This window comes from Mesoplodon bidens (genome assembly GCF_964165515.1).
Source record: "Mesoplodon bidens genome assembly, chromosome: 18".
NCBI lineage: Eukaryota > Metazoa > Chordata > Mammalia > Artiodactyla > Ziphiidae > Mesoplodon > Mesoplodon bidens.
The window spans coordinates 678,550-814,036 of NC_138175.1; the positions used below are offsets into that span (position 1 = coordinate 678,550).

A 135,487-nucleotide genomic window follows, 5' to 3' on the forward strand; every position below is an offset into this window, starting at 1 on the left:
AAAACTTCCCCAGTTTGGGTGTTTGGGGAGACACTGTTTTGACAAGATCCCTGGTGTTCTCCTTACTTGCTGCAAGTAATAAATCCCTCCTTCTCCCAATCTCTGGCTGGGTTGTGTCTTTTGGCTCGACACCCACCAAGAGGCAAACCCAGTTTTCTGGTAACATCTCTCCATCCAGACCCCCAACCAGCACTCGTGGTCCCACCTTGACAATAATTCTACAGTCAGTTGTCTTGCTTCCAATACATGGAAATCATGTTATGTTTCTGTGACTAAAGCTAGGTAAGGGGCAGAAACACTCTCCCCATTTTATCTTGTGAAGCCCCCTCTGCAGATCCAGTGTCCTCGAATTTGATGCCTCATTTTAATGGAAAACACTTGCAGGTCTTTTTGGTTTTATTTATATCTCATTTCTGAAGCCTTTTTAGACCTACATTGCTTAAACATACAGATTACTCCTAAATGCCCCTTCTACTTTGAGGTTTAAAATTCTCCCAGTGTTTTTTCTAATATACTTATTATTCCATTTGTTGCATTTAAATCTTTGACCGTATGTTGTTTATTTTGTGTCTCATCAGATTTTAGTTAGTTACCTAGTTTTCCCCTGAATAAAGCAATACTCACCCCAAACAGTTCTTGCCAAAACTGGATTTTACAAGGAAGGGAACAGGTGGGCCTAGGAGAAAGTTCGGGAGCACGACTACAATCCGGTGGAGCAAAGACTCTTGTTCAGGGCACTGGACGGCCACGTCCACCCTAAAGACCCACCGCCCGCTTGAGGCTCCAGGATTAAGACGGGCTGCCTGACGGCGGGCGGAGAAGACAATCAATGAAAACCGCCAGGCTGCGCCTGCGCGCCGGAGGCTTCCTTTCAGACACGCGCGGGACCCAGAGCAGCCAATCCCCTAGCGGTGGGGCGGGACCTTCTGCGCGCTCCGCACCCTCCCGGCCGCCTATTGGCGGGACCTCTTCAGTCGCAGCACCGATTGGTGGCTTGTGCCTGACGGGGCTTTACCAGCCGCCTCCGCGCCGTTCTCTTCGCCTCAGCTCAGGAGGACGCGAAGCTGCCGGAGCTGGAGCACGCGCCAGGCCGGGGTGGGTCACGCGAGGGGACAGCGGGGAGACTGACAGGAACACGCCCTGCGAAAGCCTTATTAACCCTCAGCCCGAGGCCTTCAGATTCCAGGCTGGGAGGCCCCAGATTCCCTCACCCTGAAGGGCTCCAAATCCCGTCAGCTCGGAGGGACCCCGGGTCCTAACCTGAGGGACCTCACATCTCCTCAGTTTCAGGGACCCAAAGTCCCTTCACCCACAGAAACGCCAAATCCCCTAATGCTTAGACCCCCCAAATACCTGGAGTAACCCCTAGAGGTTAGGCGCCCTAAAAATAGCACCTGCAGAGAGACCACATTTCCCTAACCTCAGAGGCACCGACTACCCTCAGCGCGGGAACTCTTAACCGCTTCAGCCTCAAAGACCCCAGCTACCCTCAGTGTGGGAGAACCTAAAGCCCCTTAACGAGAGACCCCCGATTTCCTCAGGCTCCAAGGTGCCAAGTTCTCTCAGCCTGCGCCTTCTACATCCCTTCAGCCAAAAGACACCAAATACCATCAGCCTAAGGGACCCCGAATCCCCTCGGGTCTGAGGAGCCCCAGTTCCCTCAGCCGGAGTGACCCAAACCTCCTCAGGCTGAGCGATCTGTCCCTTAGACAGAGAACGCACGTTATGCCCAGATTTTTCCGGAGTCCCCAGGTGGAGATCCCCAAGACCCTTCTTGGAGAAATAGTCCCTGTCCCTCGCTGGAACAGAGCCCTGCTTGTCAAGCTGACCCCCGTCCAGCAGTCCGGGGCTCCCAGGTCTCCTCGGGACTCCCTCAGACACCCCCAGACTCAGCCCTCCCAGCGCCTTTCCTCCGAGGGGCCGAGTTGCAGGGGGACCAAAGACACCGGATCTAGTTCCCATTAGGCTGGGCTGTCGTGGCTGCTGAGGATCCGCCCAGCCCTTCGATACCCTCCACATCCTCTACCGCTTGCTGGGGTCCTCACACCTTCCTGCTCGGGACGCCCCGGCCGAGGAACACAGACCTGGCTCTGGGCAGGGGCCTGGGCTGCCTCAGCGCCTTCTCCTTCCACAGGCACCTTGGCCTTGAGGCGGTCCCAGGACCATGAGCACCGACAGGTGGCCGGAGGAGAGCGCCGAGGGAGGTGCTGGGAGAACGGAGCGGAAGCCCACGGTGAGCGGTGGGGGAGGCAGGGCCGGGCGCTCAGCCGGCTCCACGGGAGGGACCCACGGACGCCTGGCCTGCACCGCTGGGGGACCTTCTCTGTGAAGGTACACGGGATGGGGGTGCCTGGTCCTGTCTAAGATGGTGGGGCGGGGCGGGGGTGGGGACAGGACACTGCAGCATCGTCCACTGCTCTGTGTCCAGGGCGAGTTAGGAGAGTGCTCGGTGTTGGCTCAGTGAAGCAGGACACACTCGGGAAGGAAAGTCTTCGTCCTTGTCTCTCACAGAGACCACCCAGCGGCATCAGGCTACACCCTGCACAAGGTGAAGGAGAGGGCCCAGCTCTCAGTTCTGACTTAGATGAGTAAGTCACTGATGAAATCTATTATGTTCTCTAGGCCAAAGATGCTTTCAAAGACATTTCCACATACTTCTCCAAGGAAGAATGGACAGAGATGGGAGAATGGGAAAAAATCCGGTATAGGAATGTGAAAAAGAACTATGAAGCACTGATTACTATAGGTAACAGGAAATGCTGGGTGCCTATGAGCCTGGGAAACATGTACCCGGTCTTCGGTCTCAGTGTTAGCTTGGCTCTCTCTTAGGTGGCTTCATCTGCTCACACTTCCCTTCTGTGTGGAGACTAACCTGCAGGAAATTTGTGTTCTTTTGTATTCAGTGTGGGCCTGGCCCTGGCAACGCAGAGCTCAGCTCACCTCTCGCCTTGCTCTAGACTCTCCCAGCCCATCCTGCCGAGTCACACTGACTTGTGGCACTTCCCATTGCCTCTGGGCTTTGTTCCTCCTTCCAGCTCTTCCCTTTTGGAACAAAGATTTTGCTTCTTTCCAGGTCTCAGAGCCCCTCGGCCAGCTTTCATGTGTCACCGCAGGCAGGCCATCAAACCCCAGGTGGATGACCCTGAGGATTCTGATGAAGAATGGACTCCAAGGCAGCAAGGTGAGGGGCCAGGAAGATTTAGAGGCATCTTCCGGAAACCAACCTGGGTTTAGGTCTCAGCTGCATCTCAGGCATTAGCAAAAAAAAAAACCCATAATTTTTCACCAAACAAGCAAGATGCAAAACAGAATATTATACAGTAAGAGACTATCCACATAAAGTTTTTAAATATGTAAAATAATTAGCCTCCCCTTCTCTGCCATCCGATGTGCGGTTGACTGTGCCCCTCACCATGTCTTCTCACAAGACTTTCATGATCAAGCGTTCCTGGGCAAGAAACAAAAGGAGAATTGTCCCATTCCCCAGTGGACTCAAATGAAAACTGGTAATAAACCAGGTACAACTCCAAGAGAAGACACTGGAGAAGAAGCAAGCTGGGTCTGTAAGGAGCCACACATGAGGTGGCACACATACTTATGCTGTGGAACGTCACTTGCATCTTACCATATCACTCTGAAAACATCACTGCTATCTGGACAAATGCATCCATTTGTTTCATTGGGAAAAAAATGATTTTTCTCCTCGTGTCAGTGTTTATGCATTAGTGCTTTGGTTCAGTAATAAATATGAGACCTTTTGTTGGAAAAAATATATATATATTGTTTATAGGTACATTGAAAGGCCATAAATGTATAAAAATTTGAATGTGAATAAGAAGTACCAAATTCATCACCAAAGGAGTAAGGGCTGGCAGGTGGCTTCACTGTGTCTTGGTTAGTTTTTTGTTTGTTTTTATTTTGTTTTTGAATTTTGAAATAGAAATTAAAAGACCCGCAGTGGTTGCGGCAGAATGGTGACATAAGACTGAATGGAGGTGGATGTATAGGTTTTCAGTATAATTCTCAATAGTTTTCTCTCTTTTTTTTTTTTTTGGCTGCGTTGGGTCTTCGTTGCTGCATGCGGGGTTTCTCTAATTGCGGCGAGCGGGGGCTACTCTTCTTTGCAGTGCGTGGGCTCCTCGTTGCAGTGGCTTCTCTCTTGTTGTGGAACACGGGCTCTAGGCATGCAGGCTTCGGTAGTTTCAGCACGCAGGCTCAGTAGTTGTGGCGCACGGGCTTAGTTGCTCCACGGCATGTGGGATCTTCCCAGACCAGGGCTCGAACCCGTGTCCCCTGCATTGGCAGGTAGATTCCTAACCACTGCACCACCAGGGAAGTCCCGAGTGCATAGGAAGATTCTTGAGTGTTGATTTTGGATCCTGCAACTTTGCTAAATTCTTTTATTAGTTCTAACAGTGTTTTCTGTGGAATTTTAAAGATTTTCTGTGCATAAAATCATGTCATCTGTGAACAAACCTTATTTTACTTCTTTCTTTCCAAATTGGAAGCCTTTTGATTCCTTTTCTTATCTAATACCCTGGCTAGGACTTCTAGTACCACGTTGAATAGAAGTGGTGAGAGTGGGCATCCTTGCCTTTTTTCTTGATCTTAGAAGAGATCACTTTTTCCACCAATGAGTATGATGTCAGAGGTGGACTCTTCATATATGACCTTTATTATATCGAGGTAATTTCCTTCTGTTCCTACTTTGTTGAGTATTTTTGTCATGAAGTAAATTTATTAGATACTTTATGAACATAGGATGAAGCACAGATGAGGTTTTGTCCATTTTTTTTTTAAATTTAAGAAAACTATGTTATGCTCCCAGTGGAAGCATAGGCGTTGATGATACAGAAATCATTTTCCATCCCCCCTTTGGTAATCCTTGTACTTGTCACTCTCTGGTTCAGCATTCTGTGTCCTTAATTCAGATGCCCAGAGTTTGGAAACATTTACCAACCAAAACACTGATTTCTCATCATCTTCTAGTTAAACCTTCTTGGGTGGCCTTCAGAGTGGAGCACAGTAAACACCAGAAGGTAAGTATTTCCCAAATCCTATTGACAAGAAAACCTTCCTCATGGATCCAATCAAAGGTAAGAATAGGAGACACACCGAGTGTCCTAGAGACCGCTGCTTCCCGTCATGGTTCTTCAGCACAATGTCTGATATCATCATCATTTTACATGAATAAACTCACTTTAAACCTTAAAACAATCCTGTAGTACCTATAGGTAGTGTAACTATCACCATTTATATTGAATAGATCGAGAGACTGAGGTAAAGAAATGTTTGATTATATGCCTGAGATCACAGTATCACTGGTAGTGCAAATCTCATCCAAAGCTCCTTCCCTACAACACTGACAAGCTGAGTAGAACTTCCATAGTTTTATAAAGTTTACACTGTCTTATTCATACATCTTTATATCATTCATCTGACGGATGATTTCAACCTCAGTTCTTTTCTGCTACGCCAAAGTGGGTGACATGCTAAGGCCATCTGACTAAGGGAAGCTTACAGATCTGTAGGCAATTTGTACAGTGGATTGTCCGAGACGAAGAAGGAGATGGATCCCCAACCTCAGAGCCTCCTACTCTACTAAGAGGAAGCGTCTCCCAGCCCCGACTAGCTTCAAGTTTGCTAACTGAAAAATGACAAATAAGAAAATAACTTAAGGACTTCATATCGGTTACCCGCGTTTCAAGAGAAACTCATCCCTCTGGAACTGATTTCAAATGCTCATTCTTGCAGGAGGAAGTAGCAGCTCCTTCCTCCGAGCTCCAATTAGGCAACTCTCATGTTTGGAATCATTTGTTTAGCCTGCCCCTGCGTTGCCAGCTTTGAGAGCCTGGTCCATACCCGTTTCTTCACAGAAGTCCCAGGCCCAGCTCAAGGCCCCTGAGGGCCCCCTGGATGTTTTCTGCATGAGTGGCTCCACATTTCAACAGTCACCTAGAAGTAAGAGGGTCAGGGAGCGCTGAAGGTAGTGCCTGTGAGCGAGCCTTCCAATAGGCAGACAGTTGAGGGGGTGAGCTCATAGCAGGGCTGGACTCTCACATTCACGCCCCGTTAAACATCGACAGCCCACAAAACAACTGGCTGAACGTTACTGGGTTCCACGTCGTGAATTAGCACGTACACCAATGTATGGATCAGGAGACGGAGGAGAACTAGCTGCTCGTACAGCCCCGTTCAAGCAGAACCGACGGGGACCAGCTACTCTCATTCCAAACATTCTCTCTAGGATATGGCCACCCGCAGCCTTCAGCATCATTTTCCTTGGTGTCTAGATATGTCTCTGCCAGAGACCATTTCTTTCTTCTCTTCCCGGTCTCACTGCTCTGTCACCTCAGTTTCCAGAAGTGTCCTGTCCCCTCTGTACTTGTCCACATTTCCTCGTCCATCAGAGGTCCACTAATTAATAGAAGACCCCCTCTTTTGTTTTTCTATAAGCCCTTACCCACCGGCTTCTTTCCCAGACTTTGTTGATTCTTCCCAATTGTTCTCCCTGCCTCGCTCTCACTTTTACGGAGAAATGTGAGAGAAAGTTGAAGGGAAGGAACCTTAAGATATGGGTTCTAGTCTTGATTCACTACCCGCTTAGGCCCTTTATTTATGCTCTAGTGTTCAGACTCTACCCGCCCCGGGTATTTCCAAGGGTTGTTGAAGTACTAACTAAGGTCATGCATGTGAAAACACTTCATAAGCTCTAAAGAACTAAAGAAATGCATGTTGTCTTTTAATATGTGACTCTCCCGTTGAAGGCAGTGCCCCCGGTGCCATTAAGTAATGAATCTAGTTTGAAGAAATTGCCAGGAGCAGCGCAACTGCAGAAGGCAAGTGGCCCTGCGCAGGCCCAGAGCCCAGCGCCCCCTCCTGGAGCAGCAAGCACCTCTGCACGGCACACTAGACAAAAGCTGGGTAAGAGACAATAACTTGGGGGCTTTAGTCCCTCTCATTTTTCTAGAAAGGCTGATTAGTATGGCCTAGGTGTGTGGGGTGGACTTGGGGTAGGCGTGGGTTTAGGCTGGACTGATCTGAGACCTGAAGTTAGCACTGGGGCCTTGGGAAAATCTTACATGTTTTCTGAGGTCCTGATTGCTAATCTCTAAAGTGAACATAAGGATACATAACTCGTATAGTGTTTGAAAGCATTAAATTGAATCTAAAAGTACTGACACATACACGTTGTTCAAAAATCCATCTGTGGGGCCTCCCTGGTGGCGCAGTGGTTGGGAGTCCGCCTGCCGATGCAGGGGACATGGGTTCGTGCCCCGGTCTGGGAGGATCCCACGTACCGTGGAGCGGCTGGGCCCATGAGCCATGGGCGCTGAGCCTGCGTGTCTGGAGCCTAGGCTCCGCAATGGGAGAGGCCACAACAGTGAGAGGCCCGCGTACTGCAAAAAAAAAAAAAAAAAAAAAAAAATCCATCTGTGATAATAGGGGTCATGCTTTCTTAGTTAAGGCCTCTGCTCAATGCCTAACATGTAATGTGCCTTAACAAATATTTTCTAATGAGTAAATGTGTCAATGAACCATTTTCTAAGTAGAAAGGTTGGGAAGTTAAACCTAATAATGGGAAGAACAGGAAGCTAACATTGAACTGGGCGTCTGTAGTCAGTGTGGAGCCTCGGTCCCTCTGAACCAGTAGTTAAAGGGGGAAAATACCAAAGTATACAGAAGGACAGGCGATAATCTGATGGGAGGGGATTTCATATTTTCTGATAAAACAGGGACCAACACTCCAGACCCCACCAACTTTGCTTACCTACTCTTCTCCAACTTAGAACGCAGAACAAAGCAGATTGAAGTGAAGATGTACAGCCTACGAGAAAGAAAGGTCCACGTGTACCAAGAGGTCAGCGAGCCCCAGGACGACGACTACCTCTGTGAGTGACCCCACTGGCCCATTACAGAGAAGGCTGTTATGTCTTGCTACAATAATCTCACCTTAGCATTTGGTCCCCAAATCATCCCCTTTGTCTAGTGACTTGGGGTACAGGATTGAGGCCAAATGACATGAGCGCCCCGGTTCTCTCTGAAGGGCTTTACGACCAGGAACACGCACTGTATCTTCCCTAATCCCTGCTGCTCTCGCCTCCAGATTGTGAGACGTGTCAGAACTTCTTCATTGACAGCTGTGCTGCTCACGGGGCCCCTACATTTGTAAAGGACAGTGCAGTGGAGAAGGGACATCCCAACCGCTCGGCCCTCACTCTGCCCCCTGGATTAAGTATCAGACCATCAGGCATCCCTGAGGCTGGGCTTGGAGTATGGAATGAGGCATCCGATCTGCCGTTGGGTCTGCACTTTGGCCCCTATGAGGGCCGGATCACAGAAGATGAAGAGGCCGCCAACAGTGGATACTCCTGGCTGGTGAGAAACACCCACCTCTTCCCCTGTCCTCTGGCCTCCACATCCCTTCTGTGGATGGGGGGGGGCCTCACTTTCAACATACTAGGACGTGGATGGGGACCACACGGTTAGCTCTGTGTACTGCGTGCGCTTTGCATGAACATGGAACTTCAACTTAAAGATCAGAGGCCAGGTGGGAGCACGGTGGTACAGGCACAAAGAAGCGGCTCCTCCCGTGCGGGGCCCTTGACCTGAGCGGACAAATAGACTCAGACGTGAGGATGGTGATTAAGGAGCTTACTGTGTGCTCACGATTGGCAGTTGCATCCATGCGGCTGAAGAGTACTGATGATAGCAGAGTGAAATAATTCTCCTGTTACCTCCCACCAAAAAAAAAAAAAAAAGCCTTTAACTTCTTTTTCTGACACTCAGATCACCAAAGGGAGAAATTGCTACGAGTATGTGGATGGAAAGGACAAGTCCTGGGCCAACTGGATGAGGTAAGTCCAGTAGGTTTCCAGGTTCCAGAGAGGACACTCATCTCTCTCAAGCCCATGTCCCTTTCCTTCTCAGACTGCCCCCCTCAATGGTTTTTACATCTTCCGTCCCTCTTTTTTCTCCATACAATGCTCTTTCATTTCAAGAGACGTCAGAAAAAAGGAAATAAAAATATAGTATGTGTCCTCAAAATACGTCTCTGTGCTCAAGAAAATTGGGGTACTTGAAGACAACTTGAGGAGTCTAGATTCACCAGGGACACTTCTTTACCTAATTAACACTTATCAAGCACTTACTATTATGCTCCAGTTTAGAAAACGGAGTCCATTACTTAAACAGATCACATAACCCATGTCCTTACGGAGGACACACTGCAGACAGACATTAAGCAATTGACTTTAGGAATATTTAATCATAATTTTCCTATTTTTCAAGAAGTGCACAGCACCAGCATAACCTGACGTGAGGGACCTTTAGTCTGTGAGGGCGGCCACCTTCCCAGCCTTGGCTCCAGTGAGAACTGGGTTCTGAAGCCAGGGAACAAATGGACTGCAGGATGGTTGTGAGCAGCCCCTTTCTCTAAGGTCCCCTCCTTTCATCAGGGGAGGCAGAAAGTGAATAAACTACTATTGTTCTGTTTCGAGCTAAGTCAGAGAGCTCTCCAAGTTTCTACAGGAACCTGGGGGAGGCAAGTGAATGGGGGGCCCTGGATACACGTGGGGAGACTGGAGACAGGCCTCTCGAGAGAACGTAGGCTGGGGCTGAGGGACGTGTGCTAAACTAGAAGCACCAAGTTCTGCAGGATAAAAACAGAACTTCATTGAGAGTTTAGAGAAGCCAGAGGTCACCAGTTTTATGGCCAATCCAGGTGGAGACAGGTCTGGAATTGGGCTTTGGAAAACAGATAATTAGGTAAGGAGAGAAAAGCAATCCGGCCTGGATGAACACCAGCAACAGCACCTGGAGATAGGGATTCACAGGACAAGGTCGAAGGTGTGAACGGCAGGTTCCCGAGCAGGAGCAGCGGCCGCTGGGGGCAGCACCAGGCCGCGAAGGCAAGGAGCCGGCTCGGGTCTGACAGGTGGAGGGAACTCATCGCCTGCGCTTTCTTTCCCTTTCTCGGCCCCAACCCCAGGTATGTGAACTGTGCCCGGGATGAGGAGGAGCAGAACCTGGTGGCCTTCCAGTATCACAGGCAGATCTTCTACCGAACCTGCCGGGTGGTCAGGCCGGGCTGTGAACTGCTGGTCTGGTACGGGGACGAGTACAGCCAGGAGCTCGGCATCCAGTGGGGCAGCGGGTGGAAGAGCCAGCTGGCGGCGGCGGGCAGAGGTGGGCGCCACCACTCTTCCAATGCAAAGCAAGAAGCACTCCTGGGGAGCTTTCATGGCCCGGCTCTTGCTCAGAGTAAACTCCAGTCTGGAGTCAGTAAAATTTCAATTAAGATGCTTCAGAAATTGATCCATAAGCCTTTGACTCTTAGGGAAATTTTTTATATTAAAATTTTTTTTCTTCTAATTTTTTTAATCCCTCATGCAAAAAATATATAACATCATATAGGGCTGAAAGGCTGAGAGGAAAAAAACAAGTTTTCGAGCACCTACCAGCTCTCTCACCTTTAGCCGTTTCTTCTTAATCTCCTCCATATTTTTAGACGATATGTGTACACATTGATTTGCATTCAGTCACCATTTCGGTTCGTCGTCACACGAGTTCATACACTGTGCCAGATAGGGCTCCACGAACTGGAAATAGAGATTGAACAGGATGGTCAGAATCACTGCCCTAGAGCAGCACGTGCCTCATACCTGACAGCAATTAGTGCTTTGAGGAAAAGTAGCCCAGAAAAAGTGCCTTGGATCGATGTGAGCGGAGGGTGGGGTGTGGTGCTCTCCAGAGGCAGCATTTGTGGGCCAAGTGTTCCAGGCAGGGGAACGGCCAGTGCCGCAGCACCGGGGCAGGAAAGAGAGGCCATGCAGGTGGTCAGAGAAGGAAGCACAGAGGGAGAGGAAGCAGGCTGGACAGAACACGGAGGCCTCAGGGCCTGTGCTCCACGCACAGACAGGGGGGTCCCCCGGGGTGACGTGAAACCACCGTGCGGTTTTCAGCTGCAGGCGGCACGTTCTCTGCTCTAAGGTGATGCTTTGGCTCACTTTTTGGGAAGAGACGGCAGTGGGGAATCCGCTCAGAGGTCAGTTCTCCAGGGGAGAGGGGGGAGAGTGGACTGGCTGCGGACGGGCAGGAGCTGGGCTGTAGTTTCAAACAGGACTTCCCACTGCATTTGAAACGGACGAAGCCTGACTGAAATCGATGAGGTGTGCATACTCGTGAGGCTTTCTGAGGAAGGGCGTACTTGCATTTTCCGCTTTATGGAAAACTGAGAGAGAAGCAATTCATGACCTAATTGGGGCATCGGGAGCCAGAGTCCTTTAGTCAGTGGGACCTGGACCACTCGGTCTTGTCCAATCTGAATCCCACTTCCTCACAAAGATTCAGACACAATGGCTGCTCAACTAATATGTCTCTGTGAATGAGGAGCTCTAACCACTACCCCACCCTGCCTTCCACATCTGGAGATCTCCAGGATGAGTGCCCCTAACTTAATAAATTCCTTCCCCTTGTAGGAAGTCACTCGGGGTGATTCCACCTGTCATCAAGAGTGTTCTCTCCCAACAGGATAAAATACCTGTGGCCCCTCTGTCACAAAGTGATATAGGACTTTTCAGATACTCGTATGTGGGCAAAGGTCACTGCAGTTCCACCTCCTATAAGGAGTGACGCTGCCTCTGATGCTACTTGAAGGTCCCTAGTCAGGGCCACGGGTAGAAAAGGCCCTTGATACGGGCTTTCTGGATTTCTGAAGAAGACAGAGTGAGTAAAAATGGAGTGGAAAAGTAGACTGTGAAGGCACACTTGCTGGGAGACAGGGCTTGCACTGTCAACACTGAGATGATTAGTGGTTCAGGCCTTACCGGAGACAAACCATCTACCTGACCACAAGCTTCCTCTTTCAGCAGACCCAAAGCCCAAGATCCATCCATGTGGCTCCTTCTCTCTGGCCTTCTTCAGTCAGAAAATCCTCAGCCAAAACGTGGAACGCAGTCACCCGTCTCAGGTCCTCCCAAGAACATCTGCAAGAGACCGCGTCCAACCACAGGATCCCTGCCCAGGCTATCAAAATCGGCAGCAGCAATATTCTGATCCACACAGCTGGAGTGACAAACCTGAAGGTCAAGAGGTCAAGGAAAGGTCCAAACCTTTGCTGAAAACGATAAGGCTGAGGAGGATTTCAAGGGCCTTTTCCTACTCTCCCAAAGGACAAATGGGGAGCTCTAGGGCACATGAGAGAATGATGGAGGCAGGGCCCAGCACAGGCCAGAAAGTGAATCCAGAGGACACAGGCAAATTACTCGTGGGGGCAGGAGTACCAAGAGCTGTAAAAGTCAAGTACAGAGGCTGTGGGCAAGGCTCCAAGGATAGGTCTAGTCTCACCAAGCACCAGAGGACACACACAGGGGAGAAGCCCTATGTTTGCGGGGAGTGTGGGCGAGACTTCAGTCAAAAGTCAGTTCTCATCAGACACCAGAGGACACACACAGGGGAGAAGCCCTATGTCTGCGGGGAGTGTGGGCGACACTTCAGTCAAAAGTCAGTTCTCATCACACACCAGAGGACACACACAGGGGAGAAGCCCTATGCTTGCGGGGAGTGTGGGCGAGACTTCAGTCGTAAGTCAATTCTCATCAGCCACCAGAGGACACACACAGGGGAGAAGCCCTATGCTTGCGGGGAGTGTGGGCGACACTTCAGTCTTAAGTCAACTCTCATCAGACACCAGAGGACACACACAGGGGAGAAGCCCTGTGTTTGCAGGGAGGGTGAGGGAGTCATTACCAATAAACCACATCTTAGCCACAGGAGGATAAATGTAGCCACCACATACCTCAGCTCTGAGGGAGCTTCAAAGGAAGTCTATGACCCCTTACATTCCCTAAGAGTGTGATGAGCACAGAAATAACTGGTTAAATAGATCCTCTGCTTTCATGATAAGAGAGAAGGTAGATAAACAGCAGAGGGTTTCTTAATTGCCCTGGAGATGTTCATACCAATCCCCTTCATGGTTTTTTGGACTACTGTTTTAATAAATTTTGTCTCCATACAAATCTGAAGCCCAGACTGTGTACCTCATTCCCCCCTTATCACTGAAAGCAGTGGGGTCCAAGAGGGCCACGGAGAGCTCATACTCACAGCCCCAGTCTCCATAGGAACTGAACCCCTGGAAGGGCATTCTCCCTTGGCCTCTCCTCGTTCCTCTCTGGTTTCCTCTGACTTCTGTAGCCTCAAAGGTGAAGGCCTCGTGCATGTACGTGTGCATGCCTGTGTGCCTGGCTCAATCTGGGGTATCTGGTCTCCCTCGCTCTCTCTTTGCTATCCCCTCAGGGTCAGCACAGCATGTGGACTCCAGATCCAACCATAGTGGGTCAATTCTCAGCTCTGCCCTCACGCGCGGTGTGACCTAGGGCAAGGTGCTCAACCTCTCTGTGCCTCTTTTCTAATCTATAAAATGGGATGGGAGCGCCAGCCTTTTGGTCTGATGGATAAGCACAGGCAGAATCTGGCACAGAGGCTGGCTGAGAGTGCAAGCCCGGCCCTTTGTTATTCTCTCCCTGCCCACGTCTTCCAGGTCTTTAGAGCTGGACAAAGAAGGGGCCACTCAGGCACTGGTCAGACACAGCTGCTTCACTGCAGACTCGGCTGCCCTGACGAGGAGGTGAGAGGTCAGGATGCTCAGTGCGGGCGACCTCCCTTCCCGCTGAGCCCGGGCAGCCCCGGAGCCCCTGCACACACAGTCACCTGGGAAAGGCGGCCTTCGCCCACACCTGCTGAGAACGGAGTCTGGAGCCGCGCCTGCAGGAACCGGGCCACCCGTGAGTCTCAGAACCTCTCCTGCCCCCCTGCACAGTGTACTCGAAGCCCACACCGCAGCTTCTCTAACGCACGTGCCGTGTACCTGGGCCTGTGTGCTTCAGTGCAACGGAGTCGCCACCTTGAAATGCTTAACTGTTGAGTATTTTATCCTTCAACTCACTTTTTCTAAGAGAAGTCTGGTGGAGAATGGGGCACGCTGTGAGCAGAGCCAAAGGGGGGAGCCCAGACCCCATGACTGCGAACAACGGCCCTTAGTCCCCCTCCCCGTGCAGGCTTGTGAAGCATCTCTACGTGAACCATGTGCATGTCAATAACAAACATCCACTATTATTGTCTCCTTTCTTTCATGCTTTTTTAAGGGAATGTGTGTGTCTGTGGCTTTGTTTCCCTATTGGAAGAGAAGCACCATAAACTTGCCATCTTCTGCGGCTCTCAGCAGGGGCCACAGGAGGGACGGAGTTGGGGGTGATGCCGGCAGAGGGGCTTCGACTGAAATACTATGGGGGCGGGGCCCCAGAAACTTCCAGGGGCTTCTCACCTGCACCTCCCACCAGAGGTGGCCCTAGAATCCCCTGCAAGGCTGAGCAGTTCAAGGCCTGCCCCCTCCCCTCCCCTCCCCTCCCCTCCCCTCTGGCAACAAACCTCACTCCTGGTGAGGCCGCCAGCCCCCAAGACGCCCCGAGTCCCTGGCCCCCATCATCCGCGGCCTGCACAGAAGATGGATGACCTGTGTGGTGGCGGCGATGGTGTGCGACCCCACAGTTCAGGCACAAAAAGGCACTCCGGCCTTTCACCCAGTCTCGGCTCACCTCGAGCAAGGGGGCTGGCGGTTTTTACACCCTCCCGCCACCGGCAGCTGCTGGCAGCCACGATCCGCGTGCTGAAGGGGGGCTCGGAGGAATGTGCGTCACCTGACATGCGCTGGGCTCGGCGGAGGCGCCTGTCCTGTCCCCGGGACGCCTGCAGGGCCTCCACCTGACACTGCGGGTGCCCTGGACAGGCACACAGGACACCAGCAGCCTCCATCACACGTGCCGCTCTGACTGCAGTGGCCCCATGGCTGTGCCAGCCCCACCTGCCTGCTGCTCTACCGGGACCCTAGCTGAGCAGGTGAGCGCGGAGCACAGAGGGTAAACTGGTCTTCGGCTGCCAGACTCCGCCTGGTCGGCCACTAGCCCGGCCAGTACCTGAGGCGGAGCTGCCTGTGGGGAGGGCGTCACCCGCAGACACTGTCCTCAAAGCTCAGGCCCCTGAAAACTTACCAACGAGGTTTTCTTAAGCTCGTTTTTAAAAGCAGGAGGCCGTTCATCCATCACCCAGAGAAAACTCCTGTAACACATTCTGAAATATGTACTTTAAGATCTTATTTTGCAAGCTCTCGTGCTCGATGCCAACAGCTTTGTTTTTTTTTTTTCTCATAATATGCAGGTGTTTAGAAAAAAAAGAAATTTAGAAAATACAGAAAATAAAAGCCACTCATAATTGTATAGGGAACACCAATTAATACAGCATCTGGTCACCACACACAGACACATGTGCACACACACAGGAACACACGTGCATGTTTTTCTTCTATGAAAGCTTTTGAGCCCCCATCTTACCTTGTCACCGGCCTCTGTTTTTGCTCACCAAGACGAGCCCACTTTGGCCTCGTGACCGGTAGGTTTCCATGCAACTCAGAAGCAGGCGGGCAGCAGGGGCTGTGAGGGGTGGGCACCGGCTGGCCCGAAGTGAGGAGACAAGAGCGAGCCCTTCTCCTCCGGGTGCAGTACCTTCAGGGGCCACTGGGGGAGACACCGAGGAAGAAGCTTCTCAAACGCCTTCCCTTCAGTTTCCATGGTTACAACGTGCCCCACGTCCTGGGGTCGGAGCGGGGGTTTAACAGACCTTCTCTTGTTGGACATGAAAAGTGTTTCCAGAGAGAATCTGTCCAGATCTTGGCCTGGCTTGCTGCAGGTTTACCCATGTGGTGCATTCGGGGCTCAAGGAAGTTCTGCAGCTTCCCGGGTTTAGGGCTAAAGCATACCCCGCCCTCACCCCTCCCGCGGTCACTGCATCTTCCCCTCCAGAGGAAGGCGTCTGGGACTACTGACTGCAAAGACACTACCGAAGAGGACAAAGGCCATGGCTGGCCCGGGGCTGGGGTGCTCCCTGGGGAGCAGAGGGGACATGGGACACTCAGTGCTGGTCTCACCTGTCCTGCGTGCTTATCCTTCACGGTGGTTGTGGGGCTTTCTGCCCCCGGGGGGCCTGCCAGCGAGGGGCTCCCAAGACGCTGCAGGCTGGGGTTGGCGGTGGGAGTGCTGGATGACAGGAAACCCAAGACCCTCCAGCAGGTCAGTGCGGTGAGGACAAGACCTGGCCTCACCGGACGGCTAGGCCCTGTCCTTTCGGGACACCCTCTCTGGACCCCCGTCGGAGGTGTGGCTGTTTCCCCGATGCCCATCTTGGTCTCAGGAGGCAGAAGAGAGACTGGGTTGTCCCTCCCACCTGCTGCCCGGGGAGTCACAAGGGCCCCTTCCCAAACAGACGGAGCAGGCTTAGCAGAGGGAGTGCTTGGGTCTCACAGGGTCACTGAGGAGAGGGACTGACTCCTGGCCAGGACCCTTCCTTGCTGGTTCTGTTTCTGTGTTGTCTTCACACCAAATCCCACGAGTGCAAGGCCGGGTTTTCACAGCATCACTGGCCCAGGGGCCAGCGAGCCTCCTTACGGTGAGTTTGTTACAGGCAGGGAGACAGGGTGGCTGGTGTGACGCTCCCCCGGGCGAGAGAAGGGACCACACTAGGTTGTGTCTCCTGCGGGGTTTCAGGGATGCTGGCAATAGGGGCGGCCACTCCTTTTCTAAATATGTCAGACAACCACTGAGTCCTGAAGTTATTCATGAAGCATTTTTTGAGCACCTGTTATATTGCAGGTACCACACGTGAGGGTTGCAGAGGTGGAGGTGGGCAGAGCTGGGTGTCAGGAACCAGCCCTACGGTCGGGGAAGAGGTTGAGGATTCCATGAGATGCCGGCTTCTGATGGCGGAGTAGACATTTTCTACCGCAAATGTTAGCTGCAAAGATACAAAATAAAGAGAGAGGCATGACTCTTGCAGCAAAAATAAGGGTGTGGGGTGGAGGAGAAGGTGGCAAGCAGGGCTGAGCAGAGCGAACAAGCAGGTCCTGTCACTCCAGTGTTAAGCGTGCAGGATCCAAGCCACCAGCTCAGCTCGGTCAAGTGCCTGCTCTGCACTTAGTTACTTACCATGAAGCCCTGGAGCCTCCACTTCCCCTGCTGTTGGGTTGGTACAGGAAGTCCTCAGCACAGTCACTGCTGTCATCAATATGAGGCTGAGGGCCCTCTACATGTGGTGTCCTGTCCAGCAGACCCTCGGCCATACCCTCCGAGGCCCAGACGAAGCCTCATTTCGCTGGGTGGCCTCACTGGGTACCCAGGTCCCCCTCCCTGCTCGCACTCCAGGACGCCCTCACCCACAGTCAAAGCAAGTTCGTGGCCAGGCCCACACTCCACCCCCAAGTGGGGAGAAGGAAGGGACTAGGGGGCAAAGTGCCTTCAGGCAAGTAGTGCAGGAGCTCACCCATCAGCCCTCGTGGTCCGTCCCTGGGAGCGTGGTCACAGGTCACGTGCAGCGGCAGGGACGCGTGTGCCCAGCTGAAGTGGCTCCTGTGAGGACGCGAGCTCTCTGCCGTGAGCACTGGAGCAGGAAACCCTGAGGGCTCTTTCCGAGGCCGCGGTCGTTGGGACGAGAGATGAAGCCAGAAAGTGGGTTCTCGCTGGGACGGGCCTTCTCTAGACCCAGCTTGGGGACAGCAAGAGTGGGACAAGGGGCCCCGAGGAGACTGTGCAGCCGAGTGACAAGCCCACGTTCACCCGGCGGGAGGCCTTTGAGGGGTCTGTGACGGAGAAAGCCCACCCCGTGAGACAACAGAGGGTTTCAGGGACACACGGCAGCAAAATCAGAGAAAATATGAAGACTCTGGGAAACTAAAGTACGGATATCAAAGAAACTCTTACTGCCCTGAAGGTTCCCCCTGACATGAGCAGGGGCAGCTCCAGAACTGCAAAGGTTTTTGTGGTTTCAAGCAGCAGAGACCCTGCTCCACAGCAGTGGGGCTGGGGGGCTCGGGGGGCCACAGGCAGAATCTCACAGAGATGGGTCGACAGGGGCCGCAAAGCACGGGGGCCCTTCGGGGATCGTGGGGCTGCTGTTGTCCAGGGTCGCCCGCTGTCCGGGGTCGTCTGCTGGCGGCCGCACCCCTGCCGTGTCCCTCCTGCTCACAGACCCTCCCCCACGGCTGCTCTGGCCCCATTCCCTTCATGCCCCCAATTCGTGCCCCTGAAAGCAGCAACCTGACTGACTGCTCCTGATTCCGGGGCCAGGCCAGCAGGACTGCCTCCGGCTCTCCCTCCCCAGGCGCCAGCCTGCTCGCAGCCTCGGCGGCGCCCCAGCAGCTGCTTGTCCGGAAGCTTCTGTTGGTCTCACAAGGCACCACAGGCAGCGCTGCCGTGTCCATATACCCATCGTTTCCGACCGACACCTGGGGATGGACACTGAGGTTCACGGGAGGCGCCGGGCATCTCGTAGCAAAGGGAGCTGTGAGAGGATGTGCTCTGTCCCCGCCTCGCCTGCGACCAGCAGCCACGAACGCTTCCTCCTGGGCCTCCACGCCACTCACCCGGCAGCACAGGCTGTGTTTGGATCGCCCTCCTGAGGCGCAAAGACATTTCGGGTCCTCTCCGTGGACCAGACACCAGAGGCTTGGTTCTAGCAACCAGGACCCACTGCCCCCAACCCCTCGGCCCAGACTCACCACTTCTCTCCCTCTGGTTTGTGTGCTCGGCCCCAGCTCCCGCCGCGTGGCCAGGGTCCAGACAGGACTCCCCTGACAATGGCAGGGGGAAAGGGAGGACAGAAGGGACCCGAGAGCAGTGGGACGGATGGAGAGATGGGGTATGGAAGGCCGCCCTCCCCTCAGCCACCTAACCGTTCCTCAGCCCCTGAAGTTAATGGTGCACAGCGTTCCTACAGTGACAGTCACATCAAAGATGACGTGAAGATTTCCGAGAAAGTAAACAAATCATTTGGAAATAATTGTAAGACTTTGGTGAAGTATTTGAGCTGGCACTTACATCACCTGATGCAGTTTTGTTATCTGCGTAGTGAGTAGACTAAAAAGCGAAGACATTTAATTTTAGAGTTTTTTAAAATACATTTATTTACTATTTATTTATTTATTTATTTTTGGCTGCCTTGGGTCTTTGTTGCTGTGCGCGGCCTTTCCCTAGCTGCAGCGAGCAGGGGCCGCTCTTTGTTGCGGTGCGTGGGCTCTAGGTGTGCAAACTTCAGTAGTTGTGGCCCGCGGGCTCAGTAGTTGTGGCGCACGGGCTTAGTTGCTCCGCGGCATGTGGGATCTTCCCGGACCAGGGCTCGAACTCGTGTCCCCTGCGCTGGCAGGCGGATTCTTAACCACTGAGCCACCAGGGAAGTCCTTAATTTTAGATTTTGTATTAATTTGTTTGGTCGTGCTGGTCGTTAGCTGTTGACACCATCAACTCTTCTCCCCTTTGTCCCCACAGGAACCTCTGCAGATGGCGATAAGGATACAACGTGGCCACTGCCTACACCCTTCAGGGCCGCGTCACAACACGTTCACCATCAACCAGCACAGGGGAACCATCGGTGTGCCCACTGCTGGGCTGGAGTGACAGGTCAGGGGTCAGGAGGGGGGGCCACCCAGTGATGCAATCAAATCTACATTTGTCCCAGCTGGTGAGGCACAGACACCACCCACTCAGAACAGGCACCAGCGGTAAAGACGTAAACACAAGACATGACACCATAAAACTCCTAGAAGAGAACGTAGGCAAAACATTCTCTGACATAAATCATACCAATGTTTTCTTAGGTCAGTCTCCCAAGGCAATAGAAACACACATACAAAAAACCCAAATAGGACCTAATCAAACTTACAAGCTTTTGCACAGCAAAGGAAACCGTAAACAAAACGAAAAGACAACCTACACAATGGGAGAAAATATCTGCAAATGATGTGACCTACAAGGGCTCAACTTCCAAAATATACAAACAGCTGATACAACTCAGCAACAAAAAAAACAAAACAAATAACCCAATCAAAAAATGGGCAGAAGACCTAAACAGACATTCCTCCAAAGAAGACATACAGGGGACTTCCCTGGTGGTCCACTGGTTAAGACTCTGAGCTCCCAATGCATGGGGTCCGGGTTTGATCCCTGGTCAGGGAACTAGATCTTGCACACCACAACGTAAGGTCCTGCACGCTGCAACAAAGATCCCGCACGTGGCAATGAGGGTCCCGCGTGCCGCCAAATAAATAAGTAAATACTTTTTTAAAAGAAAAGGAAGAAGAAGAATACATGAAAAGATGCTCAACATTGCTAATTATTAGAGAAATGCATATCAAAATTGCAATGAGGTACCACCTCACACCGGTCAGAATGGCCGTCCTTAAAAACTCTACAAATAATAAATGCTGGAGAGGGTGTGGAGAGAAGGGAACCCTCCTACACTGTTGGTGGGAATGTAAATTGGTGCAGCCCCTATGGAGAACAGTACGGAGGTTCTTCAGAAAACTAAAATAGAACTACCACATGATCCAGCAATCCCACTCCTGGGCATATGTCCAGACAAAACTGTAATTCAAAAAGATACATGCACCCCTATGTTCATAGCAGCACTATTCACAATAGCCAACACACGGAAGCAACCTAAATGTCCACCAACAGATGAAGGGATAAAGAAGATGTGGTACATATATACAATGGAGTACTGCTCAGCCATAAAAAAGAATGAAATAAGGCCATCTGCGGCAACATGGATGGACCTGGAGATGATCATACTAAGTGAAGTAAGTCAGACAGAGAAACACAAATACTGCATGGAATCATTTATATGTGGAATCTATACATGACACAAATGAACCTATCTATGAAACAGAAACAGACTCACAGACAGAGAACAGACTGGTGTTTGCCAAGAGGATGGGGGCTGGGGGAGGGATGGAGTGGGAGGTTGGGGTGAGCAGATGTAAGCTTTTATATACAGAACGGATAAACAACGTGGTCCTACTGTATAGCACGGAGAACTACATTCAATATCCTATGGTAAAGCATAATGGAAAAGATTATTTTTAAAAAAGAATGTATACATATGTATAACTGAATCGCTTTGCTACGCAGCAGAAATTAACACAACACTGTAAATCAACTATATGTCAATAAGAAAATATATCGATTAAATAAAGAAGAAGACACCAGCCACTCAGAACAGACACTCAACCCATGAGAACAGACCCCAGACCAACTGGCACATGGACCAACCAGTCAGAAGAGGTGGCTGCTGCAGGCGGCGTCCTGCTGGCGCACACAGACTGACGGTGAGCCCCGGGCACAGTGAGCCCTGAGGGATCCCTGGAGGAAATCAGAACTGTACCTACAAGACCCCTCCTCTAACTGGCAAAACGAAGTGGCTCTGCCTGCCACAAAATTAGACCACATCCCCTGGTAAAACCGGAAAACATTCCTGGCATCCTGACCCCGTAAGTGTTGACCACATGACTGAAGGGGTCCCAAGACCCCCCAGTTTAGTGCTGGGACTAGGAATATGTTGATCAGGTCTCAAACCAGGAGAAGTCTCCTCCTGGGTCAGTTTTGGAAGGGGGTGGTCTGGATTTATCCAAGTCTGCTTCTCTGCTGAGTGGTGGGCCAAGCTGAGCCCTGAGGTGTGCCTGCCAAGACAGCGCCCTGGAAGCCAGTCACTTAGTGGAGGGAAGGCCCCCCACGTTTGGTGCATCTGCTCTCTGGCAGCACCTCTGGTCCCTGCGCTGACTACCACGTGCCTGTGTGCCAGCAACCCCCAAGGTGAAGGCTTGCGACCGCAGCCGCATCACAGGCACCAGCAGCACCACCCCTCCCATCCTCAGCCTGACCTCGAAGTCCAGCTGAGGCCAGCAGATGTCTCGTGAACTATGTTCTACGGTGGCCTATGTGTCACTGCTGCTCATGATGCAGGCCGGGGGTCCTCAGTCTGGCGGAACATTAGAACCCCCTGGGATGCACTGACCCACAAATGCTCCCTGTCCCAGGGCGAGGGCAGCCAATCCTGGACCAGGCAGTGACCCGAACGGGCACACAGGTGCAGAAAGCAGAGTCCACAACACAGACAAGGTGCTGTTGTCCCGGGGCAGGGAAGGGGCCTCACCTCTGGCCAGAGCTCTCTGATGCCCCGGCTTAAGACTAAGGAGGCTTCGGGCACAGGTGGTGTGGTGGGGACAGACGCAGACTGCTCCGGAGACGTGCACCGCAGGACACATGGGTGAGTGAGGGCCAGAGGGAGCTTCCCGTAAAGAAACAGAGTGCAGACAGGCTTGGGCGGAGGAGAGCCCGATGCGGGCTGGGAAGCCAGGGCCTGGAAACCGTCTCTCTCTCTCTCTCCCGCGCTCTCTTCTTTCATCTCTGCCTTCTTCATCTACTTAACTCCCGCTCTGCAGCCTGACGTCTCTGCCCTTGCGTATCTGCACACTCACTGTCCCTCTGTGCATATCTGCACACTCCTTCCGTCCATTCATTCAAGGGATATTGATGTAGCACCTACCTCTGGCCAGGTCCTATCCAGGCATGGGAACAGCCTTGACAAAACAGACAATAACCCAGGTCCTTGGGGAGCTGAAATGCTACCGGGGGCCAAATGCACCCCTCCTGTGACCCCCACCCCTGGCTTCGCCTTCCTCAGCCTGCCGGCAGGCCCCCTCACCTCCAGCGCTTGTCACCCTCTGGCACCGCCCATCATGTGGCCTTCTCAGCTCATAGCACCATGTGAAATGGCCTTCCCCTTGTCACCTGTGTCACCTCAGTGTACCTGGCGATGTTCAATATTTCCTCAGTGCAGGAAGGTCCCAGCTGCCCTCATGTCCCTTCCGTTGAGTTCTGACCACAAATTCCCGCCACAGCGTCCTGGAAGGACTCCCGGGGTGGGGCGTGGAGTAGGGGCAGGGGCTCGGGCACCCTTGGTGTCATAGCGCAGCTGCAGTGCCTCAGCGGGGCCCCAGAGGCTGGTTCCACGTGGGCCTCTCCAGGGGCTCAGGGTAGGGCGGGGACCTCCCAGCGCCAGCACGAACCCAGACGTCAGCCCGACCAGCTGCCTTATCACTGGGATAGGAGGATGGGCGACCCTCGTGGCTGCTCAGCATCTCAGCCACCCGGGAAGAACAGTCAGTTCCAAGGCACTGAGCACCCTGTGTGTAGTTCTACGTTTTACCTGCATGATCTCAACTCCCTGAAGCAGAAACGCTTTGGGCTACCCACCTGGAAAAATCAACGCGAGTGGTTTAAAATCACTGCACATAACACAATCCAGACGCGAAAGGCCCCACCCACCTGCCAGGCAGCCCAGCGGCAACACCGGGGATGCAGCTTCTCTCCTCCTCAGCGCGTGTCTTCCTTAGGGCCTGTGTCTGTCCTCCTGGTTCCGGGGAGGGGGTGGGGCGGGAGGGGTGGAACGCTGCAACTCCAGCGTCACACTCACCTGGTCAGAAAGGAGTGGGGAGGAGGGAAGAGCTCAAGGCCTGTGTCTGGTTTCTTTTTACAAGAGGCCCAGCAGGTAGACGCGCACTTTGCTCCCCCCGAGTGTGGTGTGTGGCCGCTTCTGGCTGGAATGTGTAAGGCAGCAGGGTCACAGCTCGGGGGTCACGCGGCAAGCACGGCATGGCTGGCACTGGGCCTATTAGGCTGGACCCCCATGCCTACTCTTCATCAACCCACTGCCCTCCCAGAGGCACAGGGAAGGCTCCAGGTGAAGCCTGCAGGATGGGGAGGGGGCCCTAGCGAGGCCCCAGAAGGAGCTGTGACAACGCCCTGCCCTGCCCCGCACTCTCCCAGAACTAGGTTTTCTCTCGGGGCAGAGAAGGACGGAGGGGGTGAAGGCGCACCCTCCGAAGAGGTTTGATTGCTGTTGTCGTCGGCTTGCTTACGACATTTGAGACTTTAACTGTACAAAGAAAGGTTACAGAATGAAAATAATTAATGCTTGTCGACACTGCTTGTCCCAGAGGTGGACCTGGTATCATCAGTCTTTTGTGCACCACACTAGAAAATATTCCAGTACATGGCCCCTCTGTGCCTCAGCTTCCTCCTCTGTAAAAAGGGGATTCTAATAGCTGCACCCTGAGCTTGTGATGGTGGTAAGTGAGCTTGCCCTTGTAACGGGCTGAAAGCTACTGTGGATTTAAAACCACGAAGCTATACACGCCTCCCGCCCCGAGACCATCCACTTTACACACAAATGGGCCTCACTCTTTTCACTCGGCTGCACAGTTGCTGTGTGTGGCAGAGTTCATGTATTTAACTGTCCCCCGTGGGGACAGTCTGGTTGTTTCTGGTCCCGTCCCCATGGGCGTTTACCAAAACAGCTGTGTGTCTCTTTGGGGCCACGTCCTAAAACCGTGAGCCCTGCCAAACGTCATATGCATTTAAATCGCAGACAGACATTTCCTGATTGCCTGCAAAGCACTGTAACCAACACCCAAGTGTCGCTAGAAAGGTCCCCTTCCCCACCTCAGAGGGGTCTGATCCTTAACATATAAACTGGCCGCACTCACTATCCAAATAATTAGAAGAGCCTCTTTAGCGACAAGAAAAATGACTCCACATCCAGAGCAATCCAACCCGCCAGGCAACGTCACCCAGATTTTAAACACAGAATGCGCTTATCTTTATTTATACATTAGATACAGTCTGTTCCGTGTGTACATCACGGACTACTGCGAAACAATGATGGACTCGTGTCCGTCAGCTCAGCCTTGTCTCTTGTTTCCTCATTTCTGAATAACCCAGACCCTACCCTGTCAGTGTGCAGGGCCCCTGCTCCTTGGGGGTCGAGGGCCAGAGGGGGTAGGAGGAGGGGCGGGCAGTGCGACCACACGGGCCATCGGTCCCGCCTGAGGCACCACCACGTGGCCTGTCGGGGCTTCCATCAAATCCCGACCTTCCCAGGGAAGAAAACAAGCTACACGGGTTCAGGGACTCCCGGGGGTCGTCAGGCTCGCCCTGCGCCGCCCAGCGGCCGAAGTGGACCTTGGCTGGACATACCCGCCCCGCCATAGCCCCACCCCCTCCCCGCGGCCCTCCCTGTCCGGTCCCGCCCAGCACTCCACCCCAACGCCCCCCAGCCCCGCCCCTCGGGCCCCAGCCCGCCCCCCAAGGCCGCTCCACTTCCGGCGGGAGGAGTCTCCACGGCCCCGCAGGTCTGTGCTCCGTGATCGCCCACCCCTCCCGCCCCCCACCATGAAGCCCCCTGGGCCCCTCCAGGTGGGCACCGAGGTGAAGCCGCTGCGAACCAGACCAGCCTCACGCCTCCCTGTGGCGCCGCCCCGAGTTTGGTCAGACACGTGGCCCCGGGGCCTGGGAAGGGCCCGGGGAGGTTCTGGGGGTGGCGGCGTGGTGTCGCCACCTCGCCAGCCCCCAGGCCGGCCTGGCATGAGCTCCGGGGTCGCCCTGCGGCTGCGGACACTCCGGCGACACCTGGGCTGCCCGGAGGTAGGGGGACAGGCCCGGACTCGGAGCCCCTGAACTCTCCTCACCTGGGGCTAAGGGGACAGAGCTGGGTGCCGGGAGAAGAACCCCGTGTGGCCACCCACAGCCGGCACTGACTGAGGGGGAGGCCCCTGGGTGTGGAGACCCCTTCAGTGCTGGGGGGAGGGGGCTGCTGGGGGAGGAGGGGGACAGGTCAGCGACCTGCATGGCAGTGAGTCACTGCAGCCTGCTCGGGCTGCTCGGCAACTCCACCACCCAGGGCCCAGGGGCAGTTTGGGACTTTGTCCCCCGGGGCTGTTTACACCAACTCCGCTGCCTCATACCGGCGGGTGTGGACACAAGGCAGCTTCCCTGCCCCTCTCGTGGCCCAGGGCAGAGGCATGGAGCCCGGCAGCAGCCCGCTGACCACACACGTACTGGACACTGCCTCAGGGCTTCCGGCCGAGGGCCTCTGCCTCCGTCTGTCCAGGCTCGAGGACCATGGCCAGCAGTGGACCGAGCTGAGGAAAAGGTAGGAGGGCGGTCTGGGGCAGGATTCGAGTCCAGACCACCTCCCCACCCCACACCAGGGCAAGGGGTGCACACCTGGAGGGCAGGGACCAGGGCTCACCACAGCCGGACGGTCCCCTGCAGACTACCAGGGCCGCTCTTTCAACAGGCTGTGTAGGCCTGGCCAGGGCCACAGAACGTGCTGGGACAGCTCCCAGCCCAAGTGCCCGCTGCAGGGGGAAGAGGAGTCTGTCTCTTCCTGCAGGCTGGGCCGGCCGAGGCCTGAGGTGGGACCTGAAAGGCCTGGCTGTCACTGCCGGACGGGTGGCCTGTGCAGGGCAGCAGGCGAGCACTGGACGTTCTCTACGTTCTCACTACACTCTGTGTGCAGACACCACAGGCAGCCCTTTCCTAGACAGGGGGGCGAGGGGGGACGGCTGGGACAGCAGGAGGTGTCCGCTGCCTGGCAGCGCTACCCCTGCCCCAGGCCCAGGCTCTGCTGGGGGACGCCCAGCCCAGACCGACAGGTGTCATGGGTCAGCCTGTGAGCAGTTTCCCCCGACCCTCCCACTGGTGTGGGCTGGTAGGCTGGACCCCAAAGGTTCCAGGCCCGAGGGTATGGAGCCCTTCAGAAAAGCAGGGGGTCCAGGTCCCGTCTGAGCTTGGAGGAACACACAGAGTCCAGGGCGGGGGGCCGTACAGACCCACTCCCAACCACACCCCCTAAACTGCGCTGGTAAATGCCACCCTTTCTGATCACAGCACAGACGCCTGCGAGCACAGCTGCAGGTGACGGGGGCGCCTAGCGAGCAGAGGCCCTCAGAGCCTCCACTGGTGAAGCTGCAAACAGGCCACCACGCGGACGGCGATTTGGGTACAGTTGCTGAACCAGAAAGCCATGTGCAGTATATTAAACAAAAAGTACACGTTATAAAACAGTGTGACTAGTACAACCCAGTTTTAAAGTTTGTAAATGAGCATATTTATGCACAGAGAAAATCTGAAAAGTATACATGCCAGATATAAAGCGATTATTGCTCACGGGGTAGATTGTGGGAATTTTCTGCCTTCTGCTTCTCTGTGATTTCTTAAACAGTGCGCAGTGTCCCTGGGCTGCCCCAGAGCCCCAGGTCCTGGAGGCTGTCCTGCTCCACAGCCGCCCAGGCCCCCTCACCCGAGTCCCAGTCAGGCTGCGGGGACATCGGAGGCCGGTGGGCACGCAGCCCCGGGGGCCCCTCAGCCCCCTCTGCAGTGCCCCCGCTTCCTCTCCCCAGCTACACAGACCCTGACGGCCGCTGCCCTGGGCTCCTGCTGCCAGGCCAGATGAAGGCGGGCACCTACAAGCTGGCCTTCGACACTGAGGGCTACTGGCAGAAGCGGGGCCAGGAGAGCTTCTACCCGTACGTGGAGGTGAGGGCCAGACGGGTGGGGGCCCACGACTCACTGTGACCCGCAGGCTGGCCCTGCGCCTCCACCACGTCGCACCTGCTTTGGGCTCCCAGAAGAAAGGGGTGCCGGACTTGACCACGTCACACCTGTCCCTGCCCTGCTCCGGGGTCAGGCTGACTCAGCCCCTGCAGACAGGGGCTCACCCGAGCCCCGTCCAGCTAACTGTGCCCCTTCAGTTGCCCTGTTCGGGCGGGACCCCTTGGGAACCTGCAGACCCAGGGCCCCTCAGATCGAGTGCTTTCTCTGGGGAGGACCCAGCCACACCCACCGCCCCCCCAGCTGGCCCTGGGGCTCCTGCCCCCCAACTGCAGCCCCAGGCCAGCCGTCTGGGCTGCTGAGTCCACGGCAGCACTGGGGCCAGGCTGAGTGCACTCCATGCTGGCCCCTGGCTCTCCTGGTGTCCCCTCTGCCCGCAGGTCGTTTTCACCATCACAAACGAGACCCACAAGTTGCACGTGCCGCTGCTGCTGAGCCCGTGGTCTTATACCACGTACCGAGGGAGCTAGCGGCTGACCGGCAGCCAGCCTGCGAGCCCGGACCCGTCACCACGGCAGGCTGAGCTGCCCCCCACCAGCAGGGCAGGCTTGTTGCTCGCGGGCACCAGGGTCACACTTCCCAGGGACGTTCTGGCCCCGATTTCCCAGTGGCAGCTGTCACTCGGGCTTCAATAAAGCTGCTGGCATCTGTGAGGCGGCTGGAGCTGCCCAGCCCCAGGTGGGATGGGGGCGGGCGTGCGCACAGAGCTGGTGGGCTCGGGGAAGGGGCCGGACGGCACCGTGGGCCCTGGGGGCCTCTCCACACAGCCACGCAACAGGACATGCAGCACTTGTGAAAACCTTCATTTGCTGACGACGCACGTCTTCAGAACAAATACCTGCTGTCCTCGGCGCTTGAGGGGGGTGTCGTCCGGGCAGGGGCTACGTTGGGGTGCTCACGAGTCCTGCGGGGCCCTGGCCCAGCGTCTGCCCGATCACGGCCGTCTCCAGGGGCTTGAAGCCCACGTTGTCCAGGGGGACCCCAAAGGCCAGGAGCTTCGCCTCATAGGTACGCAGCAAGTCATTGTGGGCCTGTGGGGACACAGAGGCCTCAGGGGAGGGGTAGCCGGGGCTGACCCTCGCTCAGGCACACCCAGCCCCGTGGAGAGCTAGCCTTTACCAGGTGCTCACTACACCAGACCCAGACCCTCACACGCTTATTTAAATTTGAGAATCTAATTGGCTTTACTCATGGCAGCATCCCATCTAGTAAGCGGAAGGGTGCTCCGAGGAGCTGTATAAAATGGAGGCTTTTATGGGCACAGGAGGGTGGGACAAGGAGGTTAAAAGGGTGGGTACCTTCCTTTAGGGGAGGCAGGGGGTCTTAGGCAGATCACCTCCCACTGCTGATGGGTTTAAATTTCCACTCTAGGGAGAGGCTAAAACTTCAATTAGATTAGGTATTAAGTCTTGGTAGCGTTCACATAAGTGACTCCATTTAGGGCCTGTTGTTTCTTTTTAACAGTCCCCCCTTTTGACCAAACTCTTAGCCTGAGAGATATGATCAAAATTTTAAGGCATTAGTGCTGCTCACAGCTACCACCTGTATTATCTCAGCTTTTGCTGATTCTGTTTGGGTTTTTGTTTTTGTTTTCCTGAATCTCTGGGATTCACAGGTCAAGACTTCGGGTTCACATTTTTTAAGTCCGTCATTCCCCACGTCTTTTTCAATATTCCAGTCTTAAGGAGATCATTTGCTTGGTGGTTAGTGGCTGCGAACATGCATTTAAAGCTTTTGGGAAAACATAATGCACCAGGGGTATGATTATGATTATTATAAGCAGGACAAACCCCAGTGTTTGGAGTCCTCAAGACCAAACCAATCAAAGGCCCCATGGAAGGGGCCACCCTTTTAAGCCAAGTGACTTGCCCAGGGATCTTATGTAGCTGAGTTTCCACCTCCCCAGAAGAGTGGTCCAGATGAGCAGGTGGTGATGGCCACGCACAGACACCTCCTGGCTCAGCTAGAAGACAACCAAAGGCTTTCCTTCTGTTGAGAACAACTCTGGCCCGAGTCTGAGGACTTTTATTGGGCACTACCCAACCACTTCATGTGTGGGACCTCGGGTAACCCACAGTGGAAGATGCCCCCACCGTCCCCGTTTCACGGCTGGGGAGACAAGAGGGCGCGCACTCAGAGCAGGACTGTGGTTTGAGTTCCTGGTTCCCTGCAAGCATTTCTCACTCAGACTCAGCATCCCTGCCTTCTCAGGGATGACCCTCCCTGCCTTGTCTACTGGCATCTATTCCCTTCCCCAATCCCAGAAATGCCGAGATCTGGGCAACAGCGCTGGCAGGGCCAACGCAGACAGGGTTTCCGTTCCCCCATCCTTTAAAAGCAGATGTTTTTAAAAGGGCGCATTTCACCAGACGGTTGTAAGCGTTTGAAAAGCTGACGCGTGTTAAATGCTTAGAGCCTGGCCTGACGCAGAGCAAAAGCTCAAAGGGGCTCCTTGCCCTCAGCATCGCCAAAACAAGGTGCTGGGAGCTGAGAGTAAAGGGTGAGCCAGGGCCGGGCTCCAGGACGACTCGGGGGCTGGGCCCTGGCCCTCACCCTTCTCTGGGGTTCAGCCCTCCCCACAATCAGATGTGGGTTATGGAAATTCCCCCAAGAATGCATGTAAGTATCAGGGGTTCCCAGAGCACCTGGGGAGGGCCCTGTGGGCAGGGAAGGCCCCGGGCGTTTGGTCACCACGGAGCCCAGGGCCCGTGACGGGCACTGCCTTCATCCTGGCGCTCCACAGCCCAGGGCTCACATCTGAGTCACGCTCGCGGGGTGCTCGCTCTCAGGAAGCGCGTCTGCAGGCAGCAGTGTGTCTGCGTCCCCACAGGCCAAGCACTGACAGAGCCACAGGCTCAGCCACAGAGCTGGGGACGCTGGGTGCAGGGCACAGACGGCACCAGGGTCAGGGCACTGCACTCCCCAGCTGCAGGCGGCCTCTGTGTGTGGCTTTTGCCAGGCTCATAAAGGCCTTGGAAGACGTGCTTGGAAGACATGGAGGTTACTCTGAGGGCGCAGAGAGCCCCCCGCCCCAAACCGCCCCAGAGGCCAGGCTAGCGCCATGGCGCCAGAGCAAGGGCCGGACAGGGACACAGGGACAGCCTGCTGGACAGGACGTCACACATGCACTGGCCAGGCCCCATCAGGGACACCAGGACAGCGTCGGAGCCATGCGGATGTACTCCAGGCCACCTGCAGGTCAAGTGACCCTGGGCAGGCGCAGACGGCCTCAGACTGTGTCAACACCCAAAGGTAAAGATCAGGTGGGGTCCTGGGTGAGGAAGGGGCCTGGGGGAGGGGTGTGGAGCCCCGGGCACCTGGCAGAACATGGGGGAGGGGTGGGGGTCTCCTCGCACCTTGCAGACCCGGGCCAGCTCGTACTGCAGGTCTTTGATGGTGCTGTTCTTCGATTCCAGAAGGTCCTGAGGAAAAGAAGGTGTCAGGACGTCCACCGGGGAGTGGCTGGTGTGGAAAGGTCTCCAAGGGAGACAGATCTGCATCTCCATAAGGAAACTGCCCAGATGGGGCAGCCTGGCCTGCTTCTGGGGCCACCCCGGCTGCCAACGCCATCCCAGGGAAAACCCCCTTGATCCCCCACCTGCCCTGGCCCCCCAGGCGCAGCCATGGTGACTGCCATGGACGGGCCGAGTTTTTATCCCCTCACCCTGGTCACTGGCAGCACTGGGTCGCTGGCCCAGCTGCAAGACCGGCTGTCCTTCCCAAGAGGAGAGCAGGAAAGCCCTCCTCCCCTCTGTGATTCACACACAAAAGGGACAACAACAGAGATGAGCCCCAGACTCAGGACCATGGTGATGCCAGCCCAGACGAGGCCCCACCACGAGGCTGCACTACCCCAGCCCCGAGAGCCGAGCCTGGGTAACTTGGGTCCTCCAGGCACTGCCACCCACTGAGCCAGGGCCATCGCTCCCCTGTGAGCAAACACCTGGTCTCAGCCAGAACCGTGGGCACGACATCACCTCGGACCCCAGCCCCCTCCTCCACTGGTGACGAGTCATCCTCTGTCAGCCCTGCCCACCCTCTCCTGCCCTCCTGTTGCCATCTGAGGCCTGGAACTCAGAAGATCTGCTTCTGTGTGAATGAAGAGCGGGGACAGACAGGGCCCTCCAGCGTGGAAGGACCTTCCGTGGAGTCATGGAGGCCAGCTGTGGTCTGTGTCCGTCTCCTAGACCCCCAAGGAAACCATACCTGGGGCCGCCTCAGGCCTGGCGGCTACAGTTCACCCAACTGGCCAGGATCCCAGAGCCAGGCCACGCTTCACTAGCAGCACCAAAGACCCCTTGTCCGTCCTCACCTGTTTTCTTCTGTGGCACGTCCCACCCAGGTCAGGGAGCAGAGGGACAAGGCCAGTTCCAGGTAAGGTCACTGCCAGGGGCATCAGGGCTTCTGCCTGCTGACCCAGCGGCAGTGGTAACTGCCGTCCTGAGTCCTCAGCTCTCCCTGCTGGCTTGTGGGCACCGAGGCCTCGTCTGTCTTTTTACTGCTGTGGCCCATGCCCGGGACAGTCCCAGCCCAGAGGAAAGCCACACACAACTGCAGACACATGAGTGAACAGACGCTCCAGCCTCTGCTCAGATGTGACTCCCTCTGGGAAGCCTTCCCAGCAGCCATCACAAAGGCCACCCACGGCCCTGCATTCCCCCTGCCACGGCCTCAACCAGCACATCTCAGTGTCCCAGGCGGACGGCGGCCGTGGCCTTGGCTGAGAGGCTAAGCTGGAGTGGGCAGTGGACTCGGGCTCGAAGGTGCCGGGAGGCTAAGGAGGGACTGGGGAAGACCTCAGAGACACCAGGGCAGAGCCCGGGAACCTGGGGAGCCCGATGGCACACACAGGCCTGGGCACTCGGGCCAGGAAACCACAACAGCCCCTCCCCGAGGTGAACTGAGACTCCACTGAGGGACGGAGGCTGGAGCACAAGACAGGAGCCCCGACCCAAGCCCAGGCCGCCAGAAGCCCCAACCCGGGCGCCCCCGGGACCGACCTCCAGCTTGCGGGACACGAGGGTCAGGGCCGCAGGGTCCAGGTTGGAGGCCGCCAGCACCTCGTTGAACTGCACCTCCTTCTTCTCCACCGCAGCGGCCAGTGCCTGTACCTTGCGCTCCAAGACGAGGTTCTTGAGGCCCACCTTCTGCTGCACCTCCAGGATGGCTGCGGTGAACTTCCGGTACAGCCCATCCCGCTCCTGCTGCACCTGCGGGATGGGCCCAGGCTTCTCACTGGCAAGAAGCCCCTCCCAGCTCTGCCCCAGGGCCATGGCACAGCGCCTTCACCAGCGCCCGGCCATGGGCAGGTGGGTCTGCATCGTCTACACTGCCTGGGCCCCACTCTGTGACCGAACTAGAGGTGTGCGGCTGTCCACACCATGGGCGGCAGGAGGAAACACCTCTGGGAAGGAGTCTCAGGAAGCCACGGGGACCCTAGTACGAGCTGCACAGACCCCCAGAGGGGCTGGGGCCAGCCCTGCCCTGGGTCTGGGCAGCAGGCTCGGGACATGATCATCCCCATGAGGTCCAGGGCCTCAGACTCAGCAGTGTTGGAGTGGGGGCCCTTTGGAGGTCCACTCCCTCTGCCAGCCCCAGACCCTGGAACACAGGTCTAGAGCGAGCACTGGAGCCACCCGCCTGTCCACCAAGGACAGTGTCCTTTTCATCTCCTTTAACTTTTAACTGTGCACCATTAAACAATCAAGACTGAGTAAAAAGGAAAAAGTAAACACTCCTCAACCCCACTTCCCAGAGGCCACCATCTGAGCATTTGCTGGGACTCCTTCCAGAATGTTCTGCACTGCCGTAAAAACACACATCACTGCTAGGAAGAGGAGAGGGCTGTGCTGAAACCCTGTAGCACCGTGTCTTTCTAACTACAGGATCGTATTCTCAAGATGTGCTTCAATCCAGTCCCTGTCCCTCTGCTCTTTAAAACGTGACGAGTCTTGGGCTTCCCTGGTGGCGCAGTGGTTGAGAGTCCGCCTGCCGATGCAGGGGACACGGGTTCGTGCCCCGGTCCGGGAAGATCCCACATGCCGCGGAATGGCTGGGCCCGTGAGCCATGGCCGCTGAGCCTGCACGTCCGGAGCCTGTGCTCCGCAACAAGAGAGGCCACGATAGTGACAGGCCCCCGCTTGCCACACCTAGAGAAAGCCCTCGCACAGAAACAAAGACCCAACACAGCCATAAATAAAAAAATAAAGTTCATTCTGCAAGTATTTAAAAAAAAAAAAAAAAAGTGACAAGTCTGGTTTCTTAGGGGCGCTGCCTGCCTCCCCTGCCGCAGACGACATGCAGACGGAAGAGAAGGTGGTAGAGTCCCCTCCCCACTCACGCCACCTTGCAGCGGGGAGCCGCGTCTCCCTGGTTGCCTGCGGACCCTCCCCTCAGCTGCCCTCAGCCTCCGGGACCCTCGGAGGCTCCTTGAGGGTGACTCTAGCTCTGACCGCTTACGGGATGTCCTTTCCACTGTCACAGTCTGCGGCCGTAGCTGTGCTAACGGCTCACACAGAGGGGGCGGCTCTGCCCTCGGCCAGGCCCAGGGCCAGATCCCGGGACCTGCAGGCAGGGAGGCCCATCTCTGCAGAAAAGCACGTGCAGTGAGACACCTGCCACCCAATCACATCAGTGAAGACCTGGTGCCGGCGGAAGTGGCCCCTAGGGCACTGTGGGTGGGGTCACAACTCTGAACATCCCTCCCTGCAGACTATCTGCACCCTGAACGTGAACCTTCTCGCCCAGCAGTTCCCCTGCTAGGAATCGACTTCCCTGAAAGGGATACACAGTTGCACAAAGATAACTTAAAAGGATGCTTGTAACAGCAAAGGACTGAAACAGAGATTTCAAGTGTGACCCGATCGGAGAGACGGCACACGGGCTGAGACGAGAGCACGGGCGCTCCAGACGCCCTCACTTCTGGGAAGCAGTGTCCCTACGCCAGGACACACAAGAGTCTGGGAGGAGAGTCAGGGAGCTCTGACCACTTGTGAGGACCAGCGCACGGCCCCAAGGCCCTCATGTTTGTACCCACAGGCTTCCTTACAATGCACACATGAAGGTTTGGGACTTAGAAACACACACACAGGTGAAAAAAGCCCTTCCTTCAAGGGGCCAGGCCACCTCCACGCTTCAGAGGAGAGCCCCAGGGGACAGCCGTGGGCACCACCCACTCCCCACCAGGGACCGCCCTCTGAGACTGGGGCCGGCCGCCCACCGAGAGCCGCGCGGCACGAGGAGGGCCACGGGACCTCCAGCGGCCGGAGCTGGGCGCGCAGCCCAGAACCCAGGCGTCCCGGGAGCTCGCCTGCATGAAGCGCTGCTCCAGAACCTCGTGCTCCCACTGCAGGCTCTTCAGCTCCTCCTCAGCGACTTTCAGACGGGCTTTCGTGCGCTGGAGAGAAAAGGGGGGTGGGGGAGAAAGCCCTCCCGACTCAGGCACCCACACGATGCAGCTCCCAGACCTGAGGGACTGAGCCACCCATCTCCCAGAACAGGTGCCAGCCTCACGTGCCCCAGGGCCACCAGGCCCAGGAAGGAGGGGCTCCACTCTGGTCCTCAGGAAACGCCTCCCTGCCCTTCCACACCCAGGAGGAGGTGCCAGGGAAGGCCAGGAATCAGGCAGAAACCCACCAGCAGGATCTGCTTGTCCCTCTCGTAGCCCCGGAGCTGCTTCTGCATCTCGCTCATCTCGTCCCGAGCCTTCTGCAGGGGGTCTGCCAGGCGCCTGTTCTGCGTGGACACCTCCATCATCTCCTTCTCCAGGTGCTTCTCCTTCTTCCGCGCGTCCTCCACCTGCTCCTGTGGGCACGAGGGGCGGGGGATCGGCAGGCAGGACCAGGGGCTGCGGCCTGCAGGACGAGGGCCGCGAGCCCCCCTGCCCGCAGACAATGGTCCTGCCGGCACGGTGAGGACCTACATCTGTTTTATGTGTAAACACACAGTATTTTTTCACAGTTTTAACTTATTCTGAATTTTCTAGTACTTCAGCCTCTGTGCAAGTTGAGAGATTACACTTTGCTCATGACCCCCAGAGGACATCCTCCACGGCTGCCAGCACTTGGGTGACGATGATGCCCCTGTGGTTCCACCTGACCTTCGACATATCCCAGTGCACACAGGTGTATCACTTCCCTGCCACGTGAGGGTCAGGGCAACAGCCGGACCGCAGCCACGGCTGTAGCGGGCAACACAACTTGTGAGCTTCGATCAGGGGCAGCTGAAGGGCGGGGTCAAACGTTTCTACAAGCAGGGGGGTCGGCCCGAGGGGGCTGGGCACCCCGGCCGCACCTTGAGGGAGTTGATGAGAGCCAGGTTGTTGAAGGTGATTCCGTTGTAATAGTTCCTGATGTCCGTGAAGGCCTCCTCGTGGCGCTGCACAAGCACGCTGATCTGGCCGTTCTTCCTCTCCTCCACCTCGTGGATCTCTGTCTTCCTGCGCAGGTCAAGCTCTTCCCTGAGCATCCTGACCTTCTTATCGTACTTGGCCTCGATTTCTGAAAGGCAGCAGCACACAGAGCAGCTGAGCCGAATGCTGGCCCTGTGGCTACGAGAAGGGATGGCAGCTGTGCCCAGGGCCGAGAACGCCCACCAGGACGAAGGCCTCACCAACAAGCTCTGCGGACGGCAGGGCGGGGCGGGGAGTTTCCCCTGCTCTGCGGCACCAGCACACACACCAGCCTGCCCTCCTTGCCCGTCGCAGGCATTGCTAATCGATCCCTGCCTCAGGGATCCCAATAGCCGAGCGTCACCCAGTCCCAGTGGGCTCTAACCACGGCCAGCCAGCCGGACTACGGCTCTATTAGTAAACCCAACAGACTTCCGAGGTTGGAGCCTCCGCAGGCCAGGAGACCTGGGCGCTGCCCACGAGGCTGGATGACTACCGCCTGCTTCTAGGTGCCGCTTCGTGCCTGAGGGTGTGGGCGGTCCTCACAGCCTCCCACCTCTCATGGAATAGGGTGTTCTGGGATCCTGAATAGTCCACCAGACTCGCTTTGCACGTCTGAGCTGTTTTAACTGGTTTATGTGCCCGGTTAGCAAGCGCTGTTGGACAGTCCCTTCCTGACGGGAGGGGCTCTGGGGCCGTCGTCGTACACGGAGCGCGGGAGACGCTGACCTCGCAGCTGCCGCTCAAAGTCCTGGCGTATCTTGGTGATCTCCTCGGCGTGTTTCTGCAGAGGGGGAAGTGGCCAGTCACTGGAGGTCAGAGGGGACGGGACAGACGCCGGCTCCTCAGCCCGGCCCCTCGCCTCACTGGCAAGGAAAGCCCGGCTCAGTAAACCTGTGCTGCTTCCGCTGGGCCCCTCACCTCCGAGCTCATGGACCCAACCCGGAATAACAAGGTTTGGTAAATTCCACATTTGATAACGGACGTCCCTCAGCGCAGGTCACCTCGGAGCTGCAGAGAATGCTGACAGACATCCCGGCCCCTGGCCGTGCCCAGCCCTTCCCACCCTACCCAGAGGCTGGACAGCAGGGACCAGACCCACACAGAGCTGCCGGCTCCCCGCTGTCGGCTAACCTGCTTTGGCTTAGAAAACTGTTACAAATTATTTTAATAGACAGTTAGAAATTCTGAATAAAAAGTTTAAACTAGACTCCAGAGCAGTGTTTTCACTCAGAGCGGCACTCTGACCGTGTACCTACTCCACGCCCAAGGCCTCGCGTAAGCAGAGAGGCCGCACCGCTGTACTTGTTGGAAGGCAGCCCACTCTGTGCTTCTGTCAGAAAGACCAGACCGCCCTCAAGCGTCCAAGACTTCAGCACCCTCAAGCTTCACGGCAAAGTCTGCAGTGTTACTGATTTATTTCCAGATTCCGTTGAGGCTGGGCTGCCTCCAGACATACACAGAGGCAAGTGCACTGACAAAGTCTTTCAACCCACAGCCAGGAACAACCTTTGAAAACCAAAGTTGGACACATCCTCCCTTTGCCCACGCCCTCCAGAGGTCCCCGACTCAGTCCTGTCCTCCAGACCCCTCATTCCTCACTCCTGGGGGCCGTGGCACTGGTCCATCCCCAGCCCTTCTCAAGGCCTGGTCTCCCCCAGCCCTGCCTTCCCCCCGCCCTTGCCCAGGTATCACCTTCTCAATGAATTCCCAGAACGTGTAGAAAAATGCAACCACCCTCGTTCCCAGGACCTTCCTGTAGCACTAATGCCTGCAGACCTGCGACACAGGTTTGACAGTTTATTTTGTCTTCTGTCTCAGGGGAAGCCTCTCCATTCTAGACCATCAGCCGTGCGTGGGCAGGCATTTTGTCAGCCCCATCCTCTGTGTCCCCAGAGATCAGAACCAGGCCCGGCGCTTAAGAAGGAATTCCAACCTCCAACTGGAACCCCGCCGCCTCCCTCAGAAAGGACCAAAGAGTCTCAAAGGTCAGCGAGGCACTTGAGAGCACAGCTCACAAGACAAACTGCTGTGGCTGCCAAAGGGCTGGAGGGCTGCTCACTTCAGGGGCTGCGTGCACGTCTCTGGGGTCAGGGGTCAGCAGTATGCGGAGAGGGACCCTGAGCTGGCTTTCCCTCTTGGGAGGCCAACCTGTTGCTCAAGCCTGAGACAGAATTCTGTGCCTGGACCCCAAACAGGGCTTGTTTGGCTGCATGCTGCTGCTGCTGTTGTTTAATACTTAATTGCCAAAATGCAGGAGTTAATATACAGAAATATGAATTCCCAGTTGGAGTGCATCCCGAGGTGCTCATGGTACGCCGGCACCTACCAGCCTCAGGTTCTTCACCGCCAGCTCACCGGCCAGCTCCTGTTCCTTCAGCTCCACCTGCAGCGCCCGCGTGTTCCTGCACAGGGCACTCTCCTGCGCGCGGCGCTCCTCCTGCGCCAGCTTCATGACCACGGTGCCCTCCGCCTTCATCTCCATCAAGCTGTTCTGATGTTCATACAGCAAGTGCTTCACCTTCTGCTTATAGACCTGTGGGCGGGGGGGAGTACCGCCGCTCACCTGCTCTGCCCGCTCACCTGCATGCACATGCCCACCTGCACACACCTCACCTGCACAGGCTCACCTGCACGCACATGCTCACCTACACACACATGCCCACCTGCACACACCTCACCTGCACAGGCTCACCTGCACGCACATGCTCACCTGCACACACATGCCCACCTGCACACACCTCACCTGCACAGGCTCACCTGCACGCACATGCTCACCTACACACACATGCCCACCTGCACACACCTCACCTGCACAGGCTCACCTGCACGCACATGCTCACCTGCACACACATGCCCACCTGCACACACCTCACCTGCACAGGCTCACCTGTACACACCTGCCCACCTGCACACACATGCCCACCTGCACAGGCTCACCTTCACACACCTGCCCACCTACATACACGTGCCCACCTGCACACAGAGGCTCACCTGCACACACATGCCCACCTGCACAGGCTCACCTGCACACACCTGCCCACCTGCATACACGTGCCCACCTGCACACAGAGGCTCACCTGCACACACATGCCCACCTGCACACACCTCACCTGCACAGGCTCACCTGCACGCACATGCTCACCTGCACACACATGCCCACCTGCACAGGCTCACCTGTACACACCTGCCCACCTGCACACACATGCCCACCTGCACACACCTGCTCACCTGTATACACATGCCACCTGCACACAGAGGCTCACCTACACACACATGCCCACCTGCACACACATAAAAAATACCCTCAGGTTCCCCACCTCAAGGACACAAAGGGCTGTGATTCCCAGAAGCAAGGCGAGACAACGCCCCTGGCCCCCGGTCCGGCTCCTCTGCCCACGTGGCAGCTCCTGTGGGGACAGGCCAGCCCCACTCACCTTGATCTCCACCTGGTGCCTCTCCGCGGCCTCCTCCATCTCCCGGTCTTTGTTCCTCAACTCAGCCTTCTTCTCCTCCAGCTGCCTCCGCGTGATCTCCCAGAAAGTGTGGATCTTGTCCCGCTCCAGCTGGAAGAAGTTGCGCTCGGCCCGCTCGCGGTCCAGCTCCTCCCGGATGCGGCCAATGTGTTCCTCCACCTGGCGGGCAGAACAGGGCCCGTGAGGCGGCCCGGCAGGGCGTGGGGCGGGGCGGGCCACCTGCCGCCAGGGGAGGGTGGACGGAGAAAGGCCAGGAAGGAAGAGGGAGGGGCTGCTCTCACCTCAGAGTAAGTCAGAGCTAAAAGTGAGAAGTTAAAGCAGGGGGCTGGGAAGGCTCGGGGGCAGGGAACGCGCAGCAAACAGCAGAAATCTCTTGTATTTGGCCAAGAGCCATAAAATGGTTATATGCTTTTATTCCTTCCTGGGGATTTACACTAAAGAAATTTCTCAAAAGAACACAGGAGCTTTCCGCTTAAAGATATTAGCTACACCATTATTACAACAGCAAAAGAATTAAAAAGGAAATGGTCTAAGATGCTTTTCAGTAGGAGGATGGTTGGGAACTCCCTGGTGGTCCCATGATGAGGACTCCGCGCTCTCACGGGTTCAATCCCCGGTCGGGGAACTAAGATCCCGCTAGCCACACAGCGTGGCCAATAAATAAATAAATAAATAGGAGAATGGTTGAGAAATTAGAGTATATCAGCTAGAGGGTTGGATGGCCCAACAACACAAAGACATGAGAGTGATGTAAATATGTTCACAAAACAATGCAAAATGTAAAAAACCTTTCACCTTTAAAGATATACGTTAAGCAAAAAATATACAAAACCAGTAGACCCGAAACAGTCAAGATGGTTTGGTCCAGAGCCAAATGCAAATCTGCAAATAGGTTAAAGGAAAAAAAAAACAAAACAGGGCCGTCGGGGCGGGGCGGGGCTGGGCTGGGCTGGGCTCCCCAGGAGAGAGGTGTTACAGTGGGGTCTACTGTGTCAGTCAGACAAAGGATCTAAGCCAGACTTCTCCCGACTCTGACTGGTTCACGCTGGACGGTCCATCACTCGATATCTAGATTTCTTATAAATATCTAGATTTCAAGCTTCTCTTCAAAACTCAGCAAACAGACAGCTCTGGAGCCCAGGGCCCACAGGTTAATATGCAGCGAACTGGCCGCAGCTGCCCTGAGTCTCTCACTCCTGCCTGGGCCCTGGAAGCTTCCCAGGTGTCCACGCCTGGAACACCGGACAGCAAGGCTCTGCTCTGCAAGACTGGCCACTGGCATGTCACAGTTCTGTCCCCGCCGGACAGCAGGAAATGGGGAGCCAAGAAACAGCCTGACGGCTGGGGCAGCGCGGTGGGTAAGCCGTTCACGCGGCAGCCTGGGGACCTTTCCAAAGTGCAACCCCACCCACCACGCTCTGCGGACACTGCCGACGGGCTCCCTGCCTGTGACACAAAGCCTCTCCACTGCTGTTCAAGGGCCTCGGCCCAGCTCTCCAGCTTCAGGTCTTATGCCTGTTTCAGTCACCTTTCATTTCCTTATCTTAAAACCACCAAAAGTAAGTAAGGGTCATTAAGGCTCACAGGAGTGCGTGTCAGACGCTCCCAGACCACACTTGCTCCCACAGTTTGCACACGTTACAGGTCTCAGGAGCCTTGTAATTGAAATTGTAATTATATAACCATGTTCTTTAGCCCTTAAGTTCATCAAAATGAACAAGTGGCCAAAAATAATTCACAGTGTTTAATGGTAAATGAAACAAATGAGAATGCTTTAGGTGTATGTACTATGATAACAGCTCTGTAAACATCTGGTGCCTACAAAAGACAATAAAAGAAAACCCAGAAAACTTAAAACAGCTTTTATATCAGAAAGACATTTCCTTCCCAACTCCTACTACCCTATAAAAAAGTTCACCCATGTGCCTGTACCGTGTTGTTTTACAACACGTGCTGTGCTTGGGCGTGCAGGCGTGGGAGGGGCGTATCCTCGTGTGGGCAGGGCAGCAGGAGCCAGGCTGAGGGGTGGTGCACGCGGAAGCGGGGGCAGCGGTCTGAAAGAGGCTCCTAGGAGAAGCCCGGAGTAGCAAACCCATCCCACACCCCCGACCCAGCACTGGTCCGTGGCTCAGGCCAGCCCACTCACCTGTTCCTTGCTCATGTCCTCCGGAGCAAGACCGTCAACAATCGGGGTACCTTTGGCTTTCCCTTTCTTCCCTTTCTTTTTGGGTGCCTTTGGTTGAAGAATAGATGGTTGGGTTAGAGTTCACCTTCTGGCTGGCTGATTCCCTCCTGGGGCCGCTTGGGAGAGGAATTCCTGTTCTGGAACGTCCATCTAACTGCCCGCTGTCTCCTGCTTCCACCCAGACCACATCACTCTGCCCTAAGGTTCCCCACCGTTAACCACAGACACATTCTGTTGATACCTTTGGAGCAGCAAGGAGAAATCTGCCTCTCAGAAGAAAATATTGTTTTCCCTCAGAAAGGAAGGGAGGGAAGCTTGTTCCTTAGTATATGGCAGAGACCTCCTTGGTGTGGATGCAAAATCTACTCGGCCTCAAAAAGGAAGATGCCCCAGTACCACACTGTCAAATGTTACCCCACTGGCTATAATGCTTGGCAAGCACCATAAAGAAACCTGCAATCAGCTGTTCAGTGAGTGTAGGAAGAAGTGCCTCACAGCAACAATCAAAGCTGGCAAGATGAGGGTTCCTTCCTTCAAAACACAAGACCTCCGAGAAGCCTGGTGGAGGGAGCCGGAGCAGACTGGGGCGCTGACTTTGGGCTCTGTCAATGGGGCGAGGCCGCTTTTAACCACTTCAGCAAGGTGCCAGACGAGACCTTCCACCCTCACTCCCTTCCGAGGGCCGCTCGGCAGATGGCGAACTTCCTTATCCTTCTGCCTTTACTTCTCCCAAGTTTCTGTGGCCCATGCTTGTGTGTACGCGCATCTACGTGACTCTAACATTTTTACTACAAAGAAAGTTTTTGTGGAAATCTTACAAAACATAAAGAATAAAAGGAAAATCGCCCTATACTCCCACAAGCTAGTAAAAGTAGATGTATCTTGGTGGCCGTCTTCCCAGCTGACTTTCAAAAGACCCATCCACGGAAATCTTCACTCCTAATACAATGCCCTTTTTCCAATCCCTCTACTCCAATAAGTTCACCCCATCAGAAGAGCCTGAAGGTTTGTCACCACCCAGCATCAGGGACAGTCAGCCAGCGGCCGCCGCCTGGTGGAGCCCCGGGGGCTCCGGCACACAGAGGCAGCCTCCCTGCCTCCCACAGCTGATGGCCACACCTGCCTGGAAACTGAGTTACCGACAACACCTACATCATGGCGGGGGTGGGGTGGCGCAGCTGTGAGCCCTACCACAGAGAGGGGCTGGGATGGAGAGCCCCAGAGGCAGCAAGCTCCCGCCTTGCTCTGCTCAGTACCGGCCTCACTCCTCGCGGGCTCTCCAAGGAAACAGCAGTTCCTCTACCCTGAAGCTCTGCCTCGAAGGACTCCACGGGCACTGGACCCGCTGTCAGGACCCTCCGGTGTAGAGGGTCCTCTCACCACCCTGGTATGCCCCGGGCTCTCGACCCCAGAGACTGGAGGACCTGTGTGTCCCAGGCCCCTGCCAGGTGAGACCCTAGGTCCCAAGTGTCTCATCAATGAGCCTTCCATTCCAGGTAGGAAAGACCCTCGACCCAAGTTCTCTGTTCTGGACGCCGTGCACACCGGGCCCTGGGTCTGGGGGGCGCGGGAGGCGGGTGCTCTCTGACCACCCACCCCTGTGAGCACAGGATCCTGGAGAGCCCAGGTCTCTCAGCTCCAGGTGCGTGCGGGGTCCGGGGTCCAGGGTCCGCAGCACCCTGGGCCCTCCCCGTGAGGACTACACGAGAGCGCCAAGCCCTCAGTTCCGGGTCCCCAGAGCTCCAGGCCTCCCGTCCCGGTGTCTCCCTGCGCGCAGGGCCGGCCCCCGAGCCCCAGGCACCCGGCGCGGACCCGACCAGACCCCCACCCCTCCTCACCATGGCTCCGGAGTCCCGCCGGCCGCGACCCGCAGACCAACGCGCCAGCTCAGCCCAGGCTGCGCGGTCTCCAGGCAACCGCTGCTAGGTTCCGCGCGAAGTCTCGAGGACCCTCGCGAGAGTCCGCCCGAGGGGTCAGGGCCTGGAAACGGCGGGAGCGCGTCCCTAGCAACGAGCTGGGCTGAGTCACTGGGTTTGGGCCGCAGCTGGGCGTCACCCCTGGGCCCACCCCCGCCCATCTTTGAAGATTCCTCCCACCTGAGGCTGGAAGGTAGCTGGGTTTCCACAAACCCTCAGAAGAAACAAAAGTAGGGAAGAGAACATGTTCCAGCTGGGTCCAAAGTTTTGAAATCAGCATGTCTCCCCTTCGGGAAAACTGGTCTGTCTGAAGAGGCCTTGTCCTTGTAATGAGGAAAAACTTGAAACCTTTGCCAGAGGTTTCCAGACACGCACTGCAGAAAAAAAAAAGTCATCAGGTTCTTTTCCTAAGCTCTTGCTCTGAAAACTGCTAACCACTTTAAGATTTCCAAAGCGAATTTCCTATCCCTCCTACCACCCAATTACCTCCATGCAAAGTGCTGTCTTTACACACCATTTGTTGTCTTTTTTCTACACTCTCAACTTTAGCACCTTCTTAAATAGTGGTTTTGCAAGAGATCATGTTTTTCCATCAGTTTTGGGATGGAGAAGAATCTTCTCTCCCTGGAGAGCTTCCTTGGGAGCAGGGTGTGAATGATGAAACAAGGCTCAGGTGGGAGACAAAGGTGCCTCCGTGGCTGGGCTTGCTTAGGCTCAGGCACTCACACAGGGGCATGCATGTGAGAGCCACAGCGATGAGCCTGGAGGCTTCCTGTTTGCCCACCCAAGACCTGATCGTTCCTGGAAAGGAACAGCCCTTTGGAGGGACTGTATTGCAGAGCCGTGATTTATTTATAGCAGCCCTGAGGCCTTTGTGAAGTCTGGTGGTGTCACTGTGCCTGGGCAGACAAGAGCCTGAGCCTCTGTGTCAGAAACCTCTGGCCTGATAGGGGTCTTCTCCCCTAAGGTGGGGTCCTCCCAGAGGGGTTTTGGCAGGTGAAACAGTGCAGCTGGGTAGCATACTGGAGTAATGATAATTATTTAACACTTACTTTGCAGACCCAGTATGCTAGGTGCCTCATGCTGACTGGCTTTTTGCTTTAGAAGTCTGGCTGGGAGTCCTGAATTAAATAAATGCATTAACAATAATTCCTTTCAACAAAAAGAGCAAAAATAGGAGGGTTACCTCAGGATAATGAGACAGGGTATTCATCTGTCACAAATCAACAGCACAGCGTGGTTTATCAGTGTGCACTGCAGAGATGCATAGTTCAGGGAGGCCTTGCTGCCAGCTCTCTGGGCTCCCAGTAAGACCCACAGTGACCTGTGCTTTTCATATTTGAGTTCAGATTTTTAGAAAAGAGCCTTTTCTTCACATGGGTGGCTTGAGATACTTTTATTCAGCATCAAGCTGCGCATCTCGGAAATCCAGATAAATGGCATCTGAGTTTCCTGTAAAATCAAAGACCAAATGTTAATACATACAAACTCACTGACCTATGTCTAATACCTGGCTCTTCCTAACACCCACGTACCTGGTCATCCAGGTAAACTGCCTCAGACCACAGCAGCAACTCGATGGAGGCCTGGATGTTAGGAGAACACAGTGCTTAAGAAGACTAGACTCTCTTTTACAGATAAGCAGTGAAGTATTTACAAATGAAATGACATAATATATATAGGATTTGCTTCAAAACAACCCAGCAATGGAGGAGGCATTGAAAGTAAAGAAAAATCAGGATCAGCCATGAGTTGGTAAAATCGCTGAATCTGGACGACGGTTCATGTAGGTTAACTGTGCTATTCTCTCTACTTTTGTTTGAAAATGGATTTTTTTCCTTTTTTATTTTAGTTTAATTTTATTTTTTAATTGAAGTAGAGTTGATTTACATGAAAATGTTTTTAATGAAAAGTTAAAAATAAGCACTGGCCTCTGGAGTCAGATCACCTGCTGTTTACCAGCTAGGATGCCCTTGACAAGACTCCGTCTGTATCCATTTATTCATATGTCAAATGGGAATAATTAATAAACACCAATACTGTTACAGTTACTATGGCTGTGTGACAGCTTGCCCCCAAATGAAATACAGTGACGTCTGTTTTGCCCATGAACCTGCAACTTGGCTGGGACTCGGTGGGGACAGCCCACCCTGGTTCCACGTATTACCCCGTGGGGGTGGCTCAAAGGCAGGCTCTCATGCCTGGCTACTGGCTGAGACCTTATGTCTGGTTCATTGGCTATTGTGGGCCAGAAAACACTCAAGTGGCCCCTCAAATGGCCTGGGCTTTCTCACACAGAGTGGCCGGGTTCCAGGGCAGCCTTCGGAAAGAGCCTTGGAAGTCACATGGCATCAACCTGCCACAGTCCATTGGCCAGAGCAGCCACAAGCTTGCCCAGGTTCGAGCAGAAGGGGCACAGACAGGGAATGTCTTGACGGGAGCAGAAGGTTCTGGAAGACACGGGGAATCAGAAATACTGCTCTGACCATTTTGAGACAATACAAACTTCCACCTCAGCTGAGTCTGAGCAGCCAGTGCCCACCTACTGTCCTGACCTCCTTATGTCCCCACCACCCACCCTGTAGCTCAGCTTTGTCCCCAAGGGGCTGACCTACCTCTTGGAGTGGCACAGAGTGCAAACGGCAGTGGCTTGTCCTCGTGGGTCATGAGATCATTTTAGCAGTTTTTGTTTTTGTTTTGTAAACGAAAGAAAAATGGGAACTATTAGCCTGCCTCACTGACTGACCGTTTCAAAGGCCATGGGCTCCGTGTGACTGGGGCTGCACTAGGTGGTGAGGCCCTGCGTTGGCTGAAGCTGTATATGGACAACCTGCCTTTGGGAGGATGCCTTTCCCGCAAACACCAAGTTCACACTCACCTCCCTCCTCTGCGGATTTTTCCACGCCCAGCTGGGAACAAACTGTCTCCCTGATGCTTTTCTTTGGTTTGTTTTGTCTTTGTGAAGACCATGGGCTTGCATTTGGATCTTCTGGCTTCCAGCACGCGGCTGTGGCACCCTGGTCGGCTGCCTACCCTGTGTTCAGCTTCCCCTGGAAAATCAGGATCCCGTCTTCTAAGGATTCCCCGGAAGAATTAATGCACCAAGGGCCTGGCACAAAGCCGCATTCCAGGGCCTCGTGCAGGGTCCAGCGTCTGGAAGTGGGGCTCCATCGAACCGTTTGGTGCTCTCAGCACGCCCAGACCCTGCCTGCCTTCCTTCCGGGGGGGCCCCCTCTCTGCCCGCCTCCTTCTCCTGACCTCCCTTCCCCCGGCCCCTGCCCCCAACCTAGCCCTTAGACGATCTCGCCGCCCCCCACCCCGGCCCCTCGCCGTGTCTCTCCATAGCATTTATCACAATCCGCAATTCTTGGCCTAAGGGCCCTAGGGTGTTAGGCCCGCCCCTCCATACCCCGCAGAGCGCCGGCACGTAGTTGGCGCCCCACAAATTTGCGGGGGTGAACAAACGGACGGAAGTCGGCGCGGCCGCTGAATGAGGGCGCGCGCAAGGGGCCGCAGGGCCCGGGCCAGCGTTGGGGGACGCGGCCAGGTCGGGGTGGGTCTGCAGGAGAGGGTAGCCTCCGTGTGGGAGGGGTCCTCAGGGGCAGGGGCCGGCAGGGGGCGCGCGCGGGGCGGGGCGGGGCTGCACCTGTGCTGCGGGGCCAGGGAAGGAGAACGGGGTGGGGGGTGGGGGGGGGAAACAGGGCCCCGGAGCAGCTGCGCGCCCCGCCCCGCGGGCTCCTCCCCGCCGCCGCGGCCCCCCGGCTGCTGCCCCAATGCGCTGCGCCGGGAGCCGGGGCCGAGTCGCCGCCGCAGCTGCAGGGGCGCCCGGGCCGGGTGACGACGCCGCCGCGTGCGCCCCTCCCAGGCCCTGCCGGCCGCATGGAGCCCCCGGAGGGCGCCAGCCCGGGAGGTGAGTGCGGCCCCAGCCCCCGGGAGCCCACGAGCTGCGCCTTCCCCGCAGCGGCCCGCAGCCCCTTCCCCCTGGGCCCACACATCGGCCACGCCCCGGGGCCGTGAAGACCCACCGGCAGCTCCGAGTCCCCCTGCGCCGGGCCGAAGCGGGGGGAGCCTAGTGCGCCGCTCCCGGGAAGACGAGCGGGGACACCGCCCGGAACGGCCCCCGCGCTGGGCGGGGGGCGCACGGACCGCGTCCCCGCCCCCTCGTCCTCCGCGCTCCCGACCCAGGCAGCGGTGCCTGGCGCGCTCTTGAGTGGTTGGCCCGGAGCTTGGTCCTGAGCCCCCTCCCAGCGGAGCCGGGGATCTGGAAGATGGGGCGTGCCAGGGCCAGAGTCGGGATCCAGGTCAGCGAGGCGTGGGGGGGATGCTGCCCTCCTAGCTGCGCGTCTGCTTTGTTCGGCCCAGCCGAGCCTCCCTGGGGGTAGGGCGAGGAGGCCGCGGCCGGGATCCTCGGGGCACCAGGCTGAGATAGGGGCTCGGAGCGGGGGTGGGGGGGGCACCTGGCTCCGACTGCGAGGGCTCCCACGCCGGCAGGGGTTGCTGGCTGCCGGGGCGAGGCCCAGGAGCTTACACATCTGGGAGGGCAGGTGTGCACGTAGTGACCCCTCCTCACGGCCCCTGCCAGCTGTCGGGACGGTAGAGATGTACCGGGGGTCTCTCCCCATGGAGTCTGGCCCTACTCTGGCCCTGGCCTGGTGGGAGGGAAACCTTTCCTAGGACAGGTTCCTAGGAACCTCCCAGAACCTTTCAGGAGGGGTTTCCTGTGCCATCGGAACTTGGATGCAAACTGCCGGGCTCCTCCACCCACCCGGCCAGGCCCCAGATGCACCCGGGGTTCCCTGGAGGTCCCATACCAGGGAGCCACTCCCTGACCACATAGGGGCCCGCTGGGGGTCCCCTAGCCACACCAGTGGCCTGCTCCGGAGACCAAAATGCTGGCCCTGGAGGTGTTCTGAAGCAGTGGGTCCACCTACTGCTCTGTCTGCAGGGTGAGTTGGGCAGGTGCATTCCAGACGGCTGTCTAGGGGCCCACGTCACGCGCCCTCCGAGCACCACCAGGGACACTCAGGGGCTAGTGGGTGTGGGTTTTCTTTGTTTTGTCGTTTGTGGGAGGGACCCAGCTTTTTCCTCTCATTGGCAGTACGAGGACCCCAGGGCTTCCGGGTGGCGGCTTTGCGAGGATTTGATGGGGCAGGTTTGGAGATCAAGGGCTGGTGATGCCGGCAAAGCAGCCAGGCCCCTCTGAGCTCCGTGTCCCCTTCTCTCAGTGGAGGCCCCCCCTTGCCTGCACAGAGAGGGAGCAGAGGGCAGGCCTGAGGGAGGGGAGCTTAACGACCCTTCAGTTTCGGAACATCACTTACTGGAGCCCCAGAGACCTAACTCATTCAGTACTCAGACATGTTATTTACCAGGAAGCTCCTCTGTGCAGGCACCGTGGTGGGGCTGGGCCACAGCAGCGGGAGGTGGGCTTCACACGCTTCTTACCCCGTAGCCATGTCCTGCCCACATGGGGGCATCACGCGTGGGTAGCTGTGACTGTCATTTTCTGAGTTCGCTGACTTTTTTGGAACTTACTCTGGAGAGAGGGGCACACACACAAGTAGAGAGAACAGTATGGTAAAGCGCCCCCCCCGGCCCCTCACCCCGTGCCACCTGCCGGCTGCTCACCCACCTGCACCCACCTTCCTTCAGTAGTCATTTGTAGCCAATCTAGACATATTGTTTCATCCTTAAGTATCTCTGAAGTTACCTCTAAAAGGTAAGGTTTTTATAATTAAAACAGCATTTTTGCACCTAAACGAATTAACAGTAATTTCTTAATATCAAAGGGCACAGACATGGAGGGGAGAGGATGGGGTGTGCTTCTCGAAGGTGCCTTTGGGAGCCCAAGTCTCTAGCCCACCTACCTCCAAGTCTGTCTGACTGGGAGACAGAGAGGCCTGGGCCCTGCCCTGCGGGGGCTGAGCCTAGATGGGGCCCAGCCGGCATTCTCAAAATGCTCCAAGGAGGAGCACCGACTCCAGGGACAGAGGCTGGGGAAATGGGGGACGCCGCCCATCCCTCCCTCCCTGCAGCCATGCTGGTTTGTATGCTATTCACTCATTCACTTCATTACTTCACTCATTCGTGTTGGGTATGTGCAGTGCACCTCCTCCATGCTTGGGGCAAAGCCCTGGGCACACAGCAGGGAACCTGAGATTTGGGCCAAGTTCTTGGCACGAATGTGCTGGAAAATAGGTCAGCAGCGTAGCACCGGGTAACGCTATCATATCCGTTCATACCAGGCCCTGGGCCCCCAGTTCCAGTCTCCCCACGCGGGTGCTGCTTCCCCAGGGCAGGGCAGCAGGCCCCCTGCAGGGGCCAAGGGCTTCACTCCCTCACTGGGGGCTCTGCCAGGCTGCTGGCCCACTGCTGACCCTGGGGCATCAGAAACACCGCTCACCTTTGCCCTGGCCTGGGCAACCCTGGGGTCTGCTGAACCCACCCAGCCTACGGCTTGGCCCGGCTGCCAAGGACCCCTGCCCTTGTGCCTGCCTGTGTGATCGGTCACTCCGCTTCACACCCCAGGAAGCGCAGGGGGTCTCACTCGTGAAGAGCTTCTCCCTTCTTCCTACAAGGGCTTATCGAGAGGGTATCAGACAGACCCAGGTGATTCCTAGCACAGCCGCTTAGTGACTCTGGGGTGGGGTCCTGGGCTCATTCATTCAACCAGCATTTATGGTGCACCTGCTGTGCACGAGGACCAAGCAAAGGTCCTGCTTCCTTCACATCCTTCCAGCCAAAAGATCAGTGTCCTTGACGCCAAAAGTTGCATCTTCTGCTTTTTCTTCCTCCCTTGCACAGCTTTGACACAGGCTAGGACACCAGGATTTACAAAATAAAGACCAGACAACTGCCAAAGGGAGATGAAAAGAATAAAAAAGTAGACATAAGGTGACTTTAAAAGTTCACCGCTACCATTTTCCATTGGCTCTGTGACACCATCGACTAGATGGTGTGCTGTTTCAGGGATGCTGAAATTTGATAAAATGTGCTTCTTACAATGAGTACAAAAGGCCACTGTGCCTGTAGGGGCTGGAGGTCTGTCCTGGGCTGTCTGGGACCCCTGGATCCTAGGATCTATAATGAGGCGTATCTGCATACCCAGCCCCCTGACCCAAGGCCGGATGGGGAAGGAGGTCCTGCTTCCTTGCCCTGTCCCCATCTCAGCACCTGTGGACTGCCCCCTTCCCACCTGGACTGCAACCCATCCCATAAACATGCAGGTAGAGGCTGTCCCACTCAGCTCGGGACCCTCCCAGCTCACTCAGAGAGCAGCCAGAGGTGTCCCCCCACTGGTGTCCCCCGCCCTCACCCACCCCGGCCATTCCTCAGAGGCAGCCACGCTCCCCTCAGGGCCTTTGATGGTGCTGTCTCCCCAGCTATCACCCCGCTCCCACCCTCCTTCAGACCTGTCCCCAAAGCGGGACCACAACCCCCAGGGCTCCCCAGCCCTGCCCCACCTCAAGAGGGCAGGAATCACCTATTTTGTTCATCCGAGTCCCGTTCAGGAATCTGCCGGATGCACAGGTGAAGAGCGCTTTCTTTTCTAGATAAGGTGAGAGAGGGCCATTATGAGCAGAGACCCCCACCTCTGCCCCACCTTTTATGCTAAGTCCCCTTCCACCTGGTCAGGGCCTAGCTTCCCTGTGGGCTCAAGGTCAGGGTCTCCCCTCCCTCTGCTGGCCGGCAGGTGGTGGCTGAGAGCTCCCGCTCAACAAGCTGAAGCCCTCGGTGTTACTGGACAAGACTCCCTGTCCCTTCCTCGTAGCTGGTTGTGACGTTAGCTGAAAAACATATTGCTGGAACTCTGCCTGGCACAGAAAACCATGAGCCACTGTCATTCTTCTTGTTACTAACCCAGAGCCACCTGCCCCATCGGGAGGCTCCAGAGAAATGGCAGCACCTAGCCGGGCCCCCAGCCGGCCAGTCACCCCCCACGATGGGACACACGTGGAAGCAGAGTGAGACACTCAAGGCATGCGTGCACCCTTGGGGAGGGGGACCCGGGCCGCCGGGCCACCCCACCTTGAGGAAGCAGAACGCTCCTGCAGAGCAAAGGTCCCCAAGGGCTTCCTGGGCCTTCGACCCTCAGCAGGGATTCTGATGTTCTGGAGAGGTTCCCGGCCCACCCCAGCTCCCGTGCCCTCTGGTCGGGAAGGTGTCCTTGCTGGGCTGGGCGGGCCGGGACACCAGGGAGCGTAACCCTATCCTCCAAGGATGCTCAGACACCACGTTCCAAATGCGGCAGCAAGGTGGAAACCAGATCCGCAGCCCCAGTCCAGTGGGCCAGCCCTGGGCCCTGAGTGATGACACAGCACAGGGCAGAGCCAGGCAGGCCCCACCACTCAGCAGGCCCACCTCCCCTCAGCCACACTTCCCAGGGAGCGGTTCCCTCCTAGAAGCCAGGGGCGACCCCAGCCAGCTCTGCAGCTGCAAATCCCACCCAGCCGGGGACCCTCCAGACCCACGCGGCCCACCGGGCTGCTGGCCACACAGGCCAACCCCTCACTGGCAGCTGTCGGCACTGGGACCCCCTGCTGGCCCCCCCCTTGGCAGCTGCTCCTGTGGCTTTGTCCACACCCAGCTCTCGGCGCTGGACCCCTGGGACGGGCGGCCACACTGCTGAGGGAGCGGGAGGGCATTCTTCACTCTTTACTGAGCAGCGGTTCAGCTGGGGGTCCCCCAGCTGTCGGGGGAGGGGGGCTCAGGAGAGAGCAGCAGTGGGGACACCAGGGAGCTAAGGGGTCCCGTTGCCTCAGGGCACGTGCCTGCCAGATGACTGGGACCCCTGGCCGTGTGGGGCAGAGGGCCCTGGAACACTCCAGAGGAGCTGGTAGGAGGTGTGGACGGAGCAGTGTCTGCCCTGGTGACAGCAAGCATTCCGTGGGGTGGAGGGCCCGCCCCCGGGTGGCACAGTCTCCACCAAGCAGATCCCCGAGAGTCCTCGCCTCTCACCCGACAAAAAATAACATGAAATGAGCCGTTACATAAAAACAAGAATTGCATAGAAAAAACCCTGGAGTAACATTCCCAGTCCGGAGGCATGGTCGGTGGAGAGGGGTGGCTGTGTCCACCGTCCGGGAATCATTTTATGTGAGAACGTGTTATGTGGATTCAAACACAACATGGGACAGACAGGTGGGCTGGGGCCATTCTGGATTAAAGGGCGCCAAAGGGCAAGGAAATGCACAACCGCCCACCCGACCGTAGGCTGGACCAGAAAGTAGAGACCGGTGACAGTATTGGTGTCTTGGGGTCTCCGACAGGACCAACAAGTGTCCCCGTGAGACCTGTGGTCATTCCTGCTCAAGTAATCAGGGCAAAGGGTCTGGAAATCAGGGTTACGGGGAACGGCAGCGTCCTCGGAGAAGCCCTCTGCCCCTCGTCGGGCTTCCTGACCCAAGGTCACCCCTGGCCACTGTGGTCACTGCCCAGAGCCTCAAGGGAGGGCTCGATGGGCCAGGTTCTCAAGTCCTCCCAGCCTGCGTCCTGGGGGTGGCGGTGGGAGACCGCAGTCCCCTCCCGGGTAACGCCTTCTCTGTTGCAGGGGTAGTTAAGGAGGTCGAGGTGCCAAGGGCTGCCCTGGGCACCCCCGTTCCTGGGACGGGGACCAGCAGCCACTCACCTGTGGCCGAGGAGGAGGTGGGCGTCCCAGTACCGGCACCGGGTCTCCTGCAGGTCACAGAGAGGCGGCGTAAGTACAGCCCACCTGTCCTGGCGTGCTCCCTTGGACCAGGGGCGGGTCCCTGGGCCTCAGGTGCGCCCCGGGGAGCAGGCGCCGGGGATGGGTCAGCCCCACCTCGTTCCATCGCACTGGCCTTCACCTGGCCCCGCTGACGCGCCCCTCTGCCCCCAGAGCCCCTGAGCAGCGTCTCCTCCCTGGAGGTGCACTTCGACCTCCTGGACCTCACCGAGCTGACTGACATGTCCGACCAGGAGCTGGCCGAGGTCTTTGCCGACTCGGATGACGAGAACCTGGCCAGCGACTCACCCGCAGGTGGGGCTGCTGCCGGGGTCTGGAGGGGGTTGCGGGAGGTCCTGGGGCCTCAGGCCACCCAGCACTGCTCCCTGGAGACCCATTTTGGAAAATGATTTCCTTCCTGGCGCGTGTTTAAGTGTTTGCGGACATGGCACCACTTCTGCACTTCACACGCCTATCTGCCGGCTCTAAGGGATTTTTCTACCCCTCCTTAATTTCACTTTTCAAATGCCAACATAAGGCCACAGCCACAGTCCCACTGAAAGCAGATTTCACTACTTGGGTTTAATCCCAAGTAGGCAGAGCACAAAGTGGGTGGTGTTCACCAGTCCTGGCTCCTCCTCAGCTCAGTTCCCAGGAAGCGCTGGAGCCCGCAGGCCGCAGAAACGGCACAGGAGCCACCGCGGTTATGGGGGCCCAGGGACCGTCCCCCCTCCCGGCTCACTGCCCATGCAGGCGGGGGTGGGGGGAGGGAGTGGGTGGCACCTGCTCCGGGCCAGACTCACCCCCAGGGCGGGCGCCTCAGCTGCACGGGGACCCTCCTGGGGACAACAGGAAAGCCCCTGGCCAGGCTGCACCCAGACCCACGTGTATACATTGCTGGTGCCCAGGGGACCCCAACGTGTGGCCCGATGCCGTGCTGGAGGCACACACGGGCCCAGCCCAGTAGCTGAAGGAGTGACCTGGGACCCCAAGCCACACTGACCCCAGCCCGCGTTCCCACCAGGCCTGCACCCGCTGCCCAGGGCCGGCTGTCTGCGCTCCCCCTCCTGGACACGCACCAGGGCCGAGCAGAACCGTGAGAAGCAGCCCTTCGGCGACCCCGAGCGGCAGCCTGCCGTTGTGGACACGTTTCTCACCGTGGAGAGGCCCAAGAAGGACTAGGCCGGCTGGCCCGGGGCCGAGGCGGGGCAGGTCCGGGCAGCCGTGGCCCCGTGGACGCTGCCCGCCCCACGTGGCGCCTCCGCATAAGCACAGCCCAGTGGCCTTACGTCCAGCTCTTCCTGGTCGCTGGATCAGGGACCAGGCCCAGGGATGAGACGAGACTTCTGTCCGTAGGAATGGCGTTCTCGTCTGTCACCAGACTCGCGGGTAGGGGTGCAGTGAGCAGGGATCTGCCCGTGAGAGGCGCTCTGCAGCCCCCCGGGGGGCTCGGGGTTCCAGTCTTGAACGGCAGTGCCAAGCTCCAGCCCGCGGGACACCTGCTGCCCTAACCGCCTGATTCCAACCCTGCGCCCCTCCTGCCGCCCGGGAAGTGTCGACACCAGAGCCCCCAAACCCTAACACCCTGCTTGTCGTGGTCCCTGCCTGAGAGCCAGACCCACCTCCTGAGCTCGGAACACCAAATATGTCACGACTGCCTCAGATCGCCGGGCAGGGCAGGGGCAGGCGAGGTTCGCCCTCGCCCCGTCCTTGCCATGACAGCCCCTGCGGCCCACCAGACACACGCACACAGGCACGCACACACGTGCAGCAGCCCGAGGGGCGTGGGGACGTGAGGGGACCTGGGCACAGTGCCTGGCCCCCATTTCAGGGGCGCCAGGCTCGGCTGCTCCAGACGCTTACATACTAAGGGACGGAACCGGCTTCCAGTCAGACAGCGAGTCCAAGAACACTTTTAAAATAAACGTGTAAGCTTGCTTTTAGTCCCCAAGGCCTCCTGCCCTGACCCCTTCTCCACTGAAACATTTCTGGGGAAGGAAAACAGGCCTGGGCACATGCTGGGCCCACTGGGCGTGGCTACAGCACGTCCCGCCAGGAAAAGGGTCGCCCTGTGCACCAGGAGGGGCACGTGAGGGGCAGCACCACGGAGGTGTCTTCCGGACACGACCAAGAATTTCACGTAAAAGGGATCCCGTGAGGGCAGCCGCGCCCCCCGCCCCCCAGGTCTTCCCCCGCGCCGAGTTCCCACCTTCTTGCTAGGCTTCTGCAGATCGCATTTCCAAACAGCAGGATTAAAACGGCACCCTGTCCTAAGTCTCGCTGACCAGTCTCTTCCTTTCCAGCTGATGTGGGAGCTCAGGCGTGCGGGCCGGGGGTGGCTGCTCTAGGGGCCTCCAGGAGCTCCGCGCTCTGGTCCTCTCCCAGCTAAAGCCACTGGGGGTTCCACTGTGACACACCCTGGGCTCTTATTTGGGTCACGTTTCAGGGCCAAGCGCCCTGGCTCTCGAGGCGTTAAAGAAGCGAAGACCCTGCCCCCACAAGCCCAGGCTGGAAGAGGCAGAGGTACTCCCGAGAGGCTCTCCCCAGCCTGGGGCAGGTTCCGGGGGAGGCAGCCGCCAGGTAGGGTCCGGTCCGCCCGTGAGCAGAAGACCAAGGACGAAGCCTAAACCCTGACCGTTTTAACCACCATGAGATGCAGCCCGCGTGCCCCGTGCCTGGCGGTTCCTCCTGTGGGGTGAGCCTCCCTAATCCGAGATCCTTGGCCAGGCCTCGGCCCAGGTGGGGCGATGGCCCAGACGGGGTGCGAGGTGAAGGGGGGCTGAGGAGACTGGAGGGGGTGCAGCGTGGGGCACGCAGGCACGGGTGCTGTCACCAGGGGGGTGCCCTGGACCCGGGGAGGGGTGCACCCAGTCTCCCAAGGAACAGACCCCCAGGCTCAGGACAACGTGGGTCCTTCCTGGGGTCAAGGAGAGAGCACCCCACCTCCATCAGAAGGAGCCCCAGGACAGGCCCCTGCAGGACGCCAAGCAGCTCAACACACGGAGGCTGAGTGTTCAAGGCTGCGTCACAGGGCGAGCCCCGGAGATCTCAGAAATTCAGCAATACACATTTCACAAACGACAAGGTTGGAAGTGTTTGTCCCAAGTTGGAAACTCTATTTTTGAGGCAAACATACCAAACCATTTGGAAAATTTCATCCCCGAGGCCCAGCGTGTGGCCACGGCCGGGACAGCAGCGGCGGGCACGTGGGGCGGTGCCCCTGCTCTCACAGCCCGCGTCGCCCACCCCAAGGCCGCAGCTGCTGCTACCGTCACAAGTCTGACAACTCCGACGCCCTGGCCGTGCTCTGGGGACCCGCGGGGCCATTTCCACTCACCCCGACTCCCCGGGGGCTGGGCCCTGGTCTCGCTCCAGGACCAACCGGGGAATGGAAGGCTCAGCCCTAGAGCTTAGCTACGACCCCCGGTGGCTGTCCTACCACGTGGAGCAACCCAGAGCCCCCTCTCCTGGACCCTAACAACACGGGCCACAAGGAACGCAGCTTCCCGGAGACGCACGGTTGGCAAGGCCCCGACCCTGAGAACAGGGGTGGCTCCACTGGGGTACCCCCCCAGACACCCCGCCTGTGGAAGTGGCGAGGCCCCTCCACGAAGACTCACTGGTCTTCCACCCCGCTGACCGCTGCTCGCTTGGCGCCCGGCTAGTATTCTCCTTTCCTCAATTCTGAACCTCACCAGACCTTGAGGATTTCTGAACTGGGCCAAAAGCCCCCTCTCCGTCTCTCCCCAGGGCAGGTGAGGTGACCAGCACCGATGTCCCCCCACTGGGCAGCTGTCCCCAGCAGATGAGCCCACCACCCACCTTGGGGGAGGCCCAGGGGGTCCTACACGCAGGCCCCCAGGGGGCAGGTGAGTTTCAGCCACTGCCCTCCCCCCGACTCGGGAACAGGGTCCCAGCCCCCACCTCGGTGGAAGGGCACGTTCTGGGAGCTGGAATCCCCGTGGGCTCAGAGGACCCTGACCTGAAAACACCCATTTGTGATTATCACGCGTTTTAATTTGCTCTCTGGAGATTCTGGAGGCTGCTCTCCTGCATGGGGCACTCCGTGCCGCCCTCCTCCGGCCCCCGGCGCCAGCCCTTCAGCCCCTTGGGAAGGGACGTGTCCTCCTCCAGGCCACCCGTGCCCTCCACGAGCTTGTCGTAGGTGGTCTTCTCCACGAAGGGTCGGGGCCCAAGCAGCTCCACCACGTCGGCCCACTCCAGCACCTCCCTGTCCAGCAGCCGCCTGCCCACCTGCACACCGGGCCACGTGAGGCAGTCCGATCGGCGCCCTGTAGGGCCCCCGTCCCGACCCTGGGGACGGGCCGGCCCCACTCGCCTTGTCCACCCGCTCCCGGCAGCGCATCAGCAGGTCCAGGGTGCGCGCGTGCGCAGAGCTGACCAGCCGCCGAGCCTCCTGGTCGATGAACTGGGCCGTGGCCTCGCTGTACGGCTTCTCCACCTGCGCCTCGCCAGGCTGGGAGAGGTCGAAGGACACCTGGCCCAGCTTCTCGCTCATCCCGAACTGCACAATCTGGGGCAGGCGAGGGGCGGGCGTGAGCCTGGCGGACGGTGCCCTGAGCCCCCTTCCCAGCCCCCACGGCCACCGCCTTACCTGGGCGTACGCACTCTGGGTGACCTTCCTCAGGTCGTCCTGGGCCCCGTGGTGATCTGCCTGAAGAACAGCTGCTCGGCCACGCGGCCACCCAGCATGGCGCACATGCGGTCGAAGAGCTGCTCCCGCGCGTACAGGTACTGCTCCCTGGGCAGGCACTGGGCGTAGCCGAGCCCCTTGCCCCGGGGGATGATGGACACTTGCCAGATACAGCAGACGCACCCTGTTACCCCCAGGGTCCCCGGGCATCCCGGAGGAGGAGAGGAAACCCTGGGCCCCAGCGCTGACAGGTCACCCCAAGGATGAACACAGAAACCCCCTCTGTCCCGCCGTCCCAGGAAGCTGTGGAGGAGCCGTCAGGGGAAAGTTTAGAGTGAGGTGAGTTTAACATGGAACCTCCAGACCCCTCCTGGAACCAGCACCCCCCTCTCTGCCCACCCACCCCTCAAGGAATCTTGTAACAAATTCTAGACCATTACATCCTCAAAGAGTGAAGAGGGCCGCCACCTGGAATGCACCGTGCCCACACAGCACCCCCGGGAGGGGAGTGGGCCCTGAACCACACCGCAGATGCGCAGGGGGAGGGCCAACCTTGAGCAGGGGGTCTGCGTGCTCCAGAAACCAGCCCACCACCGCGTGGCCAGCCTCATGGTAGGCCACCGTCATCTTCTCGCTGGGTTGCAGGGCCTGCGTCTTCTTCTCGAGACCTGCAAGTCAAGTTCGTGGCAAGAGGCAGAGGACAAACGGACAGCGGAGAGGTGGGCGCCAAGGCCCCATTCTGCACTGTGGGCATGTTGGGGGCCAGTCAGGGCCTCCGTCCACCCAGGACAGCCTGTCCGCTCCACGCACACTGCTCAGGCCTGCTGGGCGCCTGTCCCCCCATACCAGACGCTACACTGCCTTCTGCTCTGCCGAAGCCCCACCCCACCGTGCAAGCGGCAGGTGCCTTTGCGGGCCCGTGTGTAGCCAAGGGGGTGAGCTACTCTCTGTGGCTTGACTGGCAGTGAGGCGGGACGCAGGGAGACCAGGAGCATTCTCTACGCCGCCTACACCCAGTCGCAGGCAGGGAACAGGGCACAGAGAAGGCACCACGACCCGCGTGAGCTCACCTTCAGGGCTGGTCAGCTCAGCGGCGCCCCCAGGACAGCGTCAAGCAGCTGCGGCGACTGCCTTGGGTTACTGACACTTGTCTGTGCATGCCACACTTCAATAAGACGTGAAGCAAAGACAAAGCAGCCCTGCCAACCTGCTGTCTGGAGACGGGCTGGCTCTCACAGCTGTGGGGCGGGATCATGAAGGACAGCTGCTGGCCGCACGGACACCTCCCTGACCTCCGTCCACGGGAGGGCACTTGGGAGACCTCTGCCCCACGCTGAAGCTTCCCAAGGAAGCACGCAAAAAACCTGCCTCTCAGCCACGGGCAGAACCCGAACCTGGGTCTGAAGCAGCGCCCTGGGGGTTACGTCTCTCTGAAATTCTAAATGTTGCTCGAGTAAGAGCACGAAAGCCACTGGCAGATCCCAAGTCCCAGACTTTGGTCTGGAAAACTGTCCACGGCTGCAGCTCACTGAAGTGAAGCTGGGGCCCCAGGGTGGGCCCGCTGTGGGTCAGAGCTGGAAACCGCCCCTCAGCACTGCCCGGCTCGCCTCCGATGACCCTCTCAACCGCCTGCTCCAAGAGCTTCTCCCGGACCAAAGGACTCAAGTGGCGGGCGGCGATCAGGGGCGCTTCACTGCAAACATTAGAAATAGCAGCACCCGACCCGGAAAAGGAGAAACAGTCCCATCAGTGCCCCAGGGCGGGCTGTTAGAGGAAAATCTCCAGCAGAGGGACCAGAGCTAAACTAGGTCAAGGACTTGAAGGAAATGGGACCTGCCCTGTCAGTCACCGTTGCTTTCAGCCAGTATTTTGGTTGAACAATTTACTGAGGTATGATTTATTTAACGTAAAATCTATCCGTTTTAAGTGTACATTTCAAAGACTTTTAGTAAATTTATCAAGATGTGCGACCATTGCCCTGATCTCATTTCAGACATTTCCATCACGGATGTGACGTATGTGGCTAATTCCTGTACACATGCCCAGCCGACCACTAACCTACTTTCTATCTCTATGGATTTGCCTCTTTTGGACGTTTCACATAAATGGAATCACACGACACGTGGACTTTTGTGTGTGCTTCTTTCACTCGGCACGGCATTTTCACGTTCATCTGCTACCGTAGCGTGTATATTGGTATTTCGTTCCTTTTCACAGCTGAATGAGGTTCCATCACATGCACAGTCGCCCCGAGGCCTCCACAGGAGATGGCAAACTCCACGGACGCTCAAGTCCCTGATATAACGTGGCCAGTAGAGCTGGCCCTCTGTACCCACTCCACACACACCCATCCATCCAGTCACGCACCGCTGGACACTGGGGTGCCCTCTACCTCTCAGCTATTATGAATTACGTTGCTGTGAACATCTGTGTAAAGCCTTTTTGTGAACAAATGTTTTCAATCCTCTTTGATACCGAGGAGTGGAACTGGGGTCATACGGTAACTGTATTTCACTGCTTGAAGAACTGCCAGGTGGATCCCCATGGCCACACTATCTTACATCCGCACCAGCACCATGCGAGCACGGCCGTCTCCCTACACCCCTGGCAACTCATCCATCTGCCTTTTATGGCCATCCTGGTAGGTGTGAGGTGATGTCATACTGTGGTTTTCATATGCATTTTCCTAATATCACTGGGCACCTTTTTATGTGCTTTCTGGCCATCTGTATACCTTCTTTGGAAAAATGTTCAAATCCTTTTCCCGTTTTTAAATTGGGTTCCTTAAATATTTTGGATTATAAACCCCTACCAGATGCATAATCTCCAAATAGTTTCTTCCATTCTGTGGGCTGTCTTCTCACCACCTCAATAATGTCCCTTGACGCACAAAAGATTTTAATTTTGAAAAAATCTAATTTGTTTTCTCACTTGTTGCTTGTGCTTTAAGAAACCATTGCCAAATCCAAGGTCACAGAGATTTGCTTTTAAGACCTTTATAGGGCCTCCCTGGTGGCGCAGTGGTTGAGAGTCCGCCTGCCGATGCAGGGGATACGGGTTCGTGCCCCGGTCCGGGAGGATCCCATATGCCGCGGAGCGGCTGGGCCCGTGGGCCATGGCCGCTGGGCCTGCGCGTCCGGAGCCTGTGCTCCGCAGCGGGAGAGGCCACAACAGTGAGAGGCCCGCATACCGCAAAAAATAAATAAATAAATAAAATAAAATAAAATAAAATAAAAAGACCTTTATAGTTCTAGCTCCACAGTTTAGGTCTCTTAGCCATTTTGACTCGACCACTGCATGTGGTCTAAGGTCTAGCTTCGTCCTTTTGCTTGTGGACACCGTTGACCCAGCGCATTTGATTGAACAAACTGTTCTTTCCCCATCAAATGGTCTTCACACCTTTGACAAAAACAACTGACCAAGGACTTCCCTGGTGGCACAGTGGTTAAGAATCCACCTGCCAATGCAGGGGACATGGTTTCGAGTCCCGGTCTGGGAAGATTCCACATGCTGCGGAGCGACTAAGCCCGTGCGCCACAACTACCGAGCCTACGCTCTACAGCCCGCGAGCCACAACTACTGAAGCCTGTGCGCCTAGAGCCCGTGCTCCACAACAAGAGAAGCCACCGCAATGAGAAGCCCGCGCACCGCAACGAAGAGTAGCCCCCGCTCGCCGCAAGTAGAGAAAGCCCGCGTGCAACGAAGACCTAACGCGCCAAAAATAAATGAATAAAATAAATTTAAAACAACAACAACTGACCGAGATGCACAAGTGCACATCTAGGCTCTCAGCTCTACTCCAGTGGTCTACGCCCACCCTTGCGCCAGCAGCCCCACTCTGTTGACTGGGGCTCTGTAGTCAGTGCTGCATTAGGGAGGTGTGTCCTCCATCTCTGCTCTGCACAGGCTGTGCTGGCTCTTCAGTCCCCTGGCAGCTCCACAGGAAGGTTAGAACCAGTTTTTCCCTTTCCAGCTTTAACAATGTACAAAGGTTCTGTTCCTACACAGCCCCGCCCACCTTCACAGGTTACTTTTTTTTTACGTCGTGTGCCCATGAACACAGACATGTCTTTATGGGTTTAAGCACCTGCCCTTTAAATCATAAAGAGAAAACAGAGGAGCTGCAAACCAAAAACACACAGGATGCTGGCCTTTACGTTTACCTATGCAGTTCCCTTTCCCAGGGCTATTTCCCCACACAGCTTTGAGTCACTGGCCAGCACCCTTTCATTTCAGCCCAAAGGACTCCAGCATTTCCTGGAGGGCAGGTTTAAATATAATAAGTTCCCTCAACTTCAAAAAACAATCTAGCAATGCCTTTATTTCTCCTCCCCTATTGAAGAACAGTTTTGCCAGATCCGCTGCCTTCTGGCCTCATGGTCTCCAAGAAGAATCGGTTGTTAGCCTTACTGAAGACCCGGCCCCACTAGGTGTCCCTTCTGTCTGGTTGGCTTCAACAGTCTCTCGTTATCTCTGACCAACGTGGATTACACTGTATCTCAGTGTGGACGTCTTGGAGTTTATTCAGTTTCTTGGACGTGTAGACTCAGGTCTGTCATCCAATTTGGGAAGTGCTGAACCATGACCCCTTCAATGGGCAGCATGCCAAGGGGACGAGGCATCACCACCCTATGTTCCCGGGGTGGCAGGAGTTCAAAGAGGCAGAAGCCAGCCTTGGGGCTAATCATCTCTGAGGCCTCCGATATGTCCATCAGACTCCAAAGTTCTAAAGACAAGGGTAGCACATGCCAGGAGCAAGTGGCACAACCAGACACCACCCACCGACGACACGCCCAGACCCGCACGGCCCAGCTGGCCACACTCACCCATGAAGCCTGGAGTGAGGGCCGCAAGCTTCCTCGCCAGGGCGTCCTTGCTGAGGCTCTCGTCCAACTTGAGTGGACGCAGGTGGACCCTGAAGATGGACGACCTGCCTCTGATGTCGGGGGGCCTAACAGAGAGAGAGGCACTGAGGGTCAGGGCGGGGCCACCTGCAGCCACTTCACTGCAAGGGCCCTCCCCTGCGTGTCTGTGCTGCACACTCGGCTGTCTGACCTGGGCCAGGGAGCTCCCCGCGGCAGAAACGACCCACAGGTCACGTACGTTCAGCTCTTCAACACATCAGAGAACTTCCTGACCGTGGAGCTTCTGGTCCACGCAAATCCATCCCAGGACAGGGACCCAACCACAAGCAACTTCTGGCCGCCCTGGCAGCACGGGGTCCGTGCGGACTCAAGTCCTAAACTCCCAGGATCTCCTCACCGGCGGCAAGGGCCAGGGTCACAAAAGTAAAAGCTGAGGGATCTGGGCTTCCCTGGTGGCGCAGTGGTCGGGAGTCCGCCTGAGGGATCCAAGTCTGTCACCTTGCTCCCACCTGCAGGGACTGCAGTGACCTTCCCCCAGTCCCCAGTACACCTGTTCTTCCCAAAGTGGGGGGCGCCCACGTACCTCCACCGTTTCACAACACTGTATTAACGGCTTTAGGACCCCGATCAAAATCTCCTCCAAAGACACAGCTAAAGATCTAACCAAACTTTTAACCCAAAGGAGCGAAGAGCCAAGCCTCAGCACCCAGGCAACCAGCACACTCACCAATGTAAATCTGACGGTCAAACCGGCCGGGCCGTGTCAGGGCCAGGTCAAGGAGGTCGCGGCGGTTGGTGCTGGCCAGCACCATGACGCTTGTGGTAGAGCTGAACCCTGGACATGAGAGAAGCAGGTGAGCCCAAGGAGGGGGCCCAGGCAGCAGGGGTCTCTCCTCTTCCCAGGGCTCCTCCCCTGCGCAGCTGGTGCCGTCTTCCCAGGACCCCTGCCGCCCACCCTGGAAGCCCCACGCTGGGCCTGCTTCTCCTGCGGGCCCACAGCCCACTGCACAGGCTGCTCAGTGTGGGGCGGACACTCACGCCCAGGGCTAGCTCTGATTCGTCTCAGAAGGCAACCAGTGGCTCTGGTCCCCGCGGCCCCCAATGCTGACTGAGGCGCACATGCACTGGTGGGTAACCAGACCTTCCTCAGGCCACGGACGCCCATCCTAATTCATTACTGGTCTATTACGGCCAGCCTCTGACACCACACGGCAAGCTGCAGGGGCCAGGCAGAGCCTCCACCGTCGGGGCCCTGGGCCACTGCGGAGACCTGCCTCCATCCAGGCCCTGGACAGCTTGCTGGGCTCAGGGAGCCCGACTGGAAGGCAGGTGGGGCGGCGAGGGCCTGAGCTCACCCAGCACTCATCTGCAGAAAGGCCTGCTCACGGGGGCCCTCGCCCACCTCTGGGACCTGGGATTCAGGACCGCCCCGATAAGAGGGGCTCCCTGCGCCTCAACTGTGCGTGCAGACGTGTGGTTTCTGCGAAGCACCTGCCTTGCTCCTGGGAGGCTGGGATCGTGGCACATGCTGGGCAGAGGCTGCCACGTGACCAGCCCCCAGGGGAAACCCCACTCCCGAGTGTCACCCAGCCCGTTGCCAGGGAAGGAGCTGCATCCTGTGACTCCAGGGCTCCAGAGACCGTGGCCGGCTTCCCTGGCCACCAGGCTCCTGCTCCCTGGGATTCTGCTGTATCCTGTCACTGCACTCAACCGTGGTCCTGAATCCAACTAAACACGGAGTCCTCCAGGCGAATCACCAAACCCTGGGTCCTGTCGGGGACCCCAACACACCTCCAAAGCCAAAGTGAGGACAAGACCTGCCAAAGGTCCAACGAAAGCTTCTCCAAATTTGGAAACTAATAAGAACGCCTAGACTCTTCCCGCGAAGCTTCGGCAGGGCTGCTGGGCTGTCACGTTGAGCTGGGACCTCCCCGAGTCAGAGGCCAGCGTGGAAGGAGCCTGGGTGTCGGCCCGTCCTGCGCTGAGCTCTGAGGGCAGCTTCCTGCACCGTGTGTGCCGAAAACAGCCTTCCTCAAAAGAGAGCAAGCAGGGGTTCTCGCCCGGGGAGGTCCCGCACACAGGAAGGCCTGGCGGACAGTCGTGCAGCCGCTCACCGTCCATCTCCACGAGCAGCTGGTTCAGGGGTTCTCCTGCTCGCCCTGGTCCCCAAAGTGCCCACGGCCGCGATTCCTGCCAATCGCGTCAATCTCTTCAATGAATAAGACACAGGGAGCATTTTTTCGGGCCATTGCAAACACGTCATGGACCTGAAACAGGAGTCCACGCAGGGTCTGCTTTGCCACTGGTACCAACACAGGACTAAAGCGCTCACCAAGCTGAGCCCTCGCCTCTGGAACTCGACTCTCATCTCAGCTGCTCTGCCTGCCCGCCCGGCTCCCGCTGCACATCTGCACTCTGCGCCTGTTGCCAGGGTCCCACACAAAGCCCAGGGCAAGGACAAGGGCGCAACCACCTACCCGAGCTGGACCGACGCCGACAAACATTTCCAGGAACTCGGACCCATTCACGGTGATGAAGGGCACGCTGGCGTCCCCCGCAGTCGCCCTGGCGAGAAGCGTTTTGCCGGTAGCAGGAGGACCAGTGAGCATGGCTCCCTGAAACAGAAAGGCAATGCCTGGTTCTGAAAGGGCACAGATGGGGCCGAGGAGAAAGTCACGTTCTACTGAACAGGCGTTTTCTAGGCCTGCTCCACGCGGGTCGGCTGAGGTTTGCTTTCGGTGTGATACTTTCTGCTTGTAAAATGAACGCACGTTCACCATGAAACGTTCAAACGCTGCAGACATGGGAAAGCCCCCCACACCCCCAGTACAGCCGAGCAGGTTATTTCTTTAGGCAACCCTCCCAGGGCAGAGCTCGCTGGATCTCGCGGTCTGATGTTTAATGGTCTTTGCCAAACTGCCCTGTGAAACACACCAACTCACACCAGGACAAACAAGAGCGCACGCCCCAGACCTGGTCACGTGATTCTGTCCAGCGCGCCCACCGGCAGCTGTGAAGGCGGCCCCTGTGTGTGGTCACTGGCACCTGTGCTTCCTGATCGACAACCTGCCTTTTTCTACGCTTACTTAAGGTTGAAATTCACAATTCACGCCCCAGAAACACAGCTCAGTGTTCCTTCCGGGCTTACCATTACGCCTGAGAAACGAGGAGAGATTTAAGTGGGGCTCACATTGCTCCACTTGTAGTCGAGGGTGTGGGTTAATATCTACTTATTTCAGAGGAGACTCTAAGGTTGTTTTTTTAAGTCTTTAAGGACAAAAATAAAATACATAAAGGGAGGGAGGAGGGAGCCACAAAACTCAAAACCACAAGGCGTCAGGGCCCCACGTCCCCGTGAATGTGGATTCACAGAGGGTCTCCTCAAGGCAGGGGTCATGGGACCCAGGGTGCCTTCTGTGCCCCCCACACCTGACTTTCCAGCCAGCTCTCACCAGGTGGTCAAACAGAAGCACAAACCTCCTGCCCACAAAGCCCCAGCGGTCAGTCATGCTCTCCTGTTGTTCAGGGCACTCTGGGGGAAGCACGGGGCCACCAGGAAGGTCCATGCGGTGAGCACTGTCCACCCGAGAGCTCGTAGCCTGGTCCAGGGCCCAGGGATGCCTCGAGGGATCTGTGAATCTATTCTATGTGAGACGCAAACCTTTCTGGGAAAAGGACTCACAGCTTCAGCCGGGCCCTCGATAGGGCGACACCCAGAGACACCTGCAGGTAGACGGAGCGGCCAGAATCACCGTAGCTCCACTTCCTCTGCACAGCACCCCAACCTGCGTCCACACCGCACACCTGTCCCACTACTGGGTCGTGGGCTTCCCGAGAGACAGCTGCATCTGATCCCAAACCCATTTACGAGAGTTGTACTTGATGGTTTTTTCTTTTTCTTTTTTTTTTTTTTGGCCATGCTACGCAGCTTGCAGAATCTTAGTTTCCCAACCAGGGATTAAACCCGGGCCATGGGAAGGAAAGCCCCAAGTCCTAACCACTAGACCGCCAGGGAATTCCGTGTACTTATTTTAATTATATACTTTGATAATAAGTAAAGAAAGTTGTTTCTTTGAAAACAAAGTTGAAGGCTTTAGATGATAAAGTAATAAAGGCAAACTGTTAAAGAAAAATGCTGCCAAATTGAATGGATAGAAAACTAAAAGAGTAAGAAAAAGTCATAAAAATATAGGATCCTGCACTCAGACTGCTTCTACGTTCTCAGTTCATTTTAAAGAAACAAAACTATAGACATTAAGTGCTTTGTGCAGGATATTTGACAGAGAATTTGATCACTGGGGCCAAACTCAAAGGAAGGCCTGTGCTCTAAACGAGACACCACACCAACAAAGATGTATGTTTGTGCTTGAAGGTGAAATAAACACACTCCAGGTGGGCGTGCACTGTCCCTATGATTCCAGTTTTATAGTTTCAAACAGCTGATCAGATAAGAGGATTTCCACTCCCCACTGTGATTAACAAGACGCAGCATCATTACCACAAGCTACACGGTCCCAGCTCTGTCCACAGTGAACCAGGGCGAAGCTCAGAGCATCACCATGTTTTCTCAAATCAGTACCTTTGGAATTTTGGCCCCGAGGTCCTGATACTGCTTGGGATTCTTCAGGAAATTCACAAACTGCATGACCTCCAACTTGGCTTCTTCGCAACCAGCCACGTCCGCAAAGCACACGCCGACGGTGTTCTTCATGATCTTCTTGGCTGTGGTCTCGCCAACGGTAAAGAGGCCCCTTCCTCACCTGCCACGCCCAGCCCCCATCGGGCCCCTCCTCGCGACATAGAGGAGGATTCCGATCAGGGGAAAGGTGGGCACCAGGCTTCGCAAGAAAGACCTAGAAAGTCCAAGAAAACCATCTGTCACGTTCCCTTGAGAGACAGGCCAGAAACACTGCCTCCAGGCCGTGAACAGTGGACGGCTCCAGAACTTGGTTTTGCTACACAAAAGGGAACAGTTTGCTTTTTAATGTGCCAACCTGTATATGCAGCTTCCCCCATCCACGCACACCTACCTGCTCAATTTCACCTGTGGGTGAAATCGAGTTTCACCCCTCCAGACCCAGCACGGCCTCCCCACAGCGGAGCCCTTCCCAGCCCACTGCACACAGTCCTCAGGCTGCCTAGCTAAACATTTCCCTGATCAATTCTTTCCTCCATAAAAACCGAGCCAACAAATTTATCTTCCACCACAGACACCGTGACTATTGGAGAACACCTGTAACACGCCTGAGCGGGCACAGCAGGAAGCGCCGCGTGGCCAGTACCGGGCCCAGCTGCACCCACTCACCCATCGCTCTCGGTGGTGTAGACCACAGCCGTCTGCCCCGGGACCTCGATGCCCAGCTCCCAGTGGGTGGTCTCCAGGTTGCGCTCGAAGGTGTCCACGCTGCTGATGTTGAACCACACAAACTTCTGCAGAGACCAAGGTGCCAGGCGCTGTAGGGGGTGCCCCCCACAGCCGCCGCCCCTCCCCAGCACCTCTCCCAGCAAAGCCCAGAGCAGCTCTCACAGGCCACCTGTCCTGGCCCCAAACCACAGGCTTAGGGTTGAGGTCAAAGTATAAATGCCCATTGACAGCTGACGTCGCCTTCCTCTGTCATTTTATTCTTCCCCCTTCCAGATCTCAGCTGGCAGCTGTCATGTGTTACTTGGCAAAACTGAAGCACAGTTATAGCTTTATGAGGGTCCTGCGCTACTTGGAAGACTGTTCCTGTCGTGTCACCAAAACAAACGAGCACAAGTGGGTGCTGGAAAGTGAAACCAGGGAAGGCATTTCTCTAAAAAAACAGAAAACTATACCTTTTTTTTGGCCGCGAGGCTTGCAGGATCTTAGTTCCCCAACCAGGGATTGAACCTGCGCCCTTGGCAGGGAGAGCTCAGAGTCCTAACCACTGGACCACGAGGGAATTCCCAGAAAACTACACCTTACGCTGAAACCAAAATCTACATCTAGGACACCGGCCTTGAACCCAGCCCTCACCTCAGACGATGTCCCAGGGGCAGTAATAACACGCACAAACTGTTCACGACTTCCAGCCGGTCCACCTAGAAAAGAGACGACCAGTCAGAAGAGCTGAGGTCCCAGGCAGGACACGACATAGCAACCCTGGGCCTCTTCCTCAGACGAGCCTCACACACATGGGCCGCGCCACTCTCCGAGGGCAGCTCACACTCCGCAGGACAGGTCTTGGTTTTGTTTCCTACTAACGTGGACAATTTTAGCCTGGGATTATTTTAATAAACAGGAACCAGTGCAAGAAGAGGGATTAAAATGTGGCACATCTGAGCACTAAGCCTCCAAACTGGCTTAAAAATCCCGAAGGAGGGAAGTTCCCTGGTGGCCTAGTGGTTAGGATTCCGGGCTTTGCAGGTTCGATCCCTGGTCGGACAGCAGGCACCACAAGAAAACAGTGCCGACGAGAATGAAAGTGCAGCCCCAAGGACTGCTAGCTGCTGTTGCCTAAACAGCCTGCTGCCCAGAAGGCGCACGCCCTCTGGGGAACTTCGGACACAGTCTGCTGTCAACACCACCATAACCACTGGAAACACCACAGCTCCTCCTGGAAACAACGGGAAGACTGAGGATTGCACGGCAAGAACACGACCGAGTGTGGAACCTCGCCACCACCCGACTCCTGCACACGCCTGAAACACAGCTGAAACCACGGCAGACAGGACTCCAGCTGACTGTCCGCCCTGGCTTCTCTGCCAACACACGGAGCCCCAGCCAGCCAGGCCCCACCAGCTCTCAGGTTCATGGAGGCGAGGGCATGGTGCATCCTCCCTGCCCTGCGGGACCCCTGCCCAGCTGACCCCTCCCACTTCCCCCAGCGTGGAGCACCACTGCTGGAGTGTGCAACGGGACAGTCAGACGGAGGGTGTAAAAGAGGGAGCAGCTCCGCTTTCAGACCGGCCAGGAGGATCACAACAAAAGGCCAGCCTGGGTTAGCAGATGGTGATTTCTTTCTTTATACTTTTATTTATTTCCCCAAAGTTTTTTGCAGCAAGCATGTATTACATTTGTAATCAGGAAAAAAAGCAATGCTGTTTTAAAATGAAGATTGCTGGGACTTCCCTGGTGGTCCAGTGGTTAAGACGCTGCACTCCCAATGCAGGGGGCCTGAGTTCGATCCCAGGTCAGGGAACTAGATCCCACATGCATGCCACAACTAAGAGTTCACATGCCACAACTAAGAAGCCCATGTGCTGCAATTAAGGACCCCACGTGCCACAACCAAATAAATAAATAAATATATATATATATATATACATATTAAAAAAAGAAACAAAATGTACATACATTTAAAAAAAAAATCCCCCAGAAACCGAAGACTGCAACTGAGGTTTTGGAATATTGTAGTTTTTTGTTCCCAAACAACCCCTTCACAAAAGAACGTCTGTTCCAGGCCAGGGACCTCTGTGCATAAGATGACTTGTTTCTGTGACACCTGAAGATATTATCAGGGGATCTCCTCAGACAGCTCAGGTGGGGCTGGGAGAGGATGCAGCCCTCACGTTCACGTGCTGGACTCTCCCAGCTTACGTGAAAGTTCCCCCGAGTGAGCGGGACCTGGTCCTCGTCTAACTGAGCCAGACGAGAGTCGGGCCCCACCAGGCACTGCAGGAGCTGAGCGCAGGGCTGCGTCAGGTGGGCTGGGGAGGGAACACGTCGCCCTTACGTGTTCCAGGCCGTTTTGGAACAACCATGTCTCTGTAAGCCACGTCAGACGTCAAGGAAACTCTGGAACCTGTCCCAAATGCAGGCACAGGACGCTGGTCTCACCCCACCCTCACCCCGCCCAGACCACACTTACAGGGGCAAGTCCTTAGTGGAGAGGGGCTGCAGCAGCCTTTCCCCCATTACACAGGGAGCATCGCCCCCAGCCTGAGGACAGAAGACAACACAGGCCCCAGCCACAGACCTGGTGGAAAACAAGAACTCCTTATGACATCACCACACAGAGGGAAAGCCCAACCTTCATCGTGCGCTGTTCAGGGCAACAGGGAAGCAAGGCCTCTGTGCTTGGGGAAGTTTACACTCCAGCCTGAGCATCCCGCAGGACAAGCCGGGGGGACTCTGCTGGTGTGAGTCAGAGTCCAGCGCTGACAGCGCCGGCTCTGCCCCGTCCAGGGCCAGCCAGCAGGGCAGGGGCGCCCTAAGAGGAGGAAAGCTCTCAATCCAATTCGAGAATGAAGTGTAAAGATAAACAAACAGAACCAAGTGTCAGAAGCCAAAGCTAATGCAAGATGAGTCGGGCCGTGATGTTAAAGAGACGTCCGGGGCTTCCCTGGTGGCGCAATGGTTGAGAGTCCGCCTGCCAATGCAGGGGACGCGGGTTCGTGCCCCGGTCCGGGAGGATCCCACATGCCGCGGAGTGGCTGGGCCCGTGAGCCATGGCCGCTGAGCCTGCGCGTCCAGAGCCTGTGCTCCGCAATGGGAGAGGCCACAGCAGTGAGAGGCCCACGTACCGGAAAAAAAAAAAAAAAAAAAGAGACGTCCACCCAGCGAGCACGGGCGTGGGCGTGGGGCGGCGCAGTTACTGGCGAAAGGAAAGCCGCGCGCGTCTGCACCCCGAGGCTGACCGGCCACCTTCACCCCAAGCAGGCAGTGTGTGAGTCCCTCACCAGACCTCTCGCCAGGTAATACTGCATGAAGTGCTTCCAGGTGATTTCCTTCCGAGGATCTCGGAAACAGAAGTAGAGAAATCTCATAGCAACACCTGACCCCAGAACGGCCAGACTGCGGAAATCCTTGTCACCCAGGGAACCTCTCCCTGTGGAAAAATAGAACACAGACACATGTTACAGGTAAATGAGGGTGCTTCTTGCATGAAAACGGCCATTTCCTTTCACAGACGTGGGAGAGGTCGCCCAGACCCTCCCTCCTGACCCCGCTCCCTGCGGCCTCCATGTGCAAGGCCAAACCTGCCCACTGCCCGCATCGGAGACCACAGCAGCGCTGCAGCTCCCTGGGCCACCCCGGAGAAGCAGCCAGCATCCCTGAGGCGATCGCTTCTCTGGGTCTTTAAAAATTCAGATGGAAATCTCCGCGGTTTTAGAAATTAAATCCACTGCTTAGAATCTTTGCAACACAAGCAGAAAAGCTGTCCGAAGCCCGAGCCTGCAGGGACTACGTCTTCGGAAAAGTGACAGGCCATCTGGGCCTGGTCCTCAGACACGCACAAACCTTCTGCGACCGTTTCCACCAGGCAAAGTCGTCCCGCTTTCCTCCTCTCTTCTCTCCATCCGTCCAGGACCAGCATCCTTTGGTTCACTAGTTCCTAAGAGAAAAAACAAACTCTGACCTCAGGAAACAATCATATCTAACTGTCCAGAGAAGGAGGATTCAGAGCATAGGGAAATGCTTTCCAGCACACAATGTCCCCAGAACGGGTGCCTCCTGGAGCGGAAGGGACGCGGCTGGGGCGGCAAGGGGCAGAGTGGAACGTGGCAGCGTGCCCTTCGGAAGGGCTGCAGGAGAACTTGCCGTGCCCTCCTGGGATCAGGGCACGGCCCCGGTGGTGGGGACTGTGGGCCCACGTCAACCCCACACGTTTCCAGACAAGAAGGAAAATTTAAAACAGTTTCTCACACTCTTTGAAATCATGAGTGACTGTACCCACGTGTGAGTTGTCACCTTGCACCACCAGTTGTCTTTTTGTTTTTTGTCTTTTTTGGGGGGGGGGGTGCCGAGCCTCTCGGCTTTCAGGATCTCAGCTCCCCGAACCCGGGCCCTCGGCAGTGAAAGCGTGGAGTCCTAACCACTGCACTGCCAGGGAATTCCTTAGGAGGTGTTACTTTTAAATAAGTGATGAGACAGGCTGGCACTCATGCCACCAACTCTCAGACACAACCCCCTCCCCTCAGAACACCTGTGGCCCACAGACTAGATGACTGGTCCAGTCCCCAAGCCTCCTCCTGTAGCGTGCACGTGTGAAGCAGGAACAGTTGAAATTACACCAGTCCAGCCCCACAAGCACCCCCGGAGCCCCCCACCCTTCCGTCAGATGCCAAATATGTACTGGGGGGGATGGGTCTTACTCAGGACATGCCCATCTGTGCTCTAAAGGCCCCATTACCTCCTAGTGCAATCTAAGGATCAGGTGGCTTGAACGGTCATGGAGAGCTGGGCACATCCAAGGAAAAACCCTCCTCTCCCCATGTAACTAAATCAAGTACACCTCCAATTAAAATTTCCAGAAGGCATTTTAGCATACACAGAAACGACAAGGGGAAAGAATATAAGACAGAGGCAAATAACTGCTAATGTGGCATCTGACAGGTACTTACCTCTGTGTGACCTGTGCGATGTTTGCTTTTTAATGGGAAATATACATTTGGCCTTCCCGAAAGGAGCCCCCAAACCCTCGTAATTTCTTAAGTGAGAAGAAAGAAGACATCTTTTGCTGTCCATAGTAGGCCCCTTTCACCACATCAGAGTTCGCGCTAATGAGATGACTTCTGGGAAGCCCCCAAGGAGGGGGCTGGGTCCAGGGGCCTGCAGGGTTGGAACTTACAGCTCCCCTGTCCCACGACCTCTGTAGTTTGAATCCATCACCAGTGATTTAATCAACACTGCCCGTGCAACAGAACCTCCACAAAACCCAAAAGGGCCGGGTTCAGAGAGCTTCCACATTGGTGGACAGGAACCTGTCCACGTGCTGGACACGGGCGCACCCCACGTTCCCCCCGGGACCCTTCCCAACCTCACCCTGTGTACCTCTCCGTCTGGCTGTTCGTTTATAACGTCCTTCATAATAAACCAGCCGTCCAGTAAGTAAATCGGTTTCCTGAGTTCCGTGAGCCACTCTGGCAAATTAACTGGACCAGAGAAGGGGGTTACGGGAACCTCTGACTTACAACCAGTTGGTCAGAAGCGCAGGTGACAACCTGGATTTGTGATTGGCGTCTGAAGTGGGTGTTGGGGGGCGGAATTCAAGACTGAACCCTTAACCCGTGGGTGGAATCTGATGCCAACTCCGGGTAGAGTGTCAGAACTGAGCTGAGCTGTTGCAGAATCGCTTTATGGGGAAACCAGAAGTAAAGAGCTGAAAGTGGAGAACACACACAGGAATGTGTTTTTCCATAAGATCTTAGGAAACTAACCCAAAACTCAGAAAAAAATCATTTCCCTAGGACTTCCCTGGTGGTCCAGTGGCTAAGGCTCTGCGCTCCCAATGCAGGGGTCCCGGGTTCAATCCCTGGTCATGGAACTAGATCCCATATGCCACAACTAAGAGCTCGCATGCCGCAACTAAGGAGCCCGAGTGCCATAACTAAGAAAGATCCAGCAAACAGTGATGAAGATCCCGCATGCCGCAACTAAGACCCAGCAGAGCCAAATAAATAAATATTAAAAAAATAAAAATCATTCCCCCGAGTAAAGAAAAGGTAGGCACACAGAGGCTTGAGACAAAAATCACTTCCTCCACTAGGCAATCCCTCCACAGCCAGTCAACAACAGCAGACACAGGGCCTGCGCACAACATTCACACAAGTTCCAGGATAAAAGCCCGAGCTGCCCCACGACACACACGGCACCACTGCAGCAACCCCGACCCAAAGCCAGGGAAGCCCGAAGGCCAGAATGACCCCAGGAACAGCCAAACATATTATAGGATAGAGTGAAGATCTGCATAAACATTAAAGACAAAACATGAGTCTTCAAAGAAGTCTTACGGTTGTAGCGAATCATGTAAGCACTCCTCCCAACGAGCTTTTATGGGCCGCGTTCCACTTCTTGCTCCTGGCTACCCGAGCAGGAGACATTCCCCAGGAGAAAACACACCCGCTGAATATTCACTTCACTCATCCACATCACCAAACTATGCTGTAACTTCACAAACAGATTTGTCGAGGCTTCAGATCCACACAAGCTATGGAGGCGCTGAGCCCCGAAGACAAAGGGAGGCAGTGAGGCCACGTGCACGCACAAGTGACGGGAAGGAAATACCAGGACCACCCACGCCCGGGCCACCTGCCGCTCACCTCCCCAGCCTGACTCAAAATTAATGAACGCTTCAAAAATTCTCCAGTGGGGACTTCCCTGGCGGTCCAGTGGTTAGGACGCTGTGCTTCCACTGCAGGGGGCGAGGGTTCAATCCATGGTCGGGGACCCCACATGCTGCACGTGTGTCCAAAAATACATTAATTAGTTAACTTCATTAAAGAATTAAAAAATTCTCAAATGTAAAATTTTGACCATCTGATTTGTCAAATGTCCCTTTTACCATTTTGTTTTTGTTTTTGTTTTTGTTTTGGAGCTGTTGGTTTTCTAAGTCTGTGTTTCTTCTACTCCTCTTAAAGAACTTCTCAAACCCACTGGGACAAAATGATGAGGTTCTGGTACTTTAAGAGCACACACCACACTCACAAAAGCAGCCATACTGTCAACGCAGGAGAGGGTTTTCTTCCTGACTTCAGCTTGGTGAGACCAGCATGCACCGCCACGTCCTAACTGCCTTCTGCTCTGCACTGCAAGCCTCCACACAGGGTCTCCCGGGAAGCGCTGAGCACAGCCCACAGCCCGCCCTCGGGGGCACACGTGCCCCAAACTAACTGCAGTCTACACGAGATCTCTGCTCTGCTTTCCAAACGTGAGACTCAGCTTGGCCCTCAGACGTGCAGAAACAAAGGTTTGTTCCCATGCATCCCCAAAGGTTCACCCAGCAGCAACTTCCTTCTGGAAGAGTTTCTCTTTCACCACCTACACTGCTATATCAAAACTGTAAAGACGTGGGGCAGGTAACCCAGAAATGGGGAGAGCTAAGTGTGACTGAACATGGAAGCTAGAAAACGAGAGGTCCGGGCCTCCTGAGCCATCATGCGCCCTGTCCCCACTCCCCATGACGCAGGACACCAAGGAAGCCACACTAGCCTCGGTTCCTGTGACCTTATGCTGCCAACGATGGTAGGAGGAAGACAGGTACCTTTGGGTGGTTTTGAACACGGCCACTGGGAAACTGACGTCTGTCTCTTCCACAGAGCCAAGTGCTGAAAGCGGATTCCCTGGAGGCACTGAAATGGGAAAGAGAATTAGCTTCCTCTGCAATCTGATGGGGCATCTTCTCACAGTGGCAGTTACAGGCTCAAAGGGACCAGGATTTGGGCTGGGGTGTAAACCTAAGGCCTTTATCTGCTTTATCTCATTAAAAATATGATTCAAACAGGAGAATAAGAAACTAAATGTAATGCAGAGATACATGAAGAATTTTTTTTATTTTTGGCTGCATTGGGTCTTCGTTGCTGCACTCGGGCTTTCTCTAGTTACAGCAAGTGGGGCTACTCTTTGTTGCAGTGCGCAGGCTTCTCACTGCGGTGGCTTCTCTTGCTGTGGAGCACAGGGCTCTAGAGCACAGGTTCAGTAGTTGTGGCGCACGGGGTTAGTTCCTCCGTGGCACGTGAGATCTTCCCGGACCAGGGCTCGAACCCATGTCCCCTGCATTGGCAGGCGGATTCTTAACCACTGCACCACCAGAGGAGCCCCATGAAGAATTTTTATAGCTACAGCTGTCAAAAAAAAAACAAAAAACAAAACTAATCACTTCCTGCCTGACGCAATTTTAGTCACTGAAATTTTTACAGCCTCAAAAACAAACATTATTCTAACATTAAAATCATATGAAATTTAAAAACCAAAGAGTATTATGATTTATCTTTGATCAGCCACAGGTTAGTATGTTTGTCAGGAAAGCAAATGTTTTTCCTAGACGTTGTACTTTCTAGAGTTCTCCAAGAGGAAAGCAACAGCTTTTACCGTAAGCTGCTAACAATACTGAACATCAATTAAGGACAGAAGCAGAGACAACCTCGGTTTTCACTGTCACAGGTCAAAAGCCACCACAGCAAGAACGAGCACAATAAGAGCCACCAAACGAAAAACAAGCTCTAAGCACACTCACTAACCTACTACTAACTGTATTCAAAAACCCCAACCTAACCAGAGATCTGGATTGTTCCCAGTATTTTGTTACAATGAAACTGCATCCACAGGTGACTACACTTGCATTATTTCAGTCGTGCCACCTTTCATGGTGAGGCAGGCTATTCCCCAACGCAAACTCATTCCCTAACGATTATTAATTTGCTCATAAGCCAAATTATTCACACATCCCTATCAAAGGCCACAGAGCACTAAAAAGTAAGGTAAGCTATGAGAAAGATACTAAAATCAGGGAAAACTGCACACAGGGAAGCTCTGGAAGGAGACATGGCGGTTAACAGTGACGAGGCTCCTGGAGCCTCTGCGCCATGAATGTCACCTCCCCACCGTAGCAAGTCACCGCGCACAAGGGGACCAGAACCTGATGTCACAAAGGCTGTCACTGTGAGGGGAAGTCTAGGCAAAGGCGCACAGAAGGTGGTGGTCCTGGGCCCTGGTTGGGTGCCAGGCGCTTTGGTCACCTCCTCCGCTCCTCAGTGCCCACCCTGAGGAAGCAGGTGCTGCCGTCCCCCTACGGGGTGGGAACGCAGAAGTTCAGAGAGGCTGGTGAGCGCCTGAGGTAAGGTAACTGGGAGCTGGAGGCGTGAGACGAGGATTCTGGCGGCCAGTCTCGCTGTCAGGCGGCCTCCAGCCCTAGAAGGACAAAGTATGATCTTCAGGCCTCCAAAACTTGAGAAAATATCCAATTCCTTTATTTTAATTTATAATTTAGCCTTTTTCTGATTTGGTTAGGGGACCACATTAGGTCAGATGCAGCTCTCAAAGACAGGGGTCTACCATCCATTCTTGGTGTTTGGATATGCAAAGCCAACACGTGAAGCTGTGCACACCACAGTCTCCCTTTAACAACCAAGGTACCACGGTCCTTTCTTTGTAAGATCACAAATCAGGTGACCCTGGTGTGTGCCTCAGATGCACACAGGTGCAGCCCCACCAGGCGCCTGGGAATCTGCCCGCAGCTCCTGCTCAATCCCCACTTCCCTCAGAAGCCGATCACCCCACCTAAGAGAACGTGACGTTTATCCTCCTCCACCCCTTCTCTTCGCTTCCTGCTTCCTTTGCTCTGCTTCCTCTTCCTTCATACCTCATCTAACCGCCTAACGTGCTACCTACACATCTGTTGTCTTGTGTGGCAGGAACAATGTAGGAAGCTCACTGAATGAAAAAATAACTCATAGAAACTTCCAGAACATAAGCTTCCCCTTGAGGAGTGCTGACTATAGTTAAAAGGGCACATCTTTTAACTATAAAGCAGTCTGCTACTTCATCTCCAGCCTTCACATGCCCCCCTCAGCCTACAGGTCACCAAGGCCTCAAAGGACAGCAGCTCATGGGGCAAAGGCCTTGCCTGTCCTGTTCCCTGTGACATGCCCTGGCTAGCAGACTCCACAGATGAACAGAACAGCTCAGTGTGGGGAGGAACCCAAAGATCATGCAACTTCCTCCCTTCATAACTAAAACCACTGAGGTCCATGGAATTCATGACACACCTGTGCTGCACCCCGTCGATTACTGCCTTCCACCCGGTTAACAACTAGAACAGCCCCCTGCAATGCTGAGGGTCACGTGGCCACAGGTGAAAGGCTCTGCTTTCACTGATGTTGCCGGAAACAACCTGAAACTGACGTGCACCAGCTCCGAAATGAACAGAGATGAGAGGGGAAAGTTCACTGTCTTTCAATACTGTCTGGAAACCAAGATAACTTTCTCCGATCAAAATCCGGAGGCTCCACATTAGTCTCTCAGAAAAGAATTCAATGTGATCACTACTCCCTGGGATGTACAAAAACAAACCTTAAAATATGGTGTATTTCAGAGTATCTAACCCACGGGAAGGCGTACAATACAGGAGTATCTAAAAGCGAATATGCTGACCAGCTGTAGCCTTACGTTTCCTCGCCTATAAAATAGAGTTAGAGCAGCTCCTACCTAAAGGACGGGTATAAGACTTAACGGAGACAGTCCCCGTAAAGCCCTTAGCACGGAAGCCCTCAAAAAATGTTAGTTACGATTAGAGTGGCAGAACTGGACTCGACGAATGTTGTTCGAATAAAAACCACATAACACTTGCCAAAACTCTTTCACGTCCGTCATCAAAACGGAGAGCAACCCTGCGAGACAGTGCAGAAGTCATTATCACCGCTGAGCCCAGGAGGAAACCACCTCGCGGTCGGAGCGAGCGCCCTAGAAGACACGGTAGGTTCGCAGCGGAGCGAAGCCTGAACGCAATTCGCTCCACGCGGCTCTTGGGAGAGCGGAATGAGGACGCGCGGGCAGTGGGCAGGGCGCTGAGAGGCAGCGGGAACTTTCGAAGAAAAGGGAGGGGGCTCGGAGGACAGACGGAACCGGTTCGGGCGAGCGTCAGCCTGCTCAGCCGCGGGGATGGGCTGGAGCCCCGGGGCCAGCCGGCCGGGGGTGTGGTCGCCGCCGCCGCGCCTCCGCCTCTCGGTGCCCGGGTTCCCGCACCCGGTTCCCGCGCCCCGCTCCCGCGCGCTGGCGGGGGATGTGGTAGCCGCCGCCGCGCACCCGCTTCTCGGTGCTCCGGTTCCCACACCCGGTCCCCGCGCCGGCCGGCGCAGCTGGATGGCGTCACCGCGGCGTCGAGCGCAGCCACCGCCCCTGCCGTCCGGAACCGGCGGGCAACGCCTCCCCGCTCACCTGCTGGGCGGTCCGCCGCATCGCCACAGCACGGCGAGCGGCACGGCCACCACCCTGCTACCGGCCGCCGCCACCAGCCACTGCGACAGGCCCCACCCCCGACCTCGCGCCCCTGGGGCGCGCGCACGCCCAGTGCAGCGGCGAATAGGTCATAGGGCGCCACACCCCCGGCCAACCTCCGGGTGCCTGACGCATGCGCGGTGAGGCCAAGGCGACGACGCGGGGACCTCTCCTTAGGTGTCTACTCTACGGCCTGACTTGGATCTCAACCTGCGCGCCGCCCTGGCCCGCGGTGACCGACGCGGACCAGGTGCTGAGGGGACAGCCAGCGCCTTTAGATTTATTTTAAATCCGGCGTCTCCAAGGACAGGTATTTCCGGGGTCCTCCATGGGAAGCGGCTCACCAGAGCGAACGGCGACCCGCTAGGCCCAGCCCGAAGTGCTCCTGGTGGTCCCAGCGCTGCGCTGGGAATCGGTTCCGGGAGGAAGCACAGCACTGGGGCTGCGTGTGCTGTGCAGCCTACTGCCGCTCACGGAGTTGTTTCTGCGTCACGGAAACCCACGCGTGCTGTCCAGGGATGTGGACGCTCTGATCGACGCCGGAGGCCCACGCTGGCCGCCCTGGAGCCCAGAATGAAGCGGCCTGATCCTGGGCAGTGTCGTGGGCCGGCCTGTGCTGACCCTTCCACGTCTCCAGGGACGGCAGCCTGTGCCTCTTCGAAGCCCCACTTTCTCTTCCCTAAGTTCTGCAAGACGGTATAGAATAACCACAGGCTTTCTCGCACCTGGGACTGCTGTTCTTTTAGTACATTACGGAGGCAAAGATGCCTGGGAAAAGGCCCCGATATGCGACGGCCATCCCGAGTGCCAAAAGGGAACGGAAAGCAATTACCCTCGACGTGAAATTAGAAGTGTTAAGACGGTTTGAAGTGGGTGAAAAGCTCAGCCAGGTCGCAAAGGCCTTAGGCCTTGCTGTCTCTACAGTGGCGACAATCCGAGATAACAAAGAAAAAATCAAAGCGAGTTCACAAATAGCTACTCCGTTGAGAGCCTCCCGTTTGACTCGCCACCGAAGTGCAGTCATGGAGACCATGGAGCGGTTGTTGCGTGTGTGGCTTGAAGACCAGAGCCAGCGAAACGCGCCCCTGAGCGTCACCGTTATTCAGGAGAAGGCTAAGAGTTTGTTCGATGACTTACAGCGTGAACAAGGGGAAAGCTCTCAAACAGCAAAGTTCAGTGCAAGTAAAGGGTGGTTTGTGAGATTCAAGGAACGCCACTGTTTGCCCCACTTCAAGACGAACAGCACGGCCCCTGGTAAGGAGGATGTATATCCAGAAATCCTGAAAAGCATCATCCAAGAAGGTGAGTACACCCCCCAGCAAGTTTTTAATGTAGATGAGACAGGGCTTTATTGGAAAAGAATGCCTGAAAGAACGTTTATTTCGGTAGAAGAGAAAGCTGAGCCCGGGTTTAAATCATCCAAAGATCGCTTGATGCTGCTTCTTGGTGGCAATGCAGCTGGGGACTTTAAGTTGAAGCCCTTATTGGTGTACCACTCAGAAAACCCCAAGGCTCTGGAGGGGTACTCCAAACCCAATTTGCCTGTGATTTGGCGCTCCAATAAAAGGGCCTGGGCGACCAGGAGCATCTTTCATGAGTGGTTCACATACTTTTTTTGCCCTGCCGTTGAAAAATACTGTGCCCAAAATAATCTCACCAACAAAGCACTGCTCATCTTAGACAACGCGCCATGCCACCCAGTAAACTTGAGCGATCTGTCTGATAATGTAAGAGTGGAATATCTTCATGACAATACAGCTGACTCGATCCAGCCCATGGGTCAAGGTGTGGCCTCTACCTTCAAAGCTCATTACCTGAGAAGGACTTTTGAGCACATCCTAGAAGCAACAGATGGGGACGATACAGCTGAGATCAGGGAGTTTTGGAGAAAGTACAGCATCATGGATGCTGTGGACAACATTGCAGTAGCTTGGGAGGAGCTCAGGCCAGCAACAATGAACAGCGTGTGGAAGAAGGTTTGGCCCGAGTGTGTTCAGTTCCAGAGTGTTTGCCAAACAGACAACATTGCCCAGCTTCAGCAAAATATCGTGACCCTTGCCAAGAGTGTGGCGCTCGGAGAGGTGGGAGAAGCTGACGTGGAACAGCTGCTGCAGTCCCACGAGGAGGGTCTCTCAAATGAGGAGCTGATGCAGCTGGAGCAGGAACCGGCAAGAGAGGAGGAGGAGGGTGAAGAGGCTGCACCTGCCCTGCGCCAACTAACCACACGGGAGCTGTCAGCAGCCTTCTCACATTTTGAGGCCGGCTTGCAGGTCCTTAGCAGTAACAGCCCTGATGACGCGTGGAACCTGAAAGTTACGAGAGCAATCAGTGATGCAATAAGCTGCTACAGGGACCTGTACAGTGAGAAGGAGTGGCGCTCAAAGCAGCTCTCCTAGGCGACTCAGGGTGCGTGACCAGACGCAACGGGGTGACCTCCTGGGTGAGGCCCAACCAAGCCTCTGCTTTCAGGTGTTTAACATCCCTGGAAACCCTGCTTCTGGTATTTTCATTTTGACACTTAAGAGCATCCGTTATGGCATTAAAATTTTACTTAAATATGTGCTTTAAGAAGATTGAATGAAAGAAAATCCAGGAAAAGTTATTTAAAACAAACTACGAGGAGACTAGCCCTGGTAGACATTAAAACACACTATAAAACCTCTGTGATTGAATCAGGGAGGTATTCGGACCTGTAGGATACAATAGAAAGTCCAGAAATAGATACAAATAGGCTTTTGTTTTTTTTAAATAGCCCAGGACAGCTGGTTAAAATTTGGCAAAAGATAGTTAATTCATAACTCACAGCATACACAAGAATAAACAAACAGATGAGGGATCTAAATGGAAAAAATGAAACAAGTACTACAAAACACATGGATGAATGTCTTTGATGTGGGTGTTGGGGAAGATTTTCTAGGACTCAAAATCCAGAGGAGATTTAAGATTAATCAGTTTAACCATATGAAAAGGTAACAAAACTTTTCTATGAGGATAAAACACTACAAACAAGGTCAAAGGCAAATGACACACTGGAAGAAAATTTCTCACAGATAATGGACTAATACCCCTGATAAGTGAAGGACTGTTAAAGATTGAGAATACCAAAAATCCAATAGAAAAGTGGGCAAAAGATAGAATTCATAAATAAGTAAACTAGATCCTGAAACATAAGCTTGACCTCACTCAAGAGAAATGCAAGTGAAAGCTACACAGATACCATTTCTCATCATTCAATAATCAAAAAGTGTGACTGCACATTCTCTTGGGGTGGCTGTGGCATTACTGGCACCCTCATTCATTGCTGGTGAGGGTGCAGGTTTGCACATCCCTTACCGAGGGGCATTGAACACTAGTAAAAAAATATATTTCTTTTGATTTAGCAATCCCACTTTTAGGATTATACCCTAAAGATACACTGACAACAAAAGAAAATATATGTGCACAGATTATTTGTTGCAGCCTTGTTTGTAACTGCAAAAGCTACGGAACAGCCTGAAGAGTCTCAAGTGAAATAGTCATATAAAATGGCACTTCCACACGGTGGAATGTAAGCCAGTTGTAAATGATGATAGCTACCATAGTAGTAGAATAAGGAAGAACTCAGCTGATGTGGTTTTCAGGATATATTATTAATTGAAAGAAAGCAACACCCAAGAGTAGAGTGTGCTACCTTTTGTGGAAGAAAGAAGGGGAAATAAAATACACACGTACTTACTCTTGTACGAAAAGAAACCCAGGAAGGAGAAATCGGAGACTAAAGAGATTGGTTACGGGGGTGGGGCGGAGATGTAACTTTTGTACCTTTTGGGAAGTTCTGATTGGGGAACCATGTTAATATATTGCACAAACAAAAGTAAACAAGGGTAGGGAAATAAAACAGTGCAGTATATGAACGGAACTGTATTGCGCATGAATTGCATATCCACAACAAGGGGGAGAAACACCGAAGTGAATTTTAAACACCTTATTTTGACTTATGCCCTCAGACGAGAGACAAAAAAGAACCTAAACAAATACTAAACGCTTGTTAGTAGCCTTGTTTTTCACCAGCATAGGTGAGCAATGCCAAAGGTGCTGTGTGTGTACTCTAGGATTGAGTAAATAAGTATATTATGGATAATGGAGCCGGGTTTCTCACTGTCAAGGGAATTGCAAATATGAAGAAGGGAAAGAATGACTCTTGTGTTGTTTTGAAATTGGAAGTATCGGTGTAAACTCATGGTTTTTAATATGTTTATAGACCAATAAGGAAATGCACATGGGGTACTATTTCCTACCCCAGCCATGAGTGTAACCAACGACCACATCTTGTTTCCTGAGTGCCATGCTCCACCAGAAGGTTCTGGGGCTCCTCAGAAACATGACTGGTTCCAGGGCTGGGACTGGGGAAATTACAGAATAAGCCTGGAATACCTTGCTATACTGGAAAGGAAGCAAATGCCTAAAGAATGCCAGGAACGTGTCAAAAGGACACAGGAGACGGGGACCAAAGCATCTCCAGGAGTAGGACAGATGACACACTACAGACACAGCATCACATCTATGAAAATGCCACCAAAAGTGCAAAGCCCAAATCCAATCAGAAAAACCCACACTGAAGGAAAGTTTTCAGAATAATTAGCCTGTGCTTTTTCTTTTTCTTTTTTTTTAATTAATTTATTTGGCTGCATTGGGTCTCTGTTGCTGCGAATGGGCTTTCTCTAGTTGCGGCCAGCGGGGGCTCCTCTTCCTTGTGGTGCGCGGGCTTCTCATTGCGGTGGCTTCTCTTGTTGCAGAGCAGGGGCTCTAGGCACACAGGCTTCAGTTGTTGTGCTGCCACAGTAGCAGCAGTTGTGGCTCGCAGACTCAGTACTTGTGGCTCGCGGGCTCTAGAGCACAGGCTCAGTAGTTGTGGCGCACGGGCTTCGTTGCTCTGCGGCATGTGGGAGCTTCCCGGACCAGGGCTCAAACCCATGTCCCCTGCATTGGCAGGCAGATTCTTAACCACTGAGCCACCAGGGACTTCCCTAGCCTGTGGTTTTCAATGTCAGTGTCATGAACCCTTCCAGATTAAAGGCTAAAACGACATGGCAACTGAGTGGCAAAATCTGAATACGGTTTGTTGTAGGTTTTATGGTCCCAAATCAATGTCAACTTCCTGATGTTATGACCGCACTACAGCCGTGTAAGGCAACGTCCTTGATTGGGAGTAACACACGAGTTACTTAGAGGCAAAGGGGCAACTTAACTGCCAGATGGTTCACAGGAGTGTGGAGAAAGGATGAAGCCAACGGGGCAAGACGTTAACATTGATGGAACCCAGGAGGTGGGTACCTGGGAGTGTTTCTGCAACACTTCTGTAAGCCTAAATTTGTCAAAATTAAAAGGTTAAAAGAAAGTACTCTTTCATACCTGAAGGGGGTGGGTGGAGGCTGCATCCTGTGATGCCCACATGCAGCCTTACCTGTTTGAAGCTGGGGGCGCCAGCACCAGGCCCACGGACCCCCTCTCACACCTTTCCCCCACCCTCTGCCTGTGCCCCCATCGGGCTCTCAGGTCTCCTGGGCCATAGGGCTGCTGTCTACCAGCCTGTCTGGATGCAGCTGGATAAAGGCACCTTCTCAAGCACATTCCTGATGTTTTCTTTGAGATCCTGGTCAAAACCAGGGCTCATATCTCTAGAGAAGTGTACATACAGAGGTTTGAATGTAATTTGGGAGGGGGTGTAGGGTTCTCCTGAAGTCCAAGGGCCCTGTCAGTGGGCCCAGCTTGTGAAGACGCGAGAGGCTCCCAGGTGCTAGACCTGGGACCTGCACTACTTACAGTGCGTTAACGAGACAGTCTTTCCACCGGGACGGTTGTGCAGAGAAGATGTATCTTCTACTCACTGAGCATTCTCCGTGTGCCGGGCTGTGCCCGGTGCTTCCTGGCACCCAAACAGCCCCACCAGGGATGTGTTTTAGTGCCTCTTAGAGGGGTCAGCACACTGAGGCCTAGGCACGGTGCCCAGATTACAGTCGACCCCGTTGGATGGGGAGGGCTGTGGGCTGTGACTAAACCTGTTTTTGATTCGTATGTCAAGCAAACCCTGCCCTGTCCCCAGCTCAGCACACACACCACGGTCTGGAGAACACAGATTTAGTGAGACGGGGGCTGCAGCGCATTACACAGCCCTCCTGGGAGGGCCTGCCCATGCTAACTGGTTCCTTGGTGGGTTCTTGCTACCATGAGCTGGACTCACAAAGACCCACACACGATTCTGTTTAAAGAATTTGTCATCCAGAAGGGGGAGACGGGGCAGAGGTAATGGGGGTAGTTTGAAAAAAAAAAAAAGAGCCAACTTTGCCCAACCAATGGCAGTCTAGGAACGTTTCTTGTGGACACAGTGATTGACTGTAACTGGAATAACGTGCTGATTACACGGGAAATTCAGGGACAGCCAATATCCCTATGATAGAAATGCGACGCTGCGGTGAGACGTGTGCAGATCTGGGGTGTAGGAAGAGGGCATTTAGCCTTTAACCCCCGCTCAACCCCGAGAAGAAAGGGGTCCCGATGGGGGCCAGCCTCCCACTGTGCTCAGCACAGATGGAGGGGATCGCCTAAAGCCACCGGACAGAGCTTCCCTGGGGTGCAGAGGGGTGAGGAGGGGGTGGCGCTGTCTTTACCCACCGCCCGCGTCGGCCCGCCAGCTAGCTAGGCTGGCCTTTCTGCTGGCCGAGCCTCTGCTCGGGCTTCCCAGTCAAAGGTGATGAACGCCCCGGTGGCTGTGTCCCCTGCCCACCGCCCACCACCTGTGCATCAACAGTCAGCGCACTCCAGGGCGGGGAGGAGGGCAGGAAGAACTGCGCAGCCGTATCCTGAGACGTCCTCTTCCCACGGGCCTTCCCCTGGACGGCAGGGTCTCCCAAGGGTCCCCACAAACGCAGCTCCCCCACTGGATAGCTGGGGGTCAGTCCTGCATCCCGGGCTCCCTCTGCTGGAGCAAAGGTTTCCGGTGCCTGACCTCAGGCCCCCAAACAGAAGGCCCCCGGGCGGGGGCTCCAAGGCCTGTGCAGGCAGGCACCGTGGTGGCAGGACGCAGCTGCCCGTCACACGGGGTCCCGAGCCTGCTGTCACCAGCCCTCTCACCTAACCCTGACCTCCCCGTGGGGCACGGTCCCTGCCCCACACCTGGAAGCCGGGCAGCCTCTTTGGGTGGGACCCCCTGCCCCCCAGCTTGGAGCACCAGGGTGAGCTGGGCTGGGCCAAGGCAGGAGCGGCGCCCAGTCCGCCCAGCGGTGACAGCTAGACGGCCCCTTCCTTCCACGTTGTGTACAAAAAGCCAGTAACCCGTGGACCGGCCCGCCAGAGGAGGACCCAGAGAGAGAAGCCTGGTGGGAGGCAGGGGCAGGGCCCTTGGGAGATAGTTAGGAATAGCCCCAGCCAGGGACAACCAGAGGTCCCCAGAGAGACAAGGGGCTGGGGGAGGGAGCCTCCACGTAGAACCCAAACCATCCACCGCAGATAAAACTCAGGCCAAGGCTGAGTGTGTAGCTGGCATCCTCAGTCTTGTCGGCCACTCCCCGGAAGCCCTCCAGGATTTCCAGGGTGGCCCAGGCCCAGCAGCCTTGGTCCCAAGGGTGTGGGGGGCTCTTGGCCAAGGGGGGATGAGAAGAATCCCTTCCCCACTCCCCTCCCCTTAGAGCTCTGCAGTTCGGGGAGGGGGTGCACATCCTGGCCCACACAGCAGCCGGAAAACAGCCAGGCATGGCTGCCCCAAGTCCCGGTAAGCGCTAGGGGATGGTGGTCCTTGTGGTGCCCCACGAGGCCAGTCATCCCCCAGAGCTTACCATCATCCCCGAGGTGCTGGGGAGAGGTCCAGGGGCTGTAGCCTAGGTTCTCCAGAGCACAAGAAACGCCTTGACTTTGACAACGACCGGCAGGGCGGGCCCCAGACAGGCCCACGAGGGGTTCCGTTGCTCTAGGCGTCCACGTCTGGACCAGGCTCCTGGAAGAGTGACTGCTTCCGCAAGGTAAGGCGGGCACACCTAGGGCACGTGGTGGAATTGTCGTAGTAGCAGTCCCTGGGGGCAGGGAGACAGGGTCAGCCCGGGAAGGGGCACGGCTCTCTGCATGTAGACTTCTACCACCGAGTCTTCACAAGGTCCTTAAGTCATGTCCCAGTATCCCCCCGGACGGACGGGGAAACTGAAGCAGAGTTTCTCCCAAAGGGTCAGTGCAGAAGGCTGCACCCAGGCATGCCTGCCAGTCCTGCTGTCCTGTCCCTGTATGCGGGCCCTTCCTAACGGCTCCACACGTATTGCCTGTGGCCCTGTGATGGGGAGGGTTCTGCTCAGAGCTCAGTGACCCCCGACCTGTGCCCACTGCCGTGCAGAGCCTCCACTCAGGGCTCTGTGGAGGTGCACACGGTCCCCACGGCAGTTTAAATGTTTGAAGGGGGCGTAGCAGTATTGGACAGGACAGACACCATGCAAACTGCCAGCTCGAGGGAGCTCACGGTTTTAACAACAGCTTCTGCTATAGTCACTGCAACCGCAAGCCCAGCTCTGCAGACCTATGAGGTCGGCGGTGGCTCTGAGGAACACCAAGTGCCAGGAAAAACCAGTGTGGACTGAAACGGGTGGCGGGGTCCCATCTGAGCCCAGTGTAAGAAGCCGTGTGGGCCCAGCAGGCGCACGCCTATGGGTAACTGTGCTTAATGAATTCAAATATCTTTCTTCTGATTTATGTGTATCATTCTTCTAAACGTCCACAAGTCTTTAGGACATAAATGCTTAAGCTGTTTGAACCTAAGTACTTAATAAACAAAAATGTTAGGTATTTCTCGCGGCCTAGGGAATGTTTGAAAACAAATCACAAGAGCTGAGAAGTTTCGGAAGCCCTGGCCTCAGCTAAACCTCAGTCCCGGTGGAGGAGGGAAGCCAGTCGCATACGTGCGCACCCGCGGGGTCTGGGCTGCGCACCCCTCCCCAGCCCACGGGGGCTTCTTCCCAGCAGAACTTCAGCTGAGTCTCACCATCAGGGTCTAAGTCCACATCTCAGGATCAAGGCAAAGAGATCTGAAACCAGGCGGCGAAGATCAAGCCCCAGTGTCTCCCTCCCTCCCTCCCTCTCCCCGCGTCTATCAGAGGGGGTCGGGGGTCAGGGTCTCGAGCACCGACCTGTGGAAGACGGCGGAGCAGTCGGCGCACACCGACGTGTGGCTGTCGAAGGGGAATAGCACGTCGCCCTCTCTGCAGAGCTCACACACAAAGCCCTTGGCCTGGCACCGCTGGCGGCGAGGCGGGATGGTCAGTGCCCGCTCCCAGGGTGGAGGGCCCATCTGCCAGAGCCGCCCCCCCGCCCTCCCCAGCTGGCCCGCGGGGGGACCCACCTCGCAGTCCAGCTTGATGTGCTTGGCGAACAGCGTGTGGGTCTCCGCCAGCGAGCAACCCAGGCGGCCCGTGCGCGCGTCCAGCAGGTCCTGCACGGAGTACATCTCGTCGCTCTCCACAAAGTGCTGCCGGTGCTGGAGCTGCGGGCCCGGCCAGCGTGACCCCAGGGCCCTCGCCCTGCCCACACCCCGGCGCGCCGGAAGCTGGGCCCCCTTCCCCACTGTATCTCGTCCACACACCTCGCCACACCCTGACACGCTGCTTCCTCCTTTTCCTGTCTGCCCAGCCCGAAGGGCACCGCTCTGCCCCCCGCCCCCCGGGACCCAGACACTGCCTGCCTGCAGCAGGCACCCAGTGAGTATTTGCAGGACAAGTAAACAGGTGAGCCTTGAAAAGTGTTTTGTGGTCCGCCCTTCCTGGGCTGGCCCGTGCCTGGTCCACTCCATGGAGACTCCCATGGAGGCTGCAGGATGAGACCCCCGCCTCTCAGCGCTCCTCACGTGGATGGAATCAGAGCAGGTTTTTGTGGGTACAATGCCTGTTTGCTTACGGCAGACCTAGTGTTCCCGGGGACAGTATGGAGACCTTCTGCTAACAGCACAAGACACGCAAGGCATCAAGCCATCCCCCCCACGGCCCTGGTCTGTTTCCCCCCCACCCTCCCCCCCACCCCCGGGGCAGGCGGGCTGACCTGCAGGAGCAGGCGAGCCGCCATGGCCTCCCTGCAGGTGATGAAATACGGCTTCATGAGCAAGATATCCTGGCGCAGCTTCTGTGGACGAGAGGGGCCGGTGGGCATCCCTGGTGGGGGCAGGGGCTGTGCCTGGCGTGTCTGTGGGGCGGGGCTGGCCCTGCTCTGGCTCTGTAGGAAGTCATGTCACCTTACGCTCTGGGTCAGTAGGGGACAGGAGGTACCTTCCCGTCCCCCAGCGCAGCCCCGGATCTGAGCGCTCCAGCCAAGCTCAAGTTCAAGCCACAGCTTCCCGGCCAGGCAGGACCCTGAGGTTCCTTTGTCCGCAGTCTCTCCCCCGAGCCCAGCTCCACACGTGCACACACACCTCGGGCGCATCTGAGCTTGCCTCCATCGACGGAGACTGACCAGTCAAACCCCTCCTCAGCCCGGGATCTCGGCAGCTCAGCCCACCGTGCCTCAGCCCGCTCCCCTTCGAGCCCCACCCCTCTCAGCACCAGCCTGAGGCACCCTCACCTGCCCGTGCCCCACCCCGGCCTCCTGCTGAGTGGCCCCCACCACTCTCAGGTGCGTCCAGCACCTGAGCACACAGACGTGGTTAAGTGGAGAATACACACTGGGACGCAAAGACTAGTGCAAGAAAGAGAAACAGTGCGGTTTGTCTCCATAATATCCTCCAATAGGCTGGGTTAGATAAACTACATCACTGAAATGAACTTCACCTGATTCTCATTTTCTAATGTGACTACTAGAAAAATTCAAATTGCCTCTGATCCTTGCGTTGTATTTCATATTGTGGCTGGACAGTTGCTTCAGCGACTTTAACTTAAAGGACAGGGGCGGGGCCCAGCTAAGCAGGCGGCATCTCTCCGAGCCACCACCCCCGGGCGGAGCAGGGTCGCCGCCCCACGCCCGCCCCCTCCCCAGCCTCACCCGGATCTCCACCAGCTCCTCCACGTAGTTGAACAGCAGAGGGTTGATCTCCCGGAGCCGGAGCACGGGCCTCGACACCATCAGCGCCAGGTAGCGCATGCTGCCGCGGGATACCTGCGGGGGGGGGGGGGCGGGAAGGCGGCACCTCGGGCGCACCGCCCCCAGCCACGCCCCAGCCACGCCCCCTCCCACCCCAATCCCCAGCGGCCGAGGGCTGTACCCCAGGGCCGTGCCCCTCGCTCCACCTCGCTGCGCTCCCCGCCCACCTTGCGCGGCTCGAAGTCCCAGTTGTGTACCACGCGCGCTGGGATGACAGCCAGGTCGTTCCAGTGGCAGTGGCTGCAGTAGTACTGGCCGGTGTAGTCGCACTGCCGGGCCTCGCTGGGCACGCCCCCTGTGGAGAGGGAAAGCGTTACACAGTCTGCGAGACCTGCGAGGTCCCGCCCCCAGCCCCGCCCACGGCACACAGGACGAGAACCAGCGGGGCCAAGGGTTCCACCCTCCACACCCGACTCATCATCTTCTAGGCCACCCTGCTTCCCTGTTTCTCACCAGTAAAATGGGACAATAGTAGAACTCCCGCCAGGCGACTGCCAGAGGCAGTATATTTCTCGGAAGAAGGCCGGATACACAGCCTGTGGAGGACGGCTGCGGGATTTCCCCATCGAGGTGGGTTTTCTGTGACAATGGGGCCACACCTGGGAGGCTGAGTGCAGCCCAGCCCTGCAGGGACTCCTAGGGGACCCACGTTGCAACCTCACCCTGCCCGGGTGGGAAGTGAAAAGGAACCCATAGCAGCCCCTTGTCGCTTCCCCAGGAAAGGAGCAGGACTCGCTCCACCGGCGTCACGCTACCCTTCGCCATTGCAGGCACCCAACTTCCTCATACAGCTGTTGGCAGGGCTCCTGGCCCAGGCAGCTGCCCCCGGCCCTGTGCCCTGCTCTCCCCGGGGCACTCACGCAGAGAGATGGGTGCCCGGCACTCGGCACAGCGGTAATCCTGGCTGTCCAGCCCTGCCTCGGGGCAGATGTTCAGCTCATACGCGGCCTGGTGGCTGACTTTGGGCCGCACACAGGGCTTGGAGATGAGGTCCAAACACTTGCTGTGACAGCGGTAATAACACCCTGGTTGGGGGCCCAGCAACGTGCTTCTTAGCAGGGTGGTCACCCTGCAGCCCAGGCTGACCTTCAGCTGCCGGGACCCCCAGGGGCTCCACTCCAATTCCCAGACCAACGCAAGAGCCTCTCCAGGCACCACTGCAGCTTCCCAAATGTCAAAGGTCCCTTCAGTCCCCACCCAAGTCTTGCCCTGAAGGTACCTGCAGACCTTTCTCCCCAACTCCATACTCAAAGGGCCAGGGGCCTGCCTGCCATTCCCATCTGGGTGCCTAAAGGGCTCAAACCCAAGCTGTCTGAGTGGAAGCCAGCTCTTCCTTACCAATCCCGCCCCAGTCTTCCCAGCTCAGGTTTCAATGCCTCCATCTTTCCACCTACTGAGGCGTCATCCCAGTCCTTCAGCTAGTGCTGCACTTGGCCCCTTCTCATCCGAATGCCCCACCCTAGTCACAGTCCATCACTTTCCCTCCTTCAGGCCACGCTCAGCTCAGCAGCCGGAGTTAAAACCTAAGTATGTCCTGCACTCACCCGTGGCCCCAGTGCACTTACGCAAAAGGCTCTAGCCACCTCTGAGCCCACCTCTACCGTGCCCCCTCCCCGACACGGTGCTCCAGCCACACTGCTCTCTGCTCCTCCTCGAAGACACCGGACACACACTGACCACAGGGCCTTTGCACAGACAGCTCCCCTGAAGAAATGTTCCTTCCTAGATATACTCCTGGTGTGCCCCCAACCTCCAAGTTTTTTATTAAATGTCACATGATGCCTTTTCATTTCACCCTAACGTAGCACCCATCCCCCTCCCCAACACATGCTAGTCCCTTTCCTTATTCTTGTTTACTATATGTCTAACATACCATTTATTTATTTGATTTTTCATCCAGAACAGCACCTCCAATGGAATTTTCTGCACTGATGGAAACGTCCTGTCTGCACTGTCCAACGGGTGGCCACCAGCCTCATGTGGCTGTTGTGTACTTGGAATGTGCATGGTACAACTGAGCAACTAGTTATTTACTTTGATTAACTGAAATTCGAATAGCCACGCATGGCTAGTGGATGTGAGCCTGGTGAAGGCAGGCATCTGGGTCTTTCATCCCCTCGCTCTACCTCCCATCCCCCCCACGCCTCAGGGCTCAGTAAATACCAAAAACACCGCAGAGAATTCCCCCTCCCCTGGGGCCTGGAGTGCCAGGCCAGAAGGAGCAGTCCGGTCTCGGCCCACCTGTGCAGGTGTACCAGGTCTGAATGAGCCCCCAGATGACGGTGTGACACTTGTCACAGGTTTGCTTCACACTCTTGCTCTTCTCCTTGTAGAAGCGGTGCTCGAGAAGGACTCGGATGTTGGGCTCATCCTCACTGGGGTCCTGGGGAGGGGGCCAGGGAGGGTCACAGGTGAGCCAGGTGGCAGCTCTTTTCCCGTCACACGAGCCCCTTGACTACGCCTCCCAGGTACCACGTGTAGCAGAGGTTGTGAAATTTACCCCAGTGCCACAGCCCTTCCCTTACAACAGAACACAGTGACTGGTCAGGCCAGGACCACCCAGGTTACAGACCACCTTTGTACCTAGGTGCTGCCCCGGCGGCACGTGAGCAGGAGTGAAAGGGCCTTTGCTGCCCTGCCCACATTGTGTTTGCTGGCTGGGTGCAGACCCAGAGGCGGGGGGGGGGCGCTGTCGTGGACTTGCCAGGGGCTGGCAGAGCACCGAGAAAGGAGGACCTGGGGTCTCCGACACCAATAGCTGCCAGATGGGCCCTGGGCCACCTACAACATTCCCATATGAGGAAAACTACACAACCAGTTCCTTTAAGCCACTGTACTTTGGGGTGTCTTAGCTCGTGCCATAGCCTTACCTATATTCTAATGAACATTCCCCTTTCTATATTTCCAGGGACTCAGGAGCCAGTGCAGGGATGCGGTGGGGCCCCAGCCAAACAGGGCGTGGTCTCAAGGACTACATGACGGACCCCTGTGGTGTTTGGCTTCCAGGATCCGCGAGCCCTTCTGCTGTCACCTTCGGCAAGCCACCCCCTCCTCTGGGTCATGTGGTTCAAGGTGGGATTAACTTACCCACTTGCTCCAGTGGGTGGACACATGACCCAGGATTGCGATCACCATCAGACTAGTAGAGAAACAGTCTGCACCTGGGGTGAGGGCCCATCGCTGTCCCGCCTGCCTGGGTAGCTTCAGCCAGTCAGGTGCGGAGGGTGGAACCTCAGCCCCTCTGCCCCCGAGGGGCCCGGCCTCCGGACGTGCGTGCCCCAGCCCAGCTGCAGCTGCCTGGTCGGGGGCGGCCGGCACCCACCTTCAGCTCCTGGAGCTTCAGCCGGAGGTGGATGAGCCTCACCACGGCGTCCTTCTGCTTCTCCGACTGCTCCGGCAGCTCCAGGATGGCCTGCTTGCACTCCTGGATGGCCTGCCGCAGCTGCCGGCTGTCAGAGGCCAGGAACAGGCCCTGCTCGGGCGGAGGCGGGAGGGGGCGGGCTTGGGGCCAGTGACAGTCAGATGCCCCCTGCGTGCTCTCCTTTCTGGCCGGGCCCAGCCTCATAGGCAGTTGGGCCCAGAGAAGACCTCCCTGAGCCCTGCTCGCCCGGGTGGCCCAGGCGGCCAAGGACTTGCTCAAGACCCGGGAACCCGGGCAGCAGAGGCAGGAGCCACGCCACACCACCTGCCCCCTCTCTGGACCTGTCCACCCATGGACCTCTAGAGACCTAATTCAGGACGTTTTTCAAAACACAACTTCCCTCTCTTAGAAATCCAATTGCTTTTCTGGCTATGCTATTTCGCTTACTTCTACAGAACTTCCTCTTGGATGAAAGCAGGGAAATGACACTCATCTGTCGACAAGGAGAGGAAGTGGCCTCTGGTTCGGTCACCAAGCTCAGAGACACCCCGGGCACCCACCCGCCCCTGGCCCCAGCACCTCACAGGTGGACCGGGGGCGGGGCCCAACAAAGCCCTTAGACTCCGGGGCAGGGAGACAGGCCAGGTCTCAGAGCTGGGGCTGATCTCGCCCCAGGAGAGCAGTGTCACTGCCCTCAGGAGCCATGTTCCTCCCCCCATACACTGAGCCTCCAGGCAAAGAGGAGGTGACACTTCTCTTGGAAACCAGTGTGTGGCCCGTAGGAGGGGCTCAGAAATGTTATAATAAAGATGCAAAACACATAAATGAAATAGGTATCTGTAGCAGCAAAGTGCAAAGCTTAAAGGCCACATGAACAACAAAAATGAACAGCAAAAGAGAACTGGGGTCTCCAGGTGAATTTTTTGAAAACCATATTTGAATGTTACTATAATGTTTCTCTCAAAAGTTGGAGATAGTTTGCATAAAACGGGAAGATTTTCAAACTTAAAAAAAAAAGTATTAGAGCCCTTTTATTAAAAAACAAACAAAAAACAAACAAGAAACAGCAAGGTTTCCAGGGAACAAAATATAGCACAGACAAGAGCGGCCCTGCCTAGCTGAGTGGGCAGCGAGTGTGGGCAGGGGGCTTCCCCTCTCCCGCCCTCTCCCTCACCCTACAGCGTGACTGTAGGATTCGTGGGACCCCAGGTGGAATTAACTCTCACATCTGCTTCAAGGACCCGGGTGCGGAGGGGAGGGAACGGCGCTCAGGAGAACAGCAGCCCAGGCTCCCCACCCCAGGTCCGGCCCGCCCCACAGGCCCGCAAACACGTTTTGGGGGTGGGAGCCAGGTGTCACATGGGCCTCAGATTCCAGGCCCAGGAGCCCCTGCTGAGGTGGGCATGGCCGGCTCCTCGTGCTTTGGGGGCTCACCTCGTCCCCCTCCCTGCCCGCAGACCCTGAACCTTACCACAGGGCGGGCGAAGTGGTCCTCGGACAGGCCTAGATCCATCACGCGCTCAGGACAGCGGAACTCTGGCTCTCCGGGGGGCAGCTCGGGCAGGGCCTCTGGGGAGGGCGGCAGAGAGACGAGTCAGCCTGCCACCCCCAGGAGGAAGCTGTGGAGCCCACGGGAGGCGAGGGAAGCAGGGCCCTGCCCTGGCATCGACCCTGTTTGCATTTGCAAAGGAACCTGTGCAGACAGGAGAGTGCCGTGCAAAAACAGTAAACATTACAGCAACATGCCGATTTCTAAGGCCCATGCCTCGTGTGTACATCTGCGGGCTCGAGAAGGGCCGCTGGAGCGCTACACACCATAACACGTGAAACCCCGTGTGGACACCGGCCACCTCTGCACACACGCCCCCGGGGCCCCCGGCAGCCCGTTGGCTCCATCCGCAGTCTCAGGGCTCACATCCTGCTGACCTCTCACCCTCCAGATCTTGGCGCTGAGTTCACGCCCCAAGCGTTCTCCAAGTGAGCACCCGCTGTGCGCTGGGCCCTGGGACACAGCAGTGACAACACAGGCACACATCCCTGCCCTGGGGAGTGTTCATTCCCCAGGGGATGCAACGGGGAAAGCGGGTTGTGCTGCAGAGAAGAGGGGGCCCCCGCGTGTCCACGGGAGGAACCCTGTAGGGGGGCGCCGGTGTGACGGGCTCATACCACCCGCACAGCAGCCCCCAGCACCCACCTTCAGGAGCGGCCTGCAGGGCCTCTCTGCCGGGCCCCTGCTCATGCTGCCAGGGCCCGAGCTGCTTGTTGAAAGGATTGAGGTGGACCTGCCGGAACCGGGCGAGCTTCTCGTCATCTTCCATAGCACCCCACCTGCGGGCGGGCGGGCCGGGCGGGGCAGAGGTGGGTGTCTGGCTCCCGGGCTTGCCGCGGTCCCCTCCCCTTTCTGAGTGCCTGGGGCTTCGGAGGGGAGGCCTGGCCCCTCCCCCTTCCCCAGGAGGGTGCGGGCCAAACATCCCCACACCACGGCCTCCCCCTTCAGACCCTCCCCAAACCAGCCGAGCCCCCTCACCCCGGCGCCCACTGCTGGAACCCCCTCAGAAAGAGCAGTGATGTCCAAGCCGCTGATGGGGCAGGCAGGGCCAGGAGGGCGTGCCCAGCCAGACCTCCAGCACGGGCCCTTTGATCCCACCTGCCTCACTTGCCCTGGTAGAGCCATGCCCTCCCTGTCCACCAAGGAGCCAAAGTTGTGCGGCGCCCAGGATCACACCTGCCAGGACTCCGTTCCTCCCTTCTGGCCCTGGACCCAAGGTCCTTTCCAGTCAGAGCATCCAGAACCCGCCCTCCCCGCCCCCCCCCTCCCCAGCAGAAGGGTCAGTGCTGATGCCAGGGCTCAGGCCTGCTCTGCTACCTGCAGTGTGGCCTTGGGCAGGGCCCACCTCCCGGTGCCCCACGGGGAGGGCCCACGAACGCCGTGTAGTCACCGCGTGGGCCAGGCTGGCGCTGCACCGATGCCCCATGCGGCCAGAGCCCATGCCCAGCCCCACACCTTGGGACCCAAGGAAACAGGCAGGAAGTGCCTGGTTCACAGCCTGGCACTGCTTTCCCCTGCCCAGAGCTCAGCAAACCGCGAACACACGGGGCTGGGGCTCCTGAGACAGAGGAAGGGAACTTGGTGGGTTTCCCTCCCAGGTCCCCCCACTTAACTAGCGGGTCCACATCCCCCAGCCTCTCTCTGCTTCAGGGCCAAATGAGTTCACAGAAGGTTGGACAGATGTTTGTTAAAACTTTGTAGTAAGGGCATGGATGTTGGTTCTGCTTTCCTTATACCTGGTTACCATCTGAAATAATTTGTTATTATACAAGGCAATCCTATGACTCCTATCTGCCCTCCACCCCACGAAAGGAGAACTGAGCCAGAGTGGATGGCCCAGGGCCACCCCACCCAGTGCTGCCCTGTACCTGGGCAGGGACTCTCACACACACCCTGGGGCCTCACCTGCCTCTCTGGTCTCTGTGGTGGGATGTGGGTTGGAAGTTCCAGCCTGGTGGAACCTGGCACCCATTGACTAGCTGCCCCTAGGTCAAAACAGGGCGGGACACAGATGCCATGGGCCCAAGTCACAGTCTCCCTTATGACCTGATGTCTCTGGGCAGCTCACACAGGGTGCCCAGGCCCTGATGCCCAGCACCACCCCAGATGGCAAGGGCCACAGTGCCCTAGGAAGCCCCCGGAGCGCAGGGGAGATCCAGCTGTTCACTAACAAGTGAGATCCATATTCACTAACCCCTTCTTCCGGAGGGGTGAGGAAGCCCTGAGCTGTTCACCCCCAGGCTTCATTCAGGTGAGACAGAAATAAACTTCGGTTTAAACTACGGTTACCGGGAGGAGTTCTGTCTCTTGCAGCCAAAACAGATCCTGACTGATCACCCTAACAGCCTTGTGGTCAGCAGACAAATTGGCCCTATTCAAATCCCAGCTCTGTCAGCTCCAGCTGTGTGACCTCGGGCAAATGCCTAAAGCTTTCTGTGCTTTTGAGTTCTCATGTTTCAAGTGGGAATAATACTAGTACCCACTGTGTAGAGTTACAGATTAGTGAATACAAAGTTCTGACTACCTTGTCCAGAAATAAACACCAGCTGCAACTTGTCCTTAGCACCGTTACATTAAGAATCAGACAGGCCTGAGTTAATACTGCCTCTCCCAGTGAAGAGCATTTTCTTGCCCATAAATAAGGGAGCACGCCTGCCTCCTGGGGCGGGGTGGGAGGGGGGTGAGGATTAAGCACTTGTGCATGGCAGTTAAGCCTGTAACCCACAGTCGCTGCAGAGCAAACTGTCTCTGACATCACTTGATGATCAGCCCACCCCCAAGAGACTGGAGGGTCAGGAGCCACCCCAGGGGTCTCTCCCCCAAAACCTCCCAGCGTTTTAAAAGATGGCCAGAGCCACTATGGAGCACAGTATGGAGGTTCCTCAAAAAACTAGAAATAGAGTTGCCATAAGATCCTACAATCCCACTCCTGGGCATATATCTGGAGGAAACCATAATTCAAAAAGATACATGCATCCCTATGTTCACAGCAGCACTATGCACAGTAGCTAACACACGGAAACAACCTAAATATCCACTGACAGATGAATGGATAAAGAAGATGTGGTACATATATATAATGGAATACTACTCAGCCATAAAAAGGAATGAAGTTAGGTCATTTGTAGAGACATGGATGGACCTAGAGTCTGTCATACAGAGCGAAGCCAGAAAGAGAAAAACAAATACTGTACACTAACGCATATACGTGGAATCTAGAAAAACGGTACAGATGAACCTTTGTAGGGCAGGAATAGAGATGCAGACATACAGAATGGATGTGTGGACACGGGGAGGGGAAGGGAACGGTAGGATGAATTGGGAGATTAGGTTTGACATGAATACTGTGTGTAAAATAGCTAGTGGGAACCTGCAGGATAGCACAGGGAGCTCAGTTCGGTGCTCTGTGACGACCTAGATGAGGGGGAGATGGAAGGGAGGTCCGAGAGGGAGGGGATATAGGTGTACATAGAGCTGATTCACGTCATTGTACAGCAGAAACTAGCACAACACTATAAAGCAATTTTACTCCAATTAAAAGAAAAAGAAAAAGAGTCTGAAAGTGGAGACTCCCTCCCTCAGGAGGTATTTCCTGTAACCCCTTCACCTCACCTCTCAGGTTTCTGGCATCCCACCCAACCCCACCCTTTCTCTCTTTACCTCTGCAGCCTGGATGCTGTGGCTCAACCAGTAGATAACCCTGTCCTGTCCCCAGGGAACTGCAAAAGCATTTTTATTCTCACCCATCTATTGGACCACAGGGTGGTATTTTACTTTTTGAGACTCAAACGGAATTTGTCTGGTGACGCCTGAGCATGGGAAACAGACAGCACTTAACAAGAGGGTGTGACAACATGGGTGTGTGTTGTAAACACGGCTGTGTCTTCACTAATGTACTTTAATGTCCTACTTTGTCCTTTATTTCCTAAAGAGTGTACATGAGAAATGAACTCAGCAAGAACTGGAAATAAAGAAACCACTTCTAAATCTCAAAAAAAAAAAGAATGAAATAATGCCATTTGTAGCAACATGGATGGACCTAGAGATGATCATACTAAGTGAAATAAGTCAGAAAGAGAAAGACAAATACCATGTGATATCACTTATATGTGGACTCTAAAATATGACACAAATGAACTTATCTACGAAACAGAAACAGACTCACAAACATAGAGAACAGACTTGTGGTTGCCAAGGGGGAAGGAATGGGGGGTTGGATTGGGCGTTTGGGGTCAGCAGATGCAAACTATTATATACAGAACGGATAAACAACAAGGTCCTACTGTATAGCACAGGGAACTATATTCCACATCCTGTAATAAACCATAATGGGCAAGAATATGAAGGAGAATATATCTATCTATATCTATATATTTAACCGAATCACTTTGCTGTACACCAGAAACTAACAGAACGTTGTAACTCAACTGTACTTCAATTTTAAAAATAAATAAATAAATAAAAAGCACAGGTTCTCAGGCCCTACCTAGAAAAATAAATAAATAAAATAAAATATGGCCGGAGGAGCTCAAAGGCAGGAACACCTCCACTCTTCCCAGCAGCCCTCCTTGGGCTACAGGCTCTCCTGGAAAAAGCATCTCTCATTAACCCCCTTATGGGCAGTGCCAGTCTCAGGCCTGGCAGAGAGGCTGCAGGTGAGTGAATGACTGGGCTCACCTGACTTCTCTCAGCCCCAGTTTCTCTCCGGCCAAGTTGGAGGAGCGTATTTGGGGGTGTGGGAGGGGAGCTGCCGAGGGCAGACAGATGATGTCCCGACACAGGGGCCTGGCAGATGCAGTGCGCGGCAGCTGACTTTGAGGAAAGCGACAGCAACCCTCACCACCCCACCAGGTTCACCCCCCAGAGAGCTCTGCATCCGGAATTCAGGCTTGGCCTCAGAGAGGAGCACGCAGGAAGGCGGGCGCTGAGAGGCATGCAGGAAACCCGCTAGCCCACTGTCTACCCTCCTCCAGAGGCCTCCTCTCACGGGGGCTGCGGACTCCACGGCTTTGCAATGAAAGGAAAGCTCAGAACAAAGCCCAGGACCTCTCGCGGTCCGGAGGAACATGGGGCTGAAGCTCAGATGTGCCCGAAATAGCCTCTCCTGTTCTCGAGGAGGCACGGCCACCAAGAGGACCTGTTATCACCCCGGCTGCCACCAGAGGCCCCTGGACTTCTCCCCGGAGGGCGTAGGGCCGATGGTACATCCTAACTGCTCACACCTGGAAGGAGGCCCGCCAGGACCCCGCAGGGGCAGGGTTACTGTCCCTTGAAGGACTGTTTGCGGCTGAAGCTTAGCAGCAGCCACCCCGGCGTCTGGGAGACGCCGCCCCAAAACGGGCCTCCCCCACCTTCACCCACAACAACAACAACAACATACACTCTGGGGACCCTCGCTAACTGGCTCCGCACAGGGGCAGGTCTCTTCCACCACGCCCGCCCGTTTCATAGATGAGGAAACTGAGGCTTGGAGTGGTCCAGCCCCAGCGCAGGGCGGCACAGCCACGGCGACCCCTCGGGCCTCACGGATCCTACAGACAGCGACTGTCGACAGCCGGAAGCAGTGACAGTGTCATCTGCCGGGGGCCGCCTTCCCCGCTGAACCCTGCTCGAGTGGGTGGCGCGGCTGAGGTCTCCAAACCCCTCTGCCCCCAGGTGAGGACCCGCGGGTCTGAATCCTGCTCTGCGCCCGGGCCGGGGCCTCGGGCGGGTCCCTCGCCCCCTGCGCCGCGGGGTCCGCGTCGGGAGAGGGGGCTCTCCGAGCTCCGGGGCGCGGCGGCCCGAGCGTTCCCCGTCTGCTCCACCCAGACCCCCACCCGCGCCCGCGCCCGCTCCGCCGCTCACCTGACCGCCGCAGCCCTCGCTACATTGTGTGCGCCCGGCCGGCCTCGTTACATCGTATCCACCGCCGCCCTCGATACATTGTATCCGCCCCGCCCGCTGCTGCCTCCTGCGGCCGGGAGGCTCATAGCACAGGCGGCGTCTGCGCGTCCCGCCCCCGGCCCGGAGGCCTCCACCTCCCGCTCCAGGAAACGGGTGACACTTCATCCCAGCTTTTCAAGGCGGTGTGAAATAAAATTCATGTTTTATGGCAAGACAAGAAAATTTTAAACATAAAAATTTTCTCTGCCCTTTGGCCTCCTCTCTCCCCGCTGTGCATCTGTATCTGCGTTTATGCATCGATCAAACCTCCCCATCGGCAGAAATGCCTGCTCAACCACAAGGAGCAACATTCTTCTGGCATCCACGACAGCTGCTCAAAAGATAGGGTTCCGGGATTTCCGTGGTGGTCCAGTGGATGAGACTCTGCCCTCCCAATGCAGGGGGCTCCCGTTCCATCCCTGGTCAGGGAACTAGATCCCACATGCCTCAACTAAGAGTCCGCATACCACAACAAAGACCCGGCACAGCCAAAATAAATAAATAAATATTTTTAAATCTTTTTTTTTTTTTTTTTTTTTTGAGGTACGCGGGCCTCTCACTGTTGCAGCCTCTCCCGTTGCGGAGCACAGGCTCCAGACGTGCAGGCTCAGCGGCCATGGCTCACGGGCCCAGCTGCTCCGTGTCCCCTGCATCGGCAGGCGGACTCTCAATCACTGCACCACCAGGGAAGCCCTTCTTTTTTTTTTTTTTTTTTTTTAAGAAGATAGTGGGGGTAGGAGTTTATTAATTTATTTATTTATTTTTGCTGTGTTGCGTCTTCGTTTCTGTGCCAGGGCTTTCTCTAGTTGTGGCAAGCGGGGGCCACTCTTCATCGCGGTGCGTGGGCCTCTCACTATCGCGGCCTCTCGTTGCAGAGCACAGGCTCCAGACGCTCATGCTCAGTAGTTGTGGCTCACGGGCCTTGTTGTTCCATGGCATGTGGGATCCTCCCGGACCAGGGCTCGAACCCGTGTCCCCTGCATTGGCAGGTGGACTCTTAACCACTGCACCACCAGGGAAGTCCCCTAATTTTCTTTGAACCCCCGGTGGTTGAGGGGGAAAAAAGGAAGAGGGAATCACTGCAAGCAGCAGATGGCTGTGCTTCCTTCCACCCATGTTCACAGCTGGTGAGGGAGGGAAGCAATGCAATTCCACCCCATTTCACAGAGGATAAAACTGAGGCACAGTGAGACTAAGGGCTGCTCAGTGGAGATGGGGCGGGAGCTGCAGAAGTCTGTGTCTGTGGGAACCAGTATAATTACTGCTCTCCGGGGCCCCTGCTGGGTTTCTCTCCATGACTCGTGCCACTGTCTGATGTCCTCTGTCTTGTACATTTTCACTTGATTTTTGTCTGTCTCCACCCCACCTCCACCCCCCGCCCCACACCAGACACTGAATAAAGGCTGTAGGCAAGGGTTTTGTTTGCTTTCTTCACTCTTTGGGGCCTAGAACAGTACCTAGACACGTAGGTGCTTACTTACAGGGACTGAGGAAGGGCCAGTCCTGAGTGAGACTGGCCCTGAGAGGAAGAATGTTCCACCTGGCAAGGGGCCCACTCCCCCTGGGACAGAGCGGGGAGAAGACAGACACGGCCCCGGAACTCAAGGAGCCAGACAGACAAGAAGCAAAGATGCAAATCTGTAAGAGACGTGAAGCACAGTAAGAAAATAAACAGGATGACAAGGTGGCAAACAAGGTCTGGGAGGAGGACGTCGTGCTCCAGACCCACAGGGTAAGAAGGAGAGAACCGCCGGACAGCTGGGAAACAGCGCTCAGGAGCTGCACCTGCGAAGGCCCCCAGGAGCCAGAAGAGGCTGCGTGCCAGCGGAACAGAGGGCAGGCTCCTGCCCTACCTAATAAGTGGATGAGAATACAGTCCTCCTCTAAAACCCTCAGAGAGGAAGATAGAAAAACATATGGGAGCATCCACACCAATGTCCCATGTATATTAATACTTGAACTCTGTAGTTCCCCAGGAAACGGGATCCTAGTCAGCTTCGAAGTCCTGGTCTGAGGTGGATGTCATCACACCCAGCCCACGGTGACTTGATTCCCTTCAATTTTGCTTGGCTCCATCCTTCCCCCAAAGCCCTGGTGCCCTGGCCCATCCTCTCTTGGGGAGGACCCCACACTTGTGCTGGCAGCAGCCCCTGCATGTGGTGGTCTCGATGTGCGGAGCTTTATAGCACTCGTATGTGTACCCACTCATTTGTTATTATCTAAGCAAGTCGTTTTCAAAGAATTTTAAGAGCCTAAGTCTTCTTTCAGTTGAATCTATATGGAGTTCCAACTCCTAAAATATGAGCGGACGTGTTCTTTGCAGCTGGGGAAGGTGCCCTAGACAGGGGAAGCGCCCTGCCACAGGGAGAGGGGCAGAGTGGACGGTCACCTCCATTCCACACTCACTGCCCCCCTTCTCAAGCTGTCGTTGTCCCCCAGGGGTGGTGGGAACCATGATGACTCGGCTCCAGCATCCTCCGTTCAAATTGTGTCCCTGCCCCTGGAGGCTGGGGTCTTGGGCAGCTTTGCCTGTCTCCAGGCCTCGGCCTCTTCCTCTGAAGCATCTGCCTCACAAGTGTGCCGGGACATGTGACCTAGTGGATGAAAAGCTCAGGGCTGCCTGGCCCCCAGAACGGGCCCAGCTGTGGGGCTGCCAGGGACCCCTGTCTCAGATTACGAGATTTTGTAACTGAGGAATAATCGCTTAGTATAAACATGTCCCCAAGTGGAATGTTATTTGTTCTTCATCTGAAATTCCAATGTAACAGGGCGTCCTGTATTTGCTTTGGCAGCCCTGTCCCTGGGGGTGAGGCCATCTCCTGGCCCCTGAGCATCCTTGCATGCCAGGCTGAGGGCGCAGGGTCAGGGCCGGGAGTGTGCCCAGGTCTGGATGCCCCTGGCCCCATCACCCAGGCTGAAAGGGACAGGCGGACCTGAAGGCAAAACAGCCAACGAGGTAGGTGGCCCCAAAGGCCATCCAATAGTGGTGTCAATACTGGATGGCACTGGGCCATCAGAGCCCTTCTGGGAGGTTCAGGTGAGACTGAGTAGCCCCTGAGCGGGCTTCTCCTGCCCCCTCCTGTCCAGGCAACCCTGCAAATAATCTCGCCTCACCAATAACAGGCATGTAAGAGCTAACACTTAGGGCTTTTGTTATGGGCCACATGCTGTTCCAGCCACTTTCCACGTGTGTTCCTGTTTTCAGGTGCACAGCGAACCGCTCTGAAATGCACTGACATAAAGCACAGCCATTCACCTCGCTCAGGGATGCTGTGGGTCGGGACTGCACGCAGAGCCCAGGGCTGGCTTGTCTCTGCTCCACAGTGTCTGCGACGTAGGGGCAGGAGTGAGGCTAGGACTAAGGGAAACAGGAGAGAACGAAGTGGCCCCTCATAAGAAAGGGAGCCGGAGGCTCAAGGGACGGGGCCGAGGGACCCAGCAGGTGGAGAGGAGGGAGGGCTGGAGGAAGGAGGCGCCAAGCCCCCCCCCCGGCAGGAGGGTAACCCCGGGGAGCAACAGAGGCGTCCTAGGCCACTGTGAGTGCTAGAGCGGGGCTGCAGTCTAGGCGGACAAGGCAGGGCGGCCCAAGGAGGCCAGCTTCATCTAAGTGACCCGAGCCAGGACGAAGTTCTCACAGGTGCAGGTGCTCAGGAGGGAAGTGGATCTGTGGCCACTTTAAGCAAAGTGGAGAGATACACAGCCTGGGCCGGAACCCCGGCTGTGCCACCTGCCAATGGCACGTCTCTGAGCCTCGTTTCTTGCCTGGAAACCTGGTGGCCTCACTGTAAACGTTAAACAAGGCACAGCTTTCCACCCCTCAGGAGAGAGCCCGGGAAGACCATGGACCGGGGGACCCAGCATGAGCACCTGGCTATCGGGAGCAACTTTGTCAACACCTGGCAGGGGACTCAAGTCTTTGGGGGTCACTGAGCCCCTTGAGAACCTGAGCTGTGGACACCCCTCCCCCGCAGTGCATGGAGGCCGCAGCCCTGTTGAAGCTGCCGTGGACGTGGAGTCGGGGCCTTCGCCACCCAGAGAGGAGGGCCCAGTGCAGGGCCCAGACCCTCACACACAGCAGTCACACTCACTGTAACCTGGCCGCCTTGCGTGTGAGGTGGGCGAGCACAGTCCTTCAGGGTCAGCCGCGCGACGGGCTTAGAGCTGGCCTGGCCTGGAGCAGGCGCCTGGAAGTATCTGCTCTTGCCAGAGCCCTGGATGCCGGCCCTCTCGGGGCTTCCATTCCCTGGTCCAGATCAGCCCCTTCGGCCTCTCTCTGCCCGGGTATCCACACAGAAGGGTGGGGTGCAGGGGGGTCCCGGGGGGGCTGGGCTTGATGAGACCCTGGCTTCGAGGGGTGGGGTGTGGGGAGGCCAAGGGCAGAGGGTCTGGGCCCGTCCAACTCTGCGCAGGCTCACCTGGGCCCCGGGCAGGCAGCGCCTCTGGGATTCTACTTCTCTCCCTATACGAGGAGGGGGCGGCCAGGTTTCCCCTTCCAGCGCGACCCTGGGCGCCCTGCGGCCAGAGGAAACGACCGCCACGGGGCGTGTGGGCCAGAACTTCGCTCCCGGCCCGGCTGCGCGGGGTGCTGTGCCAACTCACTGACCCGACCCGCCCTTCCCCAGGGCTCAAGTCCCAGCCCTCCACACACCACATTTTCCGGGGGAGTCCTCAAGGTCCCCCCTTCCTGACTCCCCTTTGGGTCTCGGCTGCCTGCCTCTAACGTCTAGCACCTGGATAAGCCAGAGGAAAACTCTGCAGCACGAGTCACCCTGGAGGGGACTGGGGCTTGTCCCGGGTCGCCTGAGAGCACGCCTGGGCTTCCTGCAGCCATGGCCACCTTCTCCAGCACCACCACCAGGAGCTCCCCTGCCAGGGGCTGCACCTTGGGACAGCTGCAGTTTCCAAGCAGAGGCCCATCTCGGCCCCCACTCGGAGACAATGATGCTCTGTCCTGCCCCCGCCACCGGGCCTCCCTGTCTGCCCCTCCTCACCCCTCTGGCCCCAACATTCCAGAATAAAAAGAAATCTCCGGCACCAGGCACGGGTATCTGACAGCAATAAATTTATTAAGTATCCCCCCCAAGATATAAACACAAACCAGTAAAAAAAAAACAAAACAAACCATAAAACATCAGGCCTGGAGCCGATAATAAAGCAGAGAGACAAACAGGCCACACAAAATGGATTTGACCTATGGCGGAAGACAGCTGAGAAGACTCACACAGGGCGGGGATGCTGTAAATACTAAAGGACACACACTTGGGAGCCCTAGGGTGACATGAGCGGGCCTGGTGGGGGAAAGGGCAGGGGTGTGTCAGTGGCTACATGGCTCAGGGGACAGGCCTCTCGGTCCCGGCCGCGGCCGCGTCCCACCCCCTCGGCTGCTTCACTTGGGGCCCTGGGCCTCGGATTCCTCCTCGTCGTCTTCATACATCTCGCCCTCCTCCTCGGCCGTGGCGTCCTGGTACTGCTGGTACTCGGACACCAGGTCGTTCATGTTGCTCTCGGCCTCCGTGAACTCCATCTCGTCCATGCCCTCGCCCGTGTACCAGTGCAGGAAGGCCTTGCGGCGGAACATGGCCGTGAACTGCTCCGAGATGCGCTTGAACAGCTCCTGGATGGCCGTGCTGTTCCCGATGAAGGTGGAGGACATCTTGAGCCCGCGGGGCGGGATGTCGCACACAGCCACCTTCACGTTGTTGGGGATCCACTCCACGAAGTAGCTGCTGTTCTTGCTCTGGATGGCCAGCATCTGCTCGTCCACCTCCTTCATGGACATGCGGCCCCGGAAGACAGTGGCCACGGTCAGGTAGCGGCCGTGGCGCGGGTCGCAGGCGGCCATCATGTTCTTGGCGTCAAACATCTGCTGGGTGAGCTCAGGCACCGTCAGCGCCCGGTACTGCTGGCTGCCGCGGGCGGTGAGCGGGGCGAAGCCGGGCATGAAGAAGTGCAGGCGCGGGAAGGGCACCATGTTCACGGCCAGCTTGCGCAGGTCGGCGTTGAGCTGGCCCGGGAAGCGCAGGGAGGTGGTGACCCCGCTCATGGTGGCCGACACCAGGTGGTTGAGGTCCCCGTAGGTGGGCGTGGCCAGCTTGAGGGTGCGGAAGCAGATGTCATACAGCGCCTCGTTGTCGATGCAGTAGGTCTCGTCCGTGTTCTCCACCAGCTGGTGGATGGACAGCGTGGCGTTGTAGGGCTCCACCACCGTGTCCGACACCTTGGGCGAGGGCACCACGCTGAAGGTGTTCATGATGCGGTCGGGGTACTCCTCGCGGACCTTGCTGATGAGGAGGGTGCCCATGCCCGAGCCCGTGCCGCCCCCCAGCGAGTGGGTCAGCTGGAAGCCCTGCAGGCAGTCGCAATTCTCACACTCCTTCCGCACCACGTCCAGGACCGAGTCCACCAGCTCGGCACCCTCCGTGTAGTGGCCCTTGGCCCAGTTGTTGCCGGCCCCACTCTGACCTGGGACGGGGGCAGGGGGACACGGACGGGGTCAGACCTCCAGTACCTGCCTGAGGGCAACCGCGGTCGCAGCCCTGTGCCTGTTTACCCTCCATGAAGTGGGGTTGCCCGCACCTTCTCAACCCCTCCCTGGCTCTTAGCACCAGCCACACCGTGTGGGGAGTCGATCAGCCCTCCCCTCCAGTCCACCCACCTTCTGGCCGGCTGTACTGGAAGGGTAAACTGCAACCCCCAGCATCCCTCACAGCCCGGGGTCGGGAGGAGGGGCACGCCCATCAGTTGGGGTGCTGAGCGCTGGGGGGTGGAAGTGGGGTGTGGCCTTCCTCCTGTCACTGTGTGAGCACCCAGGGCCCTGCCACCAGACTCAGGGCGTGAGGACAGCTGACCTGACCACAGCAACATTGCGTGCTCGTGAGCCGGTGTCTCTCTAAGGATCCTGTGAGCTCAAGCCTCTGTTTCACACATCGTTCTGCTTGAAATCACAAGTGCTTTCTGTTCTTGCACAGAACCCTTTCTCTGGGACTCTGCCCCAAGCTGCAAATTGGGGAGATCAGGTCTGCTCTGCAGGGTCACAGGCAGGGGTGACTCTGCCCTTGTTTCTGTTGATCTGGGTTTGCCAGCAGTGGGGTCCACCAGGAGAGGCTGGGGCAGGGGAAACTTACCGAAGATGAAGTTGTCAGGCCTGAAGAGGTGCCCGAAGGCCCCAGACCGGACGCTGTCCATGGTTCCAGGCTCCAGGTCCACCAGGATGGCCCGAGGCACATACTTGTGAGCTGAGGGCAGAGGGGTGGGTTACGTGGGTCACAGAAGCTAGGCGCCCCTCCTGCCCCCTAAGTCCTGCCCCGGACTGCCAGCCTCGTGCTCTCACCCTAAGAGCTCAGACTCTGGGGTCAGAGAGGCAGGAGCCATGTGTGAAAAGGTAGTCATGGTTGACATCCAGACAGCCAGGACCAAATCCCATGTCTACGTGGGCAGGTTAATATTTTGCCAGTTCACTAAAGACACCATTTCGCACCAGTTGCTGAGTAGCCCCTGCCCGACCTCTCCAGGTAACCCCTGCTCTGGACCCTCCCATGGGCCTCCTGAAGGGGCCTTTGGGACCCTGTCCAGCCCTGGCCATTCCACCGGACTGTGAGTGTGTCTCACGGCCATTAAACACATTTGAATCTCACTAGGGTTATTAGGATCCCCTGTCTTTATTCTGTGAGTCTCTGGTTGCACCTGCCAGCCAACCGAAAGGAGGGCAGAGACGCTGGGACCCAGCAGTCAAGGTCCCCCCACCCCACCCCTCGGTCCAGGATGGGGGCTCACAAGAGGCCTCGTTGTAGTAGACGCTGATGCGCTCCAGCTGCAGGTCCGAGTCCCCCACATAATTGCCACTGGGGTCTATCCCGTGCTCGTCGCTGATGACCTCCCAGAACTGCAGGGGGAACGGAGGGGTCAGTAGGTGGTCATGACCCCCACCAGGCCCCTTCCCTCCTGTAGCCTTGAAGCCCTGGTACAAAATTAGGGGCTTGGACCCAAAGCCTGCACGAGTCCCTTTGAGTGACTTTGAAAAAGAGCCCCTAGCTCTGTCATCTGTAAGAAAATTGTCGTAATAAGTATACATGTCCATGGAGACCAGAGCCTTCAGGGTGGTTCAGGGCTCAACTGACACAGACCCGGGTCCCCAGACCCAGCTCTGCACTTGGTGACTGGGGGCCTTGGAGAGTCCACTTCTCCATGAGTAATAAACACCCTCTTGGGGTGTTTCATTTTTAATTCCCTCCTTTCAGATGAGAAGGCTGAAGCACAGACAAGGTAAGTGCTGGAGGTAGGGTCCAGGATATGCGTGCCCCTCAGTGTCGAGGCAAAGACGTCCAGTGACAGGGCCTGGCAGCGTCCAGCACATCAGCAGCCTCAGCCAACAGGAACCACAGGGGCCTGAGTGGGGAATCATTTGCCTGGGGTTACCCAGCCTGTCCAAGCTGAGATCGCACAGCCCCAGCTTCAAGGGCTCACTCTCCCCACGGCCTCCTGCCCTGCTCGCCCTGGGCAGGAACCTACCGCGCTTCTCTCAGGACTGGGGCAAGGCAGGACCACCCCTTCCCAGCTGCGTGACCTTGGGCAGGTCCTGAAGGTTCTCTGTGCCTCAGTGGCCTCATCTGTTCAGTGGGCCTGATGATGAAGCCAGGTTGTTGTAAGAATAAAGCAAGTTACTCTGCACAGAGCCTGTGGATGGTGAGTGCCGTGTGGGATTACTAGCAAGCGAAGACACCCGCCCTGGGTGAAGGGAAGGCTGCACAGTGCTCTGTGCTCGCCCCAGGGGCACTTCCAGGCTGTCTCAGAGCACAGCTGCCCATGCAGGCCGGAGATTGTGGTCACACACCGTGTGACTTACCAGTGCCCCTCCCCTTTGCCCTTCAGGGTTGGGGTGACTCAGAAGAACGGGTGTGAAGGCCCCAAGAAGCAAAGGGCCTCTACATATGGGTCATGTGCTGGGGAAAAGACTGCTCAGTGAGAAAAGCAGTTAGAAATCAGTTTTCATGTGCGTATCTACATATAGATATCTCTGACAAGACATTCAAAAATCTGCTCCCGGCAGCCATGCCTGAGAGTGGTCCTGGGTTGGGGGAGAGGCTTTGGCACTGCACACCATTTGGTTCTTTCGGAATTTTTGTCACGTGCACATGTTAACTTCTCAAAAAAAAAAAAAAAAGATTAGTTAAAAATAAAAAAATTTTAAAACCTGAAAAGTATGAACTGTCATTATTATAAAATGTACAGAAGAATCTTGGCATTTCACCCAGAGAGACTGTTATCAGAGGTCAGCTCTCAGCAAGGGTGGGGGCTGGACTTCTTCCTCCTTTGGGTGTTTTTGTCATTAATAAGTTTTCTTCTTTTTTTCTGCCTTAAGTGTGTATTAACGCTGTAATTAGAGGTGTCACTGAGGCATTCAGGGCCTGATCAGAGCTTCCTCCCACTGCTTGGTTCCCCATGCCCTCCTCAGGAGAGTGTGAGCCAGGGGCCTTGGTTCCCACAGCCCTGGGACACGCCAGACCTCTGGCTTCAGAGACACCCACAGCCCCTGTAGAGAAGGGATGAGCTTGAGATGGCAAGTGTGGGAGGGGGAGAGAGTGACTCAGCCACCGATCCACCAACACATCTATGCAAAGTTCTCTGGACCCCTCTATGGAATGCATAGGCTTCCAGGAGGCAGACCAGAGTGAGTGCAGACCCCAGCACTGGACAGTGTGCCAGCGACCCCACCTCTCAGGACCTCCGTTTTCTCATCTGTAAAGTGGACATAATATGATACCCACTTCAAGTGGTCGACTCAAGGCCTGACACATAAAAGCAGTCAGCAAACGTTGGCCTCACAAAATTAAAAGGCCTTAGATGTTACTTAAATTTGTAAAGTCATATTCACTGATAAATAAAATAAAAGATACTTGAAAAAAATCTATATACTTTGGAATAGTGTGTTGCAATAAAAGATCATCACTGGTATGAGCAGATCTCCAAGGCACACCCTTAGGGGAAAAGGCACATTGCAATGATATACAGAGTAAAAGCAAAAATCTCACAGCAGATGCTATATTTTTTATACATACGTGCATATGCACAGAAGATGGACTAGCATAGTGGAAAATAACTTGTCCTCCTGAAGAGAGGGACCGAGAGGGGTGCGGTGCTTACATGGGCACTTTAGCCTTATCTGCAATGTTTCAACTTTTTAGAAGGAGAATATGTTAATACTAGCTTTTGTAGTTAAAACAAATACGAATTGTAATTTAAAATAAAAACTTAGTAGATTATATATACAGATCATATAACATTTAATAAATAACAAAATACTATTTTATAAATTAAAGAATAATTATGATCATCACTACAGATGAGAAAACTGCCAGATGGCGCGTGGACCCCAGGGTCCAGGCCAGGGCTCCTATTTCAGACCCTACGGTTTTGTCTTGAGCTGCGGGCATGCGCCGCGGCGCTGTCCGTAGTGCTGACCTTTGCGGCGCCTACGCTCGTGGGCGGGGGAGGTGGCGGGGCGCGCGCAGGAGCCCAAAGCAAGAGGGGTGCAGTGGTTCCCGGGAGGGAGGGCTGGCCGACTGGGGGGGCGTTAAGCCCCTCTAGGACCCCATGCCCCTCCCTGGCCAGTGCACAGCGAGCACCAACAGGACCCAACTGGGAGGGGCGGGGGTGGGGGTGGGGTGCGGAAACCAGGAAATTCCTCTTCTCATTGGCTGTCAGGGCCAGGGCCCGCCCTTCCGAGGCCCCGCCCAGCGGCCGAGAGGCTGGGCACAGACAAAGGCTCCAGGACGGCCCTGCCCCCTAGGGGAGGAGGGTGGGGTCCCCAGACTCTTCGCCCCACTGTGGGAGCTGGGGTCTCCCTGCCCATCCTGATGTGTCCACACAGGCCTAGATTCAAACTCCTGCCCTGTCCCTCCCAGGCGTTTTTTTTATCCTTGGGGGAAGGGCGACACCCAACTCCACCGCAGCCTCGAGAGGTGCAGCGCCCAACACGCAGTGGTCATTGTCACGAGTCATAAATGCTGCCATGTCACCTCTCAGGAGAGCCGTGCTCTCTCCTGGCCCCGATCGCCCTGACCTCCCTCCATAACTTCCACTCCCATCCCCACCCGCAGCCAGGCCCTCCCCCGAGCGGGCAGCCCGCCCCCGAGCAGGGGAAGCAGCCCCTCTTGCCCACCCCAGTCAGCTACTGCTGGTGACGGGCGAGAAAAGTTTGCTCTCCCTCCACCAGGAGGCCACAACCAGTACGGAAGCTGGAAACAAAAATGGCCAAGGAACGCCTGCCTGCCTGTCCACAGGGCAGGTGCTGGGCGCCGGGGCAGGCAAATTCCCACACACGCTGTGAGCGCATCCAGTTTGGTTCTGGAGATTTTCCAGAGCAGGGAGACCGGAAGGAACCACTAGACTGCTTCCATTGGTCACTGCAAAGGGCAGCGGTTGAAAAGGAAGAAACGATCCCCCTCCCCCCCAAATCCACCACTCTCTCTTTTGCACTGTTAAAAAGGATCAGATATTAGTTTTAAAAACAAACAAGAGTTCAGGAAATTAAGGCAAAATGAATAAAAAGTAATGGGCAAACCCAAGGGCCACTGCACTTGAAGCAGGAAAAAATCTCTGCGGACGCCACTGTCCAGCACTCGGGCCGCTGCCTCTGCCCTGCCCCCCACCCATGGGGCTGCAGCTGGGCATGAACCTGCGTCTGCGTGATCAGTGCGGGTCCAGCCATAGAAGGAAGCCCCGGGACAGGATCCCCACGCCCCCACGCTCATGGGGGGACTCGGGCTGCCCTGCTTCCCCTCAGTGACCCCTGACTCTCGGAGGAGCAGATGCTCGGGGCAGGCCTGGTCCCTGTGACCACATTAATGAGCCCATGGCCCCTTCTGCCCGTCCAGGGCAGCTGTCAGTGACAGCCCCCAGAGCCCTGATTTAATTTGAGGCCTTGGTCCCCCAGGCCTCCCCTCCCCCAGCCCCTTCCTCAGGCAGGCACAGCTGTCTCCTCGGTGATTAGGGTGTCTCCCCACGACGCCCTCCCCTCCATGCGAGGCGCCTCCACCCTAGAGCCCAAGTTGCAATTGACATGTCAGCCACGTGGCTGCCCCAGCCCTGTTGTAATTAGCTTTTTGTTCTTGCACGGTTTCCATGGCAACAGCCTCCAGAGGAAGCCTTTCCTGGCCCCTTCCCCTCCAGGACCTGTCTCCTCCCACTGCCTCCCTGGGGAACCAGCTCGACACCATCCCTCGCCGGGTCCCTGGCCTTGGTGCTGACAAAGCCACCCGCCCCCCCCCCCCTTATATTGTCCTGAGGACAGCACAGCGGGCAGCAGGCCGCACCCACCCAGCCTGAGCCCCGCGCTGGGCATCTGCAGAGACTGACGGCCGGAGCGGGGAGAGGCTCTGTCTCCACTTGCTGTGTGACCTTGGGCAAGGGACAGCTTCCCCGGACTTAGGGACGGGACACCTGCCTCCTGGGTTCGGCTGGGGATGACGCCATCCCCTTCCCGCCTCAGTTCCAACATCTGTGAGGTGGGCTAACAATGGAGGGGAGGGGCCTAGTGGTGAAGTAGCTCTCGACCCCACCCGCCCACCCCGGCTTTGTTCCCACGTCCGACCCCGAGACTCGCGGTCCCTACGTGGGTTTGATCCAACCCTGTGGCGAGGGGCGAGGGGTTGCCCAGGCAGGGCTACGCTGAGGGAGAGTCCAGTCCTCAACCAAGGTCATCCCGAGTCCGGGCCCAATTCCTCCCCCAACAAAGGAAAAGGGTGGGGCCAGGAAGCTGAGGGTGGTCAAAGCTAGGCGGGGGCATGGGGCGGCTCTGGACTCTTGGAGGGTACCAAGTTACTGGCGTGCCGGGGGCGGGGGGATCATTATGGCTTTGGGACGAGCCCCACCCAAACCTGCCCACCCCACCCATCTCGCCCGAGGCCGCACTGTGACCCCAGAGAAGAGGGCCACGCCCAGCCAGCGGCCCCCCCACCTCCCCGCACCTGCAGCGGCGGGTGGCTGGAGCTTAGCGGCTGACCTGCGCTGTGCTCCCGCAGGCCCGAAGTAACCCTGGTAAGGGCAGAGGAAAGGCGGGGGTGGGAATGGCAGAGGGGACGACCCGGCGTCCCGGCAGCCCGCAGCGAGGGCAAGCCCATCCTTTTCTTCTAGGCTTCGCAGTGGCGAGTGAGGCTCGGGGTGCGGCTCTGCGCGCACCGCCTCCCTGCTTCCCTCCCCCCGGGGACCGGCTCGAGGAAGGGGCGGGGGACGCGGGATGCGCGCCGGGTGCGGGGCCCGGCGCAGGGGGCGGCGCGCGGCCTCACCTTGGCCCCGATCTGGTTGCCGCACTGGCCGGCCTGGATGTGCACGATCTCCCTCATGCTCGGTGCGTGTGGCGGGCGGCTGCGGGACGCAGGCGGACGCGCTGGGGCCGGGGCTGGCTGCGGAGGATCTGCCGCCCCCGCCGCCCGCTCTTATAGGCTGGGCCCCGCCCGCCGCGCCCGGCCTGGCGTCATCGCGCGCGGCCAATCCGGGGACGCCGCCGCAGAATGCGGCAGGGCTGCAGCATCAGCACCGCGCATCCCCGCTCCACCGCGCGCTGCAGCGCCTCCTCCCGCCGCCCCAGGGGTCCGGGGACCGCGCACCCGAAAGGAGGGGCTGGCGAGCTCCAGGGAGGACAATAGAAGCCCCCTTGGCCCTCGGCTGCCGCCTCTATCCCACCCCAGCGGCAGCCTCCCCCCTCGGCTTTGCGAGGAGGGTCTTTCTTGTCCACACCTGTGTAGGGACCAACCCCATCTCCCACCCCGAAAGGCCAACATGGACGCCTCCCAGCTCCCTGTCTTGGGTCGCGAAGGGGCGGACCAGGTACTCTGAGCTTTGCCGGGTCCCTTAATGGTGGGGTAGCCAGGAAAAGGCTGCAGCAGGCACCGACTTCTCTCCAGAAGAAAGAAATCATGGGGCAGGGCTCCCAAACGTCTGAGTCAGAAGGGCTGTGAGTGCAGGAGGGTGGCGGTGGGTTGCTATGGCAGCTCTGAGTTTCACTGTTCTTCTCTGCACTGGGGGATGCCACCTGCCCCTTCTTCCCCAGGGGGCTGCCATGAGATTCCAAATGGATCTAGCAGGTGGGGCTGCTTTGTACCCCTGCCAGGCACAGCACCTGGCATGTAGCTGCTGCTCAGTGAACATCGGTGTCAGGAATTGTCCTAAGGACACAAACAAGCCAGGCACAGAACTGACTGGGTGGGGGGGAGGGCAGTGGTTTCTGTCTGACTCACTCTCCCCGATGTCACCTGTACCCCTGGAGTCTTGGTCCAAGTGAGGCCAAGGAAATTCGGTGGGCTGGGGGAGCTATGTAGGGAGATGGTGTGCGCACAAGGGAGAGAAGGGAGGCGGTGAAGTGGACACGCAGTTCAGAGGCTGGACGACCCACTGGTCTAGCAGTCTGCTGGGGTCAGACGTTATAGTGAAACCGCCTATCATAAAGTCCTCCTGGTATTTCAGTAACAAAATCCTCAGGGTCTCAGCCACAGCGTGCGGACCTGTTCCTGTCTGTGCGCTCACACTGCTTGTGTGGTGTAGCTGTGTGCGCGCCCCTCTCTTTCTCCTCTTGCAGCTTCCCCAGTTTGGCAAGTCTAGAAATGGGCCTTTTGTTCTCGAGAGACGCCCTCCCTCACAACACGGCCATGATGTGGCTTTCTGTGGTTGGCTTCCAGCCGCCTGGGGCCCCTCCCTGTCCCCGTTCAGGGGGTCCTGGTGAGCGTTCGGCTCTTCCCTGGAGCTGGCTGCGCCTCCCTGTTGAGCAAAGGAAGAAGCTTTGCATCCCGTTGACCAGGACCCATCACCGGCCCTGCCGCCCTGCAGGGTGGCATCGGGCCAGGCCAGCTCTCCCTCCATCCCCAGAGGGCTCTGGTGCCCGGCTCGAGGCTGACTCATCATCCTGTCTCCCAGCAAAAGCCGGCCCTGCTGGGAACCAGCTCCCAGCCCCGAGGTCAGCAGTCAGGGCTGGAGCTGCCAGTGGTGGGCGGGCAGGAACTGGCCGGGACAGGGCTCGGGTGGCTGGCCAGGGGGTGGCAGGGGCTGCAGGCATTACTAGACCTGCCTTGGAGTTGGCTGGTACCACCACTGTTCCTCCACTGAGCCTGTACCAGGAAGGGGGTCGAATGTATGCTGTGTCTGTGGAGGAAGCGGGTGGGAACTCAGCCCAGGGCTGCAGCAGAGGGAGGACCCAAGGGCTCCGAGCATCAGTCAGCACGGTCCGCCACAGAGGCCCACTCCCCTGGGGCTTGGACACCCCTGCAGCCCCTGGACAGCCTCACCGCCTTCTGGGCGGCCTTTTCTCACATTCCCCAGGGCTGGTGGAGCCCTGACCCTCCTCCCAGAAGGGCAGTACTTGGAAGAGAGCAGACCGCAGCCTCCGGGCCACCCTGCCGCTGGACGAGGCAGGGATACGGACGAGGGGCTGCAGGACTGGGCCGAGAGAGGGCCACGTTCTGGCCAGGGTCACACATGGGTCACCGTGGTCCTGCTTCTGCTGCAGTTGAGGGCGCCTGGACAGTGCTGGGGTCTTTTCACCATCGTGGTGGCTGGGGGCAGGGGAGTGGCTGCCCAACTCCAGTTGCTCTGGGCTGGGGTTTGCGCCCCCGAGAGAAAGCAAAGGCACAGGATCGAGTGGGTGTGGCCAGGTTCTCCACGCTCTCCCCCAGGTGGGGCTGTGGTTTCCTCACCTGGGCAGGCCAGCCACGGTTTCTGGCTGGTTCCTGGACCTCCTTCCTTCCTTCCCCCTCCTCAGCCTCGCCCCCACCCCTCCACCTCAAGCTTCAGGCAGCTTCTGGAAGGAGGCAAGACAGATGGCAAGGGGGCTGCACCAAGCACACAATTTATTACCGACGGCTTCCTGGCCCCAGGAGCCCGGGAACTGGTCCCCGATTCAGGCCGATGGCCCCCGCTTCACCCAGAGCAGGTGTTGGCCAGCACTGTCTGCCGGGGGCGTGCGGTGTCGACAGATGGGCTGAGCCCTGGCTCTCCGGTCACCACTGAGCCTTAGAAGAGAGAAGCCCCACCCTCCCACCGCGGCTCCACGCCGTCCTCCTTGCTGGTCACAGAGTCCTTGGAGCAGCACTGCCGACAGCTTTTGCCACCACACTTCACATCCCAGTGGGCGGGGGGGCGCAGTCCCCAGAGTGGGTGCGGCGGGTCTCTGGATAGAAGGGGGACTCTAGAGACGTGGGCAGTGCCCCGCCGTCTCCCCAGCCTCCTCCATCCCCCACAGCTCCTCCCGGAGCTTCGTGCCGTTCCCCTCCCGGGCCCCAGAGAGTCTGTGCGTCCACACCTTCAGAGATGGCCTAGCCCGTCCTCTCTGCCAAGGGACTGCCCCGGCCACCCAGGGCTTGGGCCGCAGGACAGCACCTCCTCCCTCTGCCCGGCAGCTCACCAGGAGCCCTGCAGCACCTCTTGGAGCGTCTTCCGGAGCTCCTGGCTGCGGAAGGCATAGATGAGAGGGTCCACGACGGCGTTGCAGACGATGAGGGTGAGGAAGAGGTGGAAGTTCTGGAAGACGCAGCCACAGGTGGGGTGCTGAGGGCAGAGGACGATGAGCGAGAGGTGGAGGAAGAACGGGCCCCAGCAGAGGAGGAAGGTGCCCAGCAGGATGGTGAGGGTGGCCGCGCCCTTGAGGCCGAAGCCCTGCTGGGTGGAGCGCCGCCTCTTGTGGAGCCGGGCAATGCCCCGGGCGTGCTGGCACGCCCGGGCCAGCATGTGGACGTACAGCACGGCCATGAGCGCCAGCATGGCTACGAAGAAGCTTACGAGACAGAGGAGGACGGCCGCGTGGTTGTAGTAGGCGATGAAGAGGGTGCTGGCGAGGATGCTGGCCACCCAGACGGCCGCGATGGCCCGCCACGCCCTGGGCAGTGTCACGAGGCTGTGGTACCGCAGGGCGTAGAAGATGGAGATGTAGCGGTCCACGGCGATGGCGCCCAGGAAGCAGAGGCTGGACACCATGGAGCTGCAGATGAGCACATCAATGACGTCGTCCAGCTGCTGCACCACGGCAGCCCGAGGGGCCAGGGCGCCGGCCTCCAGCAGCAGCATGACGGTCGTCTCCAGCACGTTGCTGACGCTCACAAGCAGGTCGGACACGGCCAGGCAGCAGACGAAGTAGTACATGGGCGAGTGCAGGTTGCGGTTCTTAATGATGGCGGCCACCACCAGCACGTTCTCCACGAGACTCACCAGCCCCAAGCTGAGGAACAGCCCTTCGGGAACGGACACCTCCAGGCACTGGGGCCCCGTCTGGTTGGTGGCCAGCCCGAGGCGGGGGGTGGCTGGGGACGTGGAGTTGAGGGGACTCAGCAGGGGCCTCTGGGGGCCAAGCACTGGCATCGTCCTGCCAGGGAGCAGGCAGGGGTCCTTGCTCTCAGGGTCCCGCTCAACTCATGGCTCCACCGGGAGGCCCCTCACACTCCGCCCTCCTGGGCTGGACAAATGTCGGCCCAGGCACGGCCCCGGGCCTCTCCACCGGAGTCGTCACTTCCCAGCCAGGACCCCAAGCCCCCAGTTGCCAGCCCTGTGGGCTCAGTGTCTCTCTCCTGGTCCTCAGTCCACCTCCTCTCTTCCCTGGAGGCGAGGTCGCCCAGATCCGGACATTTCTAGGCCTCTTGCTACCTCCAGTCCTACGAGACCTCCTGCCTTCCTCAGCATCTTTAAAGTCATCCGCAGAGCCCCTCCTCCTGAGGGCGGCACCGTGATGGGCGTGTGCCCGGGCTTCAGCGTGAGGGCTGCCGCCAGATGGCGCAGCTGGCACCCGGGCTGTCCCGGCAGCTTGGCGCTCAGACCACTGCAGTCTGGCCAGCCGCGCCCGTGCTCAGCCCACCTCCCCCTCCAGGTGTCGCGGGCGCGGGGGTCCCACTCCGGACCTGCCTCTGAGACTTCCAGCCCTCTTCCAGGCCCGATGCAAGACCACCTCCTCCCTGAAGCCGTCGGATCCTGTCTCAGGAACACACACACACGCACGCACACACACCCGCCTGCCCCACGTTAAAGGCTGACTGAAGGCGGCCCTGCCCCAAGGACCCCCAGCCGCTTCCTGCGCTCCGGCTCCTCCCGGGGCAGGGGCGGGGACAGAGCTGCCAGACCTCCCCCGACGGCCCCCACTGCCTCTGCAAAAGGTCACCGCAGCCGAGCCAGCACTCTGTCACTAAAGAGTGCCCGGTGCTGATGACAAAGCCTCCTCTAAGGGCGGGGTGGGCGTGGACCGCAGGGCCGGCCCCTCACGGGTGGGGAAAGCCAGAGGCCGGCCGAGGGTCTGGTGCTTTGAAGGCGCTGGGCTGTGATGTTCCTGTTTGGGTCCATCCTGCGCCCCCCAGCAGACGGGGGAGGGCGCACCTGCTCACCAGCGTCAGCTCCCTTCCCTGCCCTTGACGACTCACACAGCCCTTTCCCCCTTTGCCTCTGTTGGTGCTATTTATTGAAGCGCGTCGTACACGAGAGTACACGAATCATAAACATGCAGGTTGGTGCACACCTCATCCAAATACAGCCGGGAACGCAGCACCCAATCAGTCAATCAAACACTGACTGCACCAGACCCTCCGGGGTGTCCTCCCGGCCCCGACCGTCGGTTAACTTTGCCTGTCTTGGAACTTGATACGCGTGGACTCTGGACCCTTCCTCACTCAGCACTGAGAACCCTTGTGGACGCACGCAGCGGTTGTTAACGCACAGGTCACGTGGGCGTTTGGGGGGCCCCTGTCACAGACACTGCTGCTGGGTGACACATGGGTGGGACCGCATGGTCAGAGGCACACCTTCAGCTTTGGTAGATTCCGCCAAACCGTTTTACACCCTGGTGGACCTGTTTGCCTGTTTCTGGCCGTGCACGGGTCCCCCACCCACCACGTAGAGGGGGGTAGAAGGGCCTCGCCTGGGCTCCACAGGAACCAGGGCGCCCCACCTCCTGGTGGAGAACCCCAAAGGGAGCAAAGGGTCCCAGGGCAGGACCACGAGACGGAGCCACGGTGGGGGCGGTGCTGGCACCGCTGCCCTGGACCCTGGTGTCTCTGCCACGTGAGTCCCAGGACTCCCTGGCCGCCGGGCTAGCAGTGTCCTGTCTCTAGCTTACGTGTCATCATGGCTCCATAAATGAGGCCTTTGAGATTGCCGTGCCTCCCCAGACCCAGTGCCCCCAGCCTGAGACTTCAAAGGCCAGGAGAACTGGGCGGCCTTTGCCATGAGACCACAGCCCTCTTCCTGGGGAGGCCTCGAGACTCCCTGTCTGGTTCTCACCCCGAGGGAGGGGGATAGCAGGTACAGCTGAGCTGCGATTGGTCACAGTCGTGGGAAACGGCCCCGTGAAACCACAGCTAACCCTGCGGCCAGTCCTACCCGCTTGACCTCCAGTGCCCCTGGAAGAAAGCAAGTGAGGACTGGCCAGAGACAGGTGGGGGGGGGGCGGCCACCCCCAGAGGACATACCACATGAGACCACGTGCCGACCACTCATGAGGCTGTGAGATCAGGAACTGTCTCAGTGCTGGGTCCCCAGCACCAGAACAGGGTCAGGGCCGCAGCAGGCCCGCAGCACACGTGAGGGAGCTCGTGGGAGCTGGAGCCTGCAGAACTCCTGCCTGCAGAGCCAAGGGGCGCCTGTCTAGCCACGGCCATGCCAGGGAGGCCTGCCTTCACGGGGGTCCCCCAACGGCAGCCACGGGGAGTGCAGCCAGCGCCCCTGCCCCCTCCCCTCACCACGGAGAGATCTCAGGAAGACCGGGCCCAGAGCTGGGTCACAGGGTCTGGCTTCCAGGGTTGTCTAGTTTCCTTTAACTCGGGGAAAGGAGGCGCTTTTGTGCCCACCCTTTGGTGCCCATGCTGAAGACCTGAGGTGGGGTGTGACTTGATGGGAGAGAGCACAACCCATCAGCAATCCACAGGCAGCGCAAGGCCTGAATGGTCAGCTGAGCCTTTACAGCAGGTGTCTAGACGTGAGGGCCGTGGCTGCCTTCTCACCCCCATTAGACAGAGCAGCATGACAGAGCACCGGGTGGGCAGCAGGCCGGGGGCTGAGCGGTTTCATCACCTCCTGGGCCCAGCCTCTGCTCCCCTATCCCCAGGACACTGGCTCTTCATTTTAAAGTTTGATTCCTGGTTGCAAGATGGCTGCTATAGCTCCACACATCACATCCTCACCTAAAAGTATTTAAGGTTGGAAGAGGTAGGGTGCCAAGCTCTCCTTGCTTGCCTGTCATTTTCAGAGATCAATCCCCTTCCCAGAAGACCCCCAGCAGACTGTCTTACTTGCTGAAGTTCATCACAGGCCACCCTGGTGGGGACCATGTGGTTCTAGGGCAGGCTCAGTCTCCGAGCTGGCTGTGGATGGTGGGAGGGGTAACCACGTCTGCAGGGCCCTGTCCTTGCTGCGGGTGTTCAAGGCACAGAGGCGCCCCCGACTCGGGAACAGCTGGAAGGATGACCTCACAGGCCTCTGCAGTAGGTGACCCCACATCACGATCAGAATGCCACAGACTTCCTGGAAGATGGGCCGACGGACCAGGACTTGGGTGCATGCTGGAGAGGGCTGGGTCACACTTCCTGCCACACTGACTGGCCTGGGGCCCCAATCGCACCCTGGAGCACACGGGCAGCCTCTGTGGGTGGAGGTCAGAGCTGGGAGGGTGCCCAGTGTACAGGGTAGCACGTGGGGTTCACAACCTTGGTGGCCTGGATCGTTCCAGAACCAAACAGGATCCTTAGTCACAGGCAGCCCGTGTGGTTCTGAGCTGTCACTCGAGCACCAGGTCCCACCCCTTCACCCTCCCCAGCCTGCGGTCCGTTCACCCCTGGATCAAGTGCCCCCCAGTCTCTGCCACGTACACCCCCCAGAGCTGCCAAGACGAGCGTCCTTTCCAAAACACACCTCTTGGCCTCCCCACCGACGGCGCTCCCTGAAGCGAGCGTGGATTCTGGCTCTGCGATGCCCCAGGCCGGCAGGGCAGCGGCGAGGAGGTCCTGCCCAGGGTTGGGGCTCTGCCGTGCGTGGCCGCGGGGCACGCTCTCGGGGAGCCTTGGGGGGTGTGCGGATCTGGGGGCGCCGACCGCAGCGCCGGGAAGGAAGAGCTCACGCCGGGCAGAGCGCAACCCGTTCACGTTTATAGAACAGCAGAGGCAGACGGACAACACGGCAGCACCTCTAGGTCGGGGACCTGGCCGCTCCGACCAGCACAGAATCAGGAACGTAACTGCACAGCGCTGGGGCCCCGCCCGTGCCTCAGTCCCACTCCCCGTCGCCCTCGGGGTGGTCCTCACGCGGCACCTCCAGGTCGTGGAACTGGAAGTTGGCCATCATGTCCCGCAGGGCCAGCATCAGCCTGTTCAAGCCCTGGTCAAGGTGTGGACCCCCGGCCCCTCCGTCCTCCGGCCGCTCCCCCTGCAGCAGTGAGACTCGTCTGAGCTGTGCCTTCCGGGACGTGCCCCCGCCCAGCCCACCGCCCCCCGCCCCGGGACCCGACACCCGGTCTCTGAGGCTGGCGGCCCCCACGTGCTGGGCTCCACGTACCTCCACGGTGTAGTTTGGCAACAAGGAGCGGAAGAAGAGGGCGATGGTGTTTCCGTGACTGACGGGGCTGAGCCTGGAAGGGGAGTCAGGACGGTCAGAAAGGCCCTGGCGGGGCCACGAGGGCAGCCCCCGCGGCGGCTGGGGAGAGAGGGGGCGGGAGCGGCAGGGGGATGGCTCAGGCCCGAGGTGCACGGGGTCCAGCGTGGGGCTGGCCTTCGGAACGTGGCCAGTTGAGTGGAGTGGAGAGTGGGGCCGCTGCAGCCAAGCCCCACTCGCTCCTGAGAAAAGCTGTGTTTCAAAGTGTCCTTCGCTCAGAGGTGAGGAGTGAAGATTCTGGGGCATGCGTCATGGGGGGTGGGGGGGCCCTCCTGGACTTTCCGGGCGCCTGGAGCCAGCACAGCACCCAGCCATCCTCAGTGTGACCACGCCCAGCACGTCAGCTTGGTGTTGAAGCCACAAACACCGATCATGAATAATTTTCATCTTAACCTGTTGAGAATTTAACTGGGGACTATATTTCCCTGTGAATGCACACTCTTAACTTTCATAATTCAGCAGAGAACAAAAAGGACTTCTTTCTACAAAGTATGTCCGCCTGAAGCCTGGAAACGAGACAGTCTGTGACTCTCCCAGGTCGGTGACTCTGTGACTACGGGCTCTACGTGAAGTAAAGCAATTACTCGAAGTAAAGCTTTAAAGACCGAAAGGAAAGGGGGAAAAAAGCCTTTGTATGAGCCAACTCTGAAGGCAGCCTGCAGACTCGGGCACCGCGGTGCCCGCCCTGCTCTCCTGGCTGGGCCTCGGGGCCTTCTGCATCCCAGCCTGACTCTGCCAGACACTCGTCCCTGGCGGGGCCTCCGCACAGGCTGAGGCTCCTGCTGGAAACCAGCAGCCTTTCACGTGTCAGGCTCACCCGCTGTTTCCTCACAGGTTCTTACTGCAGTTCTGATTTTACATTTATTCCCGGATTCTACAACTGCTTCCTACCCCATCTCCACCACTTGCTCCAGAACCTGACAGAGAAACGACCTTAGATGGACAAATAAGTGAAAACACATGGCCTGCAACAGCTGATCCGTAACCCCAGATCACCATGTTCTCTGAGGGCTTGAGTGTGAGGCAGCCAGACCCTCCCCCTGAGCCCCAGCACTGACCTCGGAGCCGTGTGGGCAAAGGAGCAGGGCAGGAAGTACCTCTCGGGTCTGACATAGGAGTAGACGGTGTCCAAGGGTGGCAGAGGGTCATAGCCCAGCACAGACTGCGCGCTCACGTCCTTCAAAAAGGCACAGAGCAGACGGGCGACTTTCAGTCGGTTGCACTCTGCACCAGGCCCTTCCGCTGGGAGTGGGAACAGCGTGACGGAGTGGCCCTCGTTTGCGAGGCTGTGCTCCCCGTACTGAAACCCTGGGCGAGGGGGCAGAAGGGCCCTTCCTCCCGCAGGACGCTCATCGGGCCCGCGCAGAGGACGGGGATGAGCCCAGGGACCGGCGCGGGCGTGGGAACCACAGGACCTCCGCTCACACATGCTGTGACCGCCCTGCGAAATGTCAGGGCCTCCCTCCCAGGCTGCCAGCTACTGGCCTCGGGGCTGCGAGCCACCAGGTCACGGCTCTGAGCCCCACAAGGTCACGGAAAGCTGCAGGCTCGGCTGTGCCTCTCAGGACTCGAGCGTCTTTGAGGGGAGGGGCCTCCGTCCGTGAGCCCGACCCGGGGGCAGAGCTGCTGGCAGGAAGAAGCCCGAGCCCAGCCCGCTCCCTTACCGGAGGTAGGGCGGCAACGGCTTCCTTGATCTCCGACAGGACCACGTGGCGGTGGATGTTTCTGGGTGCGCGCTGGTACAGCACCTTGCGCCTGGGGCCCGGGGAGATGAAGGGCAGTGGTGGAGGCGGCCGCGGCCCTGCGCCGCCCGCGAGCCAGGCCTGGCCCCGAGAGCACCGCCCACAGCCCGGCCCCAGGCTCACCTGCTCTCACACGCCTCCACAGCGGGGTCCCCGGCGTCCACCGCCTGCAGAACCTTGCGCGCGCTCTCCTCCAGCCAGCTCATGGTGGCCGGCTCCTTCCAGAGGAAGTGGGACCTCCCGAGGTACAGGCTTACCAGCTGGCTCAGGGCGGGGGGCTGGCTGTGGGCAGTGGGGCCTGTGAGACCCCCACAGGCCCCGGCTCCACGCGCCCGCCGGTGCCTGTGGGCATCCAGGGCGTGCTGGCGACCTGGAGGGGAAAGCGGCTGCCCAGAGGGGGCTGCCGACGAGGGAAAGGGACCCCGGGGCAGGGCACACAGGCATTTGCTTCTGTGCAGCGTCCTCACTAAGAACAAGTTCCTCGATCAGAATCTAAATACAAGGAGAACGCAAACCCCTGTGCGCACAGACACCGGAGAGCCCGCCCCGGTTTCCTGACCGGGCTTGAGGTGGCTGGCTCCCAAGTCCCACATTTTTCTTCACGTTTCACAAGAAATTTTAAAAGGCAGCGGGTGCCAATATAGGCGTCTGAACCACACTCACGGCTGCAAGGACGTTACCGCCCCAGGGCCCCCGTTGTGTCCAACAGGCCAGGCTGATGCCCACGTGGCCAGGGCCCCAGAGCCCTGCAGGGAGGGCAGTCCCGCCACCAGGCCCGCCCCCTGCCCAGGGCGCCCACCAGTCTGTACCTTATCTCGGCGTTGGGTCCGAAGAAGCTGTGCGCGGCCATGGCGGCGTCGGGGCGCACGCTGCAGTACTCGAGCAGCGGCATGAGCACTGCGGGGGGGAGCAGGGCCGTCACGCCCGCAAGGCCAGGGCTGAGGGGCAGGGGAAGCCGCTCTGCCACACCAGCCCAGGAGCCCCTGCCACCACGGAGGGCTGTCCGTCCCGTTGCCCCGCAGCCCCATCTGCACCCGAGGGGACTGACGCAGGAGCCCTGAGCGCGTGCACTGGACGCCCTCATCACAGGGAACCCCTGCCCCAGCGCCCTCCCAGGGACGGGCTCCACTACAGCCACGCGCCTGACAGGGAGCTTCCTGGATGAAGGAGGGAGACTCTGGGTTGGCAAGCAGGCCCTGCAGGCGGCCACAGCCCCCCACGCAGGGCCTTAACACCCCGTCAGGGGCCTCATCGGGAAGGGCCAGCGTGGCTCAGAGCCAGCCAGGCAGCCCGTGTGGATGGAGCCCAGCTGAGAGGAGCGGGAGGGGCTGGCTGAGGATGCTGTCTGCCGGGAGCCCCGAGCAACCAGGGGTCACCCCGGCCACCCACAGGGAGGCTCACCGCCAGGGAGGGAGCGCGAGGGCCAGAGCTGCACGGCCCAGCCCCTGCGGAGCTGCACGCGGTGCTGGACCCCAGCCCCACCAGGGCCTGAGAGGGCAGTAGGCTCCTCTCTCAGGTCACAGACCCTTTGAGAATGTCGCCCAGGAGAGGGGCCGGGGGCCCTCTTCCCGTCCACACACTCACAACTTTAGGGGCCCACGGAAACCAGCAGGTCATCCAAGAGGACCCAGGACGAAGCTAACTCTGAGCCCCTCACCCCAGTGAGGACCGGGGCTTGAGGACAAGGACACCCAGCTTGCTGACTCGGCCCCTCCTGCCCCGTTTTCTCTCACACCCAGCCCAGCGCCAGAGAAAATGCGTCTCGTACAGGTGGTAAGTTCTGCTTGAAGTGTTCATGTCTAAGGACACCCTAAAACCTCCAGGCGTTCTGACAGCAAAGTCTGCTTTCAAACTACAGCCCCGGCGCCCGCAGGCCCCGCGGGAAAATGCGTCTTCCCGAGAGACTGGGGCAAGCGCTGGGACCCCTCCGAGCCCGCGGGGCCTGCGGGGACACACCCACCTCCAGGGAACATGAGAAGCGCCTGCTGGATCGAGAGAGAGGCCTTCTCCCTCGCAGAGCTCAGCTCCTGGTCGGGGAGGTCTGCCTGCTGACTCAGCAGGAAATACGCCAGCGGCACAGAGAAGGCAAAGTTCGGGAGCTGGGACAGGTTCCGATGAGCCTACGAGGGGTTTGGGCGTTTCACGGTGGTGCAGACAAAAGAGGCAGAGCTCACGGGCGCCTGGATGTCCCTGGGCGAGCTGTCCCCCTTCTCCGTGCAGAAAAGGCAAATGAAAAGACCTGGGGGTGTGCGGTCAGACCCAGGCCAGGTGGGCAGGAAGAGTGGACGCCCACCTCCCACGGCTCAGCGTCAGGCAGGGGCCGGGGTCCTCTGGGGGGTGGGGCCGCCCCACCTCCACGTCTGGTGCCCCGGCCGGCTCTCGCCTCCCCCCCACCACGCCTACGTCGCAGATGCGCACGACGCTCTCTGTCACGTGACCGCTCGGTCTCTGGAGACTTCTGTAACCTCCCCCCACTCTGCCCCCCAGATGTCCTGGTGCAGCCCCACCATGGGCGGTGCCCAGCAGCTTCATTTCCGTGAACTCCAGGAACCTGTGTGAACTAGACCGCGCACTGGGGAATCCTCGCCCAACCAGGCCACATGATCCAGAGTTCAAACCAGTTTACATAGCTGTCTTTCAACTATACACCGAACCGTGCTGTGAAGAAATTCACGCACAGGATAAATAAACGGCTGTCACCTCTTGCCCCCCCCGCTCCCGGCTAGAGGTGTCCCCGAGACGGCGCCGCCCAACAGGAGCACAGCGCCAGCCTACACCTTACAGCAGCCAGATCAAAAAGAAAACAGGTGAAATGTACGTTACTACGCTATCTATAACCCAGTGTACCTAAAACAGCACCACTAGGATACGAAATGCAGGTTATAAATGAGACAGTTGATGGCCTGCCTCCTGCCCGTCTCAGACCCCATGTGCACCAACGCGTCCAGGGGTCGAGCCACGGTGGCCTCCCCCACCTCACGGCTCCCTCTGCACGCTTGCGCTCATGTGTAAGCAGGCGGCAAGGCAGGCCCCCTGGGGTCTGCCCGGGACCCTCCCCTGGCGTCCCTGCCCCGCCTGGAGCCCCGGACTCTAACCCCTGGCGTCCCTGCCTGGCCTGGTGTGTGCTCACACCCACCTCCCACTCCTGGAAGAGGCGGATCAAGTACTCGTAGCTCCGTGCCCTTAAGGCCAGGTGGTCGAGCAGCAGCAGCATGCACAGGGGGTCCTCGTCTGGCTCAAGGCTTCCGGAGGCAGCACGGCGAGCAGAGGGAGACAAAACCCACAGTGGGCCGGCGCGGACGCCCACGGGCCGTGGCCCGGTCGGGGGCGGGAGCGAGCAGCAGCCCTACCTGAGGATGAGTTTGCAGTACTCCAGCGCCGTGCGTGGGCAGCCCCGCTTCTCCAGGAAGCTCATCTGCTTGTAGAGGGCCAGGTAGAAGCTCCTAGACCCAAGACAGTTCCTCGTGAGTGAGCGCACGGCAGGCAGCAGAGCACGTCGCCTGGCGCCTCGTCCGGCACTGCGTCCACCCTCTGCCCGCGGGCTTCGCTGGCATTTCCCGTGTGGCCTAATCAGCGCAAACGTTCGCCAGGGTCCTGTCTGCAGAGAAGGTGACTCTGCTTGTTGTTTGCAGTCACGTGTGTGTGCACGGACAGAAAACCAAGCCGATTTGTTAGTGGACATCTGCATCTTCTTGGGCATTTTTTAAAAAAACTATCATTTAAGGGAAGAGAGTTAACATCTACTGCAATTACCATCTAGATTTATCCTGGTGGACTGTTGTTTTGATCAACAGCTCCCTGCCCTGTTAATGCCTGGGAACGTTAGTATTCTATAGCATCGCAAAGAACTAAGAATTTCATTGGAGAAACAAAGCTCACACAACTAGAAGCAAGAGAGAAAACTCAGACCCCACACATCCTGCAGACAATCTGTGCAGTGGGGGTCACTGTGCCCTGGGGCCCACGACAACCCCCAGGCCGGAGAACACATCCTACAAGGGACACGACCCGGGACGGCCGGAGACAACAGGGGGTGGGTGGGGAGGGTTGGGGGGGGCGCCCGGAGCGGAGAGCGTGCCCACGCCTGCAGGGCCCTGAAGAGCAGGCGGAGCGTGAGAGGCTAGAGGCTGAGGTCAGCAGGGAGGCCGCGGTGTCCGCTCAGGCCTGCGCTGCTGAGAGCGGGGGCTTCGGGGGAGGAGCGTCTGCAGGAAGAGGGTCCCACGGGCATGTGTGACAGGAACACGATGGGGCTGCGTTCGAGCTGCTGCCCGCAAGGTGTTCCCGAGGATCCCAAACACATGGGCTGCGGACTGAGTCCAAGCACGCAAGGAAACACGACTACAGGTCCCATCGCGGTGAGGTGGCCGGCGAGGCTCCCTCCTAACGCGGACAAGTTTAAACCCCAGGCCTGCCTGATCCGTCCACCCTCAGGTCCAGCCCTCCTGCATTCAAGCTTTAAACACAGCGCGAAGCCCCGGGACCCCAGAGGGACCCCTCATGGACAGTCCCATGGCACCTGTTCCCCCTGCACCCACCCTAGCACCCACGTCACCTGTGACGCCTACAACACACTCGCGAGGGAAGATGGTATGCACCTATGAACGCCTGGTTGGCCGGCTCACCTGTTCTCGGGCCTGCGGTAGTCCAGCCGGCAGGTCCCACTGGTGAGGCTGAACAGGGGGTGGAAGGCACACTCCATGCTGTACAGCGCGCGCTCTGCAGGCAACAGACACAGGGCGGCTGTCAGCCTCGGCGCGGCGGCTGCAAACCCGTCCTCTGTGGCTCCTGAGGAAAGCTCCAGAAGGGAGGTGGCCACGAGACCAGGAGTTGTAAAGTGATGGGCGAGGACGTGCCCACGGGGATCACATCAACCACAGAGGTGCGACCTGGCCACGCCCACTCCGGCCGGAGGAACCGCACGCCTCTCACGAAGCCCACGCACCCCCAGGGGCTGATTCTCAGGAGCCGAGGGTGGAAACAGGCCACGAAACGTGGACCATCCATCATCACGAAAGGAATGACGTCCTGACACACGGCTCACACAGGTGAACACTGAGGACGTCACGGTAAATGACAGGAGCCAGATGGAGACGTGTGTCGTGATTCCATTTACAGGAAAGTCCGGAGACAGAGGGTGGACCGGCGGTTGCCAGGGGCTAGGGGAGGCGGGTTTCTTTCACACATGGTGGAAGTGACCCAGAATCAACAGGGATGAGGCTGTACAAGTCTGCATATACTAAAGACCAAGGAACTGTATGCTTTACAGGGGTGAATTTCATGGTAGATGAATTTTATCTCAATAAAGCTGTTACTTAAAGAACGTCCTGGCAAACCCACCATGTCCCCAACAACTGAGGTGGGGCTGCCCGCTAGGCCTTACCCACGAGGTCCCGCGCCATCTCCTGGTCCTCCTGGAAGCGGCAGGCGTCGCTGAGCTGCAGGAGCGAGTCCACGTGATAGGGGCTGGTCTGCAGCAGGACCTACGAGGCAGGAGGAAGCTGATAGGACGAGGCCCAGGAAGGCCCCGGGCCCACCTCCGGCACCTGGCTCGCCCCGCGCCTCCACGACCCCGCCAGGGTGCCCGCGCACCACGATGTTGTTGGGCTCCATGGACTCCACGGCGGCCAGGAACTTGTGCTGCGTCTGCTGGTACTCCTCACTGTGCTCAAAGGCAAAGGCTGAGCGGCCTTTCCTGGACTCTAGCAGCCGCATCGACAGACCTGGGGTGGTAGGGGGTGCCCGCATCAGGATGTCCAGGGCAGACTGCCCACAGCTCGGGCCACACCAGTGACACGCGCCTCTACACCTTTCCTGTGAAGACGTTCCTCCCCCCAGGAGCGTGGACGGAGCAGCGACATCCCAGGACAACAGGGAGGGGACACGCACAGCCCGCCTCCCCCACCCCATCTGGTCAGCCCCAGACACTGTCTGCTTAGAGCCATGATCCAGGCGGGCGTGGGACAGGGCACAGGGGCCACTGCCAGGCCTCCGAGGCGACAGGGACTGCTAAGCCACGACGTCCTCTCTCTGCTCCTTGCACTGACTCTGGGTGGACGGGGTCCAGGGACTTCTCACGAGCCTGACAACTTCATCTCCCTTCATCACCTTCAGGAGACCGGTCAGGGTCCCAGGACGCCCCTGGTGACACCCTCCTGACGGCCCCATCGAGGGCAGCCCTACAGGACCCCGTGGCAACGAGCCCCTCTCTCTGGCTGTGCTCAGGGGCCACTGCTGGGAATATGGGAGTGAAGGAGAAGGGGGGCGAGACGCCCACTAGGGCCATGGCTTCCTGTGTCCTCGCTGAGCACAGGGGCTCTCGCAGGGCATCCCAGGCCCCAGGGCCCCATGATCCTGATGCCACACAGCCAAGCCCCCCCGGAAGGGCACGACCCTGCGCCCAAACCTTTCTGCATTGCTGCTGTTTTTCTTTAAATTACTAATTTAAATTATTAAATCAATGTTAATTTTCTTTAAATTATTAATTATTAAATTACTCTCGTTTGCAACAAAATATAAAATACCACTGTTTAAAAATGAACTTGATGGGGCTTCCCTGGTGGCGCAGTGGTTGAGAGTCCGCCTGCCGATGCAGGGGACACGGGTTCGTGCCCCGGTCTGGGAAGATCCCACATGCCGCGGAGCGGCTGGGCCCGTGAGCCATGACCGCGGAGCCTGCGCGTCCGGAGCCTGTGCTCCGCAACGGGAGAGGCCACAACGGTGAGAGGCCCGCATACCGCAAAAAAAAAAAAAAAAAATGAACTTGATGGCTTCCTATGGCGTAGGATCCACAGCACAAGGGAAGAAGGTGGAGAAACGCTGTAGCACGTGGTCGAGAAAACACACGGCGGGTGGGGGTCTGTGCCCAGACGGGGGGCTCCCCCTGGCCCCACACATGCACGCTGGCTCTGCACACGCAGAGGCGTGGCCCTGCAGCCCCGTGCCCTCACCTGGTTTGGTGTACCGGGGCCAGGCGCTCTTAGGGGTGGTCAGCCACGTACACTTGGGGTACACGCGCTGTCTCTGCCGCGGCCTGCGGAGAAACACACAGGGTACGGCTTTACCTCCGCTGCCGGACCTTTGCAGGCAAGGGCAGGCCAAGGACAGAGCGCAAACGGCCTTGACAATGGCTGTCGCCCTGCCGGACGAGACGGCAGCCTGCGACCCGAGCAACCAAACCACCACGGGAGAGGGAAGAAAAACAGGAAACCCGCAGTCCAGCAAAACGTCGGGAAAGGGAGGAAAGAAACAGAAGGTGAGAACCTAACGTGAAGACGACAGGGGAGAGCGAGCCGGCAGTGACCCACGGACACAAATGAGCTGCCTTCCCATGGACGACGCGGCTGCACAGGGCAGAGGGCCCTTCTCACCTGCCCTCTCGGGAGACCCCACCCCGACAAGCAACGGAGATGGGGCGTCAGCAGCAAACACCCACACACTTCCGGAAGAAAGCCAGCCAGACACAGGAGAACAAGAGGGCAGCAGGGCGACCCAGCTCCTTCCCCCAGGCCCAGCGCTGCGGCTCTCTCTCATCCGGGGGTCTCTGCTGCAGGTGCCAGCCCCTCCTCACAGCCGTGGTCACACCAAGGGCTTTCTGCTGTATCACTGATGCTTAATTTCTTGGGCTGAGTAGTGGCCAAGTGGACCCATGTATATTACTCTGTATACTTTTTTGATAATATGAACTATTTCATTAAGAAAAAAAATGAGTAAAAATCTGGATTGTGTTAGGAATGGGAGGAAATAAAAGTAAAAAACTGCAGGAGAGAAAACAACTCTTCAAGAAAACCATGGTCAAAATCTGAAGGAAACTAAAATGTGGGATGATTCTGGGTAACCGGTAATTGTGAAAAAAAGGAGAATTAACTGGATGCTCAGAACTGTCCTGTCTATGGAATCCCAGGGATGGTCCAGCCCTGTGGTGAGCTGTCCACGCAGAAGAGGCTGCCACTGGGAGGTGGGGCGCCAACGGGGGGGCAGACACCAGCAGCAGAGGAGGTCCAGATGGGGGGACCCGGGAGAGAGCAGCACACACGGCACCTGGAGATTCCGAGGGGACCGGACACAAGTGGGGCGAGGGGACGAGGAGGGGCCATGGCTTCTCAAGGGAGCCCGTGCACAGGACTTCACTGTTTAAAGAAGGAAACGTAATAAATAACAACTACAGTAACACTGTGAAAAACAATAAGGGCAATCACTATTAACTAACTAGTAGTAATAAGTATAATCTGCCCAGAACAAAGACCAGGCGAACATGTACAGACAGACCAGGCAGATGCAAAGGAAGCGCGGGCGGGTTGGGGTGGAAGGTCCAGCCCAGGGCAATCCAGGTAAAAGAGGGGAACATCCTGAGTTTAAATGTTTTTCATTAATATTCCAAGAAAGAAGACAAAGTCAGAGACCCTTATGTCCTGAATAACTTTACAGCAAAAATAAAAGCAAATTATAAAGCAAATGCGATGAGAAACACAAGGAAAGTGTGAGCAAATGACATGAAAAAAATCCTCAACCTCAGTCATCATCTAACAAGATAAACGTCAGGGACCTCCCTGGCGGTCCAGTGGTTAAGACACTGCACTTCCACTGCAGGGGGCACGGGTTCAACCCCTGGCTGGGGAACCAAGATCCCTCATGCCACGCAGCATGGCCAAAACAAAACAAAAAGCAGAAGTCAAACACATGGAGACTATACGACGCTGTAAAACAACTATACCCCAATTAAAAAAAGACCAAAAAAACAAACACATGGAGACTATCTTTCGTCTTCACAGTATGACAGACTTTAAAGCCTCCTACACCTGCCATGGATCCGAAGAGGAAGCAGCACGCAGACGGGGGGCGTAGGGGTTCAACTCTCGGGGGGCAGCAGGTGACACCCCTCCCGGGCACCCTCACGCCAAGTGCCCGCAGGCACTGCAGCCAAACGCACCCCGACACCTGTGCCCTGGGCGCCTGCTCCCCCCATGCTGCTGGTACAGCAGCGCAGGCTAAGTGGTGCTCAGGACCCAGCCGTGCAAACCAGGCATGTGAGAGAGAGAAAAACCCTACGGCCCCAGGAAACAAGACATGTGCACGGGGCCCAGGATGCGCAGCAAACAGCCTCGAAGGGTTATCTGTGGGGGGCAAGGGTGACGGCTCGGAACTGCTTGAATAAGCAGCTCTTTTTTATAAGCAGCATTGATGAGCCTCTGTCGAGGGAAAGCTCCCACAGTCGGGGCTGGACCCTGCGAGGGAGCAGCCCAGACAGAAGAGCCCCTTTCCCACAGGAGGTCCGGGATCCCCACGCTCTGGGCGCTCCCGCGGCGCTGACTGCACAGCACCAGCCACCAGAACTCACGTTCACGAAGGTCCAACTTATCTCAGAACCCAAACCCCACATGGGTATTGCTCTCGACCGAAAAGCAAAAATGAATCTGGCTAAGATTTCAAGGCCAGAAGCTCAAACTTCAGGATCTTTGTAAAACCAGGACCCGCGGGGGAGAGCAGGCGGTGAGTGATGGAGCCCAGCAGCCACAGACAAGGCCACGCGACTTCTCCTCGACTCCCCTTCGGGTCCCATGGGCTTCCTGTTTCACTGTGGCTGTAAACACCCTCCCTTCCCTTCCCTCAGCTGAGAACACAGCAGTGTCGGTCTTACCTCTGCTCCCCCAGGACGGCTCGGGCACCAAAATACCTTTTCAGTTCCGTGTCTGGATTCAAGTGTCTAGAGAATTGAAAATTTTACAGAGAAAAATGAAATTGAGTATGTTAAAAACGATCCTGGGAATGTGAGAAAGTCACATAAGGACCCAGCATAGAGAACGGCTCTCCAGCAGGCCTGATTTCTCTGCAACCACACGGCCCGTGGCCGAGACCGGCCACCACTCGCCAGGCCGAGTCAGAGCAGCGTGAGCCGGGGCACAAGATCGAGGGGTCTTCGCTGCCTTAGGAAGGAAGGTGGCTGATTTTTAATGCTGGCAACAGTCTGCGGTAGGGACAGGGTTTCATTAAGCACCTACAGGAACAGGGGATGGAAAATTCACCCCCGAATGGCAGCTTTAATGCAGCTCAAGAAAGAACGTTCCCAGACACACAGAGCTAGAGGAAGGTCCTGGAAGGTCAGGGCTGCCCCGTCCCCTCCCCTCTGTCCCCACAGACGAGCTCTCCTCACTCAGCGAGGCCACACCTGTGCTCCACATACAGGACATGCTTCTTGGCACTCAGTGGGGGCGGGCCTGGGCGGCTGGAGCCGCTGGCATCCTCAATCCTCTCCAGGATGCGGTCGATGTCCTCCAGCCCGTTCTCCTGCAAGTCCCCACATGACATGTTCACTACCACACTGACTTGCTGACTTTATAAGTAACCATCAACAGCAAGATTTACTCTTACAAAGAACAAGTATTATATTGTGTTTCCTTCCCGAAAGGCAGTACGATCTGAACACCCTGTACTGCACGTACATTTAGAAAAAAGGAGAGATGCTTCGTAAGAGGAACAGTCAGAATCACAGACCAGGAAGGGACTCTGCCATCGGAAGAGCACCGTTTCGGATGTTTGCTAGAAAATGGAAAGCAGGGAGAGGGGGGCTCTAACCCTCAAGGATCGAAGTGAACAAGTTTGGTAATCTCCCCTGACCTCTGAATCAGTCAAATAAAATAGCAAGAAAAAACGAAATGTTTTCAACATCACCTCGAGAAACATTCAGAAAAGAACAGAGAGCAAATCCACCAGCCACACATACCGAGCTTTCTCCTGCTGCGTTTTTCTTATTTTTCTGTTTCCTTTTCTTCTTGCGGAGTTTGCCACCTGTATTAGACTGACAAAAGCAGCTCATTTCGGTCAATGGAAAGACACGACGACATCTTAGATCCTCCGAGAACCAGAGCCGCCAGCTGAAGGGGGGCGGAGCAGCAGGCCCACCGGCCGGCCGCCCACCTTCTGAACGTCCTACGAACGCACCCACTTCTCTCCAGCAACTGACACCTCCCACTGGTCTCCCTGACTCGGGCTGGCCCCCACCTTTCTGAGGTCTCCCTGACCACTCACGGGGCCTGGACCCTCCACCCACCTGCCCTCTG

At 57.2% G+C, this 135,487-nt stretch overlaps 11 protein-coding genes and 1 long non-coding RNA gene across 28 annotated transcripts in view; 4 read left to right on the plus strand and 8 right to left on the minus strand.

Annotated features, from left to right (window-relative positions):
- Positions 1-829: 829 nt before the first annotated feature.
- PRDM7 (PR/SET domain 7) lies at positions 830-10,991 on the plus strand (the record flags this gene model as incomplete). Its single annotated transcript, XM_081217464.1, has 9 exons — positions 830-911; positions 1,048-1,095; positions 2,135-2,233; positions 3,074-3,181; positions 7,737-7,892; positions 8,108-8,379; positions 8,791-8,858; positions 9,992-10,280; positions 10,965-10,991. The coding sequence occupies 9 exons, from the start codon at positions 830-832 to the stop codon at positions 10,989-10,991; spliced, it is 1,149 nt and encodes a 382-aa protein (XP_081073590.1).
- Positions 10,992-12,117: 1,126 nt separating this feature from the next.
- On the minus strand, positions 12,118-17,519 carry LOC308606128 (uncharacterized protein). Of its 2 annotated transcripts, XM_081216650.1 has the most exons (6): positions 17,368-17,519; positions 17,034-17,102; positions 16,687-16,842; positions 15,980-16,088; positions 14,595-15,569; positions 12,118-13,764 (listed from the first exon to the last, which is right to left on the minus strand). In XM_081216650.1, the coding sequence occupies exons 5-6, from the start codon at positions 14,809-14,811 to the stop codon at positions 13,571-13,573; spliced, it is 411 nt and encodes a 136-aa protein (XP_081072776.1). In that variant the 5' UTR covers positions 14,812-15,569; positions 15,980-16,088; positions 16,687-16,842; positions 17,034-17,102; positions 17,368-17,519; the 3' UTR covers positions 12,118-13,570. The 2 variants fall into 2 exon arrangements, with proteins under 2 accessions (XP_081072776.1, XP_081072775.1); XM_081216649.1 differs by lacking the exons at positions 16,687-16,842; positions 17,034-17,102; positions 17,368-17,519 and having other exon boundaries at positions 14,595-16,207.
- A 7,410-nt stretch (positions 17,520-24,929) lies between these two features.
- LOC308606125 (5-hydroxyisourate hydrolase-like) lies at positions 24,930-27,846 on the plus strand. Of its 3 annotated transcripts, none has more exons than XM_081216646.1 (4): positions 24,930-25,069; positions 25,730-25,869; positions 27,122-27,257; positions 27,713-27,846. In XM_081216646.1, exons 2-4 carry the CDS (start codon positions 25,739-25,741, stop codon positions 27,800-27,802), a joined length of 357 nt encoding a protein of 118 aa, XP_081072772.1. In that variant the 5' UTR covers positions 24,930-25,069; positions 25,730-25,738; the 3' UTR covers positions 27,803-27,846. The 3 variants fall into 3 exon arrangements, with proteins under 3 accessions (XP_081072772.1, XP_081072770.1, XP_081072771.1); XM_081216644.1 differs by lacking the exon at positions 24,930-25,069 and adding an exon at positions 25,081-25,361; XM_081216645.1 differs by lacking the exon at positions 24,930-25,069 and adding an exon at positions 25,081-25,361 and having other exon boundaries at positions 27,122-27,247; positions 27,713-27,798.
- A 365-nt stretch (positions 27,847-28,211) lies between these two features.
- DRC4 (dynein regulatory complex subunit 4) lies at positions 28,212-43,301 on the minus strand. 6 transcript variants are annotated; one of them, XM_081216629.1, is made up of 11 exons: positions 43,221-43,301; positions 41,344-41,430; positions 39,159-39,356; positions 38,051-38,257; positions 36,451-36,505; positions 35,625-35,830; positions 34,968-35,135; positions 34,642-34,728; positions 32,333-32,542; positions 30,689-30,754; positions 28,212-28,363 (listed from the first exon to the last, which is right to left on the minus strand). In XM_081216629.1, exons 1-11 carry the CDS (start codon positions 43,221-43,223, stop codon positions 28,214-28,216), a joined length of 1,437 nt encoding a protein of 478 aa, XP_081072755.1. In that variant the 5' UTR covers positions 43,224-43,301; the 3' UTR covers positions 28,212-28,213. The 6 variants fall into 6 exon arrangements, 5 of the variants coding, with proteins under 5 accessions (XP_081072755.1, XP_081072754.1, XP_081072752.1 ...); XM_081216628.1 differs by having other exon boundaries at positions 34,552-34,728; XM_081216626.1 differs by having other exon boundaries at positions 30,650-30,754; positions 34,552-34,728.
- LOC308606133 lies at positions 28,372-33,799 on the plus strand. Its single transcript, XR_014013778.1, has 3 exons — positions 28,372-30,584; positions 30,749-31,706; positions 32,428-33,799. It is a non-coding gene; the product is annotated as an uncharacterized lncRNA (long non-coding RNA).
- A 3,876-nt stretch (positions 43,302-47,177) lies between the features above and the next one.
- Positions 47,178-54,384, plus strand: DBNDD1 (dysbindin domain containing 1; the record flags this gene model as incomplete). Its single annotated transcript, XM_081216648.1, has 4 exons — positions 47,178-47,208; positions 52,846-52,992; positions 53,155-53,295; positions 54,005-54,384. The coding sequence occupies 4 exons, from the start codon at positions 47,178-47,180 to the stop codon at positions 54,160-54,162; spliced, it is 477 nt and encodes a 158-aa protein (XP_081072774.1). The 3' UTR covers positions 54,163-54,384.
- A 1,727-nt stretch (positions 54,385-56,111) lies between these two features.
- Positions 56,112-63,311, minus strand: LOC308606527 (mitochondrial inner membrane m-AAA protease component AFG3L1-like; the record flags this gene model as incomplete). Its single annotated transcript, XM_081217465.1, is given in 8 exon segments — positions 56,112-57,514; positions 57,596-57,639; positions 57,642-57,951; positions 58,187-58,302; positions 59,164-59,327; positions 62,403-62,585; positions 62,897-62,948; positions 63,227-63,311. Coding segments are annotated over 8 exon segments (1,521 nt in total). The 3' UTR covers positions 56,112-56,947.
- LOC308606129 (mitochondrial inner membrane m-AAA protease component AFG3L1-like) lies at positions 59,213-67,255 on the minus strand. The gene is made up of 7 exons (XM_081216651.1): positions 67,079-67,255; positions 64,977-65,114; positions 64,614-64,766; positions 63,227-63,334; positions 62,461-62,585; positions 60,875-62,360; positions 59,213-60,628 (listed from the first exon to the last, which is right to left on the minus strand). Exons 1-3 carry the CDS (start codon positions 67,208-67,210, stop codon positions 64,638-64,640), a joined length of 399 nt encoding a protein of 132 aa, XP_081072777.1. The 5' UTR covers positions 67,211-67,255; the 3' UTR covers positions 59,213-60,628; positions 60,875-62,360; positions 62,461-62,585; positions 63,227-63,334; positions 64,614-64,637.
- Positions 67,256-87,105: 19,850 nt separating this feature from the next.
- DEF8 (differentially expressed in FDCP 8 homolog) lies at positions 87,106-101,095 on the minus strand. Of its 7 annotated transcripts, none has more exons than XM_081216634.1 (12): positions 101,011-101,095; positions 95,812-95,945; positions 95,089-95,186; positions 93,579-93,728; positions 92,498-92,639; positions 91,117-91,281; positions 90,424-90,551; positions 90,158-90,271; positions 89,225-89,305; positions 88,533-88,622; positions 88,321-88,430; positions 87,106-87,222 (listed from the first exon to the last, which is right to left on the minus strand). In XM_081216634.1, the coding sequence occupies exons 2-12, from the start codon at positions 95,933-95,935 to the stop codon at positions 87,120-87,122; spliced, it is 1,305 nt and encodes a 434-aa protein (XP_081072760.1). In that variant the 5' UTR covers positions 95,936-95,945; positions 101,011-101,095; the 3' UTR covers positions 87,106-87,119. The 7 variants fall into 7 exon arrangements, with proteins under 7 accessions (XP_081072760.1, XP_081072759.1, XP_081072757.1 ...); XM_081216633.1 differs by having other exon boundaries at positions 88,533-88,673; XM_081216631.1 differs by having other exon boundaries at positions 89,225-89,395.
- Positions 101,096-106,283: 5,188 nt separating this feature from the next.
- On the minus strand, positions 106,284-114,474 carry TUBB3 (tubulin beta 3 class III). Its single transcript, XM_081216652.1, has 4 exons — positions 114,372-114,474; positions 108,862-108,970; positions 108,213-108,323; positions 106,284-107,550 (listed from the first exon to the last, which is right to left on the minus strand). Exons 1-4 carry the CDS (start codon positions 114,426-114,428, stop codon positions 106,475-106,477), a joined length of 1,353 nt encoding a protein of 450 aa, XP_081072778.1. The 5' UTR covers positions 114,429-114,474; the 3' UTR covers positions 106,284-106,474.
- A 2,423-nt stretch (positions 114,475-116,897) lies between these two features.
- MC1R (melanocortin 1 receptor) lies at positions 116,898-118,537 on the minus strand. The gene has a single exon (XM_081216643.1). The coding sequence runs from the start codon at positions 118,426-118,428 to the stop codon at positions 117,475-117,477; it is 954 nt and encodes a 317-aa protein (XP_081072769.1). The 5' UTR covers positions 118,429-118,537; the 3' UTR covers positions 116,898-117,474.
- A 3,630-nt stretch (positions 118,538-122,167) lies between these two features.
- TCF25 (TCF25 ribosome quality control complex subunit) overlaps positions 122,168-135,487 on the minus strand; it is a 24,065-nt gene continuing 10,745 nt past the window's right edge. Inside the window, exons 3-18 of one of the 3 annotated variants that reach the window (XM_081216614.1) lie at positions 135,151-135,225; positions 134,596-134,714; positions 134,068-134,133; positions 131,381-131,463; positions 130,023-130,153; positions 129,814-129,913; positions 129,056-129,149; positions 127,784-127,876; positions 127,570-127,675; positions 126,394-126,553; positions 125,243-125,330; positions 124,557-124,715; positions 124,356-124,446; positions 123,750-123,868; positions 122,596-122,668; positions 122,168-122,466 (exon numbers count right to left, since the gene is read on the minus strand). In XM_081216614.1, coding sequence (XP_081072740.1) covers positions 122,308-122,466; positions 122,596-122,668; positions 123,750-123,868; positions 124,356-124,446; positions 124,557-124,715; positions 125,243-125,330; positions 126,394-126,553; positions 127,570-127,675; positions 127,784-127,876; positions 129,056-129,149; positions 129,814-129,913; positions 130,023-130,153; positions 131,381-131,463; positions 134,068-134,133; positions 134,596-134,714; positions 135,151-135,225 — 1,716 coding nt within the window. In that variant the 3' untranslated portion in view covers positions 122,168-122,307. Of the gene's footprint in view, positions 122,669-123,749; positions 123,869-124,355; positions 124,447-124,556; positions 124,716-125,242; positions 125,331-126,393; positions 126,554-127,569; positions 127,676-127,783; positions 127,877-129,055; positions 129,150-129,813; positions 129,914-130,022; positions 130,154-131,380; positions 131,464-134,067; positions 134,134-134,595; positions 134,715-135,150; positions 135,226-135,487 lie in introns of all 3 variants that reach the window. The other 2 variants (XM_081216615.1, XM_081216613.1) reach the window with 2 other exon arrangements.

What these genes read in the sequence shown, in the direction of transcription:
- LOC308606128 (XM_081216650.1), bottom strand. Translation starts at nt 14,811, where the DNA reads ATGGAGGCTGCTGGTGTCCTGTGTGCCTGTCCAGGGCACCCGCAGTGT. An exon ending in CGCCAGCCCCCTTGCTCGAG is followed by an intron (nt 13,765 to 14,594) that starts GTGAGCCGAGAC and finishes CGGTTCCTGCAG; the next exon opens with GCGCGGCTCCAGACTCCGTT.
- LOC308606125 (XM_081216644.1), top strand. Translation starts at nt 25,110, where the DNA reads ATGAAGCCCCCTGGGCCCCTCCAGGTGGGCACCGAGGTGAAGCCGCTG. An exon ending in GACACCTGGGCTGCCCGGAG is followed by an intron (nt 25,362 to 25,729) that starts GTAGGGGGACAG and finishes CTCGTGGCCCAG; the next exon opens with GGCAGAGGCATGGAGCCCGG. An exon ending in GCTTCTACCCGTACGTGGAG is followed by an intron (nt 27,258 to 27,712) that starts GTGAGGGCCAGA and finishes CTCTGCCCGCAG; the next exon opens with GTCGTTTTCACCATCACAAA.
- DRC4 (XM_081216625.1), bottom strand. An exon ending in CTTTGAGCGGCAGCTGCGAG is followed by an intron (nt 35,831 to 36,450) that starts GTCAGCGTCTCC and finishes GCTGCCTTTCAG; the next exon opens with AAATCGAGGCCAAGTACGAT. An exon ending in GGGACAAGCAGATCCTGCTG is followed by an intron (nt 34,729 to 34,967) that starts GTGGGTTTCTGC and finishes TTTTCTCTCCAG; the next exon opens with CGCACGAAAGCCCGTCTGAA.
- LOC308606129 (XM_081216651.1), bottom strand. Translation starts at nt 67,210, where the DNA reads ATGAAGAACACCGTCGGCGTGTGCTTTGCGGACGTGGCTGGTTGCGAA. An exon ending in TCGGGGCCAAAATTCCAAAG is followed by an intron (nt 65,115 to 67,078) that starts GTACTGATTTGA and finishes TTTCTGTTTCAG; the next exon opens with GGAGCCATGCTCACTGGTCC. An exon ending in TCGGCGTCGGTCCAGCTCGG is followed by an intron (nt 64,767 to 64,976) that starts GTAGGTGGTTGC and finishes CTCCTGTTTCAG; the next exon opens with GTCCATGACGTGTTTGCAAT.
- DEF8 (XM_081216630.1), bottom strand. Translation starts at nt 95,935, where the DNA reads ATGGAAGATGACGAGAAGCTCGCCCGGTTCCGGCAGGTCCACCTCAAT. An exon ending in GGGACTTCGAGCCGCGCAAG is followed by an intron (nt 90,272 to 90,423) that starts GTGGGCGGGGAG and finishes CCCCCCCCGCAG; the next exon opens with GTATCCCGCGGCAGCATGCG. An exon ending in TGCTCCGCCGTCTTCCACAG is followed by an intron (nt 87,223 to 88,320) that starts GTCGGTGCTCGA and finishes CCCTGCCCCCAG; the next exon opens with GGACTGCTACTACGACAATT.
- TUBB3 (XM_081216652.1), bottom strand. Translation starts at nt 114,428, where the DNA reads ATGAGGGAGATCGTGCACATCCAGGCCGGCCAGTGCGGCAACCAGATC. An exon ending in GCAACCAGATCGGGGCCAAG is followed by an intron (nt 108,971 to 114,371) that starts GTGAGGCCGCGC and finishes TTCCCCCTGCAG; the next exon opens with TTCTGGGAGGTCATCAGCGA. An exon ending in CTACTACAACGAGGCCTCTT is followed by an intron (nt 108,324 to 108,861) that starts GTGAGCCCCCAT and finishes CTCTGCCCTCAG; the next exon opens with CTCACAAGTATGTGCCTCGG.
- MC1R (XM_081216643.1), bottom strand. Translation starts at nt 118,428, where the DNA reads ATGCCAGTGCTTGGCCCCCAGAGGCCCCTGCTGAGTCCCCTCAACTCC.